General features: G+C 35.3%; 3 protein-coding genes across 5 annotated transcripts; 1 reads left to right on the forward strand and 2 right to left on the reverse strand.

The window, feature by feature from the left end:
• Positions 1 to 255: 255 nt before the first annotated feature.
• Positions 256 to 56,783, forward strand: LOC129255834 (uncharacterized). Its single transcript, XM_064097957.1, has 5 exons — positions 256 to 401; positions 572 to 686; positions 1,207 to 1,336; positions 49,281 to 49,554; positions 53,782 to 56,783. Exons 1-5 carry the CDS (start codon positions 256 to 258, stop codon positions 54,311 to 54,313), a joined length of 1,197 nt encoding a protein of 398 aa, XP_063954027.1. The 3' UTR covers positions 54,314 to 56,783.
• Positions 56,784 to 59,780: 2,997 nt separating this feature from the next.
• Positions 59,781 to 75,517, reverse strand: LOC129256499 (amidase-like). Of its 3 annotated transcripts, none has more exons than XM_064096521.1 (12): positions 75,148 to 75,517; positions 72,833 to 73,079; positions 72,042 to 72,214; positions 70,506 to 70,645; positions 69,093 to 69,293; positions 67,581 to 67,655; positions 67,065 to 67,233; positions 65,759 to 65,821; positions 65,098 to 65,198; positions 64,315 to 64,498; positions 60,062 to 62,398; positions 59,781 to 59,887 (listed from the first exon to the last, which is right to left on the reverse strand). In XM_064096521.1, exons 1-11 carry the CDS (start codon positions 75,167 to 75,169, stop codon positions 62,199 to 62,201), a joined length of 1,575 nt encoding a protein of 524 aa, XP_063952591.1. In that variant the 5' UTR covers positions 75,170 to 75,517; the 3' UTR covers positions 59,781 to 59,887; positions 60,062 to 62,198. The 3 variants fall into 3 exon arrangements, with proteins under 3 accessions (XP_063952591.1, XP_054750659.2, XP_063952592.1); XM_054894684.2 differs by having other exon boundaries at positions 60,053 to 62,398; XM_064096522.1 differs by having other exon boundaries at positions 59,781 to 59,871; positions 60,029 to 62,398.
• A 3,830-nt stretch (positions 75,518 to 79,347) lies between these two features.
• Positions 79,348 to 99,906, reverse strand: LOC129257714 (uncharacterized). Its single transcript, XM_064096523.1, has 11 exons — positions 99,832 to 99,906; positions 96,029 to 96,106; positions 95,176 to 95,307; positions 94,552 to 94,651; positions 92,487 to 93,827; positions 91,334 to 91,408; positions 90,565 to 90,598; positions 87,891 to 87,990; positions 87,096 to 87,186; positions 85,273 to 85,341; positions 79,348 to 83,274 (listed from the first exon to the last, which is right to left on the reverse strand). The coding sequence occupies exons 2-11, from the start codon at positions 96,062 to 96,064 to the stop codon at positions 83,186 to 83,188; spliced, it is 2,067 nt and encodes a 688-aa protein (XP_063952593.1). The 5' UTR covers positions 96,065 to 96,106; positions 99,832 to 99,906; the 3' UTR covers positions 79,348 to 83,185.
• Positions 99,907 to 130,437: the final 30,531 nt, after the last annotated feature.

Raw genomic sequence — 130,437 nt, forward strand, 5'->3', positions numbered from 1 at the left:
ACAATTTACTCAATGTACAATTATGACACACCAACACCTGACCCTAAACCTGAACAAATACTTATCACAAGTGATGAGGATCTCGAACAAGCATTTCCAGAGCAGTTCGATGCTATTGGAAGTTTCAAAGGAAAAAATCGATGCTTCATGTCAAGGACATCGCTAAACCTACCATAGACGCACCACGCAAGTGCAGCACATTAATTGAAGGACAAGATCAAAGTGGAGGAACACGACAAGAATCGGTACTTGTTCATGGAGACGGCAAAGCAAGAAGGCTCAGTGTTCAACAGCTCCAAGTGCTCAATCAAGAAAGAAGCTATCAACTTCTTTGGCTCCAAGTGCACTAGATCAGATATCTACTCAGATCCTAGCAAGGTAGAAGCCAACACATTACCCAAGTACTATTACCCAAGGACGAAGAGGATGATGTTCAGAAATGCCTAATATTGTTCAAATACCTAGCAGCATATATTCCTAATTTGTGGGAAAAGTCAGCACCACTTCGATAACTTCTCCACAAGGAAGTACCGTTCATCTGGGACGATGATCATGAACATTCCTTGAACAGCCTGAAATGTGCAGTATCATCAGGTGCATGCCTACAGTTCTATGACCCAGAGAGAGAGGCCTGTCGAGATGGATACATCAATGAAAGATCTAGGAGCATGCCTTGCTTCAGGATGGTAACCTGCTGCGTTTGCATCCAAAGTCTTTCCACTGCACAGTCCAACTACTCAAACATAGAGGGAAATCTTAGTCCTAATGTTTGGTATTAAACGCTTCTATAATATCAGTTCGAGAATGAATTCACAGTCATAATCAATCACAGACCACTGGAAATTATATGGAAAAAACTCTTACAAGTGCACTGCCGCATCTACAGCGATCGCTTATAATCAAAGTCCAAGGAAACAGGTTTCAAGTCAATTACCGACTTTGAAACAACATGATTCTTTCCGATTCATTGAGTTGACTTTGTAATCCCAAGGAAGCATGCGATGTACCGTTAGGTGTCAGAGTTAAATCCATCTGCTCTTAGGAAAAAGATTCGCATATGCGATCGACTTATTACTCTTCGGAAAACACAAGAGGACAGAACTTCAGAGAGAAACAGCTAATGATCCAATACCTAGATCATTATGGCAGATAGTTACTAAGAGTTGGCCTGAAACAATCCAAGCGTTATTGAAATCCCTTATGCAGTATTGGTCGTATAGAGATAACATCGGATTATCACATGGAATACTCTTCACGGGAAGTCAAGTCATCGTACCGAAGTCACTGAGGAATGATATCCTTGGACAGCTTCACCTAGGACACATGGGAATCGAAAGTACCAGCTGACTTGCTCGTGAGACAGTGTTCTTGTCAAACATCAACGAGGGCATCGACCAGTTGATAAAGCAGAGTGAAACATGCCAGAAACATCAAGCAAGGCAGCAGAAAAAAAAGAAGTGGAATATCAAGCACATTACTTCTTCTCCACACTATCCAAGATCAAACGGATTAGCTCAGAGGATGGTTCGTACAGTCAAGAATATGTTGACAAAATGTTCTCAGACTGGCCAAGACAGTCAACAAGCAATGATGAACCTGAGAGCAACACCAGTCGAAAGTTACTTTAGATCACCAGCAGAAATGTTATTTGGTAGACCCATCAGAACCACATTATCAAGTCACTATTTCTCGAGAGATTCTACTGCCACTGATTTTCTCTTGAATAGGCAAGGCAAGGTGAAGGAAGTGCCTTATCGACATGCAAGTTCTGATCTACCACCTCTGCATGTAGGACAGCCAGTGAGAGTTATACATCCAAGATAACACACTTGGATACCAGCTAAAGCATCCAAAGTATGTGAGGAACCCAGGTCTTACGAAGTATCAAAGCCAAACGGAGGAATCTTGAGAAGGAACGGATCACACGTGAGGGAAATTCCATCCACCATCCCCACTCCAAAGCAGGAATCGAAATTAGCGGTCGCCCGGGTGACGTTGGCAACCAAAACTGCCATCATGGTTGCCCGGATGGCAACCAAGAAAATTCCATTTTTTTTTTCTCAAAGAGAATAAAATTCTCTTGAATTTTGCAGCAAGCAAAATTGCTTTTCCAGTCCAAAGTTTACAACTTCTGGATCAGGAATATATCTTTCAAGATCACATTGGCACAAAGTTTTAGCTCAAAAAGATCGTCCAAATGTAGCACATGAGCCTGCCAATGACTTCTAAGATTGACTGCCTGTTTGTCAAAGTCCTCCCTAAGAACCATAAAGCTTGCATTTTGACATGATATAAGTTAATTGTTGGAAGTTGTAAAATGCAATTTACAGGAGGCCTTTTCCGTGGTACTGATTCGTCACCACATTTTCTACTTTTGAAAATATTAAATAGATTAAACACAGCCATACACATCTCAATGATCCAAAAATGCCTTCCCCCTTCTTTACATTGGTCAACAGAAAGAGGTTTTTTCATTTTTGGCACTTTAATGTATCAGAATTGTGTGATTTAAATTGTAAAGAATAAAGATAACCCACTCAATTAATTTCTCATACTCAGAATACCCTCAAAATATTTGTAAGAGTTCTTTTGTCAGAATACAAGATGGCCGTCAAAGTGGCGGCCAAGGGACAATATTCAAGTTTTCAGAACATCAAAATAAATTCATTCAGTATACGACTCCAGGATTGAAAAGGTGAAGGTTAGAAAAACTTATCAATGTGGTGAAAAGGGGTGGTAAAGATAATGACAATATAGTAATTTAAGTCTGTCAAATGCAGTAAAAAAATCAATTTCTTAATAATTGTATATTAGGAAAGTTTTCTAGAAAGTTTCAAGGCAATTCCTTCATTTTTCTTAGATATATGGTAAATCAAGAATTTTGCAAATTTTCATTTTTGGGGAACACAATTTCAAAATGCACTTTTTTTTATTAAGATCAGCTGAATTACCTTTTCATCACCTATAATACCAACTTGTAGAAAATTTATTCATATTTCATATGACACTAATTCTGTGTTCGAAGATAAACCTGATTTAGGAATACAGGCCATAGATTCAAAATACAGATAAAGTGGGGGTAGCTTCGACATATTCCTTTGAGTTGTGTATTGATGTGTAAGAACTTCATCTCTATTACCTGCAGTGCAAGTGTATCTTATAACTGTTTCCAAGAGACTTCATTAAATAAATTTATATATAATGTAACAGAAACACCTTTTTTGCCTTTACATCCTTCTTAATCACATTTCTATTACCATTCACATTACATACTGTACATTAAGGTGTGTTAGTCATACCAACACAATCGATGCGAGAGGCTGATCCAAGCTATTGTATTATTTGAATGACATACCATTCATCACTTTGCAATCGTTTTCATGGGTGTGACTGCCACACTGAGGTTGCTTTTTGGCATCACTTTAGCGCAAAATCGCTTAATACATTCAGCATATTTTCCTTTTATCTGAAGCAAATGAAGATACTTATGGTGGCATGAAGCCTGCCAATATTCTTGTTGATACATCCTCTTTCATATCGAATGTTGAGATTGTGAATTTATTACTAACATTCATGATAAATCTGATCAATAACAGTGCATGTGCATTTTTTTTACCAAAAACATACAAATTTTGGCCAAAAGTCTTAATTCTTTCAAAATCTATATATCAACCGACTTTAAATCGAAGAATAAAGGGATTGTAGTAAATTCTACCAACAAAATAATATATAATTTCGCATTTTATGAAGGCCTATCTCCATTTTCTGGGTTGAAAATGTGACAAAATACATTAGTGTATCCAAGTCTCCGATATGCAGTAAAAAAAACTAAATTTCTGAAAATTGAATTTTCAAGTTTGAGACATTATAAGTTTGAGACTAAAAACGATATCAATTTGGAATTGATTTCGCTTAATAGTTGTATATTAGGAAAGTTTTCTAGAAATTTTTGAGGCGATTTCTTTATTTTCTTTAGATTTATTGTAAATCATGTATTTCGCAAATTTTCAATTTTTTGGAAAAAATTCTCAAAATTGCACTTTTCTTATCAAAATCTCAGCCGAATTAGCTTTTCATCACTCATGAATAGTATCAACTTGTAGATAATTTATTTATCTTTTATATAACACTAATTTTGTGCCAAATGAATGTTTGTGTCGGAATCTATGTACGAAAAACCAAATCCCATGAATATGGCGGCCATTTTGGACGCCATCTTGAATTTGAACCCCATGGGACAATATTTCGTTTTGGGAACATCAAAATTCATTCAATAGACATCTTACGGATTACAAAAATGTAGGTTAAAAAAATATATCATTCGGGTGCATGGGAACCCTATCTCTCTCCCCTACTATATATTTTCCATATATTTTGGAGGGGACTAGGACACACAATAAAAACAAGTGGAATGCCTCTGGCCGTCTCACCTGCATCACACGATTCAATATAGCAGCAGTGCTGATTTTGAAAACTACTATAACTCGCACAAGATGTTCAGTGATACTTGGTTACTCTTATTTCCACGTTTTATGAACTAGACCAATACACTTATAGAGATATGATGGCAATTCAACAAATACCCCCAACGTGGCCAAAGTTCTTTGACCTTAACATGACCTTTGACCTTGATCATGTGACCTGAAACTTGCACAGGATGTTCAGTGATACTTGATTACTATTATGTCCAAGTTTTATGAACTAGACCAACACACTTTCAAATTTATGGCTGTAATTCAACAAATACCCCAATTTGGCCAAAGTTCATTGACCCTAAATGACCTTTGACCTTGATCATGTGACCTGAAACTTGCACAGGATGTTCAGTAATACTTGATTACTATTATGTCCAAGTTTCATGAATCAGATCCATAAACTTTCAAAGTTATGATGGTAATTCAACAGATACCCCCAATTCCGCCAAAGTTCATTGACCCTAAATGACCTTTGACCTTGATCATGTGACCTGAAACTTGCACAGGATGTTCAGTAATACTTGATTACTATTATGTCCAAGTTTCATGAATCAGATCCATAAACTTTCAAAGTTATGATGGTAATTCAACAGATACCCCCAATTCCGCCAAAGTTCATTGACCCTAAATGACCTTTGACCTTGGTCATGTGATGTGAAACTCAAGCAGGATGTTCATTGATACTTGATTAACCTTATGTATAAGTTTCATGAACTAGGTCCATATATTTTCTAAGTTATGATGACATTTCAAAAACTTAACCTTAGGTTAAGATTTTGATGTTGATTCCCCCAACATGGTCTAAGTTCATTGACCCTAAATGACCTTTGACCTTGGTCATGTGACATGAAACTCAGGCAGGATGTTCAGTAATACTTGATTAACCTTATGGCCAAGTTTCATGAACTAGGTCCATATACTTTCTAAGTTATGCTGTCATTTCAAAAACTTAACCTCAGGTTAAGATTTGGTGTTGACGCCGCCGCCGCCGTCGGAAAAGCGGCGCCTATAGTCTCACTCTGCTATGCAGGTGAGACAAAAAGGGAAATCACTGAAAATAACCAGAGAAAAAAAAAGATATAAAGAGAGGGGGAGAGAATGAAAGAAAAAAAAATAAGAAGAAAGACAGAAAGGACGAAGAAATAAAGGAAGGAAGAAAGAAAAAAAAAGAAATAAAGAAAGAGAGAGAATGGCTGCGGGGAAGAGAAAGATGGAAAGAAAGAAAGGAAGAAAGAAGGGAAAAAAGGATGGAAAGAAAAAAGAAAGAAAGAAAAAAATAGAAAAAAATCTGAGGGGAAGAGAAAGGAAGGAAAGAAAGGAACAAATAAAAAGTTAAAAAGAAAGAAAGGAAGAAAGAAAAGAGAAAAAGAAAAGGTAAAGGATTGATGAAGGGAAGGAAAAGGGAAAGAAAAAAAATGAGAGAGAGGAAAGAAGGAAGAAAGGAAGAAAGGAAGAAAGAAAAGGTATAATGATAGATGGAAGGAAGGGAAAAAAAGGAAAGAATACATTTAGATAAGATACAAAAACTTCAAAATAAATATGCCAGAATGCTTTTGAAAAAAAATTATAATACATCACAAATTTCTTTGTTGCAGTCACTGAAGTGGCAATCAGTAGATCAGCATATAAAATATCAGTATTGTGTTCTTGTATATAAAATAATGAATGATTTAGTTCCAAATTATTTAAAACATTTAGTATGTAAACGGCCCGTGAAATACAGGACACGGTATTCTTTACGATGCCCCCTTCAGCTTCCCAAAGCTAGAATTGAACAAAAAAGAAAATCTTTCGCATATGTCGGACCCAAATTATTTAATGCACTTCCTTCAAATTTACAAGTTTGTACCTCCTTGTTAGTTTTTAAAAAATTATGCAAAGCCTTTCATACGAATTGAGCGAAATGATATTCCATTGATTTACAATGCTATGTATGTTTAAATTGTCACTTCCCACTTTATATTTTGGTGTTAATTGTTTCTGATGTTAGATATTTTGTATTTTTGATGTTGTTTGTTGTTGTTGTTCATAGTTATCTTGACATGTATTTTAAACTGCAGGGCGCCTTTGTAAAGCAGTTTTAAGAACTGAACAGGCCTACCCTGCAGTATAAAATAAATAAAACAAAATAAATAAATAAATAGAACGAAAGACAGAAAGAAATGAAGGAAGGCAGAAAGAAAAGGAAGAAAAGAAAGGATGGATGGAAAAAAAAAAGATCAAAAGAACGAAAGACAGAAATAAAGAAAATCAGAAAGAAAGAAGGAAGGAGAAAAAAAGAATGAAAGACAAAAAGAAAGGAAGGAAAGAAATAAAGAAAGAAAAGAAACAATGAAAGTGATGAAGAAAGTAAGGAAGAAAAAAAGACAGGAAGAAAAGGTAAAGAATGGATGGACGGAAGGAAGACAGTAAGAAAGAATGAAAGGAAGGGGAAAAAGAAGGAAGGATTAAAGAAAGAGGTAAACAAAGGTTGGATGGAAGGAAGAAAGAAAAAAGATAGAAAGAAAAGAATGACGAAAAGAAAGACAGCTATAGTAACAGAAAAAATTAACAAAAGAAGGAAATTTAAAGAAATAAAGAGAGATTCAAAAGAAGGAAAGAATGAAAAGAAAAGAAGGAAAGATAGGCAGAAAGAAAGAAAATAGAGAGGAAGAAAGCTCAAACTATCCAGTCATAAATAAAGAAGAAAATTTATAAATTTCCTTGGCTAAAAAAAAATAGTTACGAAAGAAACCACGTTTATCAACATACACACAAATGCATATGCGGGACTGTCAAACAATGTATTTCAGTGTGTGCAATACAGACGATCATTGGAAACCCGATCTTTTTGAAGCATAACAGAACTGAAAATTTCTCCTTTTACTGCTTACAAATGACAGAGCTACCCCAATTTTTAGGAAATATGGACATTACAAGAATTTTCATTGGTAAGAAATGTGAATTTTGACAGTTCTGTGGGAGATTTCTTCCAGAGAAAACTTCGTTCGTGCAGCACCGTACTCCGTAGAAACTTAACTACATGTACAAGCATCGGTTGCATGGACTAGGCGCTAGCTACATGTAGCTAGGTATGCTAGACTGCCGTTGATTCTGTGTGTGTGTGTACGTCTCTGAGCTGTGTGTTTATTGCAAAAAATGGCGCAAATTTTGCAATTCGAATCATGACTTATAAACTTTTTTGAAAGAAGAAATTAATGATATTGCCTATTTTGTCTCTTTTTCTTTTCTATATTTTGATGGTGAAATATGGGGAATCTTTCTAACATATAATTTCCATAGGAGAATTTTGCTTGCCCGATTCGGGCAATCAGTTTTTGTCTTTCCTTCAAAACACTTGCCCGACTCTGACTTTTACTTGCCCCGGGCAATCGGGCAAGCGCTTATGTCGCACCCTGCTGTATAGTAACATGAAAGATTTTTAAAATTATATTAAAGTCTTCCTCATCTTATTTTATTCACTTGTCTTCCTCCTCTTATGTTCCCCTTCTTTTTTGTCCTCTCTTTTCCCTTCTTTTTCTCTTTTTTCTGTCTTTCCCCCTCTTCTCTTTTTTTTTTTGCTTTGCCAATGGGGGGGGGGGGGGTAGCCAGGAGGCTTCTAGAGAGTAAAAATCATTTACTAACGTATGTTTACTCTCAACGAAGCCTGGAATTGCTTCCCATACATCTGCACGTACCGCCCAAAAACCTGAAATTTTCGCCCCCCAGGAAACAAGATGGCAGCGTAAACATCGGGCAAGTCTCTTCCGTCTTTTCATATTTTTCTCATTTTTTTGATGAATTCTTGTTTAAAAATAAAATCGATAGCGTAGAAATGTCGGAAAAGAAGTTTTATCTAAGCTTTTTCGGTATACCGGTATTAGTAATACCGTTCGGTATGAACGTCATACCGGTATGGATACCGCCGTTAAAATTTCAATACCGAAATACCGTCATACCAAAAGTTGAAAATGTCATACCGGTATTTTCTTCTGTATTGTCGTCTATGGGTATTTTTACAGTAAAATTAAGCCAAAAAATAAGTTGTTTGGCTCTCTCAACGTATTTAATGAAATCAGAATCCGATAATCTAACCTCGAAATGAATACATCGCCCCTGAACTAATGTCTGAGCTCCGCTAGCCGCTGCATAAGGCCTCGGCCCCACCGCTACGTAGGCCTACATGGGTGCATGTCGGCTCCATGCACTTGTGCACACAGCTACAGAAAACAAACGAAGCCGATCGAGATGGGGAGCATTTCATGAAGATTTTTTCAGTGGTTTCAACAACAGATTTGCTTTCCGCCAATCACATGCGAGGGTTTGTCATAGCTTGTAACATCCCTCTATAAACAAACAAAATCACAGACAAAACTCTTTTTGAAACACTCCCCAGCCTGCCTTTTGACCACGTGGTGTCTTCAACAAAGTATCAACCTTGGGGCGTTGACTGAAAAAACCACAGGGATTAACACTTGTTTTTTCTTTATGCAAGTTTTTTTTTTCTCGGACTGCTCTTAACTTGTTTCGATGGGATTTACTGAGTTTTTTTTGGGGGGGGAGGGAGGGGGTGCTGGGCATCGACAGACAAACCACAGGGATTAACACTTTTTTTTTCGTAGTGCATGTTTTTTTTTCTCGGACTGCTCTTAATATGTTTCAATTATGACAAGTTTACATTTATACAGCCTGCTACAAAAGTCGTTTGACACCCTCCCCCCCCCAAAAAAAAAAATATATATAAAAAATAATAAAAAAATAAATTTTAAAAAAAAAATAAAAAAATGTTGACAACAGGAAAAAAATGTTACGCCATCCCTCTTGGTTTATTTTGAAAATGATCTGTGAAGTGATTGTGAATGGAAGGAAGAAAATGGCTGGAATATTTGTGTGATTTGTGATGGGTGCTGTATCCTTTTTGTGCATGTGCGGTCATAAATAAAATGAAATAAACTATTGGATTGATTGTAATTTAAATTTATGATGGACTGGTGGCGTGATAAGATGATGATCAACTCAATTTTGGCATGTGTGAAAGATAGAATTGACATTATTAAAATGAAAAAGTATAATTGATGACCAGGACTGGGGGGGGGGGGGCGAGAGAAGAGAGAAATAGAAAAAAAAAGGGGAAGATCGAGACTCGGAGAAGAGGAGGATGTTGATTGTTTGTTGTAAGAGAGGGGTGGTGACGGGGAGAGGATGGGCCGATGGGACAGAGAGAGTGAGGAATTAAGGGGCTGGGGAGATAAAGAAAAACAAAATCAAGAAAAAAGAGTGAGAAAGAGGCGGCCCCGGGATAAGAAGTCAAGGGGGAGGTTTTTACTTTTTAGACAACACGTGGAGATTCACAAGAGGGAGAAAACATGGCCTGAAGGGAGTTAGCTAAGAGGGGGGGGGGTTCAACACAATAGACATTAGAAAAGTTATTTACGAGACGTCAAAATTTGAGGTCAACAAACTTTGAACCTTCAACGAACACGTGTTGATGTGAGTGGTAAAAAAAGGGGCGAATCTGACTGTGAATGAGTGGGGCCAAATCGGTGAAGGGAAAATTACGCAAATCTCCTTGACTGTTTCAGCAGGGAATTCGGTGCTTGATACTTGGGGCATGTACACATATAATAGCAAAGTAGCAGTGAGTAGGTGCGGTATAGCATTTGGTAACTTGGCTACATCTAATTCATTTCAGCATGGAGATAGGATTAATTGTACCACGTGCTTGCTGAGATAATTTCGGCACGTGCACAGGTAACACCCTCTCGCCGTCTCGGTGGGGCCGGGAGAGAGCATGATCGTATAACATTTGCTCAGGTCTTTAATAGTTGGGACTTGAAATACGAACTCTCTTTAATAAACAAATCATGATTATTTCCATTTGAAAATATCAATACCGAAAAAGCTTAGTTTTATCCCATGTACATGATTTAGGGCTAAATCTTTTAGAAGGAAAGTAGAAATCTCGGGGGCGAAAGTTTCAGGTTTTTGGGCGGTACGTGCAGATGTATGGGAAGCAATTCCAGGCTTCGTTGAGAGTAAGCATACGTTAGTAAATGATTTTTACTTTCTAGAAGCCTCCTGGCTAGGGGGGGGGGGGGCAGGCCCCTCGCCCCCCCTGGATCCGCCTATGCCTACACACTTAAAATCGTGCCTACCCCACCACTTTTCTCACCATTTTCTCCTCCCTTTTATTTTCCATTATTTTTTTTTGTTCGCTTTACTCTCTTTCCTTCTTTCTCTACCCTTTTTCTGTCCTTTTTTCCCCTTCTATTTCTTTTCTGCTCTCACCGCTTTTCCTCATCCCCCGGCCCCCGCTCGGACCCTCACGCATGCGATGTTTTGAAATCGGCAGCAAATTATTTGTACGTATGAGGTACTCCATGTTGGCTCTAAATCACCAAGAATTTTGAGACTGATAAAAAGTAGAAGCATGGAAAAGAAGTGAAACTTTGTGTAAAGTAAGAACATTATTTATTACTATTGTTTTTAAAGATCATGATGTTGCATGAATTTTATATTTCCCCCCCATAAAATCCCACCTTTGTCACTCGGAGTATGTATACTATCAGAGCAAATTTTGGGGCTCGATGTTCGGAGCGTAGTGTAGCGTTAGTGGAGCCTGCACGAACATCGCTTGAGGTGGAGGTGCCTGGACTTGCGGGCCCGCGGCCGCGTGAGCTGAGTCGCCTCCCTGCGCACTCACACGTATTGCGAGGTTAGTATGTTATACGAACCTCGCACCACGTACGTGTTTACAGTATGGATTTTAGAGTTGTCGGTTAACGTCGCTTCATAACGCGAATGATGTTAGCCAAAACTCATTCCGCTTATCATCAGGGCTTTTTCTATTTTCAATTTTATTCATGGAAAAAGCATGCAAAAAAAAGAGCAAAATCGCATACCTCGGCCTGGAAAGTTGCTTCGCATGTCTCTTTGACGAAAATAAAAGGAAGGTCGTTGGTGGCGCTAATACAATTCACAACCTTAATTCAGCTTGTCGGTATTTTAAAACCGATTTTTTTTTTTTATTCATTGTATGCGCAGTTCCAATGATTGTTTGATAAAATAGAGACACCAATAAATGCAATAACTTAAAAAACATACTTTTTTATTATTTTTGCTGATGATAATACATTTTTGGAAAATATTCAAAGCAATGACAAATTAAACAAAAAATATAGAAAATTCTACGTACCTTGAACGAAGCCTCGCAAGTGCTACCGTTCGTTTGTCAATTAACGTTCCACCAAAGGCACCCACGGGTACATTACCACCGCCGTGCACAGGATAACCACTGGTAAGTCATGAAAAATAGACGGTGAACTTGGGGGAATTGAGGTCACTGAATCTATTTTTAGCACTCTCAATTCCCGTAATTGCTGTCTTTGTCCCATAGGGGAAGCAACAAAAAAAACGTCCCCATAAACAAGGACAGTCTCAATTTATCAAGACATGATTTGTCTTGGTTTATGAGGATATCCTTGTTTTCTGGGACAATCCCAATTTTTGGACCAGCGCCTCTACTGAAGATGACTGAATTTAGTATATTGTGAAGATTTAGGTGTGTTTCATATTCTCACATTCGTGTGATGAATGAAAACGTCAAAATTCATTATGAAATGACATGCGTTGTGCGAGGTTAGTATACTAACCTCGCATGTTGTGTGAGTGCACCAAGGCAAAGTCTTTACAATTACAGTAATTGGACACTTTGCATTTGCCGACTTCGCGTAACGCTTTGCATCGATTTACGTGTAAGATAGTTTTTGTGTCTAGTCTTTCGCTTGTAGTGTCTTTGATATGAAGATAAATCACACGCCCTCTTTCGCTCATTAGACAAAAAATTTGAGAACTCGCAAGGTTGCTTTGTAATTTTGTAGGCCTAATTGTACTATTAATTATTATAATTCTGTGGTCAACGAGAAGAAAAATTAACGCTTAAATTACGCTTTTTGAGGGATATTCATCATATTACTATTAGGAGGAATTGATTTCACATCGTTTGGTAAGTTTCATAGGAGGATTTCATTCTGTAAATCCTCTTATTAAATTTACGGTAGTTTGTTAAATTGTTGAATGCGCCGTGCCTCAATTTTCCTGTACACGGCGGCAGAGATGCACCCATGCCATGGGTGCTCCCTGCGGGGAACGGGACAACTCGGACCACGGGACATCTCGGACCGCGGGCCGAGTTGTCCCACTCATTTCGAGATTTTTTTTCCACAAATTTGCGTCTATTTTTCCGTCAATTCGAAATTTCTTGTAAAGATTTTCTAGAGATATGGTCTGTTGGTAATGTTCTTCACTTTCTATTACTTTTTTTTCGCTGAAATAAAAAAAAGGTGTAATTTTAGGCGTTTTTCGACAGCTCGCGATTCCCATAGGCGCGCGTGTATTAACTGTGTTGGTGCTCGGCTCGGCCCCGCTCAACAACTGACTTGATTTTGTGATCATTTCTCCTCAAGTTACCACTTTTATCGCAGAAGATGGACTTTCTTGTATTCCATTCACTCTATTTATTCATCACAAGGATAAAATTTGGTGTATTTGCACGATTCTGTTAAAGTTTTTCACCTTTTCTCTCTGGTCCGAGTGGTCGTAAGAAGCGAACAACCGATGAACGGTCCGCTGCTCTTCATCGCAATTCTACGTAGCTCGGCCGCCGAAACTGGCGGGGTGGGATTCAGCCCGAATCCCCAATGGAAGTGGGCGTGCACAGTCAAAGAGCTGAGCTTGACCGAGTGAGAGAGAGTGAACTACAGCTTGAAGAAAGGGGTCGGGACTAGTCTTGAGGACTCCCATGATGATGTTTTATCAATCTGACATATACTTCTTATCATGGGAGTCTTGAACAGGGTTTCATATACACGTAAGCGAAGGAAGTACACAAAGATGGATTTCCCCAGGAAATCCATCTTTGTGCACTAGAATCGCACGAAATAGGTTTATTTTATTAATTTCTACACCTTCCCACGCGTAATGCGTTGGAAGGTTTTACAAATGGTCACTTAAAAAGTATAAAAAATAGGGTTTCTTACCAGACTGATGTCGCGAAGACCCCCTCGTTCCACATGTAAACAACGCAAATACAATGGCTACGACCCTTGAACTGCTTATGCATTACGTACTTCCGATGCGCGATGCCGTTTTGAAAAACAATTTATAGATAAAAAAAAAATTTTATGAATATTAAAACTTATTACGTGATTATAAATAATTATTATCTTACTATTAATTATTTATAATCACGTAATAAGTTTTAATATTCATAAAATATTTTTTTTATCTATGAATTGTTTTTCAAAACGGCATCGTGCATCGAAAGTACGTAATACCTACGTAATACATAAGCAGTTCAAGGGTCGTAGCCATTGTATTTGCGTTGTTTACATGTGGAACGAGGGGGTCTTCGCGACATCAGTCTGGTAAGAAACCCTATTTTTTATACTTTTTAAGTGACCATTTGTAAAACCTTCCTACGCATTACGCGTGGGAAGGTGTAGAAATTAATAAAAATAAACCTATTTCGTGCGATTCTAGTGCACAAAGATGGATTTCCTGGGGAAATCCATCTTTGTGTACTTCCTTCGCTTACGTGTATATGAAACCCTGTTCAAGACTCCCATGATAAGAAGTATGGCAGTGTATCCTATTGCCGGACACCTTTATTTCAGTGCTTTAAAAATGACAACTAGAGGAAATACAATCAAGAAAAAATCGCAATTGCTATTCCAAATATTATGAAAATAATTAATATGATAAAATTATTTTATATTTACCAATCATTTTCTTTGCATCACACTTGCCGCATACCCCTCCACGAAAAACAATTATTTTCGTGCGCGACAAATTACATCATAATTCCGGACGCGCGCCGGACGGGTAAAGATATCCTTGATTATAATGATGTAATAGAACAAGTTTCTGTGATTTTTTCTTCTTATATCATATCATGAATAAATTCTAACTTTTTGCTTGCTTTTTTTTTATATCGAATCTGAGCAGATGTTGGTGATAAATTCGTGTTTGATAACTTAATTTATTTTTTATTTTTTGGTTAGCTGCATGTTTCATGGCACTTTCCAATAATAATATGCTCGCGTTCGTACGTATCGTGACGCTCATCAAGTTCTATCAATGCGCTGCCGATCGACTGCTCTACTCACGGTAAACCTCGCGCACGGTACCTTGAGAACTAGCCGTCGACGATCACCCACAATACACCACACATCATCATTCGATCGAAGGAGCCGACGAGATTGAAATTCGGCAAATCAGGCCCATATTTCCGTTAGAAAATATATAAATTGTTAATGCAAAACTATGTTATATGATATTTTAAGCATTTTCTGTCATTTTATAGATAAATAAGGTAAAAGTTTGATTTGTTCGCCTTACATGTTTTTGCAATCTTGTTCTATACTTCTGTGAAAATGAATTGCGGAAGTCTTACGGTACGAAATTGTTTTCGAACGCATTTACATGCGCGTCCGGAATCACAATAGTGTCCGGTAATACAATACGTGACTATATATGTCAGATTGATAAAACATCATCATGGGAGTCCTCAAGACTAGGTCGGGACGTACCTATAGGCTCTGCTTTTTTTTTTTGTTAATATATGTTAAAATATATATCAGCCTAGCATGCCCACACATCTACACCGCAAATATTTTTTCACATTTTGGGGGCAGGAGTGAAATCGCCCCAAGCCCCCACCCACGTAAAAGTATTTTTTGTGCGACTCAAACATCCACACCACAGTCACACTCAGTCAAAGAAATTGAAGCATATTAAAATATTACAATCTTAAAGCTCTACACCAGGGAAAATCAATATAGACAAAATAAAAAAATACAAATATATATTAACAACAAAAAAAAGCAGAGCCTATAGGTACGTCCCGACCCCTTTCTTCAAGCTGTAGTTCACTCTCTCTCACTCAGTCAAGCTCAGCTCTTTGACTGTGCACGCCCACTTCCATTGGGGATTCGGGCTGAATCCCACCCCGCCAGTTTCGGCGGCCGAGCTACGTAGAATTGCGATGAAGAGCAGCGGACCGTTCATCGGTTGTTCGCTTCTTACGACCACTCGGACCAGAGAGAAAAGGTGAAAAACTTTAACAGAATCGTGCATATACACCGAATTTTATCCTTGTGATGAATAAATAGAGTGAATGGAATACAAGAAAGTCCATCTTCTGCGATAAAAGTGGTAACTTGAGGAGAAATGATCACAAAATCAAGTCAGTTGTTGAGCGGGGCCGAGCCGGGCACCAACACAGTTAATACACGCGCGCCTATGGGAATCGCAAGCTGTCGAAAAACGCCTAAAATTACACTTTTTTTTTAACTTCAGCGAAAAAAAAGTAATAGAAAGTGAAGAACATTACCAACAGACCATATCTCTAGAAAATCATTACAAGAAATTTCGAATTGACGGAAAAATAGACGCAAGTTTGTGGAAAAAAAATCACGAAACGGGTGGGACAACTCGGCCCACGGTCCGAGATGTCCCGTGGTCCGAGTTGTCCCTGATTCCTCCCTGCGAGCTGCCCGCGCCCGTTTACGACGCAGCTGCTAAAGCCTACACCGCGAATAGGTTGGAATTCTCAATTAATTAGTATACATACATTCACTTGAAAATTTTGACGTCTTCGTGCTTTATGTCAGGCATAAGCTCAAGGTCATTTCATCACCATAACTGGTCAGTAAAGAGCGTATTTTGTTCACTATTACTGGTCTGACTGTGATCTTTCCTCGGGCGTCATCGTCAAACAGTTGCAACGAGAAGTAACGTAAACATGGCGGCGGCAATGCAAGAAGTCTTACAACACAGAGGGCGCTGCACGTATGCGTAAGATCGTATCACTGTGTGCGTAAAGGCGACCACACACCTTACGACTGGTCTGCGACCCGATTTTGGAACAAATCGCATTTTGCTCATTTTTTGAAGATGTGAATGGAACATATCATTTTATTTGAGGTTAAAATTAATTGAAATAATAATATTATAACCATTTTGAAAGATTGCAAGCCCTTATTTTGGAGTAAAGTCCAAATTGGTTTCAAATCGTAGCCAATCGTACGACTGCTATGACGTCATTACAACTAGATATCAAATTCGCTTTTATTTTAAGAAGGATGATAGCATAGTCACAAATTTGATCATAGGTATTCGTAAGATAATTACGAACATTACACAGTAAGATATTCCAAGTCTTAATATTAGCATCAAATACTACTACATTTTATTCTAAAATCGGGTCGCAGACCAGTCGTAAGGTGTGCGGTCGCCTTAAGAGGCTGATTGTGTGACATGTCAGTGGTCTATTAATATAGTAGACCATAAGGTCCGGGATTCGATCCCCGGCCACGGCACCTTTGCCCATGAGCAATGGGCATTTCACCGACTGTGCTCTTTTATCCTACATTAAAATAAACAGAAATGTTCTACATTTTTGGTAACAGTAGGGGTAACAAAACAAAAACAAGGCTATTTGATAGTTTGTTCAGGCTGCTGAAGAAATAAAAAAGTAGATATATACCGGCCTTATCTATAAAAAAAATCCCGACCTGTGTCCAATTGAAAGCTTCTCTTCTAAAATCTGAAGTGAACAAATAAAAATTCAAATCAGTATTAGGCACGATACAGAGATGCCAATCATACACATAAAGCTCAATCTAATTTATACTCAGAGTCAGAGCCGTTCTGTTAACCATTTTCTGTAGTAATGACCCACATACCCTCTCACGGTCTATTTTGTGAAGGAGAAGCTGGTTATTTTTAGTACAAAGCATTGGCGGCGGAGGCATCAAATTTTGGAGGGGATATTTTCACATTTTCCCCAGCCGGCTGCTAAAACCCGACTTTTTAATTTTTTGTTCAGGGGGCCGGTAGCCCCATTTCAGTCTTAAATTTTTAAGAACATCTTAGTTTTTTATATCTGATAAGGTAGGCTTGTGTCCAGGGTTCTGCACCAAGGGGCCCGACCTTATTTTGGTGTCCCTGTGTACTTTCCGGAAATAGCGCCCCCCCCCATGAAAATGAACCATGAACACGATAGGTATATTTTTATATCTAAATAAACATTTTATGAACTTTGATTTTCTGACTCGACACGAAACTGAACATTCTAGCTATCTTTTTAAACCATGAACAGGATGGGTATCTATATCTAAACAACAATATTGATGCAAGCGTGAAGCGCGAGCTGAAAATTCTGACCTAAAATTTTGGCATTTCTAGAACACTTATGGTGATCATGAGCCGGACGGGTATCTAACTAATCATTTTATGCCACCGCGTAGCGCGAGCTGAAATTTTTTGATATTCCAAATCCAAAACTGGACATTCTAAGCACATTTTGTAACATGAACAGGATGGGTATCTACATGTAACAGACAATAATTCATGCGAGCTGGAAAAAAAAAGATATTTGGACATTCTAAGCACTTTTAGTAATGAACATGATGGGTATCTAACTATAAAACATTTAGGCGAGCGGGAAGCGCGGGCTGAAAATTGTTGATATTCCGACCCAAAACCTGTGATTCTTAGCACTTTTTGTGACCCTGAACAGCTAGGATGGGTATCTATCTAAACATTTCATGCTAGCGCGTTGCGCGAGATGAAATTTTTTTTAATATTATGACCTAAAACTTGAACATTCTAAGCACTTTTGGTAATCATGAATAAGGATGGTTATAAAACTAAACATTTTATGCGAGCGCGAAGGGCGAGCTAAATATTTTTATATTCTGACCTTTGGTAATCATGAAATATAAAGGATGGGTATCTAACTAAACAATCTATACGAGCGCGAAACTCAAGCGATTTTTTTTTTTTTTTATTCTGACCTAAAATTTAGACATTCTAAGCACTTTTAGTATTCATGAAAAGGATGGATATCCAAGCAACTAAACATTTTATGCGAGTGTGAGGAGCCAGATGAAAATAAGTGATATACTAAATTGAAAAGGAAACACTTAATTCAATTTTTTGTTTGTTGTCATACATGAAGAGAATACGTATATATTTCATTACAGTCAGTAATTTTTTTGTAAGCAAGAACAGAAAGAAAACTCGATTCGCGAGCAAAATGATTTGTGCATATTCAAAGCTCCATGTTATCCTCGTGAGCAGATTATCTTCTTGTACAGGGAATGCGAGCACGAAGCATGAGCAAACTTTTCATTTTTATGGACCCTATTTTTTTTATTTTCCCATCATTCTCCTCCCCTTGGTTATTAATAAATTTTCTTCTCTTTTTTTTTATCTTGCTCTTATTTTTCTCTTCTTCCCGTTTTCCATTTTTTTTATTCTTTGCGTAGCGCGAAGCCCGCGTCGGGTGGGGTCCAGGGAGTAAAGCCCCTGGCAGCTTCAGAATTCTGATGTTTCCAGAGGGTATTTTGTTAACAAAAATATATATATATTTGTATGAAATCAACATTGTAAAATTGTCAAGTTAATCTCATTGTTTTTTTGTGTTTGTTTTAAGATATAAGACTAGACAACAACCAATAACCATGTTTTTTTTTTTTTTTTTTTTTGCTTTGTAGATTATTATATTACAAAAACTGTATTGGCCTGAATGGAATCATTATAAAACAAGCCATAATCACAATACATATCATAATTTAATTTGGATCGTGGCCCATACACTGCTTATGATTGTGTTCCATTGTCTCTATTCAATCTCAGTCGATTGTACGACTGATATTGAGTAGAGAAAATGGAACACAATTTAAGCAGTGTATATCGGCCACTGTCAAAATCAAATTATATATGTATTGTGAATTTGTGATTATGGCTTGTTTTATAATGATTCCATTCAGGCCAATACAGTTTTTGTATCATAATAATCTACAAAGCAATATGCGTTCAAACATGCATTCAAATAATAACACATTTGGCCTATACCTATGAGGCGCCGAATGTACCAATATTATATAGAACAATTATTTGTTATATAATCATTATTTGTTATATAATCATTATTTATTAAATAATAACTATTATTTATATATAATTTACATTTTATTTGTAAATAACTACTATTATATAAAATATCATTTCTAATTATTTATATATAATTCCAAGTAATACTTCATTATTTGTAAATAATAATAGTTCGACATTCCATTATTTATAAATAATGATTATTTGTTTTTCATTATTTATAAATAATGATTATTTGTTTTTCATTATTTATAAATAATGATTATTTGTTTTTCATTATTTATAAATAATGATTATTTGTTTTTCATTATTTATAAATAATGATTATTTGTTTTTCATTATTTATAAATAATGATTATTTGTTTTTCATTATTTACAAATAATGATTATTTGTTTTTCATTATTTATAAATAATGATTATTTGTTTTTCATTATTTATAAATAATTTGTTGAGTTTTCCATTATTTATAAATAATGATTATTTGTTAAATAATGAAAACGTCTACTTCATTATTTATAAATAATTTTTTCGAGTGCACCATTATTCTCATTATTTATAAATAATCATTATTTAATGTTCGAGTTTTCCATTATTTATAAATAAAGATTATTTGTTAAATAATGAAATATCTACTTCATTATTTATAAATAATAATTTTGTTTCAATATCCCATTATTTATAAATAATCATTATTTATAAACAATTTTTACAGTTTGCCATTATATACAAATAATCATTATTTATATACAAATAACCATTATTTATTAAATAATGCCATTATTTATTAAATAATGCCATTATTTATTAAATAATGCCATTATTTATTAAATAATGCCATTATTTATTAAATAATGGAAAACTCGCTATAACATGCAAATGTGGGACCGCCCATGATATGAATATTCATGATGCGATTTCCTTTTTCGTGATTTTTCTTCACAAATTTTTGTCCATTTCCTCTTCATAATGACATTTCTTGAAGCAATTTTCTAGGGATATGGTCTGATTGTAATATTCTTCATTTTCTATATAACTTCGTCTTCGTAGAAATATCAAAAAGTGTAATTTTATACGATTTTTCCTACAGTTCACAATCCCCATAGGCGCGCGTGTACGGTAGGGACAACCGGTGAATCGACGGAGTGCTCTTCATCGAAATACTACGTTGGTTGGTCCCCGGAAGTGGCGGGCGGAATTTAGCCCGAATCCTCGATGGAAGTCGATCAAGTGCATATGAGCTGAGAGAGTGAAATATCAGTGTACTTGTACAGGCCCTTCTACTTTTTATAAATATTTCTTGTTGCTTTTTTTGTTAAGTTAATTTTTCCTGGTGTAGAGATAAGTTTCAGTTCTAATAATGCACTTCAAATACATTTTGGAGTGTCTGTTTGAGGCGTTTGGGGCGATTTCACCCTGGCCCCAAAATGCTCGCAACGACAATACGGGGGCATGATGACCCCTAAATTTTTAAAAACTTATTTTTCTATTGAAAATTATCACAAAATTCACCAAAAGTGTGCACGAAAGCCTTCGTATTTCACTTTTAAAACTCCGAAAAGTGCCCAAATGACAAGCTTGGTCGCTTCGCTGTGTCGCTTTCAACTTGAGAACGTTTACGCGTCTGCTCCCCCCCCCCTCCTCCGAAAGAAATTCTGTATACGGCCATGCTCTAAAGAGCCTGGCACATTGATTTATGTATACTTTCATTTTCATTATTTTTATCTCATTATCAACATGGCCTTACGCAAAATTTTTCCAGGGGGGCCGGGGCCGGAGCATATATGACGCACGTAAACTTTCTCAAAAAAATCTTGAAAGCGAGACAGCCACGGGACCAAGCCCAAATGACAAGCTTTGTCGCTTCGCTGTCTCGCTTTCAACGTTTACACGCGTCTGCCCCCACCCCCCGAAAGAAATTCTGTGAACAGCCATGCTCAAAAGAGCATATGGCACATTGATTTATATGTACTTTTCATTTTCATTATTTTTATCACATTATCATCATGGCCTTACACAGAATTTTTACCGGGGGGGGGGGGCAGCTAGGACGCGCGTAAAGTTTCTCAAAAAAATCTTGAAAGCGAGACAGCGACGCGACCAAGCCCAAATGACAAGCTTGGTCGCTTCGCTGTCTCGCTTTCAACTTGAGAACGTTTACACGCGTCTGCCCCCACCCCCCGAAAGAAATTCTGTGAACAGCCATGCTCAAAAGAGCATATGGCACATTGATTTATATGTACTTTTCATTTTCATTATTTTTATCACATTATCATCATGGCCTTACACAGAATTTTTACCGGGGGGGGGGGGGGGGGGCAGCTAGGACGCGCGTAAAGTTTCTCAAAAAAATCTTGAAAGCGAGACAGCGACGCGACCAAGCTCAAATGACAAGCTTGGTCGCTTCGCTTTCTCAAGATTTTTATGAGAAAGTTTACGCGCGTCCTGCTCCCCCCACCCCCCCCCCGGAAAAAATTCTGCGTAAGGCCATGATGTTAATGTGATAAAAATAATGAAAATGAAAAGTACATATAAATCAATGTGCCATATGCTCTTTTGAGCATGGCTGTTCACAGAATTTCTTTCGGGGGGTGGGGGCAGACGCGTGTAAACGTTCTCAAGTTGAAAGCGAGACAGCGAAGCGACAAAGCTTGTCATTTGGGCTTGGTCCCGTGGCTGTCTCGCTTTCAAGATTTTTTTGAGAAAGTTTACGCGCGTCATGCTCCGGCCCCGGCCCCCCTGGAAAAAATTCTGCGTAAGGCCATGTTGATAATGAGATAAAAATAATGAAAATGAAAGTATACATAAATCAATGTGCCAGGCTCTTTATACAGAATTTCTTTCGGAGGAGGGGGGGGGGGGGGAGCAGACGCGTAAACGTTCTCAAGTTGAAAGCGACACAGCGAAGCGACCAAGCTTGTCATTTGGGCACTTTTCGGAGTTTTAAAAGTGAAATACGAAGGCTTTCGTGCACACTTTTGGTGAATTTTGTGATAATTTTCAATAGAAAAATAAGTTTTTAAAAATTTAGGGGTCATCATGCCCCCGTATTGTCGTTGCGAGCATTTTGGGGCCAGGGTGAAATCGCCCCAAACGCCTCAAACAGACACTCCAAAATGTATTTGAAGTGCATTATTAGAACTGAAACTTATCTCTACACCAGGAAAAATTAACTTAACAAAAAAAGCAACAAGAAATATTTATAAAAAGTAGAAGGGCCTGTACAAGTACACTGATATTTCACTCTCTCAGCTCATATGCACTTGATCGACTTCCATCGAGGATTCGGGCTAAATTCCGCCCGCCACTTCCGGGGACCAACCAACGTAGTATTTCGATGAAGAGCACTCCGTCGATTCACCGGTTGTCCCTACCGTACACGCGCGCCTATGGGGATTGTGAACTGTAGGAAAAATCGTATAAAATTACACTTTTTGATATTTCTACGAAGACGAAGTTATATAGAAAATGAAGAATATTACAATCAGACCATATCCCTAGAAAATTGCTTCAAGAAATGTCATTATGAAGAGGAAATGGACAAAAATTTGTGAAGAAAAATCACGAAAAAGGAAATCGCATCATGAATATTCATATCATGGGCGGTCCCACATTTGCATGTTATAGCGAGTTTTCCATTATTTAATAAATAATGGCATTATTTAATAAATAATGGCATTATTTAATAAATAATGGCATTATTTAATAAATAATGGTTATTTGTATATAAATAATGATTATTTGTATATAATGGCAAACTGTAAAAATTGTTTATAAATAATGATTATTTATAAATAATGGGATATTGAAACAAAATTATTATTTATAAATAATGAAGTAGATATTTCATTATTTAACAAATAATCTTTATTTATAAATAATGGAAAACTCGAACATTAAATAATGATTATTTATAAATAATGAGAATAATGGTGCACTCGAAAAAATTATTTATAAATAATGAAGTAGACGTTTTCATTATTTAACAAATAATCATTATTTATAAATAATGGAAAACTCAACAAATTATTTATAAATAATGAAAAACAAATAATCATTATTTATAAATAATGAAAAACAAATAATCATTATTTGTAAATAATGAAAAACAAATAATCATTATTTATAAATAATGAAAAACAAATAATCATTATTTATAAATAATGAAAAACAAATAATCATTATTTATAAATAATGAAAAACAAATAATCATTATTTATAAATAATGAAAAACAAATAATCATTATTTATAAATAATGAAAAACAAATAATCATTATTTATAAATAATGGAATGTCGAACTATTATTATTTACAAATAATGAAGTATTACTTGGAATTATATATAAATAATTAGAAATGATATTTTATATAATAGTAGTTATTTACAAATAAAATGTAAATTATATATAAATAATAGTTATTATTTAATAAATAATGATTATATAACAAATAATTGTTCTATATAATATTGGTACATTCGGCGCCTCATATTATTATACCACTTTAACTCAGGGCAAGTCTCAGGAGCACGTGCCCCAAACAAGGTTTAATGACCGAGGTGAAAGAGAGAGAGGGGGGGGGGGGGGTGGTGGAAGTTAATACTGAAGAATTTCATGATGGGTTTATACTTTCTAAATGCATGCATGACAAGACTCCGCTCTTCTCATGTCGTATTTGATTGGCGCAAAATAATGGCATCATACACATTTTTAGTGGGAACAAATTTTATTGTTTACTAGCAATGGAGATTCAAAGTTATTCCGAAAATAATTACCAGTTGATGATTGATGTTGAAATTTTCTCCTGAAAATTAAACGCCCTCATACAATCACTCTGAGAGTGGGAAGTGCGAGCTAAAAAAATGTAATTCAGACCTTAAGAATGTCATATTCTATAGAATATGACATTCTTGTTTTATTTCACTAACCAAATGTTGCGAGCGCGAAGCGCGACAGAGAATTTTTGAAAATCAGACCAGAAAAGGGGTTTTAGGAATGCATGAAGAGCAGACATATCTCACCAATCCACTAATGCGAACGTAAGCACGGACTGGAAATGTTTTATAGCAATTACTTAAAGTAGTCATGAAAAGAAGCATATGTCACTTTATACATAAAACAATAATAACTCGAAGTGCGGAGAAATATATTTGGTGTATATTGACTTAAAAACGGGATGCTTAAGTACATCAGGATTATATATCTCATTAATTAGACAATGCGAGCACCAGGAATAATTAAAACATAGGCCCTAAGCAAACTATGTTTCATAAAGAGCAATATAATAATGTTATATCATAGATATACAATAATTTATTCTTTCCCCACTAAGTTTATCTTTCTTTATCCCTCTTTTGTCCCTTTCTCCCGTTTTTTTCCATGGGGGGGGGGGCAGAGGATGGGGGGCAGGTGCCCCCCGTAGTTACGCCACTGTCCCTGGACGAGCCTAGCTGTACATATGAATAGAAATCAACAACAGAAAATCTGCCCATCTTTAAGACTTCGACAAGAATACGAACCTATTCTCTTCCGAAAGCTTGTAAATAAGACAGTTACAAATCAGGTAAATGCAGAGAGTTTATAGAATTGTCTTTATTGTTGTTTTGGATAGAACTGTTATGGTGATGGTTTTGTTTATACTGGTAGGACCACCCTTGTTGCCTTTATATTCATTTTTCTTTAAGCAATAATTCCTCACAGCTGACTGCATGCTATAGAATATATCTTAAATTAAGACATCATCACAAGACCATGCAGTGATTACATAAGTAGGTAGCTGAGATAACCAAATAAAAGAAGTCCTTATTACACAACCGTCGAATAACCCGCATTTTAGGCCTTCTGTGCCATACAGATAAAGTTGACAATACAGTATAATATAGAAACTTCAAGTCCGATATCAGACTGAGTTAATGGTAATAAATAGATTTTTTTTAAGTTTTCAGATAATTTTCAAATTAATGGATTTTCATCAGGAGCCCGAAAGGGTGATTTGATTATGCATTCATATCTGAAATGAGTAGGGCAAGCGCAAGGGTATTTTTATTTAGGGGTGCACTCTAAAAAGATTGAGTAAAAATTTACCTAATATTGGGTAAAAAGGGAACAAGCATGTTTGCTGTGTAATTTTTCCCATATTGGACAAAAAGCAAGTTTAAAGGGTTAATTTCAACGTCACATTGCGTTAAATTTACAAAGTATTTGGTACCATTTTACCCAGCAAGTATACATTTTCCCATTTTACTCAATATTGGGTAAACTCTTTTTAGAGTGTGGGGGCAAAATGACCTACCCTTTTTCCTTTACTAGTAAATGAATCACAGGGGATATTATAAAAGAACACGGCCTGTTGCTCTTTTTACCCGTTTATCTATATCTTCTATTTTGTTCACTACATGAAAAATTGTAGAGGTGGTCGCCCCTACCCCCCCCCCTTCCTGGCACCATCCTTGGCAATTGTATATTTTCAACGAAATAAACGTATTTTTGGACTATGATTTAGATATATTTTGGGAATTTTAAACATGACTAACTTCACGAGGAAGAATCCACCATTCAGGCCACGCATCGACGCGACGTGACAGGTACAGGATTTTGGAACTTTTGGTTGAAACATGGTTAGCACTATTGTGACGTCACGGAGGTGTAAAAAGTAGGTCGACACAAGGGTCATTGGCTGGTTTGTTTTGATGCAGCTTCATTGTGACGTCATCAAATACGCGCACTTGCGCTGACGTCATTATACTGACGTCTATATACGCTCATTATCTAGGTCGGGTCAAGAACGTGCTTTGTATATATAACATGCATGCACAGTACAGTAGAGTTCAAGTTCGGTGTTTTGGCTGGTGTAAGAGTCTATGAATGATGATAGAGCATCAACACCCAGTCCTTTGAGTTCGGAATCATCATTCTTGAAGTGATATGGCCCGAATTTTTAGTTACTGGCCTTAAGCATGGGTCCATGGCCCCAATTTTTCGATACTGGCATTAAACATGGGTCCATATTCTCCTCCAATTTTGGGTGATTACCTTCTTTTTTTTGGTTGCTTGTTTAGCCAAAATGTCCAGTAAATATGGGTATGAGTTTTGAACCTTCAGCCGCACACCCCCGTCCAAATCAAATCTAAGTACCCCCCCTCCCGGGGGGGGGGGGGGCTAAAGCGGGAGCTGGAGGGGGGTAGTCCTAACGAGTGAAGCTTAAGTAGATCTCCATGCTATATTCTTAAAATGTTGGGCAACATACTGTCCACACAACAATTGGTTAAATAATAAATTTGAAATAATAAATTTATTTTAATAAATAACATTTCAACTCCCCTCCAAAGTTATATTTTTCCCTCGGGAGAATATTTTCCCTCAGCGCTGCGCGCTTCGGGCAAATATAATCCCTTGGGGAAAATTTAACTCCGTCGAGGGAGAGGAAACATTATATTCAAACTCTAGGTAGGCAATACCTGTATAATATCCTACTCTGGGTAGTTTTCAACCAATGTAGTTTTCACCCTAAGCACACATTATTGGTTTAAAACCCAGAATTTGATAAAGTTTATTGTTGTGTGGACAGTAATTATGTTGTCCAAAATGCCCAAAAAATTTAAGAGTGTATCTTAAAGGTCAAGTCCACGCCATAATTTTTTTTATTTGAATAAATAAAGAAAAGCCAGACAAGCACAAAACAGAAAATTTGATCAAAGTTGGATATAAAATAAGAAAGTTATGACATATCAAAGTCTCGCTTAATTTTCACAAAACAGTATGCACAAATCAGTGATAATTATGCAAATTAGATAGTCGATGATGTCCTCCACTCACTATTTATTTTGTTTTTTTATTGTTTGAATTATACAATATTATTTTTTTTTTCAGATTTGGCAATAATGACCAACGTGGCTCAACCACATTATGTAAAGACAATGTTAATCCACATGTTCAGGGAGGAATAAATAATGAGGAAGAAACTGAAGTATTTCATATTTCTTAATGATATACAAAAGAAATAGTGAGTGGATGACGTCATCAGTCCCCTCATTTGCATACAGACCAGGGGCCCGTTTCATAAAGAACTTGCAACTGTTGTAACTTTGACAGAATGGCAACTACCATGCTGGTAACAGGGCTCAGCAGTCAATCGAAATCAAGATTACCGTGGTAGTTACTATAATCATAATCATGATAATGGCAAAGTTACAACAGTTGCAAGTCCTTTATGAAACGGGCCCCAAGATGTGCATAAAACTATAGTTGAAATTAAGCGAATCTTTAAAATGTCATAACTTTCTTATTTTACATCCGATTTTTGATGAAATTTTCAGTGCTATGCTTGTTTGGAATTTTCTCCTTATATTCAAGCCAAACTTGTGTTGGGGTGGACTTCACTTGTCCTTTAATTTTTACAAGTCTGGGTTTTTCACAAGGGAATGCGAGCGCGCATTTTTTTTAAATTTGTGTGAGTGTGGATCGTATGGTGTGGATGTGGGTGCGTGAGTGCGTGAAAATTAAGCATTTTTAATGAACTTTTAGATAATCATGACTATAAGATGCGTATCTCACTTAACAATATTATACTGCCCCATGCAAACAGAGTCCATTTCGGAGACTGTTTCTAGGAATTAATGACTACGTTTTCCAATAATAAAATAATACGAGCGCGAACCGCGAGCTAAAATTACTTTTTATTCAAACCTGTAAATGGGACTTTCAAAGCACTTTTTTGTAATCATAAACAGGATCCACATAACTAATGCGATTGCATTCCGCGGGCTGAAATTTGTCAATATTGTATACTGACCCGAATAAGAATGATTTAGCATTATGGGCATCACAGAGAGAGTATGAGAGTGAATAAAAAAAAGAGCGCGAAGCGATAGTTCATTTTTTAAATTAAAATTAGGACATGAAAGCGAGACATTTTAGAAAACAAAATGTAAAAACAGAATAATGGTAGGTCTGCAAGAGAAGCGCTTCATGGAAATAATTGTTTTTCTGACAGTTACGGAAATAAGAGATACGTACTTTCTAGCAAATCATAATCAAGGAGAGTTGGCTTATCTGACGATACTTGCAGTAGTTGATAAAGCTCCATAGATCACCGTACTTTCACTTATTATAACTAACTTTTTTTTTAAGTAATGCAGTTTATCAGACTTTCTATGATCAAAACCAAAATTGAATTTGGTCAATGCAAGAAATGAGGTTAAGATAAACGCCGATACCCTTCTTAAAGAAATTATATTAAGTATATTCGAAGCGAGAGAATAGGGCCTATAATCTCAACATGTCAGTGTTAAATATCCGTATGTAGTCCTAAACAATTTAACAAAATAGACATTGCCTCAATCATGCCCTTAATGGGTGAGCACCGTAATAATCATAATATTTTCATCAGATATTAACAATCTTCTCAAAGCCAACATCAATATCCATTATTGAATTTCATACTTTTCGTTAATTTTTCGCGTGATTGTTTCGAGCCACTATAATAATTGAATTAAAACAATTTCATAAAATTACAATTCATATTTAACGATAGTCTCTAAACTCTCCGATTTAGGCGGAACCACCAAGAATACATGGAAATGTTAATCTTTGGGGATTGAAAGGCCCCCTCACATGACAATGAATGGCGATGAATACCCTTGCGAAATTAGGTCGGCTATAAACAGAAAAACTAATTCATTGGATTTAAAAGGAGCTATTTTTGGCTCGTCATATTTTAATGGGTTTCCGGTGTTGGCAGCCAAATCCTCTAGATTTGGTCACGTGGAAAAATAAATAAAATTAAAATGCGAATATCATAAATTATCCAGGAAGTCGTTTTGTATTCATGTACCCTCTTCAGATGCATCAGGCCTGTGTTTTCTTCTGTTTTTAAATGCATTGTTGTCTTTGCAAATCATGGTTTTATTTCTGGATATTGGGTCGAACAGCAAAGTATAATAAGCACAATGGTCAAGTAGACATTCTGACCATGATCTTTAAGAAGTTTTATTTGTCCGTATCGATAATCATTCATTATTAATATTCTTAAAAGAGCGTAAGATTCGTCTTAAACAAACCGGTCCATTTTTAAAAGGGTTTATCACTTTTTTATTGACTAGTATAATGGGCTAGCATGCAGAGCTAGTTAATTTTGCATATTTTCTTGACTCAATGTTTTGAAAAACTTTCATGATCCAAAATGCGGAAGTGTTTTGCGTGGGGAATTATTATCTATTTCTTCACACTTTAAAAAGTGATTCAAATATTTTACTGAAAAATGCTTGATAATGATTCTATTAAAAAAGCTTTGCGCAATTTTAATGAAAAATTACAGAAAGCTCATAATCTTATCAAAGAGAACAATTTTGGGAAATCTGGTTGTGTTTGAACTCCACTTAGCTGGTCAAGATTAGTTAGCCACCTCCCACTCTTGCCCGAAGCGCACAAGCTCTGAAAATTCTTTACAGTTTTAAGACAAATTAAATGTCTGATATGATTTCCACCGACTCAAAAATTAATACAAGCATTTCTTCGATTCAGAGCCATAGTAAGCACTCAAAGTTGGAATGCGCCTGTAGCACAAAAACCAATTACCGATTTTAAGAGAAGGAGTGTTGTTTGTATGTGGTTACATCTCCACATTCGCAAATAAAGAAGGAACTAATTGATCTTTCCGAAATATTAGTTGTTTTTTTTTCAATTAGGACCTAAGCATATAAAGTATAATGGCAGTGATGTACTGATGGGAAATAAACGGGGGCCAGAGACATCGCCAAATCAATGTTACATTAAAATTTTAGGGGTGGAATGCGCCTCGCTAATACCTTGCTACTGTCCTTGAACATAGTTGAATACGCATTTCAAAGTATTTTGTTTCATTTTATCTCTGGGCTTCTGTACATATTTATTTTCCCCTCTTTCCCATCCCCTTTATTTTTATTTTTGGGGGGTGATGGGAAGGGGATATGGAACGGGCTATAATATGGGAGCGGGTTCACTTTTCCCTGCGTCTCTAATAATCCTCTCCCTCAGTTATACACAACTGATTACATTTCAAAACTAAAACTATTCTAATTAGTTCTAACTGAAAAAGTATGGTACTGCTTCTCTCCCCTGAATGTTATTAACAAGCGGGTATGTTTCAGGCTGCAAAACGTTGTAAATTAACGTTCATAGTATAAAGCAATTCTTCATTTAGTTAACAATATCATCCTGATAATTGGGAATTGTGCTTTTATCTTCCGTGATCTGTAATTGTAATGTCACTTCACATACTGATTGATCATTTTCTTAGACTGTTTCCCCTTTCATCATTTAAAACTTAATTACCCCCTGTCATCTCATCTAACCTCAACATCTTACGCTTCAGCTTCGCTTGTAATTGCTTATGACGAGTTTAAATGACTTCTCTAGGTTTCCCCCTTTCTTTTTCACTTAAATGACCGCAGAAAAACATTAAATTTCCAGCTTGACAGCCATGAATCCAACACATTCACCCTTGTTAGGATTGATTAATGCTAAAAGTTAATATACTGTAGCATAAAGGACTCTGGCGTACAACTGATAAGACGGGGTATGAATATGGAGCCCTCCCCCTAAAAAAAATAAATAAACGAATACATAACTAAATACATAAATGAATAGATAAAGAAAGAAAGAAAGGAAGGAAGGAAGGAAGGAAGGAAGGAAGGAAGGAAGGAAGGAAGGAAGGAAGGAAGGAAGGAAGGAAGGAAGGAAGGAAGGAAGGAAGGAAGGAAGGAAGGAAGGAAGGAAGAAAGAAAGAAAGAAAGAAAGAAAGGAATGAAGGAAGAAAGAAAGAAAGAAAGAAAATAAGAAAGAAAGAAATAAAGAAAGAAAAAATAAAGAAAGAATGTGAACATTGTGAATGAATAAATACTTATGATAATGAATACACACAAATAAATAGAATAAACAAATATTAGAAATATAAAATACAAAAAATATAATACAAGATACAGTGTAATAGAAAAACAAAAATAATAATAGTTGTTGCAAAATACAAAAAAAATGTCTTTATGAATTATTGAAAAGTATTTTTCTACGTCATAATTTTGTTCAATCTAATATTCAATGATATCTTTTTTTGAAATTGCACAATACAATATTCAAAAAGAGGTAAACCGTAATGAAACTGAGTCAATTTGTCCCATTAAAAATTTAATCGTGCTAATAAATAACTTAGAAAGCATGTATACCCATTCATGAGAAATATTTACTCCGATCAAGAGGATCAATTACTTCCTTTGCGCCTTCCCTGTGATAATTCTCTTCCAAATTTATAAAATAGACAATAAACAAATCAAGCCAAAAGGAGAAACAAATGGCGTAGACGCTATCCATCTGAAATGTATTGAATTGTAAATGTTTAATATTAGAGTCACAATGTAACATTTATCAAATCTTCGTGAGGGAAGTCATTATCTATATTCAGAGGAAAGGAAAGTCGAATGAAAAGTAGTTTGCAACATATCGGTAGAACACAATAAACAAAGATAGTATTTTCAGGGACCTCATTCCTCGTCCTTCATTTTATAAAAGAGACAAGTGACAACTCTCAAAAGAAGTGTCACACTCTTTTGTGTTTTATTTGCTGACTACTTATCCGAATGAATCAACTATCTTTGTTTACTTTCCAGGTTAAGAACTATCCCCGCCGATTGCTATTTCTTATATAATACCTGAGGAGGTCAACTTTTCATAATATTGCCTTTATAAGTGATTAAAATGTTCAATCAATGAATGGTTTCTGTTTATGATCGGTACGATTTCCCCATGGTGACGTCACAAACAACAATCATCCGATTAATAAGAAACTTCTCCAATATTCACATCATTTGACCATGTTCACATTGCTAATGTTTACTGAATCTTTATCAAAGTTTTTGATGAGGGAGTCCGGATGCAATCTCCTTGGGGTTTTTTTTATTTGGCGGAATCATCAAAATGAATCTCATTATTTGTATTTTACTTTTTTTACCTGTCGTACCTGGACAGTAATTCATTATAATGTATTGTAAGGGATTTAAGTATTTGAAAGTGTTCTCTCGATCATATTCTTAACTCTTCACGGAGATGAAAGGGTGTGTTTATTCAATTCAGTGTTACGTTTGAATTGATGACAAATAGACTGGTATAAGTAGGACAAGACACAAGGAGAATCTGTTATGACTCTCAACAAAAGGGAGAGTTTGAAGTCTGATTTCATAAAGGAGAAAGCCCTGAGATGTGCTTTAATTCCCTTTTATGGTAGCACGCTCACAAAGATACCTCGCAAAATGACGTGATAATGTAAGAGTTAAGAAACCGGTAACGTAAATGATGGCCCTTGTAAGCTTTTTGTCATTGGCAATAGAGATGAAACCCCCACCAGCGCGTTATTCACTAAAACTTTTCAAGCCTCTACTTTGAGCCTAAATTTGCTGTCAATGACTAACTTTGCTCACATGACCGCGCCCCAAATCGGTGAAACAATGAAAGGTAATACAAATGTGGCGGCATTTTACAAAAGAAATGGTGAAGAAGGGGGAATAATGCATCAATTGTGCGGGGGAAGGTACGGTGAATGGTTAAAGTAGAATAGGAGGAGGATAACTGTCAGTCTGTTGAGTTTTTGCGATAGAGTGCTGTTCAGTGACGGTGGTCTCTCATTTTGTATTTTGCTTGGAGGATGTTGTGTCATATTGAAGATAATTTATAACGTTGAGCATCCGACCATCTGACCAACGTGGAGTTATCTTTCGACGGTGAGTTGTAACTGTCCTAGATTTGTCAAATCTCCGACTTTATCCTTTTAACGTTCTCACACTTGAAGATTAATGTTTAGAAACATACACCGTAACGGTATTTTCTCATGTCAAAAATGTGTGAAATAGTATTTGAAATAGTAAAAACAAAAGGAGGATTTATTCAAATTCATGAATTTTGTTCTATCTTTGTCAGTTTGTAATGATTTTTTTTGTTATCTTAACCAACAGGATTCCTTAATGATTCATAATGTGTCACATTTGTTTTGTATTTTCATATTCTAAACTTGGCTACAGCCCCAATAATGTTAATAAAATGCGATGTGTAAAGAAGGGAGATGGGCGTGAGAGGTTTTTTTTGTTGTTAAGAGACTGCCAAGGAGGGAGAGAGAGAAAGAGAGAGAGAGAGAGATTGAAAGAAAGAGCAGTAGAAGACAGAAAGATGAGTGTAAAATATGTTTTGTAGTAATCATTTGTAAAAGTTGTTACTTTTTTGGGAATCCGACGCGGGAGGCAATTTTCATGGTTTTTAAGACCAGAAAGTTGAATAGTTGCAAACATCCCCAATAGTGACGCGATATATCATTATTTTGTTCTCTGCAGATGACACCTCAAGTTCATCCCGACAATTTTGAAGTTTTGGTTGAACTATTGAACATTAATTCAAAACATCAGATCTGATGCGCAATTGTTAAGCTGAAATATATTTTTACAATGAGTTTGAATTCTGAAAGGCTTACATTTTTTACGATGATGAAGTTTGGAAGATGTTAATTGAATTTTATGCAATAAAATCTGATCAACATGATCAAGGAGCGCATCAGAGCGAAATGCAAGCACTCTCTCCTTAAGAAATGTTGAGTAGAAATTTAACAAATAATGGATAAATAGGAGACATACTTATTTGTTTGAACATTCGGTAAGTTTGTTGCATGGGTGATTTTTAAACAACGTATTGGGTAAAACTTACACAACATTTATTAGATTTTTTTCCTAACAGAAAAATACATATAAACCCAAATTAAGAAGAACTTTGTAACACGTAATATTCGAGGTGGGAAAAGAAGATGAATACCTACTATATGAAATTTATCTGTTGTAGCATTCAATACTTTTCTGAATAATATCATTAACTGACCAATCACATGATAATGTACAGGTTAAACGTGATTAATTTCAATCAAGTTAAAGGTTTCATGGTATATCACGACATATCTTTCAACTGTTTATAAAAAGGACCAATACGATCTGAAAAACTAGCAAGCAACAAAATAAAGCTTTATACCTGTGTCAATTTTCAGAATGATCACGACAATGCAACAATTAAACAAAAATAATGAAGTATATTTGTTGAGAATTGTATTATTTATAGCTTGTTTATATACATGATAGTACATTATAAGACAATTTATTATTGCTGCGCTAACGCCATGAGCGTCTTTGACGGTGTGTGCGCTCTACAAATCTTCACTATTATTATAATTTTTGTTATTAATTTACAATACGTGTTTTATAGAAAATTTTACTTTTGAAAAGTTTTTAATAATGAAACATCGTAGTATCAGCAAGGTTGTGTCATTGTTGCATATTTCCTATACGAATGAGCATTATACATTTGAATCGTAGAAATTGAACATGATTGCTTTATTCCTTTGTCCATGTTGGTGGTGAACTTGTGGTTTTGCGTGGGCAAACGTTTCAAATGTGTTTAGATAATGATAACAAGATAATTATTTGGGGGTGATTAAGCGTTGATTTCAGACACAAGCCTGTCGCTTCTTGTAAATCGTGTGTCCAGTAATTAATGGCATCATGACAATATCCTGCTCCTTTCATGGGTTGATCTAAATTTAGTACCCGTGACACGCGTCGGCAACTGCCAAGAGTTGAAATGATAATTGTTCAATTTGTTTCTCTTAATATCTCACAAAAGAAGAGATGCTGAATCCTTTTACCTGTCATTGGATCAAGTGAATTACTCTGACCACGATAAAAGTCTGCTCTTAGCGACGGGGAAATTTACAGTTTAAGTTTTAATATGCCATTACTCTTGATCAACCGTTGGGCCTAATGTTCAGTGCCATACAATTGGACCCGTTCTGGCCTTCAATTTTTGTCATAATTATACTCTACCAATAATTATGATCCAGGTGAACTGATGAAGTTTGGATGAACAAGTTAATATTTTTGGACGTGGATATATTCCTTTTTCATTCCTTGGAAGCCAGTCTGTTTGAAGCAGTTTTGAATGTCTGGAAGAAAATCTTCGTATTCATAAAAATAATAGTACCTGATCGATGAACGCGTTCTCGTCATTCACGTCGACAACAACCGATGGATTTGGATGGATGGGTTTAGAATTTTGGAAGTCGATGTCATTTCGTTCCATGGAAAGTCTGTTTAACAAATCGTAGTATATGGATGCATTATAATGTGGATTTGATGTCTATCGATGTTGTTGCTATTATATGCATCGAATTATGCATTGGCTATCGTTCCACAACAACAAAAAATAAGATATTTTAATTCTTTATTTGTGTTATCCATTACAATCTCCACTTCTGGCGGTCAATGAACTCCATCAGATCGTCCCAATGAAGCCATGGTTAAGCTGTAGAGAGTTATTTAACAGCTAACAACATGGATATAAAATGCATAAACAGATAGAGTTAAAAGTATTCTCAATCTCATCGGGCCAAGACACTTTTTTTTTCTACCACAACTTTGCATCTCGATCAGAGGAAATCACGCGTTCTCAGACAGCGTCTCTTCTCCTTCTTAAATTTGATTGTCTAATCGGCTTTGAAAGTGCAAATTACGAAATCTCAACGATATCGACGATGGCGGTGATCATATTATTAATCTCATCATCGGTTGGATGACATAAACGTGGGGGATGAACACCGGAATGCCCTGAATCATGCCGGTATATAGCAGCGGGGTGATCTCTATATATAGACGCTGGTATGTAATATTTTCAGCGAAATAATTATGATAATCAGTATCTCATGAAACGGCTTATAATAATTCATTCCCATATTAAATCATACAACGCAAATTCATACACTCAGTCTCATAATACGTTATTGGTCTGAGAGCGAGAATTAATGTTGCGAATAGTAATTCAGATTGTTTGTTGCGGTAAAAAAAAAATTTTTTTCAAATTGGAGAAACAGTAAAAAAAAACGCCTATTTAGTGAAACACTTTATAATTTATATATATATATATATATATATATATATATATATATATATATATATATATATATATGTATATATGTTGTATACTTTATTGGGTGCAAAATTTGGGGCATGATCGAAACAAAAAATTAAGGCACAATGTCCCTACTATAATGTAAAAGAAGCAAAAAGAAACAATTCGTTATGGTTACATCAAAGGCAAAAAACAAAACAAATAAATATGGGGAAAAGTAATGAAGCCATATAGTTGTTTAAGTCGAAGAGTACAACATTAAGGGTTCAACAATTTACATTATAAGTTAGAGAGGAAAGTGCACTCAAGGAAAAGGGCACATTTTCACCGTCAATGTGATGGAAATGAAATCAGAGTTAGATTAATTGGATGTTTAATTGAACGACGATTTTCAACAAGAACAAATTATATACAGTATATAACCTTTCAGGGCGTGTGGTTGTCCTCTATCCCCCAAACAATATTAAAAAAAAAACTCTAAAAATATTCTAGGACAAGAAAAGATGATAGTTAACGTAAGATATGATAGAGTTGGAGTTGTAGCACGTACTGCACTCTTTCTATGGGGGAGGTCAGTGTTCGAACCCATTCCATTCACGCTAGCTGTGAATCATGTGGCAAATAGTGATATGATGACAAGTGTGGCAGCCCACAGACAATCATTATTCATCATCGCTCTAGCTAGAGATGGGAGCCGAGTTGGAAGAGACGACGGAGTATGCTGCGGCAGACGCTCGAAGTTTTCACAAGATGTGATAAATTTAGGTATCGGTGAGGAGTGGATTTATTCTATTCTTAAAGGGTCGGGGTTTTTTTTTCTTAGTAAAGGACATTATTTTCACTGCATGGGACAATAACAATTCTCCCTTTTCTCGCCTGGAAAATATCCATACTCGGAGTATGGATATTTTCCAGGTGAGAAAAGGGAGAATTGATACTCCTTTCTTTCAAAATGCTCTCGCTTGATCAATCCTCTGGTGCCCCTCTCACACTGCCCATTCCTACACCTGCTCATCCCCTTTGTTCCCCTCTCCCGCTCTTATGCCGAGTTTATTTAACCATGTGAGTAGGTCCATGATTTAACTTAAACTATGGTTTAACTGACGATGTGTGGACAAAATAATGTGCCATAAAACTATACTTCTACTTTATCAGCACGATTGGCACTACTAAAGCTGACTGCGACTGCTTACTAATTCTCTTTCTTCACTTTTAAATGAGAAAAGGGCACAGTATTGCATTGTGAACATTTTTTCTTCATTTTTGGCTTCCTTAACGTTTATCACACACCTAGAACACGGTTTAAGTCGGTAAATAATTCAACCAGGGTTCAGAATAGCGGTTTTTATCTCTGTTTTTCTTCTGTTTCCCCATGCAGTTCCTTTATTACTCTTTCCTCATGTTTTTATTAACTACTCCCACCTGAGTTTAACCTTCTATTAATCCCATGATTGGGGGTTTATATCATTCATATAATTACATCTAACTCTTGAGAGGATTCGCATGATACTATCGACTCTTGTATCACGTCAATTGTGGTCTATAAAGTCCATGAGTGGTTTTTCAGGAAATTGACTCTTAATCCTTGTTAATTAGAAAATAATTACGATTCGCAGTGCCCCATCCACCCCCAGAGAAGAGCAAAAAGAGTGGAAAACTTTTGGAAAACTTTTTCTGTCACATAAAGAAATCACAATCAATAGTTTAATATATTGCATTAAATTCAGTTTGCAATTACTGTTTAACTGGGTGTGCAAGTCATCCCGTCACTGAAAGATGTTCTTCCTCTCAAAGTGTTAACGGCCAATGGGCGGACTTGGTAAAGCTCGTCAGCATGGGGGGGGGGGGTTAAGAAAAAAGTGGGACTTGTCAGGACAAGCAAAATTAAAACAACAATAAAAACACCTGTTTCAGAAGCATATTCCCGTCCAAACAATCTATTCAGGACAAATCGCGGTAGAAAATCGTGATGTTTGTCTTAATCCTAAGAACATAATTTAATAATGTTAACATTATCGGTATATTGTATTAAATTTAAAATCTGACTTATATTAGGAATTTAAGAACAATTGCTGTCACACCTAAACGTTTTAGCCAGTGTACATGGTGTATGCCGACGTACTGTACGTGTGCCTTTAATCACAATCTCCTGATATCAAACATCACATTCGCGATATCAAGAATTATATTTGTAACTACAAATATATTAAGAAATCATATTCTAAATATGAATAAATCCTTGTTGTTAACAGAAGAAAATTCTTGATCTCGAGAAACAGGATTAAGAGAACGACTTGCCATAGCCTACGTATGGTGGGGTATGGCTAAATGTTCAGATGTGACATACCCATTATACAGTGCGTATCAAAAAAAAGTTTACACTTAGAAAAAATCCTGTAAAATTACACATTTGTAATATCCTGAAGATTTTTCCACATTTTAACATTGGTACAGATCCATTTAAGCAAATGATGATATAACTGGCGAAAAATATTTCCGCTTGAGTGAGCACCACTTACTTTTGAAAAGTTAGTGAAAAATTATTTGCGCAGAACTTTGAAATAGGTATGCGAATAAAAGTTGACCTTAATCATGAAGAACACGTGGAATTTAGCTAGTAAAATTGATTTGAAGATATCTTTTACCTTTTTTAACTTGTTTCCTTGCCCAAACCACTTCGAGGAGTGCATTGCACCCCACCCCACTCCCCCACACACCGAGGCCATCGTGACGATATTTGCTTTACACTGAGCTGTGATTTACATAAAATGGCTTAGGCTTGATTTTCATTTTGTTAATCATTGTCAAGCTTGGGAAAAGTGTGGACAAACAAGTATTAAATGAAAAATGAAATGTAAACCCACTTTAAATGATAAAAACTGTCTGATATAAACTTTTGTTCAGATTCAGTTATGTCCTCAGATCCAGCTGGCACAAAAAAGGTAAAGGTTGTGTTTACTAAGTGTTGAAATTTCAATTTGGGTGGCAAAATTGTTAGAAAATGCTTGAATGTATCCGTTTTATTTCAATTTACTAAAAGTGCAAGGGAAGTGTATGAGAAATGTTTCGCAGGGTAAGTTTGATTTCGCCCTTTCCCCTTGACACAGCGTACAAACGAGCATTTCTGCGCAAACAGATTTCTGCGAGCCTTACAAAAATGGACAGTGCTCACTCAAGTGTAACATTCTATCAAAACTTTTACTTTCATTGGATAGAAGAGACCCAAACCAAAGATTATATGTGAAAAAATTACCCACATGTTGTATATTTTTTAATTCCCAGGACTTTTTCAAAGTGTAAACTCTTTTTTGATACGCACTGTATATCAATTCAATTCTTTTATTCATTCAAATTCAAATAGGTTAAAAAACATATGTACAATGCAAACAAATTAGAAATGCATACAATAATACAGAGTAAATAATTTCATAGATAAACAAAACATTGCTTTGATTAAATATCATAATTGAATGAAAGAGAACTTGAGAAGAAAAGCACAGAGGCCTTGTGAGAATAAGTTCTCAAACGAAATTATAATCTATATTACACAGGCATATCTAGATTATGTAGATCATTATAATAACGTAGGATGACATCAAAAGCATATATAATTTTTTTAATACATTCCTTGTGAAAATATCATCTGAAGGTATAAAGTTTAATCATTCATGCTTATGATATATACATTGATTGATTGATTGAATTTATTTTTTTTCTTCATTTCAAACAATTGACAAAGTAAGTAGGAACAAAACACAATATGAATAACAGAAATGAAAAATTACATTATAATAATATAAAACATTATAATTTGACCAATGGAGAGATTTAGTTCCCCCTTTCAGTGATTCTCTTAGATCTCTATAAAGAAGGTCGTTCAACATTTTGACTTCATGTTAAGTTTTTACACTGAGTATGTCTTCAAAGTTTCATCATACCCCACGCTTATATCAATATCAAATCAGGCTCCTTTTACATTTTAGAATATAGCTTTTACCAATTTAATCAGATTTCATATCTTATCTTACAGGGACTTTATCATAAAATCTTTCACTTTACCTGACAGTGAGTGAATTCAAATTTTGAAAATGAAAATCCTCCAGTTTTACTAAAACTTAACCTGGACTTTTGTGGAGTGTTTAACAAAACTTATGGCTCGTAAAAAAAATTATACCAAATTATGTTTCTTTTGGTGTCAATATTTTAGGCTGTTATCACTAAGGACCTTTACCATAAATACTGCTCTGATGTTTCCAAATAATTTGCAATCAATCTACTTAAATTACGTCGTCCTATATTTATAGCAAGTTCTAATTATAGGTACGTGATATATCGTATATTACAGGTAATAAGTAGGCTTAATTCACGGAGCTATTAATCAGTGATCGTACAGGTGTGAACAGTTCATAACAGCTGGGTTTTTTAGATTGCTTTGACTGAAGTTGAGATGGCGTTTTTTTAAATGATAGAATCTTCAAATTTGCGTGGAGTTTTCATCATTTTGAAACTAAATTAATTATATTAGAATGATTAACACATTTCATGCATATGGCGATGACATTATCAAAGCAGAGTAAAACAAAAATCTCCGGTGATATTGAATATATTTTTTCAGTAGTCTGATCTGGGGACCGTTTCATGAAAGTTTTCAGCACTGACAAGTTGTCTTTCTCCGACAGTTACCATAGTAACAGTAAGAGGCCAGTGCCTTTAGCCAATCAAAACCAAGGATTTCACTGAAATTGTCAGCACTGACAATTTAGTCAGTGCTGACAACTTTCATGAAACACCCACCTGATGTATTCCTCTGTATTTCTATTAAAAAGACAGAATAATGAATCAAATACGATATGAGGTAATATGGAAGTAAATGATAAGCATTTTTTATGATATCAATTCAATCAAGTGAATTTGTTACAACTATCACAGAGCAGTCAAAAGCATAATACCGGATTGAAACAATAAGAACATTTCTCAGCAAAGATCCTTTTTTTTCCATACTTATGTAACTAAGTCGTCTCTTTCCTTAATTTTTCAAGCTATATTCAGTTACGAATTTAAGTAATCAAAGATTACCCGAATCTCTGACATGGTAATGATGATGAAGATCGTTCAAGGCCATTTTATCCGTTTCAAGAGAATTGATAACGATATAACCTTTGATTTGAGCTATATGGAGCATCCATCCGATATAGACCTTGCAGCGATCATTGTGGCCAGATGACACCTCATCATTACTTTCATTCGATTTCATCCACACTGTCAGCCGAGTGGATTGCTATTTTAATCTTCACTGGGATACACCCGCGCTATATATAAACTATACTAGGTATATATAGATTTATGAAATACAAATCCAACAGTATTAAGAATTAATCGTTGGTATTTCACTTGTGTGAAGTACGGAACTAGTTTGGGCAAACTGGTTTAATAGATCTATACACTGTCTTTGTGATGATAGTAATGCAATATTTTTAGCATTATCACAGCGTTGTGGAGTAAGAAATGATGATGAAAATGAGATTTGGCATGAAATGATATGCCATTTTAAATTCTCTCTCTCTATGAATGGTTTTTTATTGTTATAAAATTGTCATTTTATTATTGTGTTTAATGTAGCGATTTTAAGTTAAAGCGTCATGATACAGATGTGAATACAGCTTTCTTAAATACTATCATATTTCTCAAATTAAAAATGGTTTAAATTACGTATATAATATATTCAGGCACCCCGTGCATAACAAACTATCACTGTCGTTGTATATGATTTCAACATTCCATACATCTTCTTCAGTCAAATCTAGTCTTTATCAAAATACTAACTCTTTTGTTGAATATCACATTGCTCAAGTTTCTATTTCTCTCAAATGTGATTAAACGCGCATAACCAGTTTATGTCGCTGATCCGGAGAACGGGCGATTAAGCGTAAAACGCTGTTTGCTCGTGGCGCCGCGTCGACATATTTAGCTCTTATACATTCCAGTCACGTTATCTCTAACATCAGAAAGAATATAGTGTGCTACTGATCTTGTCTTTCATTGATCTTTCCATGGAATATCTTCTTATTTTAGGGAGATACACATTCCAAATAACATACCAGAGTAAGGCCTCGAAATAATAATAAGCATGAAACAATTCTCCACACGGCTGTCCGTACAACGAATAAAGTTTTACCAAGCCTATTTGATTTATATACAGGCCCTGGATCGACAATAAATGTTTAGACCCCAAACAATTTCACTTTGTAAGGTAATTTATTGAAGCCCATTGTCGGGTATTGTGACAGGGTAAGCCGGTGGTTTAGATTTTAAAATGTTCTGACTGTTGTCTGACGTCCATAAGGTTAGGGGTTTAGAACCAGTGATTATTACAACTGAATACTCTGTAGATCAATGAAAATTGTGCATCATTGACGAGGAATCTTCCTTTGGAGGGAAGGGGATATAATTATGATAAGAATCTTTTTGACAGTTGTCAGTGATATCTCTGACTCTTTTCAATCCTTTCCTCCCTAATGAAAAGAGTCCTACCTTGATAATAATTGTAACGTGGGTCACGAGACACTGTGTTGCAATGGATTTAAATTTTAATTACAAATCTGCAATTGATCAATAATAGCTATAATCAATTCCACTCAATATTTCACTCGGAAGTAGACCAGCAAGTAGATTAATAAAAAAAAAATCGCAATGAAATATAAGAATACACGACTCATGCTTGAATTAGGAGCTATACAACTGACCTGCGATCGATAGCAGGTTTCTTGCAGCACCCCTTACGGTGGCAGTAAAATATCAAATATAAAAAGACATAATTCATAATAAAAAACATTTAAAGTCAATAAATAATATCTTTTTCGTTTAAGCCCTGTTGGGTCTATTCGAGACAAGATTTTGAACCTATTACTTTATTCTATGTGCTTATCTGGATCTGCTCAAAGTCATTATCATAAAAAGATACCAAGAATCATAAGCAATCTCCCGAGATCGTTATCTCTGTAATGGCGTCTTCTAAGAAATAATGTAGCTCATTTCATTGCAGACCTTTTGAATGTTATTGAGTTGACTCTGTGTACCATAATTCCCCTTTCTTCAGATAGTTTGTCTCGAGCAGTGTATCCGTTGTTCATGTACAATCCGTGCAGTTGTATACGCATTGAAGTTATCATTATAACGGCATTATTGTATCCATAAATTGCCAAATTATGCTCTGAATTAAGGTACATCCTCTCTAAAAACTATCAAGAGTTCATTTTCGACAATGCCATTGGCGTAGGTCAAGAAATGTTCGATTAAATTTATATTTGTTAAGGACCCTTATACTTTGAACCATTAGACCAGTATGATGAACCAATTACGATTCTTGTTAGTTTTTCGTTTCATGTTTTTTTCAAGGATGTTTTATTATATTCTCTCAAATCAAAATACAAATTCACATTCCATAAGCAAGTTGTACAAATTATTTGAAACATGATTATAAATTATACAATATATCCATAACCCATATAATTATACAAATTATACATCAAACTTTAAAGATACTGGAAATTACGGTAATACTGATGCGTTTCATCAATTACAAAATGAAATATTAACAAGATGTATAAATGACAAGAGAAAAAATGATAAAAGGTGATTTTTAACCATGGACATTGATCATGAATCCTCGATATAAGCAGTATTTTGAGATGCATTCAATAATTTAAGATGCATTCAATATTTTGAGATGCATTCAATATTATGTTGAGATACATTCAATATTTTGAAATGCTTTCAAAAGTCCGTAAACGTACTCCTTCATCATCCTCCAGTTTAGTTAAATCAATTGCTTTAGATATATATTCTATGAATGAACACTAGCCTTAATTGCTCCCGAAATCATCAATGTTCGACAGCATTATATGAATTGATAAACTTATTTTTTTATTAACAATATTAACTTAACATGACTATGATACCACTTAGAAAAGACAGAAACATAACCATAAAGATTATCACAACTATTGGAGGCATTATGGTGTAGTGGTTCTTACTTCCTCCCTCAATCAGATGGTCATGGATTCGAATCCTACTTTATGCTGCATTCATATATAGGAATATATTCCATGAAACGCAGGAGCGCGTAACAGCCGATCTGCTAAAAGCAGACTTTTTAAAAGCGTTATCTATTACTCTTGTTATTGTGTTGTGTAATGTCCTCAATATACGAGTAGTTACCTTTAATTTTGTAATTGATGTTTGGCTCATATTTTAGAAATTTAATAATGATGCAAAGAGAGTAGCGCCTTTGTTTTCAATTTCCTTCCGTCATTCTTGATCTATAAGTAGAACCAGTATGATACGTGCATGTGAATAAACTCTATGCCTTCTGTCATGGGAAATTATGATGTTTCATATCGGGTAAATTAGTTGATGGGAGATTAAGCAGAAAAGTCAATCAGGGAACAAAGCGATTTAAAAATCACCGTAATTTTGGTAGGAAGGGCCCTGCTTGAACGCCTGTGGGCGACACTCGCTTGAGATGACGTGTAAACATTATCGAGGGAATTATTTTTTCATATTTTGAGGATTCGGGCTATGATGAACTTTATACCATTACGCATCCCATGTGATGTGAGGGTGGAACGCAATGGTTCCGCTCTGACAAAAAAATAATCTCAAGAGGCATCTTAATATTTAGTAATTACGCTTATTATTTCCATGAGATAGACCTTTTTATTGACTTCAACTTCAGAGAAGAGTCTTTGATAGCAGGAGAACTTACGATTCCGTTTCCCGTTGATACATGGACACCAAAAACACTTGTAATCAAAATAATTGAATAAGTTATAACTTTCATTTCATTTCCTGATCAAACGAATTATCATAAATGAGTTACTTGCAGCTATCTGTTATTTTTTTTGTTCATAAATAGGATCAATGATTGTTGAATAAGTGATTATTTACCCAGTACTGATTCGATAGCTCAGCTGGGATATATTCACTCTGTTATACACCAACCGTCTCCCCGGTGACGCAATTCTCTTTTGACCAATCCGCTCAATGAAAGACGTGCGAGGGTGATGAAAATAATAAGCAAACCAGAGCAGCGAAAACAATTGATTTCCCATTGGATTCATATCTTAGGCTTCAGTGAATATGCCTACAGGCGATAACGATGAGCAAGCCCGAGGGGAAACTTAAGACTCTGCTCATCGGTTTGGCTCGCAATATTCTGCCAGAGAATGTGGCGTACGTGTATAACACCACTAAAATAATTAGTATCAGTTTGGTATAAAATAACAAGAGTAAATATTTGAGGTAGGCGTATTTCTGATAACAGATTCATCCATTTCATGTTTTAAAAAATTCCTTCGAATTGAATGAATGGAAAAATATTTGTTGGTTAATATATGCTATCTTCTGTGAGATATCGATAGAAGAATATGGAATGTATTTTCCTCCAAAAATAATTAGAACAGGATCAAAGATGTAATCATTAACATGATTACTGGATGGATGTATCTTTGCGATATATATATCTTTAATAACTCACGATGGCTACGTCAGTTTGGCGAAAATATGTTGAAATATCATGACATCCTAACTGGCAAAAAAAATGAAGATTAGAAATTGCTGAGTTAATTACCTGTCTGGATAAATCAAAACAGTCCAGATATTTTATAAAAAATAGATTTTAAACGGATTCGACAGAATATCTTTTGAATTCAAGTCATTAAGGATTAAGTCTTATGAATCTTAGATACATAATTCCATCATAATTAGACATCTCCCTGAGAAAAGGCCCATACAATAAAATCATCTTTCAAATAATTATAGAATGCTAAACTTTGAAAAGCAAGCCATAAACATACATTTGATTTTCTCTCACATAAATATGTTGTCCCATTGGGGTATGTATAGGTACGATAAAGTGATACAATGAAGACTTTTTTAAATCTCATCTCTGTCATTATAAAATTAATGTCACGTCAATTTCACATTCCAGTAATTAATGTGATTGGTATACTCATCAATCTCGTCATGTGTGCAAGATTTTCATCGGGTTTATAAACACTATCTATTTTGCAACAGAGATTAAGTCTAACCCATGCTGTCTCTTCAATGTGAGCGATATAAATAGAAAATAACATTTCAGTGAGAAACGTGAGAAACTCACGAACCCATCCCCTCAGAAACAGTATCGAAATATACATGGACATAATATAAAGAGAATCAAGTATTGATTTCATATGAGCCAAAAAAAATTCGAAATGACACAATTTATCAAAAAATAACACAAGAAAACACTTAAGTTAAGTTTATAGTATCTGTCGATTAAGGAGTCAGTTTCACATTTCCCCCTCCAAATTGCGACTAGAGATGTTTTTACATAGTAACAAACATATAATCAAATCACATTCTTTTTTAATGGGATACACCGTAAAAGCATCAACATTTTGATCAAGCTTTAAAATGCTCTTTGAATATTTTTAACAGAATTCATAAACAATTCTAATTAGAATTTATCATAAATCGCCTGTGAGTGATATTGAAAATTTTCGTTTTATGTCTATGTAAACTTAAACATGTTTATACTAATTATCTCACGCTGAATATGAATGTGCAACTGAAATCAAAACACACATCTCAACGAATCTCAAAATATGTTATGTGTCCAAGTCTTAATTGAGTGTTACAAATGTTTATGAAATCCTTCTAAAAGTACAGAGTGGGTAATTTCAATATGATTACAATATTAGTAGTATACATAAACATATCTAAAACTGTTCCAGAATAATTTTAGGCCTATCTAAAAAGTACATAACATGTACATAATGTTTGTACTGTGCAATCTTAGGTGGGTCCGATGTCTTGATTTTTTACCCTTTCAAGCTCGCTTGAGAAAGCAATAAGGAAGCCATCAAACTCATTAATTTTTCTTGAATGTTTTACAAGTAATATCTATATAAATCAACTGAACCTTTCATCCAGCCTGAAAAGCATATTCTTTTAAATGGTAAGAAAACATATTCTCCACCACCATCAATTTACCATTTTAATGGATATAATACCAGTGATATTTTATTTATTGAGTTTAGTGACACAAGTTATGAGCGACAAATTTCTCTTGGGATGGTGAAGATTTTATCAAGGAATTGATTGAATCTTACCTTATTGGTCCATTGCAATGGACCTGGGTGGTGTTTCATAAAGCTGTTCTTAAAGTTACGCACAACTTTACGAACGACTGGAATATGTTCTTATCCATAAGTCAGCTACACAGGGATATATCATATAGCACAAGAAAGGGTCACCAGTCATGCGTAAAGTCATTCGTAACTTCCGAACAGCTTTATGAAACGGGCCCCTGGTTCTTTTGTATTTATGTCAATTATATGAATCCAAAAAAAAAAATCTATACTTTTTCTCGATCAGGAATTCAGTGAAAATGCAACTTGACCTAAAAAAAAAAATACAGTTTTAGTCAGGGGCGGCGATCCTGGGGAGGGCGGCGGGGGTACATTGCCCCCCCCCACTTTTTGAAGCACTGAAAAAGTGCCCTTTTTTACGCAAGAAAAATGCCCCCTCACGAACGTGTACTGTACCCCTTTCAGCTGAGGAGGACCCGTTTTTTGGTGTTACCAAGTGCCCTTTCTCGCATAAGTGCGATTTTTAAAGCCAAAATGTCCCCTCTCGAATGTGCTGTGTGCTCCTTTCACCTAAAAAGGCCCCGATTTATGTGTTAGAATGAACCCCTTGCCTTCTTGTAAGTGCCCTTTCTCGAAGCAGTGCCCCTCACGAACGTGTTCTGTGCCCCTTGAGAAGGACCCGTTTTATGTGTCAGCAAGTGCCCCCTGCCTTCTTGTAAGTGCCCTATCTCGTATCAGTCCTCCTTTTTTACCCAAGAAAAGTGCCCCTTACGAACGTGTTCTGTGCCCCTTTCACCTGAGAAGGACCCATTTTACGTGTTAACGAGTGCCCCTTTGAAACAAGAAAACAATATTCCCATTTTTATATGTTACTACAAAACTTGTAAGGATGATCCTACATGCCTTAAGCTTCATGAGTCATGTGAGTGGGGTAGGTAAGCAGAGGCGTACAGATGGGGGCTCTTGCCCCTCCCCAATATTAAACGAGCAATAAAAAAAAAAGAAAAGGAAACAGAGAAGGGTGAAATATGATATCATTTTTTAAATTTTAAAGTTGTCAAAATCTATCACAAAATTGGATTTTCGTTATAAAAATGTCAAAATTTTTGCTCGCTCGCGAATCTTCTAAATTTATGTGATACGACATATCTAGCCCCATCAAAACGTTTTGCCCCATTACGCCACTGTAGATAAGTAATTTTTCTTTGTTTTAAGATGTAATATTGTATTACGCCACTGTAGATAAGTAATTTTTCTTTGTTTTAAGATAGTGCCCTTTTCAAAAGAAAAGGTGCCCTTTTTCCTGCCCCCCCCCCCCACTTTCAACTTCGCTCCGCCGCCCCTGGCTTTAGTATTCAATGAATACGATTATGAATGTAGGCGAATTTAACAGAATGCTATCTAAAAAATAGAATTAGTTAATTTAACTATCTACCTCTGGTGAATACTTAACCCATGCCAGTGTCGGACAGTCAAAGTTTCAAATATCTGTGCTCAGTTACTAATATACTTCATTGCTCCGCCCTGCCCACCAAAACGTTATAAATCTACGCACGCCAGACACATCCACTTTTCTCCAAGGGGTACGATCCATAAAAATCATAGCATCACTCCCCGCGGATGACTGACACAATTAATGGAGAGAGAGAGAGAGACAGAGACAGAGGAAGGAAGAGAGATAGAGAAAGAGAGGTGGGCAATGAGGGAAGGGGTGGATATAATCTTGTCATATTGATACGTCAAAGGGGTGAGATGAAATACCGATATCTATTCTAGTCCAAGTTGAAGTATACTCGTCTACGACTTATTTCTCATTCGTCAAAAGAATCGAAAGGTTCATCATTCGTATCCATTCTCCATCTCACTATTATCTACAGACTCATCTCTGTCATCAGTTGGTTTCCTACTTATTGGCTGATCAGTTGGATAATCGCATATCCCCATCGCTTCGCAACAAACATTACCTGTCTTTTTATTATTTTCTGCATCATCAATTCTGGCTTTTATCTGCGATCCTGGAATCTCCGGAGAAGATTTCTTCCACTAAGAGGTTAGTTGCAGGGTTCTTTATAGTTATTATTCAAACTTAATTTGGTTTTTCTTCTCTATTTAATTGAAACAGCTGACTTTATTCCTCATTTTATTTATTCAACTATTGAAATGAAAATAACATAAAATTGATATGTAATGATAAACTACTTTTAAATAATAATCATTTTACATTATCAGTATTCCATTGGTAATGATTCCTAAAGTTTTTGAGGATTTTTTTTAATGATACGTGGACGATTAAAGGTTAGAAGAAATATTGTTATCATGTCTACATAATCATGATAATTCAAAGATTTCGTTACTTTACAAGGTTTATATACATTTATATATTTTGTCCGTATAATGAAATAAAATTGCATTCGTTTGAACTTAAAATTAACCAAGATGTAATCTGTTGTAGGTTCCATATGGTAACACCATATTTCGAGATTGAAAAAGATTGTATATGCAATTACTGAGCGTAGATATCATCTTTTGATACCAGAGTATAATACCACCACCACATAACAACGAAAACTGCCATGCACCAATAACACTTTCAACAACAGCCATCGCTACTTCCAGGAAAACCACAATCTTCACCACCAACAGTACCATCTCATCAACCACCACAATCATCCTCATCAACATCACCATCACCACCTCCACCACCTCAAAATTCATAATTTTTGTCCGTTCTCCGTTCATTTTTGCATGACAGTTTTTTTATTTTCAAGTAGAACTAGAACATCTCTTTCTATTTGACCTTCTTAATTTCAACACTGAAGATCTCTAAAGATTCATATGCATTGAACATTTCAATTGATATCTTCAGAAGAAGTGTTATGATTTATCCAATGAGGTAATTTGTGATTGATAAATCTGCATCAATATATCTGCATCAATATAAGTGTCGATGGAATATAAGACCAACTAAGATAAGTAACAATTAAATTTCTTAAAACAGCATTACAGCAACGAATTTTTATATAAAATTAGGATTAAGGTTTATCATTTTCGTTATAAACACGAATCATCAGTGTAACAGTTTATACACCAACAACCATTTCCAGGAAGGATTCTAACCACTCTTGATAACCAATTATTGATCGCCTCGTATAGTGGGTTATGAGCGTCAGTTAAAACGAAATGGGAGTGTTTTAAAAATTTAAGTTTCATACCACTGATATAATTTTTTCTATAAGTTTGTGAATTATAACATTTCGAATGAAATAATAAAACCAAATGACCTGGATTGAAACCCTTGAATAAATTAAAGGTTCCTACACAATTGGAGGGCGAATCGTTTGCATGGGTGAAGATTTAAAAAAAATTAATATTCGGACTTTAGCTTCGTTTTGGTTTCAAATTTCCACGTTTTATCACAATTTCTTTCAAATGTGTACATTACTAGTGAACGCGGGGGGAAGTGAAAGAAAATTTGACTTCCTACTATGCCTTTATTGTTACTTCATGACATTTCAGACAAAGTATTTCAAAAGCATTTTAGATGATATAAATTTAGAACGTCAATTGTTTATTAATTTGCGACAAGTCGTTGGTAAATCAATACGTCGATCTGACCGGTTATTCATATCATGACCTATACATAAGAGAAGCCAATATGATACCAGTGGTGATTTCTTGAGTGCTAAATTTTCTTTGACTAAATTATTTTCCTCTTGGACCGTGTGACAACTGATACAATATCACGCTCCAAGGTATTACAATCCTACGCAGTTTAATTTTGTCCATCATGGGGAGAGTGTTGATTTTCCTCACTCACATGTTGTTTTGTTTGTTTTAGAAAGGGAATGATGTTTAGATTTTAAATATTCTAGAAATGACTAAAAGTTTTTTTTACTTGAAAACAGAAGTTCAGGCCAATATAGCTCGCAGGTGATATATATATTAGACATTTTGCCAATCATCAAAAATTAGGCGGAAACCCTTTTCTCGTTTTATGGTGGACGTGTGTGGGTTATTATTGAGGTGGAATGTGTGTGTGGGTGCGCGCGCGATGGTACGAGGTTGTGTGTTGAGTCTAGTGTGCTTAACTGTACAACTAAGTGTATCTTTTACTTTTCCTTTTCGCAAATTTCACAGCGGTACTTTATCACATCCGCCCTCTGTATAAGTCTTCAACTAACTTGCCAAAATGATTTCCCCTTTCTTATTTTTCTATTAAAAAAAAACACGTACTTAAGTATTAAGTTTTAAGCACTGATTTTGAATCTTTCAAAATGTTATTTTGTTTAATTGACATCCATTATGATTATCATATTATCTTAACTATTTTTAACATTTAATTCATTTTACAATTACCTGATCGCCATACGATTTGTTATATAAGATTATTAAATTAGGAAAAGCGAACATGATAATATGAATGCATAATATAATGAAGCTTAGTGGCTCACCACTTTTTTCTGACATCAATCAATTTATGCAGAACAAATTTTCGATCGTGACATAATGTAGATTACCTTCCCATTTATTCATTATTTCTACCCCCTGACAAAATTAAATTGTAAACTCTTTTCTATAAACCACATGTGAATCGAGTTGAGAGAGAGAGAGAGAGAGGGAGAGAGTCTGTGGATGAGGGGGTGATATAATACTCATAAAGCGTAAGGCGTAACGCTTGGGTGACATTACACACGATATAAAGCAGCGTGACTTCTTTTCTCGCAGCAGGTACAAAATCAACCTTTCAAAACAAAAAGCGTCAAGCATAATGATTGCATAAATTTATAATTACACGTATTTGAAAATGGCGATGACGGTGATGTTACTAAAAATAGAAGTTTGCTACTCCATCCCTAAGAAGGAATGTATGATAATTACTAAAGTGATGATGCTTATTTAAATCACTTATTTTTCCTCATGTTGAAATCATATTCTCACATATATTTGAATCAATTAGAGTGGTGTTTGTACATTTGAACACGTTTCCTATTTCAATGATGCAGTCAGTTATAATGAAATAGTACGATCAGATAATCACATAATGATAAGTATTTTCTCATGAATAAAGAGAGTTTTAGGCTATTTATGATAGCTATGGATGTGTAATTACCATCATGTATCTCCGATAGTGTTTTATGTTTGAATTTACGATTTCTTTTTTTCATAAAAAAGTAGTAGAACCAACAATAGTCGTGTCGTCGATTTTCAAACATTTCATTGCAAATTAGCCGGCCGGATAATTTGGTCATGGTAGTTTGATAAGGCCCCTCTTACCTGGTCACAGACATTTTATAATGTCTTTATCTTTCCACTCCCCCCCACACACACGCGCACCCGCATGCTCACTCACGCACACTCTTCACCCCGCACATTTCAGCTCCATCTTCTTAATTATCACGCCACCTATCGTGTGAAAACAGAATTAAGCGTATACACCGCCGCATAAGTTTATTTTAGAGCATAATTATCATAACCAGCCTTGACATTAAATGGAGTGTGATAATAAGCATAGCTTTTAGGATGATGATTAAGTCATCATTAAGCTTTCTCATGGTTCATTTATCCAAGTAATTATTCAGCCATAAAAATAAGTAGATCTCATTTTTCAATGGGGTTTAGATTGCCATTTCAGGTTGCAGGATCCAATATTAATATCCAAAACAGTAATATACAAACTTGTATTGACTCACATCACAGCTGACTAGGAGATCTTTAAACAGGTTTATGTCTTAATTTTCCGTTATGCTAAAAATTTGTGATTTAAAAAATATTGCATTTTCCGCAATGTTCCAGATAGAGATTATGATAACGGATCTATTTAAACTTGAACTGTCCTGTGACACTCTATGGTTATGATTTGGCACAGGGCCACGCCACAAAGTTTCGCGGGGGGGGGGGGGGGCAAGAGCAATGGTGACTTCATTTTTCTGAATGAAAACTAAGGATACTATGTATGTATATTATAATTATTATCCAACACTATATTTTCAATTCGCTGCTTTGTTCCTTTTTTAATTTCCACTTATACCATTCTCTCTTCATTAGTGATATCACTTCAAAATGTGGTGCCATCCTTGTAGGCCTGAAATAAGACGACATGAAATATTGCATTACCACAAAGCAAATCGTTTGAAAGAAATTATAGGATTTTTAGAATTTCATTTCCTGCTTGACATTGTCATGTATATTTAGAAGGTATGAAAGTTGCATAATGGCAATTGTTTCAGAGAAACAGACAACTGAAGATATATGTTTGTTCTTCTTTTTTTTCATGCAGGTTTTGCCGTGGGTGGTTCCCGATGGAGAGTAAACTGTATCCGTCTTCATGCCCTTTATACCTTATGATTATCGTCGTCGTCATCTCGATCGGTCCACACTGCGTCATCGCCGACTTCCAATGCATCCGATCACAGTGTTTTAATGGTGCACCTACCTTCGAAAATGCCTTACGACTCAAGATGGACACGGTTGAATCTGCGCTTCGTCAGTGCTTCCCATCGTTTAGCTTCACGCCAGGCGTGAGCGACGCTCAAATCGCCGACGCCATTGGTCACCTCAGGAAATGCAACCGGCATGCAGCGACCAACCTGTCTAGATTGGTACAGTCATATCACACAGACTTAGTCTCTGGCTGGCAGAGTTGCTGCAACACCCAATTTTTAGGCAGAAGACGGCGACGACGAAGCCAGGTTGTTGACGGCGACGCTGAAATTATTTTGCAGGAGGGTCGTGAAAAGAGGAGAGCGAGCCTCTTCAGACGGCTTGCAGACCTGGTGGCGAGTCAGTCACGAAGATTGCTTGATGATTGAACAATATAAAGATGGACTAGAACGATTAAACCTTGTCGTATTGTGATTGTGAATATTTTTTTTTTGAAAGGAGAGGCCATACCACACTGCAAAAACTCCGGTGTTGATTTAACACCAGCCCGGAATCTATATATTATGTCCACACCAGAGAAGTATTGAAACAACACCAGTTTGGAATCAAACCGATGCTGTTTTAATACTAATTGGTGTTGTATAAACACCTTTCTGGTGTTAGACCAAAACGAAACTGGTGTTGTTTAATACTTCTCTGGTGTGGACATATAGATTCCGGTCTGGTGTTAAATCAACACCGGAGTTTTTGCAGTGCATAGATACACTATACATTTTGTGTTGAACTGTGATTGTTTACAAATTAAATTTTCAGGTTTTTGTCGATATTTTTCCGTCTTTGGTTTCAACATAAAACCTTGATGCTAATGTCAATGAAACCTAGTTCTACATGCTTTTCCTTGTGTCGATCAGGCAGGCCGCCATTTTGGTCACAAAAAAGCCACGAGATCCATCACTGAGCATCTTTGTATATTTTGTTTCCTTGATAGTTAGACTTGCCATTGAAGTTTAATGCACAACAGGCAAAGTTTTCTGCTCAGCGTAGCTTAATAATGATATGTCTAACTAAAAACAAGACCATGCATCATTATTGTGATTTTGATTACTGATGCTTGGTTCACAGAAGGGATTTTACGTAGTATTCAAGCCTCTCCCCTTCCCTATAAAAAGGGAAATGATGATCATGTGCAATTCAGACTTGATAACGAGTCAAAACTGTTTCAAAGTATAAATTCAGCGAAAACACTTCAGGATAGAAAATGACAAATTCCCCTCTATTTCTCCACCCTGACACTACGCTGCTCTTGCTCATCAAATGATACTCAAGATGGTTTTCCATACCAATCACCAAATCTCCTTGTTTTTTTTCTTCTCCATTTTAATGACTACTGAATTATGATATGTGATATATATATATATATATATATATATATATATATATTAATATATATATATATATATATATATATATATATATATATAGCAATGAACAATGATATTCCTAATGGATGGATGTCAAAATATTCAAATACATCTTTGCTTCATACGAGAATAGGTGAAATCTCCATTTTATATCACATACTAATGGGAAATCGGTCACAAATTGCCACCAATAAAACCAGACATGACAGAGGTGTGACAGAAACGATTTGCAAAGAAACCAAACTCAAATAAGAATCTGCACCCCTTCTTATCAATGTCGCCGTCATCCCAACGAAACCCACTCCACACCAACTAATGTTATACAAATGAATATAATGTACTAGTTTTTAAATTAGTAATTAGTAATTCCGTTCAATTATGCGCAGAAGATATGGCTAATTTCAAAACTTATTTTATCTCATCCATTCAGGCCTACACCTAGTGTTATGAAGATTGATTATCTGTTGTGTCAAATTCCAAATAGTTTTACTATTAAATGCTGTGCAGTCACATCGACGAAACCGACTCAAGATTGACCAATGGAATCACGTTATTTCCATTGACGTCATCTTGGTATCCGTTTCGTTGGTGCGACTATAGCATAAGTTAGAACACATCGTGTTGACATTTTGGTAGTTAGGTCTACATCTTATAGACATCATCACTGATTATAGCCTTTGATAATAAACTGTGTCAACTTATTATTAAAATAACCTTTGAATCATTCAACTATCGATGCTTTAAATATATTAGATTGAACCCAACCTCCATAACGCGACATTTATAATATTAAGTTTTCTTGTGCATGCATGGCGTCTCATAGACTACTGACACTTTGTCTTTGCCAGCTGTCTTCGGATATCGATTTCTTACTCTAAATAAGTCTCATTCAAAATGAAGAATCCATTCATATTGTTCTACATTATGATTATATTAGCACCCTATTTCGTAGAATATTTAGACGCTTTTATGCCCCAAGTTGTCTTGGAAAGCGTGAGAGAACATAACAATGTCGCATGTACGTAATGGGATATGTTATAAATCAAGGCGTGTTAGGCATCAAAAGCAGACGATTTGTGTCAAGCAAACTGACAATCACAACAAAATGTTGATTCGGCTATCTTGTCTTGCTTCAATTACGGCGGAAAAATGGATTCGTTTTCACCAGATTTAAATCGGGGAGGAACAAAATTGATGAATTTTCATGTGCATGCATGCTCATGATATTTTCAGTTTAGACATGATATTCTGACATTTGAATAATTATGTCTGTTTCTGATGTCCCGCCACGCCCACTCCCAATCAGCTCCCCTGCTCATTTGTTATAGACATTGGTGTAATGTTCATTGAAATTAATTCGTTGTAGTTTCTTTAAACGGTAGTGTCGTTAATTCAATAAAAAGGATAACAATAATTAAATTTAAAAGAGTGATATATTATATACAATGTGCTATGTATATATCAGGGATATAATGTATAAAACATGAATATTAAAGTTAATATTGATATTCCTGTGTATTTTATATTGGTATCCATGTAGTTGATGCTTCTACAGAGTGCCTATCAGAATTTCGTCCTCAGTAGCAAAAAATAATGATGGTGCTCATCAGGGCTCCGTAACACAAATATTTTAAAGACGGATTGCAAATATGGAACAATACCTCTGATTGGTTCCTGGTCAGTGTTTTGAACAAAATCGCATGTCAAAATAAACCTGATTGGCTATTGCCGTTTAGCGAGCGACTGCATACATTAGAACCCTGTGTGATTCATGAAACTCTTTGTTCGTGATTTTCATTGACAAATTTAATGATATAATCGGCTGGAAATCATGTATCTGATTGACTGGGAGTAAATTAGTCAGTAGAACTCACCAAACAAACTCTTAATGAAACACTAACCTGATGTCATGGGTGGGTGTGTTTGTATGGTGTGTGTTTTCTGTACATCTTCATGAGAATCTCACCTTTCTGACTTTTCTAACAAAAAACAAATCGCTGCTGTAATTTCGAATCTTAAACTGAGTTCCCTTGAAGGATATTTAAACTTAAGAAAAATCAGAAGCATCCTTATAAAAATTCATCTTTTCCAGATCCACATTCACCAAAATGTTCATATTTCCAAAAGACCATATTCACGATACCCTTGTTCGAACGCCCCCTTTTTGAACTGTTTCACGAGTAGAATGTACCTACCACTTTTGGGTCGATCCCATTTTACTCCACTTGGACATTCGTATTTTATTCTCCATCTGTGGTCATCTCATGTGATTAATTAAGTATGCAGTCTAACTGTCCTCTATGTACAGCTTGAATGTGATAGTGCACATACAATAAGAGTGTGGTATTTTGAAAGATAGAACTAGAAGAGAGGGGGCGAGAGGAAGAGAGCGAGAGGGAGAGAGAAGGGGAGGGGGTAGGAGTGAAAGGGCGAAGTATTAGAAATAGTTAAAATTTAGAAAAGATTTAGTACCGGAGCCAACTCGCATACATGGCCGTGGCACCCCTTCTCACAGTGGCGTACTGTGGGAAACGTCATTACGGGGCACGATCAAAGATTGTTACGAAGCGCGCTTAATATTTTTTTCAGTATCCTGAAAAAGAAACATTTTAAGAAAAGTTAGGAGGAATTTTACGAAGAGCAATAGGGCCTATATACGTATCCAACTAATGAAATGAGCGAGCGCGAAGCGCAAGCTGGAAAATTTTCTTTTCAGATCTAAAAATACTTCATTCTACGTACTATTTTATGTGATCGTGTCACATATTTCACTAAATAAGCAATGCGAGCGTGAAGCGCGAGCAGATTTATATATATATATATATATATATATATATATATATATATATATATATATACCCCAAAATGGAACGTTTAAGCACTGATTGACATGAAGGGTTGCGATGAAGTTGATACATATCTAAATAATTATAATATTGCGTGCAAGCTCATTTTTGTTCAGTTTGAGACCTAAAAACAAGAAAATCATAAGCACTGTAATCATGAACAAGAGAGGTATCTCACTAATATTGCGAGCGCGAAGCGCGAGTTAGATTTTTTGTATTCAGAATTGGTAATCATAAACAAGAGAGGTATCTAACTGATCAAATATTGCGAGCGCGAAGCTCAAGCTGATTTTTCTTTAGTTTGAGACATAACAAAAGGAAAATTCTAAGCACTGTATAACCATAAGCAGGAGAGGTATCTCACAAATCAAATATTGCGAGCGCGAAGCACAAGCTGGAATTTGTATATATTCAGAATTGAAAAAAGGGCACATTTATTGACTGTGTTTAGGAATTAATGAGGTGTATTTTATATTACTAATCAAATAATTTTAGCGCAATTCTGAAAATTTACACTTTCTGGATTATTTTTAGGAATACATGAAGAGCATACGTATCTCATCATTAAACAAACGCACCAAAGCAACAATCTTGAGCACAGAGTTTATATTCAGACATAAAAGGGGGATATTTTAAGCCCCTTAAGTAATCATGAAAACAAATTATTTTCTTGAATTGAATATTTGTTATACATTGAGTTGGAAGGGGAATGTTTTAAGAGCAACCTACTCCTCTTGGACGGTGATTATGTTAAAAAGTCAATGCTTACACCGGGAAGAGTGAACACATACGCCCTAAGCTAATTATGTTTCATCAAATTCTGAAAAAAAAAAGTAGTATTCCCTTTTCCAACTATGATTCTCTTGCTTCACCCTCTTCCTCTCCCTTTCCCCTATTTTTTTTGGCCAACCGATGGGGGGGGGGCACGTGTCCCCCTTCCCCCGTAGTTGCACCAATGGCTTATGACATGTCTTATACAATGCAGCATTTCCCCTATACTTTGAATCTTTCGGAAAATATGATGATTTTTTTTGACAGACAAATCATATCGTTGGCTTCCCGCAGGGTGATATATTTATATGGGTCAATAATCAGAATTTAATGCAAATTGTGCTTTGTAACCTCCTCGAATATTATCATTTTCTTCATATCACCGGTCGACCTCTCGTCTCCTATTTATGAGCAATTACCAAGCATTTTAGCCTAATAAAGCATGCAAGGCTTGGAGACCAGGGTGCTCAAGAGCCCCCCCCCCTGTAAGCAAGTGATCGCTATAAAAGACAATCAAGATGGAATATTCCTTTGAAAGGACCTTTAAATCCCCACCTCAAGCCTATCTCTGAAAGTGTTCGTTTCATCTCCAACGACAACATAATTCACAAAATAATGATCAATTTTGACCGGACGAAAGATAAGATGTCTCCAGTAAGCACATTTTATATAGATAAGTCTGCAGAACTTAAAAGCAGGAAAGCTTAAGTTGCAAAATTATTTTACAGAAATCGAGTTATCCACTTAAAACGATTCACTTTAGTTTTATCCATGTACAGCATCAAAATGGCTTCAAAGGAAATAGGTTGAAGCTCTTTGGCTCAAACAAAAAAGAACATCTGGTCAGGAACTTATTTATCTCCCATTACACTTTTATTTTCAAAAGAAGTTGACAGATTATGATTGCTTGATGATAGTCCCATGATTACTGCTTTAAATGCTTTATACCTTGGTCACATTTGTTCTACGGCGGCCGTACGGCGAGTCGAAAACAGCCGTTTCAACATTTTTTTTGGTACCAGCTACATATAGGTGGTTTGAATGAAAATGAATAAAACGACTGTTTTTGACTCGCCGTATACGGCCGCCGTAGAGCAAATGTGACCAAGGTATTAGATTTAGTATTTACTTGAGATGCTTGATAGTAAACAAAAACGTTTGATCCACACTTTGTTTCCTTTGAAAAGATGAATAGTCAGAATCTTTTTCTTATACACACAGCTTCTGCTGGGATCTACAGTGCGTATAAAAAAACGGGACAGTTTTGAAAAGTCCATAAAAAATTTGTTTCAAATAAAGATATCTATATTTTGATGTTAATAGATGCTCTGAAATCTTATCTTTGAAATTTTGTTCATGCTTGAGCGAACACGGGACGTTTTTGTCGGGGGTTCAAAAAGAGGCTTGCGCCAGAATGGCAGAATATGAGTAATCTGGTGATCAGACTTCTTGCGAATCAGCAGACTTCCTCTTAACCTTTTCATGAGCTGTGCCATAGTTTTCGAATTATGCTGTCAAATTTTATTTACAAATTTATTTATGTACTTGAATTATTATTTTTTTTCATTTAAACTTTTTTTAACCTTAAATTTTCCTTCATAAGTAAGAAAAGAAGACTTTTTGTCAACCCAAACAAGAAGATTTGCGTTATTAATTGGGAAAACTTATAATTATTCAAATCCTTTCATTATGTGAAACAAATTATGTTATGGTACCTTTAAAAGTTATGAATCAATTTTTCAAGGGGTTATTGATTCCTTGACCAATAAGTTTAATTATATGCTTGACAGGACAAACAGGAAGGGATTCATGTCTTTCAATGGCAATGGTGTATTAAGTCAATTTTGAAGGAGCAAGATATGGCAGATCGGGTAAAATGTATTAAACAATTGTGAGCGAGCGAAGCGAGCACGCAAATATTCCCACTTTTTCATAACAATATCAAATTTTGTGATAGATTTTGACATAATATTCAGAAAATAATATATTTTACTTTCTATCTTTCCTTTTATTTCCTTTCCACTTTTTTTTCTTGGTCATGATTTTTTTAAATTCGGGGGGGGGGGGGGAGAGCATCCCCGAGCCCCCGCCCATCTGTATGGCACTGTTCAAAAGGCACCATAACCTTTGTAGCACACAAGAAAAGGATTTGAGAAAAAAAATACACGCTCTCCCATACTTCGGTTGAAAAAAAAATGTTTTTGGTTGAAGAAAGAATATTCAAAGCTAAAGAGAACATATTAAAAAGAAACAACAGAACAATTCAAGCAAATAAATAGATTTGAAAATGAATTTTGACCGCATATTCCATTAAAAACCATTAATAATTTTATAAAGCCTACCATTAAATATAAAATTATAGAAGATACATGTATGTGGATAGCTTCGTATCATACTATCAACTCCTAAAGTTTGTATGAAATACTTTTCATTGTGTTACAATTACAAAGAAAAATGCTCTATGGTAAGTCCCCAGCACAGACATGCAAAGAAACCACTTTCCTTGAATTAAAAGTAATTCGTTGGTGAACTTCTCTCCATCTTTCTCCATACACAGACTCCCTGCAGACATACATCTGTGAATACTTTGCAGGGGGTGGTCCAGCTTTCACCGAAGGGGGGATATTTGCATCCACATTTTCCCCGACCGGTCGCTAAAAGCAGATTGCTGTTGTTGTATTTTTGGGGTGGATAGTCATGAATAAACACCATTTCGGTATTTCATCTATTTAGAACTGAAAATTGAACTTTCTGAGCATTTTTTGTATGTAATAATGCATAATTATGATACGTATCTAACCCCAAATATAATGCAAGCGCGAAGCGCGAGCTGAATTATATTCTGGTCTGGGGTGAGCCAAGGCCCTACAAAGTTTCATGACCAAGAAAAAAAGGAGAAAAGGAAAGGGACCCAATAAGACTGTTTGCAGTGACAAGGACATGAAGAAGATACATATTTCACCATCAAATAATGCGAACACAAAGCACTTGGTTTGTTATTCCGACCTGTAGAAAACTAAACATTTTAATCAGGTTTTGTAATCATGAAAAGGATAGTTATCAAACTAAACAAGTGACGACGGTGCGAAGTCCGAGCTGAACACTTCTGGTATTCAGGTATGAAAGTGAATAGTTAAAGTTATTAATTACGTTTTATTAAAGAACATTGAAAACGAGCGCGAAGCGCGAACTCAATTTTTAGAGTTGGCTTAGATTTAGACCTACTCAACGGGACATTCTAAGCATCGTAACCATGGACAGGATGGATATATACGCTACTTGGTGGTACCATTGATAAACTTCTCAAAGGCGTGTGCTATTTGTAAGAGTCTAAGTTCGTCAAATTTCTTCCCAGTCAGCAGAAGCCCAACCGGTAGTCCCCCGACTGTCCCTGCGTTGATGGTGATAGACGGATGACCAGTCAAATTTCCAGATTTAAGATTTCCTCCAATGTTGGAGCCAAATCTGACAATTTCTGTAGACATATCATAAAAGGGAACAGTATAGGTATTACTAGAGGCAACTCTGCAAACCGTCACATCCTCACACGAAATGTTACACATTCACACTGACAAGGTATATTACGTTAAAAGCCCGTGAAAATACCACTGATTGGTTTGAAGTTTGTTCAGTTGGTATGACTGTAGTTTATGATCAGGGGCGGATCCAGGATTTTCCAAGGGGGGGGGGGAGAGAGAGAGAGAGATAGAAAAAAAAGCTTCTTAACCCAAAATTAACGGTATTTCTTCCTCGAAAAAAAATTGAAAGCAAAAAAAAGGTATTCACTTTCAAAAAGGAGGCACACTTCTGTTTTAACGGCATTGTTACATTACAAATTTTAATTGTGCCTCTAAAAAGGGGGATGGAGCACGGGCCGGCTTTGCCCCCCCCCCCTGGATCCGCCAGTGTATATGATTTATATCATGGGTATATAGGTTTCAGAAAATACCGGAGTACAGATTGGGAGAGAAGGACTTGGGTGAGCCAATGCCCCACAAAGTTTCATGACCAAGAAAAAAAAAAGGAGAAAAGGAAAGGGAAATGGTGAATATATTATAGTTTTTCTAAAATGTATTTAAAAAAAAAATTGTATTAAAAGTTCATTTTTTGCTCGCTCGCTTCATTCTCCGCATCTTTTTAGAATTTTAATTCCACCTGCCATAATGTGGGACCCTCAAAATTGTTGGTTCATGACGCTATGCCAGGCAGCAGATGGAATGTTTACCATACTTTGTATCATTCCTTTAAAGCCGCCATTCCAGGAACACAGACATTGACCCTGTTCTTGGTAAGAGACAGGGTTCGTCTATTTGCTTGCTTATTATTATGATATCATTTGGGCTATGCATATGATCATAAATAAAAAAAAATAGTAATATTTTTTTATCAAAGGATAATCTACCCTACCCTGCTTGGGGAAGTTTCGTCCATCAAAACTAGGAAACTAAGATTTATCTTGTGACGATTTACGGAACACTATCTTAACAAACACTTTGTATAAGACCCCTCCCCCTTTCTAACAAGATTTGAAAGACAAAAACAAAACACGTTCCAATACAGAATAGGGGAGTGTGTGTTCCAATGTTCCAAGCAAGGGGAGCATTGGACGAAGTGTTCCAATATTAGTTGGTTAAAAATATAGCTTGAAATTATTAGTGATACGCATGGTGACTTTTTTAAAGGTTTGCAACTGTTGATCTAGTGTTATTACGCACCTTATCCCAGGGGCGGATCCAGGATTTTCCAAGGGGGGATACATTTTTCCGAGGAAATTTTTGACAAGCAAAAAAAAAAGGCCTTTACTTTTAAAGAGGGGGCACGGGCCGGCTTTGCCCCCCCCCCCCTGGATCCGCCAGTGTCCTAACCTTACCACAAGTGAGAACATGGGGTGATCCGATTGTTGAGGGGTAAAAGAATGGCGGAGGAATGAGAAATAATGGGACATTATGGGGGCACCAAAAGTATCCATCAAGTTCATTCTGCGTGGGATAGGTTCGCCCCTTCCATGTTGGGGGATGCCTTGCCGCCTTTAGTGCCCTACCAGAAAATTATCGAACAAGCCCAATTGGCTTCGAACTGTATTACAGGATAAGTCAGAATACGTCTACGGGAAAACGCATCCTATTAATTTACTTAGTGAACTTTTTAAAAATAAGCGTGCATGCTTTGTTCTTCTCATTATGATTTATTTTGTTTTTACTTTCCATCTAAACATTCCTCGCGAAGCTAAACATCACGTTGTAGAGACACTTACCCTTAGGATGGAATAGCCCCCACCCCCACACAAAAAAAAGAACGAAAAATTCAATCATTTGAAATGTTTTTATGTCAATATGACGAACATCTTTATTTTTGTTGTTCTTGTTGTATTATTGAAAAGTCTGATCTCACCTTTGATTGACGCATCACTTTTCACCATTGGTGGAGCTGTGAAGGGGACTGTTGGCATGGCAACCACGTCGTATTCTGCCAAGACATGGTCAAAATCCCTTTCAAGCTGTCTCATCAGATTCTGAGCCTTGCCGTACATATAGCAGTATTTCTTTTTTAAAAATGCACCATGCAGCAGCTGGGCCTGTTTGATTTGTGAGAGAAGAAAAATCATATTCTTGATATATACTTTTAAAAGGTAATATTTCATTATCATTATTTTTTATTTTTATTACAATTTTTATTATTACTATTATCATTATTGTTTTATAATTATTATTATTATTATTAGTAGTGGTGGTGGTGGTGGTGGTAGTAGTAGTAGTAGTAGTAGCAGTAGTAGTAGTAGTAGTAGTAGTAGTAGCGGCAGCAGTATATAGGAGTAGTAGTAGTAGTAGTATTAGTAGTAGCGGCAGCAGTAGCAGTAGTAGTAGAAGTAGTAGTAGTAGTAGTAGTAGTAGTAGTAGTAGTAGTAGTAGTAGTAGTAGTAGTAGTAGTAGTAGTAGTAGTAGTAGTAGTAGTAGTAGTAGTAGTAGTAGTAGTAGTTTTTTATCATGATCATCCTTAATATCATTCGCGTCTAATATTTTTATTGTGCCTTATTTATTCATGTTTGTAGTAATTCCATATGAGAAAATCGAGAGAGAGAGAGAAAGAAGAAAGGAGTGGAAACAAGATTTGCAAAAGGAATGGCCACAATTTTTTTTCCATAAAATTTTGTCCTTTTAATGCATTTCTTCATACTTTGTTATAAGGATGAAGGTCTTTTGCGTTCTTTTTGAGTCGGGCTCCAACATCCCTCATCATATTTGACGGATAGTATCCGGTGTGGCTTAGCCCAGAACCTGAAAACAGAAAACAACACTCAAATAAAAATTGGGAACAAAATAAGCAATGTATTAAAAATATAACGAAATTGTTGCTACCCATACCATTTATCTGTTAAAAAAATCAACAACAAAAAATACAAAAATACTACCTGAGGTAGCACAGTAGACGAAAAGTGGTACTTAGGTTTGAAAGTATAAGGAAACCCGACTTAACAAAAATGAAATTTTTATGAATGTAGCCATATCAACTTAGTTTATTTAAAGAGCAATATTTATGTAATTATATAACGAGTCTTTAGTCAATATCATATTTGTGTTCATGTGATCCCGTAGTCTATAACTAGATTGTACGGCATGAAATGGTTATACAATATTGTAACCCAAAACGTGACCACATTGTCCAAACTAGTAAACAAATTTCTAATCAATCATGAATAGTAATTGGGTCTATTTGTTCATGAATAGTAATTGGGTCTATTTGTTAACACCCCTGGTAATATTTTACTTCAATCTGACTCATTTTTATATACTCTTCTCCAGAGAGAACCTGAATTGTTACAGTGTACATGACATACCAGCAGTGTTAAAGACTGTGTCCACCTCACCAATGCGTCCAATCACACTGCCAAAGGACGTACCTGCAACACAACGACATATCTCATTGAGTATACGTACGACTAAACACTCTAAGGGGACTTTTAAATACATTTATGTTTATTTACAGAATGGTTAATATATCAAGAAAAATGGAGTATTCAACAAGGTTGAAATACGTTCCAAATGGAAGCTATCTTAAAAGGTCCCAGGATATTGAATATAGGCAAAACAGTTTTTTTTTTTTTTTTTTTTTTCTATACGCAAGAAAAATACAGAGGTTACCTCTCTGCTTAAAAGGATGGTCCGGGCTGAAAATATTTATATCTTAATACATGATGTAGAATTCACTGAGCAAAATGCCGAAAATTTCATCAAAATCGGATAACAAATAATGAAGTTATTAAAGCTTAAAGTTAAGCAATATTTTGTGAAAACAGTTGTCATGAATATTCATTAGGTGGGCGGATGATGTCACATCCCCACTTTCCGTTTTCTCATGTTATTACATAAAGTCATGATATTTTCATTATTTCATACTTGTGTGAATAATATGTCTCCCTTATATTGAAATAAGTTGCAGCAATAAATATCTAATGCACTAAATCAGTTGTCAATCCAATTTGTCTAGTTCTTGGAGGAAAACAAATTGAATAAACCTAATTTCATATAATAAAATACAAAAGAACAAGTGGGGATGTGACATTATCAGCCCACCTAACGAATATTCATGACGACTGTTTTCACAATATATTGTTAAACTTTAAAATTCAATAACTTTGTTATTTGTTATCCGATTTCGATGAAATTTTCGGCAATTATATATAAATGCTTTATTACGCAGAAGTTTTAAAATATGAAATACTGTTGTTGTTTGTTTTTTTCATTTCATAACGATTTAGGTCTAGGGTTGATTGAAATATCTTTCCCAACAATTTTGAAATTTATTGGGGATTTTGCAAACTTTCTTTTTAGACTAAATGCATATGTGATAAAGGATTTTATTCATACATCATTATATTGAGTCTGGAGTTACCTTTTAAGTTATGATCAATGCAACATTCATTTCCAAATGTAAAAGCATTAAATACATTTTCTAAAAGATACAACAAACTGGAAGTAGCAACTCAGGAGCAAAGCTTGTGACGAGTGCACTGTGAAAAAATAGATAAATCTTCGATTTAAATTCTTTAAGGAATAATTATGTTTCTGTATATATGAGAGAAACAATGACACATTGTATCACACTTCCCTTTAATCCAGCAATGGTAATGAATAAAATATTACTTGATTTGTGCAAAGGAATCGAAACTTCTTGAACATGAGCCTCAGTTGATGATGCAAATCCACTGATGGTTTCACGAATTAGGTTGTCAACTTCCGGATCGGATACAGGATGATCAAAACCTTCTTTTAAGACGGCTATTCGGATCGATGCAAGATCTATATCCTCCAGCTGAACATAGGGATGGGTAAGAATAAATTGCTTATGTAATTGCTATCCGACATCTACACTAATCAGGCTGGTCATATCCCAGTCTTGCCATTGAAAATTATCAATTTATTTTAATTGCATCCTACAGTTTTCCAAATAGGGCATGCACAAATGATAAAATAATAAATATCAGGTTGCCGTACCGTAAGCAAGGGCAAATATTTTGTTTTCATTCATGAAAAAACACTCTAAGAAGCTCGCCCTCTAATAGAAATGCTCCCAGTATCCATATGGCTTCTTTTCATTTCTTTATACTATTAAGAGTTGTATGAAATAAAAACAAATTGTGAATCAAAATATTATTTTACCTTTTGAGAATAAGATTGTATCTTCAGATCACGTGGTTGTCTAGCATCGTTTCCATTATCATATCCAGATATTACCTATGAGGGAAGTGAAGACGATGATTACCGTTAGAATAAAATTAATAAATGTTGTTTTTTCTTTACCTCTATCACTTTCTATGCTCTCATATCGACAGAAACAGAGAGAAAGAGAGACCTTATTTGGACTATAAACATGGTATTTTGAGGCCGCCATCAATAACCGCTCAAAATGGCGGTCTCCTGATTTCATAAATGCGTATGTATACATGTAAAGTTATAGATTTTAATGTTGACGACGACGCCGCCGCAGTCGCAGGTCCATGCCTGATATAAGGTTTGCATTTATTATAATGATATCACCAATAGTTGGAAAGGTAATTTGAATGTTAGACGAATTTACTACCAATTTCCTTTAATCATGTATACCTATCCAATAAGGTATAGGATATAATACACGGATAAAAACGAACTTCCTAAGATTTGATTTGCGCTTTTGCCTATACTTCCAAACGTTTTCAAATGAACATCAGAACATAGATGACATCTAAAACACAGTCAAAACGAAATCAAATACAATTATACATTTATAATACATTGTAACAGAAAAAAAACGATCATTTTTTACTGCCTGAAAGCTTTAAATGGGATTAAAACATAAAGATTCGATATTCCAACAATGACATGAAAAATAAAATGATGACGATGATGATCATGCGTACGGAGCTCTCGATAGCCATCATAACTTGTCATCAGATCAACATGATGTGTCATTTTCTTTCTTGTACGACCTTTCAAGATCAGAACTAAATCAATTAATGATATTAAATGAAATGAAATTCATTTACTCACTAAACAAAGAGAGTGTCATTATTCGTAATATCAGAATGGTCATTGTTCACAAGGACTGCTTTATAATAAGGCTTAATCCGAAATCGGTATCGTTATTTAAAACAGCCGAAGAAACGTCGGTAAATATACTAAGCCTATTCATTCAGTGTCATTATTTTGTAAGAACTGATATTCATAATGGGAATGAAGGGGAGGATGCTAGACATATTATAAGAGAAGAGGGTGAGTAGTAATAAAGGAAAAATTGTCTCTGATGTCTTGTCATTATCGGGGTAAAGAGCTACTAATCATGACGTAATAAGGGGGTCATCTATCTCATTTTGTATTATGAATAACGACCCCCCTATTTGATAATGATATAGCCAGGCTTATACACTGTAAAAATTAAGTGCTAATTTAGCACTGACATTGCTTGTATAGTGACTGCACTACGAGTGCTGATTTTCTAGTTTAAATTTGAACTTGAAAATCAGCACTCGTAGTGCAGTCACTATACAAGCACTGTAAGTGCTAAATTAGCACTTCATTTTTTTACAGTGTAAATAGTAAAGCTTATGAATAATGAACATTTTTTTTCCTTATTATTACGACCAGTGGTCCTCTTGATCTGTGGGTATATCCCTACAATGGTATTCTTAAACATACCTCCAAAAGAAGAGCACAATCTTTCACCGTCTTAGCCATGGGTCCCAAGTGATCGAAGACAAACTCCCCGGATACTGCACCTGTGTATGGTACTAAGCCATAAGTCGGTTTGAGACCGACCAATCCACACCAGCTACAAGGTATCCGAACCGATCCACCTTGGTCACCCCCGATCGCCATATCTACTTCATTAATTGCAACCTCCAAGGAGATAAGGGGAAAAGGGTATTGTATACAATACATGCATAACACACCTAAACACAAATTATCTGATTGCATTATTAACCCTGCGTAATTATATAATCATTTTGAATTGCTTACTCCCATACAACCCCCTTCTAACATTTATTCTTATATTTTGAGGGTTACAAATGTCATGTTTGCAATTTCAAGATTTGACCGAATTACGTTTCACCAACTTATACGACACTTTCAAATTAAAATATTTATAATTTGAGGAACCGAAAAGTTCTAAAAATGCATATTTCTCTTAAAACACACAGTAAGCCCCACCCCTTCCCGCTTTTGATTTGCAAACGTAGATTTTGTTTACATAATATAATCGACATCAGGGGAGCGTTTCATGAACATTTTCGTCCGACAAGTTGTCAGGTCTGTCTGACATCTTTCCTAGATTCAGATTGGCTGAAAAGCATTGTTACTATGGTAACTGTCGGATAAAACAGTACTTGTCGGATAAAACGTCTGACAATTCCTTTCATGAAACGCTCCCCAGATGATTACGTGAGGGTTAAAATAAAATTCCACAATCCTTCTCTTCCTCTTCCACCTTATTCTTCTCACCGAACTACCCCACCATCTTCTTCGTCTTCATCATTTTGTATAGGCACCTTGGGGTATTCATTTTCATATTAATTGTCAAATACCGTGGCCAAATGGAGGAAGAGGAAAACGATGAAAGTAGAAGAAGAAAGAAAAAAAAAAATGAAGAAAGAAAGAAAGAAAAGGCGAAAGAAAAAGAAATGAAAATTTGTCTTTTCCCCCTCTTCTTCATTCTTTGCCTGTATGTGTATAGATGGATGGTTGATAAAGAAGCAAACGGATTCGGTTAGCAAGGTAACAAAAGATGAAATTTTAAAGGCCCATTGTGTATCTCGATAAGAAATTACATTTCTACCACAAAAAGCTTATTTTCCTCACTCGCTGCTCTTTCTTGCATAGATGGGCCTACATGATGCTCATGGGATAAAATGACTTCTTTGTTATTTTTACTCGCTAGCTCGCAATAATGAATATTAATTTATGTAATGATAGGCCAATGTTATCATTTTTATTTAAGTTATAGCACCATCGAGAACATTATAGAGCTATGTCTTACGCGCCAAAATAAAATATCATAGCGACGCCCCTATAGGCATCTCAAACTCCCTAACGACCAGCCCTCATACTTACTAACACTGCCGATCCTGAGCTAGATCCACCGGCGCAATGACCTGGTTTAATAGGGTTGGTAACGAGGCCTGTTCCACTTGTATGGCTGTTCGCTGAACAGCATAATTCCTCACATGTTGATTTTCCAAGTATGGTGCCTCCTATTAAAACAATGGAAACAAGCACGAAAGCATCCTAAATATAAATACAGTTATTTCTTATCTATATGATATAGTACCACTCTATGATATAGTTTACCATCTACCTAAGATAAGGAGGGGTCATTTATGCTATAACGGGTACTTGACGCTCTGATTGTTTTTATTTTGACATTTTACTTGAACACTAATGAATGGCATATATACATGAACCTTAAACAGGGTTCCATATTTTTTTATGAAATCGGAATAAAATGTTATCATTTATTGTAGATTAGTGTGTTGCTCACCGTCGTATTATTCCTGTTTTGTTACAAAAGAGCACATTCCAGGTGCTAATTGTAATGAGAATCCACTAAAGTAGATAACCTAATCTAATATAATTGAATGACAGCTTCAGTGGTACGTCAAAAAGAGATCTAGACGCCTCATCGAATCTTCTAAGTGGCTTTTTTAAATTGAGTATTGTGGAAATTTAAACGGGGTGACCAAATCTATTGTGGTAAATCTTAGAAGTTTGTAACATTTATTCATGTTAGTCATGATTTGATAAAACGGTGGGGGTAGCGTGGTTCAGATAAAGAATAAGTACACCGGAGCTATCCACATGGCATACAGATTCAAGTAAACATTAGTAACCAAACATGAAAACTCGAACCGGGTATAGGCAATTCAATTAGCGATAAAAATAGGAAAATTCAAACTGGATACCCAGATTAAGTGATCACGATGGGAAAACTCAAAGTTAGCCACATAAGGTGATCATGATGGATGGGGAAACTCAAACTGGTTACAGAGGGTCGTGGGTTCGAATCCTAGCCATGGCGTGTTTTCCTTCAGCAAGAAATTTATCCACACTGTGCTGCACTCGACCCAGGTGAGGTGAATGGGTACCCGGCAGGATTAATTCCTTGAATGCTTTAGCGCCTAGGCAGCCCAGCTAAAGCCGGGGACATAATAGCAGGGACCGCTGGGAGAGCAGTTTTCGGAACTGAAGTGGCTACCCTGGGTAAATATACCGCTATTAATATTATTATTATTATATTATTATAGCCAGAACGTGGTAAAGCTTGAACCTGAATCTAATAATGAAATTTGGAATTGCCTTGGTAGGCCTTATAAGCGGCTACGGTTTAAACTCGAACAGGATGGAAAAATCAATTAATATTCATGCACTCTTAAAACAAATCAGTCAATTGACTAGATCGGTATATTAGCTTGATACAACTGATAATATGTCTAGTCAAATTTCTGAAGTATATTAGTCAGAAATAACTCTGTCCTAGTAAAACACCACTAGAAAATAGTCAAATATGGCTAGAATAACTGTTGCACCCAGCTGACTCGATTAACTAGTTTTTTGTCTGATATTTTTGGCGATACTTCCACCAGGTCATACCTTCATCCAATACCCAAGTGACTACGGTAGCATCAAAATCTGGAACGAAACCCTCAAGACCATTGAATCCAACCGCCATGGGAATTCCTGCTATAGCAATAGAATCCTTGATCGCGATACGCTTTCCTGATAGCTTCCCTTCAGCGGTTCCTTTGATATTGCACCTGTAACACCTTTTTAAAGGAAGTAATTGGATGAAATATAGAAACGAGAATGATAACAAGGAACGCACTGATGGTGGTCTGTTGAAGGAAGTTGCCTTTTGACGCAATTAAAAATATTATACACAAGAACAAATATGCAGTTCTGAATGGTTTGAAAATAAAACGAATTGATTATTCTCGATATTGGGTTTTGTTTGACATGTTTGATTGAAAATCTTTCTACAAGAAACCCATCATGATGGATGCCACTGGCAATTATGGTGGACACCATGTTAGTAAAAGAGGTCAACTTTCAACTGATTATAATAAAGAATTCATGCATACGTGTTTATCATATTTTGAGTGAGACTATGAGATAGAAGTGTAATTTAACTTCAAGTTGATTTTGATTTTCTGATTTTGAAAGTCTATCTACGAACATGGTATTCGCCTTTCAGTGGCGGTACAAAGAGCGTGGGGACATGTAGATTATTTTTTTAATTGGAATAGGTTAATGTCCGCCCTTGTTCCCATCAGCATTCCCCCCCCCCCTTTAAAAATCCTGGAACTGACCCTCATACCGTCTAATGACAGTGACTGGCCCCTCCTTATATCATGTTTATCAGTCCAAGATTTTGATCGTATTACCATGCATTATGTGGGTTATCTTCCTTCCTGGGTCGATATCCTTGAGTTCGTGGGTACTTCACCGGTAGACTGGGTTCGACCAGGTCATTAAGTTGGTTCATCGACTTCACGGAATCATTGATGACGGACTGGTATTCTTCGAGTATGGCATCGTCCCCTTCCAACCCGAGGTTGAGCTCGATTGAGATGTCCGCTAGCTCTTTCAATGTCGGTCCCACGGCCATCGGCGAAACGTTCACTGACCCCCCTGAAATACAATTGAAAACACACATCCAGATCGACAGCCCCACACCAGGTCAAATGCTAAAATTAACAATTAAGGCCTTGTTGAAATAGCATAATGATAATAACAGATAATAGTTATATCAAGCGAATAACAAATGGAGTAGTTGTTTCTGTGCTTTGCAATATACAAGACAAAATATTAATACACTCTTAGAAAGTATTATAAAAAAAAATTGTAGGTGAATATGATTGTGTTCGACTAAGAACAATTTGGTCAATAACTCAACATCTCAATATGTCGGTTAGAATCTACTTCAGTTTATTTTGACCAATATTTTCGGTCGGACACAGATTTGCCGCAGCCAATTCGACTCATCCCATTTGATAGTTTATCATCATAATGAAGCATAATTAATATGACAATAAAGTAATTATCACTAGGACTAGTATTACACAATAAACAGAATTTCAGAATAAATATTTGACACTGTAAATGCCTGAGAATAGTATTTTGTATTATCATTGTTTTCATAGGTTTTTATTAATTTCATAGGTCCATAGGTTACAGAGGGTCTACTCTGTGAAACAGCGTGCGTGGATATTGTTATCAACGCTGATTCTAGGGCACTCCATCCGTCTTTTTACTGATCATTTCTTTGTTATTGTAAATATACAGTATATCGTTGTTATTATTTTAATTGACGGAAAATAAATACAATACAATACGACATTTGCTCTGGCGAAAATTGTTCCGATGGAAAATCTGCTCATTAAGCCAAACACAAAGCCTAATCTCCCACACTTAATAAACCCAAAATCTTATCTTTCCATTATTCTGAACCAAAACACTTTTACAATCCTATAACTCTAACCATATACCCTCTGAGATATTAAGACCGGAGTAATTGCGCTGGAGTAAATGTCGTGTTACCTTTTCATAAGATTAGATACAAAGATGCAGGAGGGGAGTTCAGAGGCTGGATGGTAGAGTTTACGTAAGTGGGTACATACATTTTCCAACAGTGGGTTTTATGGATAAATTTTACAGAAATATCCTGATGAATATATATCAAGCATTGTAATATTTGTAATACCTTTGAGCCTTGTACACTTGCTATCTATAGCAAAAGCATCATCTGGGCACTTGCGCTGAATCGTACCACTTCTAACCATTCGACCATTTTAGTTCCTCACGATGTGTCCCTTTTCCGTTCTTCTTATCTTTTTTAAAATCCTAATTAAGTGGTGTCCAGAACACCTAGCCCCCTAACTCTCAAACCCACCCACTAGCCTTTTAAGCGCAAATATGGACATGGGACAAACATTATATAAATACAATCATGAATGATGAAGGCGTCCGTTTGTCATTTCCAAAATACTATCCGGCTAGAAATTGTAATATTTTACTATCTATTTGGTTAACAACGGCAAAGTAGCACATGTTGATTTTAGTTATGTTTTCCTTTGACACAAATTAGATTTTACATCACAATGAATTTTCATATCCATGTACATTCAAATGGTATCACATTCTTTTGGAGAAGATACTCTCTCAGGGCCAGTGGTGTACCGTGGGTCACGGCATGGGGGGAGGGCACCAGCAAAAGATTTGAGTCTCTTTGTGGGCGCGTGAAGCGCGCTCAATTGCCAAGCATATTAACCTAATAGAGACAGTTTAAGGACTGTGCCATTTAACGGATATGTATCTCACTGACAAAATAATGCGAGCGCAAAGCGCGAGTTGAAAATTCTTGATACTGAGACCTAAAAAAGGGACATTGAAAACAGATTTTTGTAATCATGATACATACCTGCCTCAATAAAAAAAAACAATGCGAGCGCCAATATGTTTCTCTTTCTTTCTTCCTCTTTTTCTCCTTCCCATTTTTTGCCAGCCGATGGGGGGGGGGGGCACGTGTCCCGCCCCCCCCCCCCCGCAGTTAAGCCCCTGCTCAGGACATAAGAAAAAAATGATGTTTATTACATTTTTTTTTTCATTAAATTTGAATATTTACGATGTTGAGGTTTTTTCTCGTTACACAACCCTAATCAAAACATGTACAGTATACTACGGTACTTTATAGACCTACCTCTGTTACTTGCAGTAGCCATCCTGAACGAGCTGTGCTTTGGACTTCAATCTGTTTGCTTAATGCAGCTTAACTCCAATTAAAGTTTGCAGCGATTGGAACCAGAAAAATGCTGATACCTTTTCGATAGGTCTATTGAAGAAACCCAGTATGTTCCTTTTAACATGCATACAGAAGGACTCCAAATCACATTTTCGATATCATAAATAGCTTTTGAAAATGTTCAGTGATGCCAGACAGTGCTGGTACTGTGAGTTTGTTTCTTACTGCACAAACGCATATTGTATTTCAACACTTACGTGTTTGCCTTCCGTTAAGATGTCTGTAATTTCGTTTGACCTCGTGTTTATAGACCACATGTAGTTATACTAATTTGAGTCCATTGCTTGCACTTCAGACCAGAGAAATTTTTGTCGAGATCGACACGAGAATGAATGGAAATATCGTATATTTTACTCTGTTTTCATTTATTTTTAAAAAAGTGACATTTGCGGGGATATTTGACGGTAGTTTCGCACAATTAGTACAGAATACTGCTTTTCAAACGTCGGACTCGTTTAACGCTTTAAACAGGACTATCTTTCAAAGGAGAAGCTTATTTTTATATCATTTTTAATATTATTATTACTACTATTGCTTTTTTCGTCCAGTTTCGTCAAAATAATACCCGATTTACAAATATAATCTATCAATTTGAAACGATTTTGAATGACCTATGACTATGAGATCAACATTAAAGAGCCAAATAGTTCATTCAATTTGATTTAATTGGCATGTGATTTCCTAATTTCCTAAAAATCAAATTAAACAAGCACAAGAAGTGTTTTCGAATTCGCAACTGACACTCAAATTCATGAATATGCAAACAATTACAGCATCTGGGCAGTCTTTTTTGTTGTATATGGTCGTTATTTTGAAATTTTAATATGCTAATTTGATCCACTTGGAAATTGGATCTTTACCACATAAATTATCATAATTTCTCATTCCTCTTACAAACCGTCACAAACAACAGCTCGTTTTTGTTCCACTTTCAGAACTGTATAATTACACACGACTATGACTAGTACATAAACATAATACGGGTAGAGCGTTTGATAAATATCAACTCCCGGGTATCAACTACAATGAAAGAATGATTTAGAAACATATACTATAGGTGACATTTCAACACAGTTATGGGACAAAATAAATCTAACCAAATCGATAAGAAAAAAAATAGAAAGATGAAATAAATATTTAAAACAGAGAACATGACGTATTGAAAAATAAGTACTAAAACATGTTATCTGCATTTGAGTGTTTGAAGTGCAAATGTGTGTGCCTGCACTGCTGCAGATGACATTGAATTGAAATTGAACGACGGTTCATATCGAAAACTTCCATGTACCGGGCATATAAAAACATAGCAGACTACGTCTGCAGACCTCGCTATCATCGTATGACTCAATGTTCCATAGCGGCTTTATGCAGTGGCGTAACAGGCGGGGGGGGGGGGGGCAAGCTGCCCCCATCTGGCGGATTTCACCGGAAAAAAAAAAACGGGAAAAAAAACGGGAAATAGAGAAAAGGGAGAAAGAGAGAGGGAAACAATGAAAAGAAGGGAAAGGGACAGAAAAAAAAGAGGAAAGGGGACAAGGGAAAGGGAAACAATTAAAAGAAAGGGAAAGAAAGAACATAACTAGGGAAAATGTAAGGAAAGCGGGAAAGGGATGAAAGAAGAACATTTGAGAAAGCACAAAATATCCTGAAATACTATTACATTAGCATAATTTGCAAGAGAGGTATATCAAATAAAAAGATATATGACTCAATGACACGGGCAAGAATGGCGGGAAAATGGGAGAAAGGGGTAAACAGTAACGGGAAATAAGGCAATTGGAAAATCAGAATATGAAGAAAAGGGACAAGAAAAAAAAGAGAACAAAAAAAAAAAAACACGACCGGGCTGCCGATCGAGGATTGAAAAATATAAAGAACGGGAAGAAAGGTGGATAGCGTCTATCAGAAGCTTGCTAAATTTTATGCAATAATGGTCGCAATCATGCAGGACAAACAATCCTTAGCCAAGGGCTAGTATATCCCCTATATTATGTCCCAACCTATGTTAAGCCTTACGCTGGCTATTATATTACCGTAAAAAGCCTCTTAATGTTTACATTGGCTAATTTTCCAAAGCTACTATCACATAAGTAGAATTTAATTTAAAAATCATTTTAAAAGGCCAAATTTTTCTGGCTCGCTTTGCTCGTTGGCGACTTCAACAAATTTTCTACATTTGCTTCTTTGTTCTGCCTCAAAATATTTCGTTTATTATCCGCAATTGCATTGAAATCAATATGCGTTGTGTATGTACCCACCGTGACGAGTTGATAAAACAGTGGCAATCTACAATGTTTAAAATATCACTTGGTTCTCGGGGCTCCGCCCCAGACCAATGGCGGCACCAAGGGGGGAGGCACGGGGGGCATTTGCCCCCAGTGAGTTGAAAAAAAAATGTATAGTAAATGTTGTCATAAGCATCCTACTAAAGCTGCAAAGTGCCCCAAAACAGCTTTTTTGTTCTTTAAATTTTGAACATTTTCTCATCCATTCACTGTTAGCTCCCAACAAATTTTGTCACTAACATATAAATCTTTCAGGTGAGTATACTGTATAACATTCAAAATGTCGTCGCAGTAACTGTTGACTGAGATACGTAAATTATCTGTTCACAATGTTCAAGTCAATGTGCTTCTCGCGATTAGAGTTTTCATTAATCGTTTTAGCGAGATACACATCCTGTGCATATTCACAATTTTCATAAATAAGAAATTTTCAGTTCGCGCTACGCGCTTGCATCAATTAGCCATCAAGTTCATGATTACAAAAAGTGCTGAGAACGTCCAGTTATCATCTCAGGATATCAAATATTTTCAGCTCGCGCTTTGCGCTTGCCTTATTTATTTGGTGAGATATCATTTTCATGACCCAATGCAAACAGCTAGTCCTCAACAAGTCCCTTTTCAAGTCAGTAGGGTCTAAATAAAAAAAAAAAAGCTCGCGCATCCTGCTCGATTTTGAGAAATAGGCAAAATATTAGTGCGTTGCCCCCCCCCCCCCAAAAAAAAAAAATCCTGGTGCCGCTGTTACCCCGGACCCGATCCGCATAGCACTGGACCCCCAAAGTTCTACAACCGAGAACAAAAATTAAAGGATGAACGAAAAGGAAGATGTAAGATGTTATTTTCTGAATACCGTGTCAAAATCAATCTCATTAGATTCTCATGAAAAGGTTTTTTTTTCTCGCTCGGGACTTATATTAAGCAACTTATTAATTGTTGTGTGCGCCATGCTGTGCCCCCTCTTTTTGGTACTTAATTATCACGCATTGAAGCTTCGCCCTAATGCTCAGGGCACAATCATGAAAAATCCTGTTCATACCATGATATGACCGGGAATTTTTGGGCTCTTGCCCCCCTCCCCCCTGGCCACCGACCCCTGATAGCAATGATTCAAAAGAAGAAATCCTTACACAAGGCGTGTATTAGTGGGTTATAACCCGGGGACTTGTATTGTGAGAAACCTTGTCAACTGGACACACTTGGGCTGTATGAAAACTCATACATTTAAAAGCAATGAAGACAAGGTGGCTCACGTACCATAAGTCTCGCCTGATATCGCGATTGATAAAATATGCAATATGATATTTTGACCTTATCATCCTCATAAACACACATTTGGTAGTACCAATGGTTATTTGTATCAAGTGTGAACCAAATTGATGGAGAAATAAAGAAATGAGAGCAATTTAAACAAAAACTTGACTTTTGACTCCTAGATAACCTTAGACCCAATCACCCTCAAGGACAGACATGTGGTATTACCCAAGGATCATATGTACCAAGTGTCAACATAATTGATGCAGAAATAAAGAAATGAGAGTAAGTTGAACAAAGACTAACATTTTTTTAACAGACCAACAGACTAAGAGAAAAAGTGATCATTAGGTCTCCTCCAAATTTTGTTCAGGCGAGACAAAAATGGCTGTAACATCATTTTCGTACGATTTCAGAACAACTTATGAAAAGAATCAATTGGATAAAAGCACTTTGTAAGTATTGGATTAGATTTATCATAAAATATCACACATAACCAGGAGCCAAATTGGGCATACAGACTGCATTACATAAAAATACAATCAAATGGAGTACAAGAGTGTCCTTTTTTATATCCTTTATTTATTCACAAAAGCATGTACATGATATATCTTTTAAGGAATATCTCAACATCATTATCTGCCCCAATTCTATTTGATATATTGCATTATAGACAATGAAGTGAACATTTTCAAATAGAAATCTTGTTCATTCACATACATTGCTCAATGTTCAATTCCGCATTCACAAGAATATACAAATCATATGGCATTTTCTTTTTATCCCTCTAAGATATAAAGTGTTTATCACATAGTATACTTTTCCATTCATAATATATCCCATTATGTATACAAACTCCTTATCATCTTTTAAGTACATATAAAATCAAACATTTCTATTAATGCTACATTATAGGATGAAAACAGTAAAACTAGGTATAATCATGGAGCTAGCTCCATGGTATAATGTAAAGTATAAAATGAGCAGCATGATTTGGGTATTACTAGAAGACAATCTACCTTTTAAGAAAAATTCAGACAGGTTTAAATAGGAACACATAAATAATTGCTATTTATATTATGAGTTGTAAGGTACATTATATCCCACTCACCTTTACTTTTCAATATCAAGCAAATGTTATTGAGATGTAGTCCTACCAAGTGACTGAGTTGAAATGACCCCAAAGTCTAAGGGAAATTGTATGATCTACACACAAAAGCAGTGTTTGTGCTATTTCATAGCAAACACAGGGGAAAAAAATCGCATATACTGTAATTTTGATTTAAGAACATGAATATCTGTGAAAAGAAATGATAAAAACATGTAAACTTCAAATTAAAGCAAAATATAAATTATTGATGTGAAAGATTTTGAACATACCATCACATGTGAAGTAGAGGGTGAAGAGTCACTGCAACAATAATAGCTATGAAGAAGATACAGACAAGAGGAATAAATAAGACATTTCTGTTACATGTTTTTTTTCTTTTCCTTTTTAATCTCTTCCCATTTGCATTTTGAATCGAGAGTGATTCAGGGGGCATCTTTTACACCATACAAGGGCTATTTTCACACAGCTTGAAGGTAAATTGCTGTGAGCCCTTTTGTATTCTCTTCTGAAGCATGAGACAGATATAACAATCATAACAGGAAGTCAATATTATTTTCTGTCCATCTAATTCTTTTCTGAAGAGTTTCAGGAAAACCAGTGACATAGACACTAGCAATCCATGCATATCACTTTCCTTACCCAAAATATAAAACACTGGTTTAGAGTAGGGAATATAGTAGAATCAGTATATGAATTACTAGTAAGTAACTCTACAAAAATATCATTACAAATATTCTATAAAAAAACATACAACTTTACATACATGTACTTAAATACAAACATACAAATAGTAATTTCATACGAAAAAATGACTTGACCAGCAATGTTATTCAAATATATTGTGAAATATAAAACATTGGAGCGGCACAGCCACCACATATTTAGAATAATATAACAAACAAGTCACTAATACATATATATACTCATATCATTATGATAGGAGTAGAATCAGGGAAAGAAAGATAGCACAGAAGTGATATATGGGTAAATTCACCCAACATCAAATCACAGAAAATAACAATAAATTTACTCTAATTCTAATATACAAATTTGAAAGCACTTATATCAAAATGTCTTTAACATATTTTATTGGATTCAGCACCATAAATAACATAGTCATAAGCATATTTATATGAGAATAACTGAAAGAGTAAAATATAAAGGCATTCATCAATAATTTATGAAGATAATTGTGACATTATTGAAGTTACAGTTACTCTACTGCAAATCGGATCTAACCAAGGAGACAGCAGATAATGATCCCATTTTTGGTTACTATATCAGATTAGTTCATAAGAAATTTCACAAAATAATACATATCTGTCAAATATCAAAACTTTGGCTCTGAAATTTGTTCATATACACAAAGTCATTTTCATGGAATTCATATTGGAACTTACAGCGTGATCATCAATTTTTAAGATCTACTTTTTCTCAGAAACAAAATGTACAACTATATCTTGTAATCTAACCGGGTTATTTGACAAAATCAATTATTCATTTCTTTTATTAGTTCTGTCTTTTGTAATATGAAGAAATATTCAAGAGATTAATAAAGGTCCCATTACATTCAGATTAATGGTTTTGACACTTGATTTGTAATGATGCAGTTGTTAGAAAGGTGGAGGCAAAAGTTTACCAAACATGAATAGTGGTTCTAAAGACAATGTTCATGGTGTCTTGTACATGTACTTTGAATTCAAGATGGAGATATATACACGTATACATATTTAGTTTTGCCATATTTTTAACATTTGTATATTTTCTATTGTTCTTTTGCCACCCTTAAAACTGATCCTGATGCGAAAGAAGAAGAGAGTATATAGTATGCAAAAATGTCTCGAGAAAAGTGGAATATTATTTCTAATAAAAATGAACCCCCCAAAAAAAATATAGAACAAAAAAAAAATGATTCTAGAAGAATATCAACATTTTCTACAAAAAAAGGAAGAAAATATGATTCAAGGTTTTTACATGATTTCATAGCTTGGAAGATAACTTGTTAAGAAGAAATTAAATTGAAAATTATATCCCTAGTAAGTATGATTTTTGTTTACATAGCCTGTATAGAGTTACAATATAAAAACACTTCAGCTGACAACACATTACAGATATTAATAGGACCCTAAATCAAAGTATGTGTTTTTCTGAAAATAATAAAACAGCATTTTCAAGTTTTAATTAATAGTGAAAATTAAGATTCAAAAGCGAAAGATGAACATTGGTCTACCTGATTAATAGGAAATGGCTTTTGGTCATTGAAATTAGATCTTGCTAAAACACAAAATATTCAAAAACTCTCTATCATTTTTAACAGGTATTCCAACCTAGCTAATGGGAAAAAAAAAATGTGACATTAAAAAAAAAAGAAAATCAGGAAAGCAACTATTAGAATAAAATCAGACAAGGAATAAATAAAATCATGAATTACTGAAAAATGAAATAACTACATATAATCTGAATTGGTAATTTAATGAGTCAAAAGTTAAGTCTCTCCTGTTCTTTGTGTACCTACTTATCATTAGTTTTTGTGTTTTTCTTAATATCATTTTCAGGCCAACCTCTGGGAATTAAACTTGTATTTTGTCATCCCAAAACTATATTTTCCCCCAAACCCACTGTATTTCATAATAAAATGTGCACTGCTACGCAGATACTATGCAGATAAAAACTATGAAAAAAATATCTATGTAATATTTGATACAATCATTACTTTAGAATTTATTAATTATTAAGTTATTTATGTATTAACTTATTCATATATTCATTATCTACTTATTCATTCATTTATTTATATATTTGTTCATTTATCAATTTATTCATACTAATCTATTCATTTATCTAACTTTCCTTTCATTTATTTTTCATTTCCTAATTCACTTTTTTATTTCTTTATTCATTCATTTATTTATGTATTTATTTGTCAATAGCCTTGTAGTTTGTAAGATGAAGTATGCTGTTGAAATTTTTAAAACTAGTTCTTAAATGACCAAGGTGACTTTTCAAAAACAATATCACAGAAAAACCTCTGAGAAGTGCATCTTGAAGTAATATGTCAATGATATCCAGTGACATCCCATCCTTGCATCTGATTGGTTGAAATCAAATTCGTCAGTAAAAATCATCGAGGATAGCCTTCATGAAACATTCTCCTAGATTTCACCATTATTACATCATTTTAATTTAACTCATTAACTAGTGTATTCAGTGATTCCCATAGACTTTGTACAGAGGGTGCCAAGTTCCAGTATAGTCCATGCTTAAACAGCAAACGATGGGATGAAGAAGCTCATAAACGGACCTGATGAGCACTTGTAATTCCCCAGCTGCTTGGTGGCGATCTTGGGCGCTTTGGGTTGCCTATTCTTTTGGGGAAACCTGATGGGGTTCAAAATGAGTAGATATAACATAGATTAGGATCAAAACTACATAATTTGAGTAGTCAATTAATTAGCATTCCAGAGGTTGGGATCATATGTTAATCAAAACACAAGTTCAGTTAGCTTACCAAAAAATCCAAGAGCATATGGCACATCGGAGCATGGAAAGAAAAGTAATCTTCAGATCCACATAGGTATGCAAAGATATTAACCCATGAATACACATAGTACTGCATACAAACTTATTAACTATGCTATGCATGTACTTGAGCACAGCTCTCACCACTGGTGGATCAAGGGGGGGGGGGGTACAGCTGGCCCGTGCCCCCCCCCCTTTGAGAAGCAAAATTGAAAGTTGTAATGTAAAAATGCCCTTGAAACAGAAGTGTGCCCCACCTTTTGAAATACAATACTTACCAATACAATACTTTATCTATTATCTATGTTACTGTTTGAATATTTTTTTTTTCATTATTACCTTGTAATACATCGCAAATCAGTCTTAGCCGCGTTGATGTCTTGATTTTTATTAATAAACCATTTATCTATCTATCTTTTCTATTTTTTTGCTTGTCAAATTTTTTTCTGAGATGAAATATCCTGAATTTTTGGCAGATAAACTTTTTTTTTTCTTTTTTTTTTTGCTTGTCAAAATTTTCCTCAGAAAAATGTGCTCCCCCCTCCCCTTTATGAAAATCCCGGATCTGCCCCTGGCTCTCACAAAGTATTACTTACTCTGTTTTCTTTCCAATTCATTCAGTTAGTTGACCACAATTCAATATCAATTCATTATGAAGGTATGACTGAAAGTGAAACTGCTACAAGCTCTATCTTGATAAACTTGTTGTTTTTCATTTAGCTTAATAACCCTCATAAAAAAGCTGGCTCCTCCAAATATATATCTCTACAATTTTCCATCTTACCTAAATGTTCAAAGATTTTTTAGATACAAATGATAAAAATCCTCTCTAAACATGAATCTATTAAACCCATAACATGCCAGATGTGAAAATGAGTTTACTGCAAAATGTAAGATGGACTGGTAATGGATAACTCAAAACAGTTTATTCTATACATGACTTGTCAAAAATAATGCTTGCCAGAACTAAACTTTCAGAGTTGAAAAAAAGTGAAATTCACGGTCTGAACATTAACTCTTTGTGCGCTGGACCATGAACCCATCTGTACTGAATTATTTTCAGGGAGGGAAACAATGCATTGTTTGTTGAGTGTGAAATGCGAAGTTCGCACGGCACCGAATGTGCATTGGTGCAAAGTACGCGTGGAAAGGGTTAACATTACAAACAGCATACTTTGTGACCTTTGGTTGGCTAGTTTGTATGAATGCTTTAAAGTATGCAAATACACATAGGGGACCAACAAGCTTTATAATACCACCAGGGCTCTGAGTAATGAGTATCAATGCCTTAACAAAAGATTACTAATGGACTGACTTGATTTTGGAACACAGAAAGCTCAAGATTAAGGTTTCTTTGGATAAGTAACAGTTTAGTGAAAGATGAAAATGTGAAAAAAAAAAACCATCCCACAGAGCTACCAAATCCAGCATTCTCGATCTATGTCACCAAAATTTGTGCAGGATTTTTAGAAGTATTGCCAATCATCCTTTTTTAGTGAAACAGATTTCAAAACAGTCTGGGATCTTAAATGAACATTGCAGCATCTAAACAACTGACAGCACTTTTTAACCCTGCAAAACTTTTGTTATGGTTTTGGAACCAAAACCATGTTTTTTAAACAGCATTCTCAATATAAATAAAAATGACTTTAAAAAAAATCAGGGGTGGAGCAAGTATTTAATTAAAAATGAGGCATAAGAAATGTCTCTCATTTTCTCTCAAGCAAAGCAAAAAAGTGGTTATGATACCATGAAAGGGGGGGGGGGGGTGAGGGTGCCCTTCTCAGATTAGTAGAAGCACAATGAAATTTGTTTGGGAAATGGTCCCACATCCTTCATTGGTTGCAATATACTTACCAATTTCTTGGTCTTTATAGCTTACAGGGCCTTCTTTATATGCAGGTTTGTAATCTAACAGTGTTTTCTCTGTGAAACAACAATTTGTTTGTGAAAGAGCAAGAGAAAAACAATAATTTTGCAATTAAGCAAATTTGGAGCAAAATAATAAAATGATAAACTGCATTTCAAGAGTCAGTCAATATGATTGTGAATGAAAGCAATGAGTTAAAAGGTTCAACATGAGAAGTGCATTGTCAAAAATTGCCCTAACCTATTAACTAAATCTGACCAATATATACATTACACAACAGCATTATCTCAAACTTGGACGGGTCAAATGTCAAAACCTTGGCAGGGTCTATTTTGCTACACTTGTTGCATACCCGCACACACAAAATGGTGTGATAAGGCCAATACTGGATGATCGCTGATAGAACCACGGACGTCTGTCTTTTTTGCTTTCATTCCAACCAAACAGATGAAATTAATTTTTTTTTACGTAATCTCTTGAATTTAGAGCACCATAACGTATAGACGACAGGTCAGATTTATTAAATTCAAGTCAATTATAGCATCTGGATAGTAAAGTGATAAAGGTTTGCACAATCATGATATTAACAAAGCAAAAAAGAGACAAATAAGTTGTTCCATACTCCAAATGTTGTAAGCTGTTAAGGGGAAAGATAAAGAGCAATAATTGTATCCTATAATATTTTTGAAAATATATAGGAAGAATGTCATTGAAAACTAGGCAACTGAACATGGTTACCCTTTAAGCACCCTGACTTTACATGACTGATAAACCATCCAGCTGTAATAGACGGCTCTGGCATTTGTATGTGGCCCCCATACCTAAGATTCTGTTCGCAGTACATGTGATCCTCTGTAGAATTGGGCCTATTTACCAGTATTTCAGTGATTCCATTAGTTTACAGCAATTGTCAACTGAAAGGTGTATTGTGAACAATCTTTCCCCATCATGTTGTGTCAATTTCTTCTTTAATTTACTCTCACAATCAGAATTGATCTAAAAAGCTACTATCACATAAAAAACGCTTTACAGGTTTTGTTAAGCATGAAAACAATCAGTGCCGGCCGCACAGAAACGTTGTTAGCCTAACAGAGCGCTAACAGTAAGCCCAGTCATATCTTTGAAGTCAAGACATTTATTTCAATTTGTAAGTAATGTATTGTAAGATTCGGCATCACTGCCACATTACCGGTTGTAACTGGGCCACTGTTAGCACATTGTTAGTGATAACGTTTCTGTGCAGTCAGTACAGATGAATTATTAACACATGTAAAAATATGTACATCAAGTAAAATGTCATTAATTAGATTCTTGGTGTACTGAATATAGCAATAAGCATAAATAATCATAAAACAAAACACAAAAAATAAATATACATCTTTTCATGAATTTGGTGAAATTATGAATGTTAGAAATATGGAATAAGCTACTGCCAACACAAGAACAAAAACAATATATGTGGAAACATTTGTATTCAAGTGTTCTTAATAAATGGTGTGAAGTGGTATGAAAATGGTGAAAATATATTCGAAAATAGGAAACACCTCACATTCAGAACCTGGGAGTATTAGTAACACAACTATTTATTGCACGACATATGGATACGACCTTCATTGCTCCTAAATGCTCTTTATAGGACTTACTTTGAATGGATGAGATGAGTGTTGTTTCGTTCAATTATCCTATACTTTGAAGTATGACATATTACAAGCATTTAGATGCAAAGAAGTCCCATATTCATACATCATATGATATGAGCTTTGTATCGTACAAAAACGCTCAGACTCATCTGAGGAGGGAGAGTCCTTACCTAATAAATCATTGATATTTGATGGTTTTGCTGTATCTGTTTCAGAGGATGGAGCAGTATGGCTCAACTCTGGCTTCAAAGCACCTCCAAGCTAAACAAAAATAATAAAGACCAAACAAAAATTAGATCAGGCTGCACAGGAAAAGCATTTCATAATAAAAACAATTGGGTTATCCGTCATTATCTCCATTACCATTATGAAAATCATCATCTAATTTCCCCGCAATTTTCACATCATCACCAAGAGTACTGCTATCAGCACCATCACCATGATCATGATCACAGTCATTATTACTATCATTATCAACACCATATTCAACAGCATCAGCATTATCACCAATACCACCACTATCATTGTCATCATCATCACCACCACCACCACCACCATTAAATATTACCACCACCATCATCATCATCACCACCACCACCACCATTAAATATCACCACCACCATCATCATCATCACCACCACCACCACCATTAAATATTACCACCATCATCATCATCATCACCACCACCACCACCATTAAATATCACCACCACCATCATCATCATCACCACCACCACCACCATTAAATATTACCACCACCATCATCATCATCACCACCACCACCACCATTAAATATCACCACCACCATCATCATCATCACCACCACCACCATCATTCCAACATAAATCATTAACCTTTCCAGAAACTATTTCATTCTCTATTTTTTTCCTGAAACATATTTTTTATTTAAAGAAATAACAAATAAATGATAAGGAATGACATCTGAAATAATTACAATTTACTTACTCTTTTGAAGAGTCCTTTGGTATTGTTGACTATCTTGCCTTTGTTTTCCCCAATGATATCTCTTGAGTTTGCAAATCTGGCTTTCATTTTGTTCATTTTACTATAAGTGAAAACAGAATGATACAACAAAGAAAAGTCACAGAACTGAAATCAAATTAAGCAATGAGAGAAGGTTTTGTTGACCTATGCTACACATATGACATGGTAAAACACAAAGGTTAGCAATGATTGTAGAACATTTTTTACGACTGGATGCATAGACTACAATGTACAATCAATAATGAAAATCAAGCGTTGGATTAATCGTTAACCTTTGTGTAACGGGACCCACAGAGATTGAAGCACCCTGCCCGAGACAGTGGTGATGTCAAGTTATTTTTATTTCATCCATTCATTCACCGGGGATGGAAATGACCCACATAGTATTGATTTATATTTGAAAATTACATATAAACTACAAATTTCCCTCCTCCATCATCCCTACATTTTTGTTTATATATTTGTTTCTTGAATTCACTGCATATGTATTTTGTACATGGTTAGCATTATATCCAGTATCAAGTTTCAAAAGGTCCATAATTGCATGATTGCTCTGACATCACTGTGCTACAGAACCAATAAGGTCTTTAAAAAAAAAGTGGAATGCCTTTGGGAATGTCACCTGCATCACGCGATTCAATATAGCAGCAGTGCTAACTTTGAAAACTACTATCACTCGCACAAGATGTTCAGTGATACTTGGTTACTCATATGTCCATGTTTTATGAACTAGACCAATACACTTACAGAGATATGATGGTAATTCAACAAATACCCCCAACATGGCCAAAGTTCATTGACCTTACATGACCTTTGACCTTGACCATGTGACCTAAAACTCGCACAGGATGTTCATTGATACTTGATTACTCTTATGTCCACGTTTTATGAACTAGACCAATATACTTTCAAAGTTATGATGGTAATTCAACAAATACCCCCAATTTAACCAAAGTTCAATGACCCTAAATGACCTTTGACTTTAATCATGTGACCTGAAACTTGCACAGGATGTTCAGTGATACTTGATTACTATTATGTCCAAGTTTCATGAATCAGATCCATATATTTATGATGACATTTCAAAAACTTAACCTTAGGTTAAGATTTTGATGTTGATTCCCCCAACATGGTCTAAGTTCATTGACCCTAAATGACCTTTGACCTTGGTCATGTGACATGAAACTCAGGCAGGATGTTCAGTAATACTTGATTAACCTTATGGCCAAGTTTCATGAACTAGGTCCATATACTTTCTAGGTTATGCTGTCATTTAAAAAACTTAACCTTCGGTTAAGATTTGGTGTTGACGCCGCCGTCGGAAAAGCGGCGCCTATAGTCTCACTCTGCTATGCAGGTGAGACAAAAAGCAATGACATCTTTAAACAAGTGGAATGCCTCTGGCGGTCTCACCTGCATCACGCGATTCAATATAGCAGCAGTGCTGACTTTGAAACCTACTATAACTCGCACAAGATGTTCAGTGATACTTGGTTACTCTTATGTCCACGTTTTATGAACTAGACCAATACACTTACAGAGATATGCTGGTAATTCAACAAATACCCCCAATTTGGCCAAAGTTCATTGACCTTATATGACCTTTGACCTTGATCATGTGACCTGAAACTCGCACAGGATGTGCAGTGATACTTGAGTACTCTTATGTCCAAGTTTCATGAATCAGATCCATAAACTTTCAAAGTTATGATGGTAATTCAACAGATACCCCCATTCGGCCAAAATTCATTGACCTTTGACCTTGGTCATGTGACCTGAAATGCGCACAGGATGTTCAGTGATACTTGATTACTCTTATGTCCAAGTTTAATGAACTAGACCAATATACTTTCAAAGTTATGATGGTAATTCAACAAATACCCCCAATTTGGCCAAAGTTCATTGACCCTAAATGACCTTTGACCTTAGTCATGTAACCTGAAACTTGCACAGGATGTTCAGTGATACTTGATTACTATTATGTCCAAGTTTCATGAATCAGATCCATAAACTTTCAAAGTTATGATGGTAATTCAACAGATACCCCCAATTCAGCCAAAGTTCATTGATCCTAAATGACCTTTGACCTTGGTCATGTGACGTGAAACTCATGCAGGATGTTCAGTGATACTTGATTAACCTTATGTCCAAGTTTCATGAACTAGGTCCATATATTTTCTAAGCTATGATGACATTTCAAAAACTTAACATTAGGTTAAGATTTTGATGTTGATTCCCCCAACATGGTCTAAGTTCATTGACCCTAAATGACCTTTGACCTTGGTCATGTGACATGAATCTCAGGCAGGATGTTCAGTAATACTTGATTAACCTTTTGATTAAGTTTCATGAATTAGGTCCATATACTTTCTAAGTTATGCTGTCATTTAAAAAACTTAACCTCAGGTTACGATTTGGTGTTGACGCCGCCGCCACCGTCGGAAAAGCGGCCCCTATAGTCTCACACTGCTATGCAGGTGAGACAAAAATCATGAACTTTACTTTCTTTCTGCAACTTTTCAGAACCTTAACAAGCATGTAATAGGGGTATTTGAATAGCACTTGCAGATCTATTGAAAATAACATTTCAACAAATTCTTTAGCAAGAAGTAGGCCTTATAAATACAACACTCACCCCGAACCTGAGGTCTTTTCTTCTTTTTCCTCCTCTGAAAATTAAACCAAAATCGGAACACGAAATTATAGTAAATGTAAGTATAATTTCAAAGCATTTCTACAAAAAAATTGGGAGTAGTTCAATCAGCAATATTCCAGACTTACATGCATTCTATTTAATGCACTGTTGCCATAGCAACAAAAGTCATCATATCTTGCACATCTTCATCACTTTACAAACGTGTGTGCCAAATTTCATGGGCTTTTCAAAACAAAACAAAACAATATCATTACACTCTAGTTTAATGTGCAATATTCCCAGATTTTGTATATACAAGGCCTACAGCAAACCATAACTTCCTCATCTTAGAAATCACTTTTTTTTTCATCTGAAGAAGCATCCAATTGGACAGATAAGCATTCTAGATGATGGTGGATGCTGGTGTTCCATAGTTAAGATGGAATAGATCAATAATAACTCTTTGTAGTACAGGCCCAAGTCTAACTTTTACGAGTGAGGCAGTAATACTTTACAAGTACATATTTTAATATCTCTTTGTTACAGGTCAGGAAATTTTGCCACTATAATTGAACTTTAGTGAAATTTAATCTATTAGAGATAATTGTTTCTTGGAAATATTAAGGAGCTTTTTCTGATGCAATTTGAGAGTGACCTTGTTTCTGATTGGCTTCAGCAAAAAATTACAGAGAGGAGCCTTTACAAAAATCTTGCAAGGATTCTGTAGTGAATGGGTAACTGTAATTCTGATTATTACTCCTCCACTCACCATCTACTAATTGATATGACTGTGCTGTCCTAGCTGGTACCACTGGAATGTCATCATCCATATCTAAGCTTTCACCTGATTTAAGATAGAAAAAACAAGATCAAATACAATTTATGAAATAGGAAAGAGGCTGCAGAACTCATATAGTTGTGCTCACAAGTATTCATAACCCTAGGGTAAATTGCAGTTTAGTGCGTTTTTCAATAAAACAACAGGCGAACCGGACTTACTTGCAAATCATCTTTCTACATCAAGGTATCATCTACAAACAATATTACAGTCTCTGGATTTAGCACATTTGCATAGCTAGAGGAAACAGACATTACCAGTATCCAAATTGGTGATGTTCAATAGTCACAACCCTGGTCATTTATGGACTATGTCAAGACTTCATCAACTATTGTGACCGAGATATTTGTTATAAATGCTTCTTTTCTTTTAAGTCACAAGACTTCTGGGGAGCGTTTCATAAAAGGACTTGTCAGACATTTTATGTGACAAGTCCCATTTTATCAAAAAATTACCATAGGAACTGTGCTTCTCAGCAAATTAAAATCAGGGTAAGATGTCAGACCGGACATGGTTTCACCTGATCTTCACAGGCTTCATGTTCCAAACAGCAGTATTAACACTTTATTGGAATCTGAGCCAATGCGTCAAGATCAGTTTCTGCACAAATCGGGGGGGGGGGGGGGGGGGGGGGTTATTAACTTATTACACATTATACAACTCCCAAGAATATTCTGTAATCTGATTCATCTAAATCGGACCATATGATATTCAGCAAATTGCACTATTGCATCCAAAATGCACTATCCTGCACTCTGATGTCATACCAAATGTACTATCCTGAACTCCGACATCAGAGTGCAGGATAGTGCGACGTCTGGAATTATCTAGAATTTAGATCAAATATAGCATTCGGGGCAACTCAGTAACATGGGGGGTGTATAAAACAAACAATGCACGTATTCTTGTGCATAGAGGACCTAAATAATGAACTCTGTGCTCAACTCGCCAAATGGATATACCGCACTCGGTCCTGCGGACCTTCGTGCAGTATATCCATTGGCTCTTCTCGCACATCTTTCATTATTTGGCCCTGCATGCATGCGGTTACGTGCATTATTTGTATAATAAATAACCTGTTTACCTGTCGGTGAGTACAAGCTGTCTGAATCCATGAAGGAATCAAAGGTACTGTCATTACTAGGAATTCCTACAAGGTCATAGGCTCCATCTCCGTTACCACCAGACACACTCTCCCCACGTTTGGGTTTCTCTGGAGGTATGATCTTACTGGTATCCACATAGCTATACTCCCTGGAAGAAGAGGATATTCTCTGACCAGGCTTGGCAGGTGAGTTGGGTACTTCTGAGTATGCCTCTGCGTACATGCTCCCTGCTGGCTTTGGACTTGCTGCTGCTTCTTCGCTCTTTAAGAGCTTATCAATTATGCTCGTCGGTTGCTGCACATAAGCATACTCCTCAGAGTTCTTGCGAGAGGATCTGCTGTCAGATCCAATTGAACCACTTGACAACTTTCTAGAAGATGAATCTGTCTTTCTCCTTACGATGCCACTATCCTTTGCATCAAAAGAGTCCATCTGCTGCGTGGGCGAACCCCTAAGGTTCTTGCTGCTTGTTAACTCTGTAGTTTCCTTAACCTTATCTGCTGGAGGACTTATATGCACTTCTTCATAATCATGTCTACCCTTCCCACTCGGCTTATCTTCACCATTTGCTCTTTGTAAAGGTGGTTTGGAGCTTGCTGTAGGTGGTTTAGGAGGTGGTTGTGCTGGACGATCTCCTTTAGCCCCTTTCAAGAAAGGCTTCCCCAGGCCTTGTCTTACCCCTGGCGACCCCATTCCATCACCTTCTGATTTACTCTTTTCTAAAAGCCTTGCTGGCTTCATAGGTAGTTTAAGTGCATCCCTCTTAACTGCTAAATGAGAGGCATCCTTAACCTGTATTGGCTTTCCTACGGGATTGGAATTTTGCCTGGTGGCAACTGTTTTCACAAAGTCGCCATTCCCTAGTTTCTCAGACCCTGGCTTTGTATTGACATCCACTGAGCTTGGTTTGACAGGTGGGCTAGGTTTGGTCTTGGGTTTCCCAGCTATCTGTGGTTTACCCTGAGCAGCAAGCTTGACTGCCTGTGTGGGTTTGGGTTTGCTTTGTGATGATGGGGGAGTCGGTGATGGTGGGGACGTTTGAGGTGGTCCAACGTCCAACTCAAAGTCCTTAAAGGCAGAGAGTGTTGCCTTGAAGTTGTTTTTGTAGCGATCATCAGGACTAGGTCGAGACTTTGGCTGTGATGTTTGTTTGCTGCTACTAGGTTGTGAAGCATCTTGTGTTTGCTTGCCCAAGTCTCCTGATCCAGCACGAACATCACAGTTGGCATAGATGGTACCATCTGGGCTGTCCGAGCCTTTAGAGGATTTGGTTGGTCCAGATGGTAATCTGGGCATTGGTATCTCTGGAGACTCTACTGCTGTAGAAAGAAGGATTACAAAAAAGGATGAATCACCATCTCATCTTGACATTTTCACCCTTTACCAGAACTCAACTTTGTTTTAATGACCTCTGGTGAATATTTTCATACCAACTCTGCGTTCCCACATTTTCATGAAACATACATCACAAAACTCAATAATACAACACAATTGGAAAAATTGTGAGAGTATGTGAAAATTAGATGTTGGAGTCCTACAATGGGTTTGTAATGATTTCACTACTGAGTTTGAATTTCAGTCAAGCAATATTGAATGAATGATTTAGTTCCCATGATAATCACATCTCCCATTCTCCCACTTGGAACACTAAACAATTCCTGTCCAGTGATGAAGCAGGAATTTGCTGTGGCATTGAACACTTCCAGATCACTCAGTTTGTCAATAGCCCCATATTTGCAAAACTTAAATTCCTTAGATAATAATCTATACATATTCAAACTAACATCATCATCTCCTGGGTAAGTCCATAAAATAATAAACTCTGTTATGTCCAACCCCATTTTCTGCAGCATAAAGTCAATTAATGAACTATGCAAAATTCACAACATGACTATTTCAGAGCATTATGAATTTCCATATGAACTGATAGGGACAATCATTTCAGAAAGGTCCCAAATATAAGGGTCAGACCTAGATATTTGATAGAATTTGCCTCCTATGCTCATTTTCTACTTAGGTGATATCAAAGATAAATGGTTTTACCCCCTGTAGATGAGACATTAATGTTGACGTAATTATGGCTCGCTGAGTCTCTCTTCTCTGCTCCTCCTGTCTGTCCGGGTACCCTGGGTGGCATTCTTGGCTAGAGCAACAAGACAGAAGAAAGATTTAAAATCTGTGAATTATCTTACTACAGTACAAGTCTTTAGTGTCTGATGCTTCCTGATTTTCTTCTTATTGATATAAAGAAACAAAGGGATTGGCAAAAAAATATCAACTAATACCCTGCTCTAGAATTTAGGACTTTAATAGGGTTCAAAGCTTTTCATATTGCGATTCAAATCAAAATCTTGCATGTACAAATGGCAAGGTACACCAAAAAAAATATTATCTCTATGAATTCAATATATGGCTATATTTTGTTTTCATCTACATGTATTTAATTGATTAATTGATCATTGGTATTTTAAAGAAATATAACAATAAACCAACTGTACAAGTTCATTACAAACAGACATGAAATTGGTTTATTATTCATGATGAGATACGATGATTAATATTCCGGATAAATTCATAGATAAAATTCACATTAACCAGTTTACTAATAAAGCTGTAAATCCAATAGGTGTTGTACAATGACCACTAGTAGCTAACGGGTTAACTAACCTGTTCGGCATGGTCAAAACGTTCATGCTTGAGTTGAACATTTTCATAGTTGTGACCAAAATCATCCGGTTTAATACCAAGATGCGCCTGGAACATGTCAACCACTGCTCTGTGCACCAGCTCGTATTGATTCTACAATGAATGATTACACAAAAATCACATGTCAATATTTTGAAAAGAAATGAAAAGTTAATATCACAATGACTCTTACATGAAGTGCCCCATGACAAATTTCACATTATTCTGCCTAATTTGTGCATTTCATAATACATGCTTGCCAGTTTCACTCTTATTGTGTCGTCACATATTCATGTTAATTCTGACAGAGTGGTTGACACTTTGGTACTAAAAAAGGTGCATTAATCACAGTTTATTCATAAAAGTGACTACAAACCTCATTCAAAACACTACTATTTTCCTGGGAAATCTCACATGAAATTTCTTAGAAATCAGTTGTAATATAATAAAATTATGGCATTTTTCTATTTTTGCTTATTTGCACAATATGGAAATTAGAGAACCAATTATTCACATACCATTTCAACTTTCCTCGAATAATGCAGAACTTAGTTAGATTCATCATGATGTAAATTCATCTCTTTCACTTATCCTTGTGATTTGATGGAGATCCTCACCAAATCTACAAACATCTATAACTATTGAAATTTTTATATTCAAAGAACAAAGGCTCCCCCATTTTCATACTGAACACTACGTGCGTAGTACTCAATAAAATTTTATTTTACATCACATTTTGGCAAAGTTTTTAGTGCTATGTTTGTCTGACAAGTTCTGTTTTTGTTCAAATCAACTAGTTGTTTGGGGAGAGATCAGCCTTTTAAGGTTAGATTACCCTTGTTTGGACGATGGCATGTCTTTGTTTCCTCATCTCCACAATGATGTCATAAAGGCTGAAATTCTGGTCTATTTTCTGCAAAAAAAAAAGGAAGTCTGAATCACCGATAAAGGAAGACATAGAATACTATTAAGAACACAATATCTACAATCAGAAATATATAAATTCACATACTAAATTAATTGGCACAAGTGAAGTGGGTGATGGTCAATACTTACTAAAAAAATACTTCAACAAAACATATTAAAAAAAAACACTTCCACAAAATATACTCAGTCACAAGAAAAAATGCAATTCATTGCTGTCAAAACCTATATTCATTGTACGAAGTAGTAACCAATCTTGGATTTCATTAATGAAAAGAAAAACCAAACCAAGGCAAATGTTACTACTAAACTCTACATGAAATTCACTATATTCATTTCACATAAAACTGAATAAATAGGGTTAATGAAATCAATCAATATGCATTCAGGTTGCAGCATGATGATGCATCACCTTAATTCTTCTCATTAACAATTCTCAGGAACATTTATGATCCTATTATTTTTCAAGTAGGAAATAGCAATTGACGATAAAATCTGTGCAATAGTTATAAACCAGTCGTACCAAAACAAAATAAGCCTGAAATTAAAGTCAAACCCTTTCTTAATCTTAAAGTTTCTCAGAAACCAAGCTGTTGTTAGACATGCCAGAAACATGGAAACGATGCCTGTAGTTAAATCAAGTAATCTACTCTTTAATGAATCATTATGATACAACTATTACACGAACCATATTAATATGACTACATACATAGATCAAAAGAGGAAGTACATTCTGGGGCCCGTAACACAAAACTTAGCAATGATCGTAGAACAATTTTTCTATGATTGATTCCATTGACTACAATGTACATGTACAATCCATTGTGAAAATCAAGCGTACGATCAATCGCTAACCTTTGTGTTATGGGCCCCTGGTGTCAAGTTGGTGGCTTTTTTTAAAGGCCCCAAAATATACAAAATGTCAATGAAGGCTTGAGGAGAATCCAATAGCTCTCCCATATGTCATTTGATGTCGTTTTCCATTCTATGGATAGCATCTTAACCTCATTATATGTTTTTTCTCTCATTTTGTATCTTGTAGATTAGTATATCCTATGTTCTATGTTAATAATCATAAGTATTCCAGGGCCCCACTCACAAGCTTTGCTTTTAAAGGGGTCCTAAAACCAATTCGTCTATGCTATAATCTAATTGATGTATGTTTATGTACTCATGTACATTGTATGTATATCTATTTTGATTATGATGTGATGTTTTTGGTTTTGAATAAATAAACTTGAACTTGATATGAATTCAATAAAATACAATTTTCTCAGAAGATTGAAAATGGCACTTAAGCTGGGCCATTATATCATTAAACACATTATTTCAAATATTTCTATGAGAGAAATATTTTCAGTTATCAAGAACTATAGAAAGTGAATTCTGTAGCATGGTGGAGCTGCTCTGACATAATATCACAAAATTAAAATTTGAAGAAAACATCTGAACTATTTATATTTTTTAAAGGATATTCACCAACCTTTACTGACATATTTCTTTTAAGTTTCTGTTTTCATCAAAACAAACCTGATTTCTTGATAGAGTTCTCCTTTTAAAGTATAGAGAAGAACATAAACAAAACTATTAACTTCCATCCTGGGAGTTTTCAGAATTTAATCATGCTACTTTAGGAAAGATATTCGCAAGTCTTGCTTACAACAAATTTAAATGAATTTAAAATTTCTTGACTAAAAGCACTGGCAAATTCATTATCAAGAAAAAAATACTGGAACTGAAACTTCTAAATTCTTTTCAGGCATTCTTAAAGAGTTGTTATAGAACCAAAATCATTGAAAGTCCTTTCTTGGGATAGGACAAAATAATAACTTTCTCACTCTTCATAAGTCTGGTTATTACCACAATACACAGGCCAAAGTGCACAAGTATGTGATTACTAGACATAATAAGGTTTTATGAATATGGGTCCAGGACCCCAGGTCTTTAATATTTCAATTACATTTGAAAACTCGAAACCAGAAATGTGATTCTCAGATGATCATGAGAGTTGATATTGACTCATTATACATATGGACTTTGGAATCAATTTTTTTCCTTGTGAATACCAGCATTAAATGCTGGTTTCAGTATGAATATGATAGCAGTTGAAGAGTTTAAGATTTCCACTGCTATCTTGTGATATAAAGTCAAGGCACTGTGCATAAGTCATTTTAGAATACAGAAAACCATCTGCAGTCAGCCCCATCTTAAAGAATGCAGTCAAATCATATAAACCTCGACTATAGAAAGCCAGCAACACCACATTTCATAATCTAGATACATGTCCAAGCATATTGATCTTCAGCCTCTTATCGAGGCCCTGGCGGCTGCTTCCCGAGCGAAGTGAGGGATATCCTAATAAGCGAAGCGGATTAGGCCTGGCAAGTGCAGCGAGCCAGGGCCTCTTGACATCTGAGCCAAATTTCATCGACTTTCTTTTGTTTTTTATTGTTTTTACCAATATTCCGACCAAACATTGGTCGGTGAAAATCATCCAATGAGAGCGCGGGCTGCTATGATGTCATATTGAATATTCATGAGCTTATCTTGAATGGCCACCCGTGATTTATTGACGAAGAGTGACGACGAAATATCGAAGAGCATTGAATATGTCTCTAAAATGCTGAATATTGACCGATTTAAGGATTTGCAAGTTGATGCAATTAAATCTGCACTGAAAGGATGAGATGTGTTTTTAAAATCTACCCACAGGATATGAAAAAAGTGTAATCTTTCATGCGATTCCACCCCGGGATTCCATTTTGCGTCGATTATCTCCGTGGTGAGGGGATGCTGGAGTCGAGTTGTTCAGTTGGTGCTTCCCCTTGTGGACCAGGCCGATCTCCCAGGAAGTTTCAGGGCAGTGCATGGGCCTGTTACGGCTAGTACTGGTGGTAGTAGTACCACTACTTGTAGCATTTTGCTATTTATATCCCCTCGCTTCACTCGGGAAGCAGCCGCCAGGGCCATGGCAAGAGGCTAATTGATCTTGAGACATGACGAACACTCATATGCATCATTATGTAAGCATTGCTCCTTTTATGTCTACAGAGAGAAAGTATGTGCACATGAACAACTTTCAGATAACTTGCTATGATGTTGAAGGCTCTCTATAGTAGATAGTGATAGTTTAGTTTAAAAGGGGACTCAACAGTCAAACATATACATCAATCAAGACCAGAATAGTCGTGATAGGTCGCATCACTCACAGAAGTTTTAGCTGCATAGCTCAACATTTCAGGAATCAAAAATTACTTTTTGCACTGAGGTCAGAGGTTTCTAAAACAAGGTCCACCTTTTAATAAAGTTTGTTCTTACAGGAAAACAACAGAATTAGTCAGGAAAATATGAATTAAGTCTGATGTAACATTTATTTGTTAATTGATAATAAAAATATCCATAATAAATCATAAATGAATGCCCATAATGAGTGTCACATATTTAAAGAGTCAAATTGTGCTTTCCATTACTGGAGGATTTCAAAAAATGACATTTGTGTTCAGAGGTCCTGGTGATATATGCTACCCATCTTTATACATATTCAATTTTTTGTGTTATACAGCTTTCATCAACATGCCATAGCTTTTTTATTCACATCTGTTTCTGAAGTGTTTTTGTTACTATGCTCGGATGATTTTCTCTTTATCTATTCCAAATAACCTCATATTTTAGATGGACTTTGCCTTTAAACATCTTTTCTTGACGTAAACATACCTCTAATTGAAGAGCATTCCTGACGTAGTCTATGACGCATATTGTTCCTGTTCTTCCACAGCCAGCACTGTAAAAAAAAATAGGAAGAGAAGAGATAATATCACGATGAAATGCAAAGCTTTAAAATCATTAGAAATGAATAAACAGATAATATGGATAAAGTAAGTGGAGAAGGAAGAAGAAAAGAGAAGGCAAATGTTTGTTTTTTTCTACCAGCAGCAATCTTGCATTATACAGCATATACAGCAAAATAGGCTGAGGTGCCTCTGGTTAGATCATGATACTCAGACATAGTAATGAAATCAGATTGATAAGTCTCTAGTAAAATCAACTGAATTGTAAGGTAACAAAATAGCCCATTTCGTAATCAATTTGTTGAGAATATATTATTTGTTCCTATTCCTACAGGTTCCAAGATGGTGAATGAAACCCCAACATGTATAGATATGCCAATAAATATACAGGGAGAAAATTAGTATAATAGTGAGGCATTCAAACTTGCAAACCAAGTGAAACTAAATTTGATATTATGCAGAAGTCAATTTAAATGCAATTCGAGATTTCCTTGCCTATTATAAAGTATTGTCTTTCCACGATAGACATGACTCTCAACTTCTGATCAGTTCTTTTAATGAGGAAGTTCATGTTATATTCAGTTGTGTGGTGATAAAGGTCAAAATACAACAGAAGCTAAAATTAACAAAGAAAACTGAAGATACTGAATGCCTTAAATTCTTGAGTATTAACAATGTTATTTGTATCAATAAAGTATGATAATTTCATTTTAATTATACTCCATACTTCATGTAATAAACTAATTGAAAATATACTATATAATACAAAAACACTATGGAATTTCCTGACAAAGACAGCATAATCTATTTCCATGTGTGGAAGTTTCACCTTGAATTTTAGGAAAGGTGTTCATCTATATACCGATTGGTTTACACTGTCAGATTAAAGAACAGCTTATTTTGTTGTTATACTTAAAAATTTTATTACTATATTATTTGTAAAGTAACAATTTTTGAAGTCTCATACTGTATTAACCATGGGAAGAATTTGTCTAAATGGTGAATAATCTGAGCCAATAAATGAAAACAATATCATAATTCAATTTCTAGTTCTTGCAAGTTGTTTTGATTTTCTTGTAATATTTTGTAACAGAATAAATTTCGTTACTCAAGAATGGTGCAAATTAAGGAGCTATACATGTATATTAATAACAAATTCTGTCAAAACATGTTTCAAATTATGATATTATGACTATGCTCTAACTTTTTCATCTAGTTTTGATGAAACTTTAATTTTCCAAGTCTACCTTTCAACTAGACTCATATCAATTTCAGGCTCATGTACCCACAAAGCTTTAAAGGGCTGATCTGGGCTGAAAATATTTATATCTAAATAAATAGAGTAAAATTCACAAAGCAAAGTGTTGAAAATTTCATCATTGTTTAATTTTATCATACATGTGTAAATGATGTGTCTCCATTATGATGAAATAAGTTGCAGCAATGAATAACCAATGCACTTAATCAGCTGTCAATCCAATTGTTTTAGTTCTTGGTAGAACATTTTTGAATAAACCTAAGTTCATATAATAATAAATACAAAAGAACAAGTGTAGATATGACATCATCAGCCCACCTAATGAATATTCATGAAGACATGCCTAGGACAGTTTCACCAGAATAATGCAAATCTTTAAAATTCAATAACTTTCTTATCTGTTATCCGATTTTGATCAAATGTTCAGCATTTTGCTCAGTGAATTTTACTTTATTTATTGAGATATAAATATATCCAGCCTGGACTATCCCTTTAATACTAGAGGCCCTTTGAGAGTTCTTTTTTACTTACTGTTGAGCATCCAACAGTATAACTTTTCAGAAAGCAAGGAAATGAAAAGTATCAAAGCATCTGAATATATTGAGGAGAAAATAGCCCCGTGTGAGAGTTTCAATGATTTGAGGGATGCAAAATGATGCAGGCTCAGGGGCACGGCGTTTCACATCATAATTGGCTTGATCTCAGGGATGGAGACGCATTGTCGAACACGCGCCAGATTAAGCACCAAACCGAGTGCAATTACCTCGGTGATGATGGCATGGTTGAGATGTATTAGTCATGGCCGGCCCAAGGCAGACGATGGATTGAGCGAGTTAGCTTTCACACAAGTGTTTAGAGCTCCATAAAATACAATAATTTGTAATCTAGAGAGTACATGGCAGAAAAGCTAAAAAGAATATTGCTTATTTTATTCAAACTTTTATTAACTTCATGTATATTTTTTTCCTTTATCCATTATACAATCATTTAAATCATTACGGTAATACATTTATAATTCAATCATCTATGAATCTAAATTTATCAATCCCTTATTTATTCACTCAATCTTTTAATCAAGCATCCTTAATTTGATTGAAAAATATTAAAAGAATAAAATAATAGAAACATGGTCTTTCTTAAGCTAAGGAACCAATGAACAGAAATGTTTACATGAAAAAGGCAACATTTAGCACTAACCCCTTCCCCACCAATTAAGACAAAAAAGATAATTTAACATAAAGCAAAAATAGTAAAAAGACAATTAAACAATGGACCATTCACAACAAGATTTTGAATAGCAAATCTTATTAAATTGTTATTTTATTGGATTGTCATGTTATACTATCACTAAAACCCCCAAAACACCCGTCTGAAAAGACCCGGGCTGAAGCATCATGGTGGAGTCGCCTGAGGCTAACAGGACACTCAGTCAATGATCTCTCATTTTTTTTGGTTTCAATTGAAATTCATGTGTCATAGCACCATTATTTTGAATCATTAATATCAAAAGGAAAAACACTGAACCTTTTCCAGGAATCGATTCCAATTACAGACCTGTCGCCTGTAAATGAATGTCATTTCAGCAGTGCTATGTTTTATTGGATTTCAACATCCTTGTAGCATGCTCTTCTCCTGTATGAAATGTGTCAGTCAAAAGGTATACCATAAAACTGAATTACTAAATCTTGATTCTTCATATATAAGGAAAGAACTGAATGCAAAAAAAATCCCATTAAACCCATTGATTACTACTAGCTTTGTTATTGGGGAAGTCCACACCCATATCAAGTTTGCTTAATAAAAGCAAGACAGAGAGAGGAAGTTAAAGGAAAATTTCACCATAACTTTGGTTGGTTGTAATAATTAAAAGAACATCAATATGTTTGAATAAATTTGTGCTAAACTTTCATTTAGATGTCTCTCTTTATATTTTCCTGGCTGTATTAAACCAATAAGTGGTCAAAATTAACTTAACTAATTAATTCTTAAAAGAGTGCCTTAAGCCATCTGTCAATATACAAGTATTCATATTTTCTCAGAAGTTGGTTTTAACAAACAACCAATCTTGTTCACTCACCAACTGTCTAGAATTTGTTCAAAAACTTGTAATTCATTTTCAGTTAATACATATAATGTAATGTGTAACCCATCCCAACAACCTTGACAACAAGAATCAGGACTTGGATACCAAAATCAACATTAGGCTTAGGGCACTTAAAATTCAGATGGCTTGGACTGAAGTATTTTACCATTAAACAAAATCATACTTCCCTCTCTGTTCAACACGGTATGACTTACATGTACAAAGTATAAGAAAATGAATAAACAAACTTCTGTTATTCCAGTCTAGGAATGACAAATTGATCAAGCTATCATATGACAGATAGTTTACATTGAATGCTATTCAACAAGTACTTGGGACCCAAATCTATGACACTGTTCTCATTAGCACATGAAGCATGTTGATGGTCAGACGGTGCTTTTAGGCCTTTAGCCTATGCAGTTAACATTCAGTTTCCTTGTAGTGGAGTCCCATCACATACAGAAAGGAAGAATAACCTGAACTAGAAGATATATTTCATTGGCCATCACCCCCACATTTATAAGGTGAAGTGGATTTGACAAAAAAAAAGTGTTACAAGACCATCATGCTTAGGAAACAAGATAGGTGCTAGTGGCTATCCTGTGGGTTCACCAGGGGTCACAGGACAACAGAAAGATCCTTGCAAATGAGAACAGGTCTGAGGTTGATTTGAAATCAAGTAATAACATCCTCAATGACATGACCACAAAGTCAAGAACTTGGAAATACACATATTCACAGGAGCTTGGAATGGTATGCAGCATGGAAGGGGAGGAGCAGAATGGCATTACCTACTTGAATGATAATGAGATAGATACATTCTTAATGGAAATAGTCCCCCTTGAGTATTTCCACGTCTGGAATGAAGATGTTAATATTGTGGGAGATCAGACTCTGTTTTGATGATGAATAACAATTTTGTGTTTTGCTAGCCTTGTGTGACACACTATTCCAGTGATCAAATGACATAAAATGATAGATGACATGGAGAGTGTCTCCTTCTCTTTTGCTTAGCCTTTGAATGATATATTTTATAATCGCTGATTTAGTTAGTGTGATGTGTAATTCACACAATAATATTGGTAAAATATTGATACACGCAGTATGTCACATCAATCCTTAAGACAGAATTCACAAGGGGATAAGCAAAGAAAATAGAATAAGTAAAATATTCGCAGCTCTAAATTCATTTACAGTTGAGTGGGTCTTGTTTTAAATTATACTTTTTTTCAATAAAATGCATTTTGATGTTTTTTTTATGTGATAGTGAATGATGAATGCAAAACTTCCTGAATTAATTTCCAATAACATACATGTACATCACTATATATGCCAGAATACAACTTGAATATTTTTGTAGGCTACATGTATAGCTGTCAACCAATGTCATCCATGAAAATGATGGAATAATAAAAGAGATGAAGTGACTGCTATAACTGCTTTTTCCATAGAGATTTCCTTTCCATGGAACAACTATCAAGACAGATGATCCAAAATAGATTTAAAATGAGCAACGTCTGTTAATACAGGAAAGAGTCACACTTGAGGGTCTTCTTTTAACAAGTTCTCATCCCCCAACAACACCTAACCTCCGCAATATAACACCATGGAGATTACCAATGAAAGTAGATCACTGGATGATTCCTTCAATTGTATTAAATCAGAGACAGTCAGACATAATCTATCTATATCCCTCCAAAACAAAGCCCCCTTTTGCACAAACCATGAAGTCATTTTGGCATGACTCAGCTTATTGTCAGACGTCAGTCAACCCAACCGATTCAAGCTCCCCGACGACGTGCTAGCTAAAATTAGCACCAAGGGATGACGGTTATAAATATAGATGTTATGTGAGTTCGAACTTGTGCAGTTTGCAACAAAGTATATTAAAATTGAAATAATGAAAACAAAATACTGCAAATGATTCAGCGCATATCATCACACAAAATTAAATAAATTTGATGTCAATTTTCTCAATACAGAGCTCCTATTGCATTTTCATAAGAATATTGTAAAACAAAGAATTACTAATACTAAACTATTTTCATTTTAATCTACAAGAAATTCAGGATCATGTTTTTGAGAGAAAACATTCTAGAAATGGAAGGGAAAGAGGAAGGAGGAAGGAAGAGGAACTGAAAAAGATGATTCAAGGAGGTGAAGGGAGAAAGGATGGGAACTGAAAGAGGTGGTGGGCTGAGGTCAAGGGAGAAGGGGTGGGAGGAGAACGAACTGAAAGAGATGATGGGCTGAGGTAAAGAAAGAACTGTTTGGGAGGGGGAACTGAAAGGGATGATTGGAGGAGGTGAAGGGAGGGGAGAAGGGAAAGGGTTGGTGGGAGGAGGTGAAGGGTTGGTGGGCTGGGGTAAAGAGAGAAGGGGTGGGAGAAAGGGAACTAAAAGAGATGGTGGGAGGAGGCCAGAATGGGGAACTGAAAGAGATGGTTGCAGAGGTGAAGGGTTGGGAGGAGACCAGGAGGGGAAACTGAAAGAAATGGTGAGAGGGGTAAAGACAGAAGGGAAAGAGATGGAGGGAGAAGGTGAAGGGCTGAGGTAAAGAGAGAAGGGTTTGGAGGAGGGGGAATTAAAAGAGATGGTGGGAGGGGTAAAGACAGAAGGGAAATAGATGGAGGGAGAAGGTGAAGGGCTGAGGTAAAGAGAGAAGGGTTTGGAGGAGGGGAATTAAAAGAGATGGTGGGAGGGGTAAAGACAGAAGGGAAATAGATGGAGGGAGAAGGTGAAGGGCTGAGGTAAAGAGAGAAGGGTTTGGAGGAGGGGGAATTAAAAGAGATGGTGGGAGGGGTAAAGACAGAAGGGAAATAGATGGAGGGAGAAGGTGAAGGGCTGAGGTAAAGAGAGAAGGGTTGGGAGGAGGGGGAATTAAAAGAGATGGTGGGAGGGGTAAAGACAGAAGGGAAATAGATGGAGGGAGAAGGTGAAGGGCTGAGGTAAAGAGAGAGGGTTGGGAGGAGGGGCAACTAAAAGAGATGGTGGGAGGAGGTGAAGGGGTGGGAGGAGGCCAGGGTGGGGAACTGAAAGAGATGGTGGGAGGCCAGGAGGTGGACTGAAAGGAATGGGGGAGGGGGTGAAGGGGTGCATGGAGGAGGCCAAGCGGGGGAACTGAAAGAGATGGTGGGATGAGGTGAAGGGGTGGGAGGAGGCCAGGAGGGGGAACTGAAAGAGATGGTGGGAGGAGCTAAAGATAGAAGGATGGGAGGAGGGAAATTGAGGGAGACGAGGGAGAAGGGGAAAGGGATGGAATGGGGGTTAGGGGGACCTGCATCAGGAGGTGGTACCACATAAAAATTGATACAAAACAAAGTTTGATATCAACAAGTAAATATGGTTAAAATGGCAATCACAATACAACATTAATGTGTCATTTTGATCCATATAACTGTTGCAACTATAGAGAGTTTAACTTCCAGGACAGTATTTCAATGTATGAAAAGCATTCAGAAATAAACAAATTCTTTAACGGAGGATTGTTCTAGCAACCTTGCTTCTTCTCTGAATAACCCATGAAAGAACTGAATTCATAAATCAGTAATATGACAGCTATCAAACCACTGCATAATAAAGAGTTCCTTTGGCAATATATGCTATATGGTGTGCCCAATAAGAAATGATTGGCAGTGAACCAAGAACAAAGGATTGCAAGAAAATTTGTACAAATATGGATCGAGAGAGTGTTTGGGAGGGAGGCATTATAGAGATGGGTTCAGTCCTAAAATTTACATTAACCACTATAAGGAAACTTTTTATCATCAATAGTAGGTGAATAGAAATAACTCCAAAAGCTTGATGAATAGGAATGACATCAAAAGCTTATTTGAAGTTTTGGAAAACACCCTATAAGGCCACAAGCATGTGGATGATATAAAATGAAAATGATTTCCACTGGATAAATCTTTGAGATTTTGCAGAATTTGATTTTGATTAGGTGCATGATAAATGAAAGCACTTTTTAAGTTTTCAGGCATGGAATGGGTTGAAAAGTTCAGGATATAATCATGTCTGTAGCTTTCATTAAATACCGGTATTTTTATTTCTACAGAGAAGAAAAGTATTCCACAACAATTTAGGGAGAGAGACAAAATATAGAGAGAATCGGTGCTATTGAACAACATCGGCAGCTCAAGTATGAATGAAGAGAGAGGGGGATGCAGGTAATTCAAAGCATTAGTTGGGGCGGACCTGTGGATCCGATCTGTCAAGATTGCAGTGTGGGTCAATGCTAACAGGTAGATTAGAGGGTACTATAAAACCCCCTCTGAAAGTGTTATTAATAGCATCATAAGGGGTTAGAATTGGGGCATGATGAGCAGTGGCAGATGGTATCGATGTACCTTGAAGAGATAACTCCATTGTATTTGACATGCCTTGTCATACTTCATTATCAATCCATGCATCATGCTAGTAGGTACTGACGATCAGCATATAAATATTGGTATACAGTCTTGACATTTTGCTATTCTATGTATACAAATTATGAACTAAAATGGTCATAAATTACATATATTTAAATGATCTGTACTAGTATCCTGTAATTTAACACTGTAGATGATAAATGGAAGATGTCAGTTCAAAATAATTAACATTTCAACCTTTACCAAAGCTTTATACAGGATTAAAAAAACAATAATGGTAATTGTTCTTTTCAATCCATTTTTTTTTCCATTTTGGTATAGAAGTAAAACAAATCTATCATCATGGATTGGATTGTTGTTTAACTTTATCTGAACCACAGATTAACTTCCACACGGCCATGGAAGCATAACTATTTAGTAAGGGGAATTTTGAAAGGTCACATTTCACAAGAAATTAGTAGAAATCTATGTAGGGATATTGGATATTTCCCCAAGAATGTCATTTTTTGTTTCACTCTCAAGGCCGAACTAGATCAATCTAATAATGATACTGGAGATTCAAATTAAATGTTTAAAGGTAAAGTTCAGTGTTGGTAAAGGGGTTAAAGAGAAAGAAAATATAAAGCTTTATAGGAAATTGTGGAAAATATGATATGCACTACATCCATAAAAGGGAACTCCTGTTGTGGAAAAGGCCAAATTGATCATTGTTACACTGACAGTAAAAAAAAAATGTTGTTTGAAATATTTATGCAACAATATTCACTACATATGAACTTAACATTCATGTAAACAAGAGTTTGAAATGATAATCGACAATTTTTCACAAAATATTTACATGTAATCTTCAATGAATTAAGCATGGATAATTGTTTACACTACTGTAAAGTTCATATAGTAAACAGAACTGTATAAAATTTGAAAGTGTTTTTACTGTGTAGTTTTCAAGTTCTTGCCATAGCATGTCCTATTGAGGGAGAAGAGTCAGACTATGGTAACAAAGAATGGTACATTAAAATGGATTGCTCTTTAGATGGCTTACAATGTACATTAAAAAATATGTAACGTCGCTTGTTTCTTCGTAGTCCCAAATTCTCATATCTGTGTTCATGGCATGTGACTCACAGCGAAATAGAGTAATGTCTTATCGATATGCTGATACAATAATTTCACAACATAATTCATTAAACTGATCACTTTAAGACAAATCCTCCCACAATCCCAAGACCAGGAAATATATTTTGTCTTAAATGAGAAACGTGAGTTAATTACAAGAATTTTCAGAATTTTTTTTTTCCAGTCAGTGGAATATATTGACAAACTTGAAAATGCCCACGGATAGCAGAAACAAATTAAGCTCAAAGTGTATGCTTCTCATTAAAGGTGAATTCAGAGAAAATGATAATTCAAACCTAATTCAAGTAATGACATAGTTCATGTAAAGAAAATGCTGTAAAATGATGGAATCAAGACAGAATCGTAGTACATGTATGTACGGTTATTGTCAGGTAACAGTCATGTCAACCCACCAGAATGGAAAGCTTGGAAAAGGGCACTCGATGCTTTGCTTTTTTTCTGTATTTTTCTAAAATATCAAAGTAGCTCCAATTTCCATACACATTACAGTAGTTTCTTGAGTATTTCTTTGCATCCTTTCAAGATACGATCTAGTCATTGGTTTGTGGTAGAAAATGTACATAAAAAGATTGGGAAACTTTGATTATGAAGAAATGGTGTATGAGATATTTAGTGTTCATTTCTCAGTTCAAATGAAGATTATTTTCATCTTCCTGACAACAGGAGTTCCTCCCTTCTAATGGAAAATCTTATTTTCATGATTTTATTTTCAATCCATACAATTTCATCATTAGATTCATGTAGATGAATATGAACAGAATATTGTCTCCCTTCTTCCTGGCAACAGCCTTTCTGCTCAGGTTATCATCTCTATAAAAGGAAATATCACAAATAGCACCGATGTTTATCTATAACTCAATCATACACACTTTAGATTGCCTCAGAAAACATCAAGCCTTATTCATCATTACATCATCTGTGCAGAAATAAAAACATTTTAAAAACACATTAAATTGAAGCTAGACTTTAATTGAGGAAAATTAATCAACAAAAAGCATGTGAATGGAGCCGGAGGTGGTGTAACTCAATTTTAACATTTTTTTTTCATGATTTTGGAGTGTGTGCATACAATATCCAATCAGATGAGATCACCTGACCTAGATAGTCACACCTCCAATGCCCAAGGCACCAATCATGTAACATGAATCATCCTCATTAAAGATGGTTCATACCCACCCAATCATATACATGTATACATACCTCTAAATTACAAGAATTGTAATTTTACGGTTAGCATTCACAAATTGCTTGAATTTGATAAAGTTCCTGAAGATACATGTATGACCTAACAAGACTGCAGGGTGCTACATAACTTTTTAGAAGCACTTGCCCAGTCGGGCAAGTAAATTTTTAAATAGTTGGAATATACTTCCCAAAAAATCTATTTCACTTGCCCGAAAAAAACATTGAAAAAAAGTTTTACCTCTCCAAAAGAGAGTTTTGCAGTTTTATAAACCATTGACCCTTTTCTCTCTTTTGACATGAACTTATTTGTTGTTGCATTTCTTTTTTCAAAGTGATTTTATCTTGCCTGCCATGACCAAAATTAGGGTCAATATATCATATCGACCCTAATTTTGGTCATTCTACTGTGAGAATTTTGCTTGCCCAATCCGGGCAAGCAGTTTTGGTCTTTACTTCAAAACACTTGCCCAACTCTAACTTTTACTTGCCCCGGGCAATCGGGCAAGTGCTTATGTGGCACCCTGTCAAGACTCGTTTATTCCTACAAACAGGATGCATATATTATTTTTGTCTTACATCTAAAGTCCTCATAATTTTCTTTCACACTGAAAAGAAAATCCCAACAGAAGTTCTGAGAATTTTTAAATGTATAAACTAATGCATTTTACCGGTAACTTCTGGGTATAGAATTTCAGGGATATTGCTTTACTTAAACACCGGCAAATGACCAGTATTTCTTGATCTGGGTAGAATCCCCGATGAAAACGATCCAGGTATTTTCTGTGATTGGTTGGTATGAAACTGTGTCTACTGGATTTCTTGATTGTCATCTACACTTGGTCTTCTCTTACAATGATTTTTTTTCTTACAAAATTTCATTTAACACCATATCAGGGATTCTACATTACTAATTATTCTAATCACACTTTGGAATGTACCAGCACATCTATAGATCACAAGCACATACAACATTATACACAATTTACACATAAAACAGTTAGCCTTAGTGTTTTTAGAAACAAGTTAAAGACCGATTTACTGAAGAAATACTTAAAGAGAAATTCCAGTATTTGCAGTAAACACTGATTTCATGAGAAAGTCTGTAAAACAAGGCTTAATTGTCAGTATATCATCGAGGATCTAGATCTGGTACAGTTACATAAACTGAACTTTGTGAAATCTTGAAATCTACGCTGAAAAATGTTCACACTGAAGATCACCAACACAGATAGGCACACGTGGGACAGTGTATTATTATTGCTAAAATAAAGACCCGACGGAAGTGACCGAATCCGCGCTTATTTTGCTTATTTCTCAGCAATTACACAATTTCTTCCAGAATCCTTTGGCACATATTTTTTATTCATACAAACAGACACTTAGGTGGTCATTATATTAGATTCTGTAAAAAGTCATTTTTAGATCGTTACCAAAACTGGAATTTATCTTTAAATCAGTAAACGAATGCCTGCTTGTTATATCTCGTCTAACTTTATAAATTGTATTCTTCCCACAATTATCTATGCAAAAATAGAGCTCTGCCTATTTTCTTTATATTTTCGTCTTTTCTTTCTTCTTTTTGAATTGTAGATTCTTATACTTTAGGTCTAATAGAATGTTTGCATTCTGCATTTCACCTTTTTGTTACTTTTTAGTGTATCTTTTGTAAATATGTATATCTGTACTTTGGTTATTTACTCAATTTTTCTGTTTGCTTGTTCTATGATGTTTTAAAATGATTGCTAATATAATTTTTTTAACATTCTGGTGGCCTATGGCCCACAAGCTAAGCTTCTTAGTAGGTCACCACGTTTCATTTCCGTCTGTTCTCATGGGTGTTATTAATGTTCCATAAAAAGTAGTGCATGTATTATGTATATTATCCTGTAATTATTTACTATTGTTCTTTGCTATTTACTTGTATCCCAATAATCTACTGTTGTTATTGTTGTTGCTTGATATTGGAATTGAAACGAAATAAAGATTCATTCATTCATTCATTCAATGATATGCATTGATTAGGAATAAGAGGCGGATGTGGATTGGTTGTGTGTGAGTCTCTTTATATCGGGAAGGGGGGTGTTGATCTCAAGCAATTTGTAGATATATTAAAGTTGATCAGATTTTAATGATACAAAAAATATGAACAAAAAAATCATTAAGGATAACATCACTTTTATATTATCACAAAATATGTTGTTAAAGGGGAATACTAATTCATAAAATAACTTTTCATTTGGCAATATAAAAGAAGAATTCACACAAAGAATTGAAATGAAGACATCTTTCCATATGAGACAACTTATTAGCTGATTAAAGCATTTAAATGCATTCATTTATTAAAAAAGACATTAATTCTTAATTGATTGTATTTCTGTACAAAGGCACTCCTGTTAATATGCAATTTAATGCACTTTTCCTTGTATAACTTTCAAAACAATTCTTTCTCTCTTTTTACCAGTCTGAATGAAATATACAGCGCGTCTCACAAAAATCAAAACCTGTCTTTTATATAGAGCTATATATCACAATCATCAAATATTTTTCGATCATTACAATAATAAGAATGAAATCTCTTCTTTAATTTGAGACCAAGTATTGAGTGAATTGTTCACTCACTGCCGAGTAAAAGCATTTAGATACTGAGGATTGTTGGAAACGTTTTGCACAAAAACTCACATGTGAATCTGATTCCACTTTCATCTACATATTTTTAGTGAAAGAAACTTAACAAAGAATACAAAAGATATGCTAATGAGCTATCCCTTTCTTGCGCAAGGTCATCACAACCGAAATAAATCTCAATCCATTTTTCTGCGCCATTTGGTTTTGATACTGAATATTCAAACTCTTCTCCCGGGAGGGAGGGGGGGGGGGGGGCCAGTCAAATGTATTGCTGTACATACGCGTGGCCAAATTATTTCCAAGCACCCCCTAAACGAGTTTTTCTCTGTGGGCAAAATAACCCCCTAAACAAGTTTTTTGCGGCTTTATTTACACATTTTGGCCCCTAAACGAGTTGACGCCAGAATATGAGCCCAGGGTAAAAGCTTGGGGAAAAAAACATACCCTAAACACGTTTGGCTAGTCTTAAAAAAAAAGCTTTGTTTTTGATACCCTTAACGAGTGGACACGCGGCCCATGTCCAAAACTGAAAAAAACACCCCTTTAAACGCGTTTTTTTAGTCACGCGTGTGTACAGCAATACATTTGACTGGCCCCCCCCCTAGGACTCTTCTAGATCATCTTTCAACAAACTATTCATATTATATTTGGTATCAAACTGATGCAGAGATGCTGAATTTTATGATAATTTAAAGATCAAAATCATTTTGCTATATTGAAAAATATAACTGGGAATCCCCATTTACTTTTTTGTGAGATGCACTGTATAATCACATGGTGCTAAATGAAAGAAAATTGGATCTTGAACTTAAAATTGAATACAAATGGATCTCCAGCTATTTTTTTTGTTTTATTCATAGAGCAGGCTGGTACTTGAAAATGTGAAATACAGATCGAAATTGGAGTATGCCAACTTGGAGTGTAACTAATGCATGTCTGAACCAGAAGAAGGCCCATATTAGATTTATTATTGAAGTCTTTGTTGCATTTCAATTGATTTTAACAACACTTTTTCTCCATCATTTTAAGCACACCCACTGTGAATCACCAAGTTAAGTTTGACCCAAAAAATAAAGGTCCATTTGGAGTATACACAATGCATGACTGATACAGAAGAAGGCCCATAGTACAGACTTTTTAAAACCATGGTTCAACAAAGTAAAAAAATCCAGCATTTCATATTTGCATTTTTATATTTGTTTTGATTTTTTTTGTGACAGAAAAAAGAAAATCTCTTTTACACCAACAAATCCATCTTTGTTTCTGGGGTACAAAAATTAATGGTTGAACAGAGCCACAGAGAAAGCCCTGTGTGTTCAGAGATAGCCAATTAGGTTCTGGTGACAGGCTTGCTCCATCAGGGCATATAATCACATGAGCAGGGAAACAGACATGCATGGCTAGTTTGTTTTTTAGGAGCCACCCAAATTCACCGACTTCACATCTCATGAAGCAAACAGCATGGTGGATACCCCATCTTAAACAGTGAATGACAGTGTGTGTTCCTTTAAGGGCAAGTTAATCCAATTGAGAAACATATATGGAGAGTTTGATTTTCCAGGACCTTTCCTGACTTTACAATGAGGAAGAATAGATAGAGATTGTCTTACTAGAAAAACAAAGGAGGATATGTATTTTTCAAAGTGCAAATCTACTCTAAAATCGATTATTCAATTGGGAAACAGATATGGGTTTGATTTTTCAGTATTATTCTGAATTCAATGACGACGTAACATTGAAGGAAAAAAAAATGAGATAGATGTTGTTGTCTCCCTCTTAACTCTTTTCATAGTCAGCAGTGGTGACAAAAGGTACAGTAGAAATTGTGCAGATGAAGACATGGAGGACCAAAATTATACTCATGAGTTCAATGGGGAAGCATTCAACCAATGCCTTTCACTGCTTGAGTTTAAAGGGAAAGAAGTGCTACAAAAGTGGTATTATAAAGCAAGACACAGATAGCTCATCTCAAAGATTGAACGACAAAAGAGAATCTGTACTCTTTGAAAAAAAAATCAAATTAGAAATCATACAAGCTTAGGAAAAAAAGGACATATTTACTATTTGCATATCTCATGAAACAATGAAGTTGTAAACACTGAAAACAGACAGATACTGATGGAAAATCTAGAACAGGGGAGAAAAGAAGATTCCTGTCATTCAAAGGAAAAAAAATCCACCCTAATATCAATCATTGTGGAAAATCATACAGTACAGACATGCAAAGCCATTTTGGAAGAACCTCTCCCAATTCACTAACTTCACATCTAATGAAGAAATGCAAAGAATGCCCTAGGAGAACAGCAAATTGAGGTTGGTAGTTCTTGAAAGGTATAGATAGAGACACTATAAATAGATTCTCCCCTCCATCTTGTCATAGAGAAGTTAATCATATCAAAAGAAAGAGAAATCTTGGAATGACAATAAAGCTGGTTGTATTCACATTTAACAGAAAAAAAGTGAAACCAAAAGTAGCCTGTGTCACAAACATGTATCTCAACATATTTTCTCTGAACAGAAAAAAATAACTATGTTAATAATATCAGCATGAAAAAGAAACAGCCTAGCCTGCCTAATAGCATTACTTAAATGACATCCAACTTCTGTCATCATTACCTGTAATGATGACAGAAGGTAATGATGACAGAATATCATTTTGGAAATGATTATTGCTCAAATAAAGTCATTTGAATTTACATAATTATGTGATATTCCAGGATGCATTTTAAACTATACTGCTTTACATTGAAAAAAAGATCCTATGTAGACTATGGTTGATTAATTTTACGGCATTGAGCCAAAACTATTAATAAAATACAAGCACTTTGGAGGAAGAATGATATTTGGGGATTAATGTTGCAATATTAAGGCAATTAATGGAAATGAGAGAGGTGCACAGCCTTTTATAATACAGGGTATCTTATCTTAATTATTCTCTTTACATAATACTACAGTAAAAAGGAAAACAATACTGACATCGAACCACAATACTTTTAAGTCATTTGTTGTTGTTGTTAAGCCATTTTTCAGAGTTAGCTCTTGGTAAAGCAGATACATTTTAAAAAAAATAACATTAGCAAAAGTGATTCCAGCTATCATGAATTGATGAAATATTTGTAAATTATTGATAGACAATGAATACAATCACCATTTTGTAGTATTACAAAATGACTGTATGACTAGAATTTATGGGTTTAACTTTCTGGGTTAATTTAATGGAAATGTATGCATCTGCCTTGTACTTGGGACAGGGGGTGGAAGGTTGAATGCTTTGGTCTCAGGATCACTCCCTTCCTAGGAGCAGTTCCTGTCAGGACCACCAAGAGGATATTACTTCATCTTAGCATGGGATTCATGATTTTCTTGATAGACTAGGAACATTTTTTTGGAAGCACCATCATGCCAAATAATGTCATTCCACAAGTAACAGGGCAATAGAACCAATTAATATTATTTTAAAAAATTATATTGTTTTGTTTTATTACATGTTGTGATCAGTGTTTGGTATTACTTCACATTATTTAGTACAAAGAAAGATGCTCCAAAGATTTAAGTCAGCAAAAGAGCATGTCAAATTGTCCTTTTACTTGCCGAAAGGTGATACTTTCACCTGATATACCTTGCGAGTCCAGAACTGAAGATCACAAAATAGGATATGCATAGTAGAAGGTGGCACCATGTTCATCTTTATTTTATTAGTAATAACCAAGCATTTTTTTTCTCATCAAAACTAATTCTCCCCTATTTCAAGCCAACCCACTGCAAGTTTGACCCAGGAAGTATAGGTCAATTTAGATTTTATGCAATGCAAATCTGAATTGGGACAAAGCCAGTCATAGATTCAAGAACAAGGTCTATGTTGTTAGAGCTTGATCAAAATATAGATATCCATTGTTCTGCATTATATGATCCTGATTCATTTTGGTTTATTACAAAAAACGGTCATTTTTCATTGTTTTTGTTTGCTATTTTGGAAGATGTTTATTTTCAAGCCAAACAAAACATGGCTTGGATAAAGCCATGTTACTAATTTAGCATCTTTGAAAAACATGTTTCTAGTACAAAACAAGTTGATTGAACACAGCATAAGAAGTCCACACAAGAAGCCTGAAGATGAGAGAAATTTGTCTTCACTATCTCTCTAAATATAACTCATCCCTGCATTAGGTTTCACAGCGTACTTCCTTCTAAAGGAAATCTTAACATAGGAGTCCACAATGTTCATGTAGAAGCAATATCCCCCTCCTGAGATCAACTAAGTGTTGATCATATAATCTTCAAGGGCTCTAACCGTTTCCTTAGTTGTCTCTTTTCTGTAAGAAAGCCAAGGAGGTGAAGACAGTATGATTCCAGTTTGAATTGGATAGAGCTAAGCCTTGCTGAATCAGTGTCTTCTAAATATAACCTTATTGGATAATCTTGCAGGTGTGAGGACTTGAACAAAAAAAAAGAGTATTTAGTTTAAAATGAACAGACTTCAATTGTTTCATGATTTTTTTTTTATGAACATCATATCAAGGAAATAGTAAATGCAATAAAAGTCATCTGTAAGACGACCCTATTTTCTAATTACTCACAGAGAACTGAATTGTTTCTGTTGGATGACTGTGATGAAAATGATGATGAAGAGGAGAAAGAGGAGGAGGAGGAAAATGTTGATTATGGAATTTCTGTTTAATTGTAATGATGATGATGATTGTAACGGTGGTAATGATGATGGTGATGATGATTAACATGGTAATAATGATTAATGATTGATCACGTAGTGTAACTCTGCCTTTTTGGATCATCAATTTTTTTTATCTTGTTATTCATACGAGAATAGATAAACATAATCATCTTCTCTTACTCGAATACATCCCATTTCAAATACCAGACCTTACATGTTTGTTTAGAGTGTTTTATTTTTGTTTTCAATATGATGTACCAGAGGGAACATTCAGGGAACTTAATTGTTCTTAGAAAAATAAACTTTTGTGTAAATCTTTACAAATAATACTCTTTTATTGTAGTTCCCCAAAGCTGGATGAGTTTTAAAAAAGAAAAAGATTATGACACAGCTACCCAAAAGGCAGGTGATCAATGAAATTTTTTGACCAATCATATTGGCCGACTAACCTGCAATGGACAAGTATAGGAGGATCCTCCGCTTGCTGATATTCTCTGACTAGTTTGATCATATCTAAGATAGGTTTCACTGATGTCGGGACTCCGTGGTCTGGCCAGGCTGTGTAATGGAACTGGTTTAAGATTTTTGATTCTTTGTCCTGCACAGAAAGAAAAAAGTAGATGAATAAGCTATTATTTTGTAGGTTTGAATAGAAACTTTATAGTATTAGTGCAATTTGGAACAAATACAAGGTTTCAAAATGGACAAAATATGTAGGTACCATATCTGTGTTTTATTCCCACTTACATTTTTCTTTTATCTCTCCCTCTCTTTCTTCATACCATTTCATCTATCAACATCTTCATTTGACACATGGTTGTGTTATTCAAACATCACCTATTCAGTGGACAATTGAAATCATGTATACATGTAGGTAGCAGTACTTGCATCTTGAGCATGCATTTCAAAAATAATCTTTGAATACGATGGTTCATGTATTCATGGAGCTATCTGTGTTTTATAGCTCCATGGTGTATTTCACCGACTAATGTTGATAAACTCATAACCTGCAAAAGTTTATGGAGTTGGTTTTGTAGTACATTTATTTAGTGCATAAATTTCATCAGTTAACACATGTACATGCTGTTATTTATATAAACGATTAGACTGCATACATTAAATGTAAACCACAGTTTACTGATGGTAAGTATTTTGAAAAACACTTAATTCGTTTTAACACATGCACACTATGAATTAAAAAGTTTAAACAAAGAAACACTTTCATGTCCCTTGATATTCACGGATACATGGTGATAAAAAAAAAATGACACACCAAATCATCTGGATGCAAGATGTGGAACATTATTCAGTCTTCATTTTTCTTTGTCATGCTCCAAAATTTCCCACTAGGTTAGACGAGAAACTCAACTCACGGGGCATGCAACATTGAAATAAGTATTACCATGACATTCTTGTCCGATCCATGATCAATCCTTGTCCAATCTGTTTCCTGATAAAAATTGTTTGAATTTGTAATGTAAAATATAGTCTCAACTAGCAGGAAACTAAAAACATTCTCATCCAAATAACCTTATTTCCCCATAGCGGATATCGGTTTGGTATTTGTTGTCTAGATCAGGATATTTATTTCTAATTTTTTCTTGGTAATGGGTACAAAATCTTTATCAGAAATAGAGACAATGGTGGTCCGAAAGTACTTGAGCAATTTCCTCCATGTTTTAACTATGTTGATTTTCAAGTAATATGGAGTCTCAGGATAGCAAATGAAAATACAACTCTTGCATAAAAGATGAGCTTATGCACTTTTGTTTATAAAATAGCGAAGAAACTTTGTAAATTTAGCACTGCATAATATTTCCTGTTAATCTATATAGTTAACTTATACCCCTTTCATAAACCCAATAAAACCCAATTATGCGGCTAATAGCAGCATAATTTGGTTGTAAAATCAGAGGAGGACAAGAGTTATCCGCATTATTCTGATGCTGCTATTATCCGCATAATAGCGGCATCGGGACAAGATTTTGAGTTTATGAACGTATTTCCAAATAATGCGGATAATTGCCATGGTGCGGTCACAAGGTCACCCTTTTCCAACACAACCGCATCGGAGGGGGCGTGTCCAGTTGTCATGACGATTATCCGCCTTTTTCAGGACGGGCGCTCGTAAAAATAATTTTCGGAGTTTATGAACGCAATTTTTATTGAATTATCCGCATTACTCTTAGGCGGCTAATTGGAGGATATGTTTTATTGGGTTTATGAAAGGGGTATTAATGGTATGAAATTTCACAACCAAAGTTCAATGCATGAAAATAATTTTAGAAAGGCCATACAACAATATTCAGTTAACAGAGATGCCAACTGATGGAAATTAAAAATTTTCAAGTGACATTATTCAAATTATGTGCACATATTGAGCACGAAAACACCCGAGTGCCTGGAAGCTCTGGTTTTATATGCTCTCTGGTGCTTTATTTTGCAGAAGTTGAATGTTCAAGAAATATTACAGAAATCTTTTAAATGCATTTTTACACAATACCCCCCTAAAAGATAGAAAGTAAAGGTGGGTTTGGGGCCATTTTACAGGAGCCTTACGATGGAATCAGGATGGTTGGCATCTCTGCAGTGTATAGCAACCTATTCATTCCTGATATCTAACTGTAGATTTTTTTTCATTTTCTTTTAAAATAAGATACATGAAATAAGCATACAGTATCAAACACTATTTTTTCGGATGTCTTTTTTCTTTTTGTTCTTTATTTCAAAGTGCTCTCTCTTTCTTGTTTTCTTTCTGTGTATCTATCTCTTCTATTCACTAGACAATCTCTTGCTCTTTGTTCTTCTCTTTCTCTTTCTCAACATTTCTCCCATAATATAAACATTTTCCACCTTTAAATCTTCTTATTCATCTCTCTATCCAATCAAACTTCTTCAGTTCTTTAAGTTAAGGATTTTACTGTTAAATTGTTTTCATCCTAATTTGTGTTGGTTTGGAAACAGATATGATTTTGAGATGTAGACATCTCCAACCTATGCAAAACTTGATGAAAAAATCTTAACTGATGTGATCAGTTCAGCAGTTGGAACCTAGCATTGATTCCATGGAAATCTTGGGTTTGATTGACTGTACAGAGAAATGGCAGATACCATGAGCGAGAGGGAGGTTTTATGCAATGGGGCTAGGGTCACTGAGGTTTAAAATCTTCTGAAGATATTAAAACAGCACAGTTTACAAGAAGTTTGGGACACTCAAAATGGAAAATAGTGTCAAATCATCATTAAGAAATATTACATGGATTGCTCTGCAAACAGTAAACATAATTAAGAATAACCTTGAAGCAATGAAATGATCAACATGCAGTGTGAACATGTACATGTACTTCCCGATTCCAATCCTAAGCACTATTTTTATTGACATGTACGCGAGATGATTTTGATATTTATATTTTAAACAGGAAAATTTCAGTTGATTTTCATTATACAAAATATGAATGTATATGTAAATGAACAAATATAACCAATCTGAATCTCAATAAAATCATCATGAATTGCATTGATGAATATATCAATTGTGATTTAAACTGATAATTGATTTAAAAATGTCATGATCATCGGTAGTTAGGTTTTCCATCACAGACATAACTGATGCATGGATCTAGGATACAGATGTGATGATTGTCTGCCTGGTCCATTGGTCTGATTCATAAAGAGTTACAATTGATGAAAGCTTTGCCATTATGGAAAATGCCATCCTAACATGGCCCAGCAGCCAATCACAACCAAGGTTTCTACAATAGACAATAATGTCAAAGTTACCACAGTTGTACATCTTTACAAACAGGCACCAAAATGAAACTCTTTTGTGAGACATGTAAATGCAAACAGAATTATATTATATGTACCATATGGAAAACCATAATTACAATGATGATAGAAATAAATAATAATTAAACATTTAACTTCAATATCGCCATCATGCTGAATAGAGTAAATATTTTTATATGGTTAATAAAAAAATTAATTGAATTGAGTTTGACATTGGTAGGAGCAATGTTCAATCCGGTTACACAAGTACTTCATTAATGATGACGTCAATAATTATGTATTTACTGTGTACACTGAGCACAGGAACAAAGCCATACCATAGCCTATATAATTCTGATCTAGTTTACAGGTTGAAAACACCTAAGACTTATTTTTTAATTGTAATTATTCAAAATTAAAGTGAACTGTAGCACAAACTTGACTGTCTAAGAGCAATCAAGAGGAACAGGATACACCCCCACAATCATTAATTGGTATTTCTTGGTTAAAGGTGAAGTCTGTATAGCTTCAAGTTGACCTGAAGAAACAGAGTGAATCAGCCGATTATACCACTGGAAATTTCTTCAATATAGGATATCAAATTACGGCAAATTCATTTCCTGGTCAGGTTGAAAATGATACACACTCCTTATTTCCCATTTATTAATTGAAATAAAGAAAATTTCAATGGTTATAGATTTGATTATTATGGGGATCTCCATCAAATCACAGATCATGATAATGAAAACAAAATCTCTGTTTTACATGATTATGTGAAAGAACCATACATTAGTACATGCATGCTCATCATTTAAAGTTTGTATATCATGCTGCCCATTGGAGCCTTACTTTTGTGATAATCCAGAGACTCCTGATTTCCCATAAAATAGAATTTTTAAATGCTAAGTTTTCATTTAAATTTCCTATTTTGCATCTTCCATGAGAAATAACATTTTTATTTCATTTGAGGAAGGAATTGAAAAATTTATATTTCATATAATAAAATACAAAAAGAAACAGTGCACAACATCATCAATTCATTCAATTGTCATCAATTCCTTCAATTGCAATGAGCATGGTACTTTACTGCTTAATGCAAATACACTTTAATTTTATTTTAATAACAGTACTTTAGGGAACATTTGATTGTGATGAACTTTTCTTGTTATAGCATGAGAGAACAATGTCCTGGTCAGTGTTTTGAGCAAAATGTACATGAAACTATGACTCTGATTGGTCTGTTGTCATTTAGCATATGACAGCAAATCTTACTATATTAAATATTTTGTGGTTATAATATGGTAATTGTGTCTAAATTCTGTTATTACTCCTCTATTATAAAACTGTCACAGGGTTATGTATGTTAATATGTCTTATTATGATAGAGTTCAGGTATTGTGAATTTATTTTTAACTACCTTAAAGGTATATTAAAATAAATGCAGAAACTCCTGCAAAAAGAAACCAAACTTTGTGTTACATAACCCAAATAGCCCTGGATATGTAAATGCCTCAAAACATCTTTGTCAAAATATTGAAACCATGGAATTGCAATGAGTGATTATGAGTCATGACTAATAGAGAAGTTGAAAAATCACAAACCAATTGGATTTGGGATCACTGGAAATATCTGTCATCGATTCTATTGTCACCACAACATTTTGTTGGCCAGACACACATTGAAACAACATCAGTTGATCTCCCACTCAGCTATTGGAAAGAATCATATTAATGTTGGCTAGGCAGAGAACATGTTCTTGCCAAAAAGTAAGCAAAAAAAAAGAGAGGAAGGTTTAATATAATTTTAGTCTAATGTGCATTTGATTACAAAATAAAGAATACAAGACGTACATAATGTACATGCACATGTTCAATCACAGATCTTACCAATGAAGGCTACGAAGACAGAATGTGATAGTCTGTGGTTAATATTAATTTCCCTTTTAAGTTTTATATAAAATCTATAGTATATTCCGGGGTTTCAGCTTTTAGATGACAAGGGGAAACAGAGTTTGGCTAAATAAAGAAATATATCTCTAAGTAAAGCTACATTAAGGAGATTATTAATAAAACAGTTTGAAACTAGGCCAACTTTATTAAATTCCCCCCACATTCTTTGACAAAGGCCTTGAATACATGTACATGCAACAAATGCATTCAAACTGAATGCATAGAATTGCCATGCAATTTATACTTTAATTATGCAATGTAGATGGAGGTTGACTTATTGTTTCACTATGATTAATTCATGATACATCTTATGACTTTAATACAGCATCAAATGGCATAAATCAAGATAATTTCATTAGAGCATTTTGGGGAATGATCAATGGGCAGATTTTCAAAAGAAAAGCTTAGTATTCAATATGTCAGGATGAGTAATGTTCATTAATTAATATGTGGTAGAATCTATTCAGCACTCATGACAAATCAAAACCAGGGAGCCTAGCAATGACATTATCTGACACAAAGGAAATGAACTAAAGGGATCTTTCGACTCCACTCTCCTTTTATCTTAAAATGCCAATTCTGTTTGTCCAGTTTCCTGTTTGTTATGTAAAATGTTGTGTTTTGCAATTGTGATGTTGTTTGCCTTTATCAGTTTTTATCAATTGTTTGTAAATATGCTGCTTTGTTCATAAGACTGCCAGTGAGGTCAAATTTTCCGTTTTGAATAAGGGATCCAGAAAGAATCTACTAAAATATTCAATAACATGCTTTCCAACCTCTTCCCCCAGCTGACTGCCCATTCTAAATTCAATACAAAATTCCATGGTGATGTTCACACCCTTTAATATTTTTTTTATTCAGGAAACATGCAAAAACCTTCTTTTTGGTAAGGTAAAGTGTGTACAATTCTTTGACAAAACATGAAGAAAGGAAGGAAATGTTGACCCCGGCAAAGAAGGTTAGATTGTTCAGTCATTCTACAGTACAATACAAATAAACATTCAACACATATCCTCAAATTCAATGTTTTCAATTCTCTATAAAAGAGAATTTGTATTCTTCAGTGTTCTTACAATTATCTTTTACTTTAATGACAGAAATGAGAAAACATATGACAGGACAATTTTATGTAAAACATCTGTTAAAAAACTTGACTTAAAATCATTTCAACTAGGAAGGACTATACATACACAACATTTCTTGTTTAATGAACATTATCTATAAATTAAACACTGCAAACATTATTAATTATATTAGAGGTACATTTCCTCTTTCTTTATCCTACATCCTAAATGATATGTCCTTCGTGGCATTTCTTAATATTCTTTATTGAAAAGTTTTTCCTGCTAAGAAATATTCAATGCTTTTTACTAAGATAACACACAGAATTATTCCTTCAAACAACTTCAAATCAGGGAGCTCTTACAAAATTTACAGTTTTTACTATTGTATTTTATCAGACTGAGTTTTACTGACCTTTACATTTCTACTCAAAGAATCAATACATGGTTTGTTTTCAGGTCATTGATAGGGTCGAATGAAAAAAAACGGACTATTTTCAATTGAATTTTGGAAAACAAAATGATATTTCATTACTCAAGTCAGCTGCACTTTTATGAGAGTGGTAGAAGATGGGAATAGTATACCCTTCTATCGTTCAGAAAAGGGTGTGCTACACTTCCCTCATTTAGGGATTATTTTGGCGCACAGAAATTTCATTTTATTTTGCTGCACTTTTGGACCATTTTACACTTTAAAATCACATATTTAACCTTGCATACTATACAAATATACGAGGCTTTGAGGAAGTATATTATAACTGGTAATTAATTTTCCAAGGTTGGAATGGCAGTACTATTTCCCCCCCCCCCCCCCCGAGGGGCAAATCCCTGAGGAAAAAATAGTTAAGTTTCCAGAACAACTGAGGATGAATAATTCCTATATTAGAAATAAAGCCCTAGTATATTTGTTTTATATCCTACTTTAAATAATTTAGAACAATAGATATTGATTGTCTAGTTGTTGGAGTTCATCTCTAATCTGAACCAAATATAGATAACGCGATGCGCTTGCAGAGTCAGGTTGCATTACTTGTGCTGATCTACTCTTATTGAAGCCACAGCGCTCAGCGGAACCTGATTAGTGCATGTGCTGTCCCTTCACAGGAATTGCCTTGTATAGAGACATCATGATGACCAGCAGCGTGTCCGAGAGATTGCATGATCTGTGACATCAAAAATGGAATAGTGCAATACAGGGAAAAATTGCAGAGGCTGGGGCGATTTTGCTCCCAAAATGCTCAAAAGAGCCCTGAAAACTAAAAAAAGGAGCACTGGAAATCCTCATTCACTGCAATGTTATAGATTATTCAATATTGCAGATATAGGCTAAGGTCACAATTCCAAAATTTAGCCTGCTCGGCGACCAGGCGGCGAGTTTTTAGCCAATTTCGCACGGGAACCGACTGGTGGCTGTCCGGGCACCACTGGTTTTTGGGGCATTGCTCGATTGGTCACATGATGCTACTTGAAACCAATCACTGTATAGGATTTGATTTATGTTGGATAAAAAACATGATGTATAAAGGGCCCTTAAACCTGACATTTTTCTATTGTTTATCACTTGGGCATTAACGGGGGTGAATCACCCTTTAGAGGGGTTTTGCACACTCTTATTCCGTAATACTGAATTGTAATTACTTTATAATTGTCTTCCATTCACATGGCTGAGGAGGCTTCGCGAATTTTGCGGTTTCACGTTTTGCACCGATAAGAAGAGGTGTCGCTTCTTTTGGGTACCCCATTAATCACTCATGCATAGCCAAATTGGCAAACAGAGCGAAAATAGTATGTTTTTCTGGAGAAGTGGTTGAAAGATTTATGTTTTGGAGGTCAAAGCATTTACAAGTCCATTTCGCTCTGTCATTCTCAAATATCGTCTCTAGAAAACACCTTGACACCATCGATTGAATCGCGATTTCAAATTATGCTATTTTGCATTTACACGCTCATTTGAATGATCATTTGAGTGACGCGTCATTCCAATGATCATCTGAAACCCCTCTAAGGCTGCGTTTATGCGACCTCAAGCCAGAATCATGATTTGAATCATGATTCGAATCATGATTCAAAACACAAACATGAATCACGATATCACAGAATCAGCGTTTAGACGACCTTCATTCCAATGCTGTTTCTCCTCAGATTCGGGCCAATCCAGTGCGCATCACTAGTGCGCAGTTTGACAGAGGAAGTTTTTCGCACGTGCTTCAGCTCTCGAAAAATCTTTTGCTTCCAGAATTCAGTCTATACCTAATTTCATTTACTTCTATCATATAGGGTCCATGTGCTTCTATTCATCTTGTTAATTTATCAAAAATGGTGTTCGGAAGTGAATTTTAGCGTAGATCCAATTTAATATTGACACTCTATACTCAACAACAACTGAGATCATTGTCTGTCCAGTTAAATCATTTACTAGAACTTGAAGTTGAAGACATGACCAAAAAATGAAAAGTAGTGGACGATGCGATGACCAACACAGAACTTGGACATGACAAGAAATGCATGCAGAGTAATCATGTACATACAATGAGCTGAGCTTGGCAAGAGTCAAACCGAAAGTAGCCCGACACAGTGAGGTCATATAATCATGATTCAAATCACGATATCGTTTATTCGAACATTTTCGTACGTGATTCTGCAGAAACGTCTTTCCAAACGCCCCTTTTTTCGTGTTTCATGTTTGTGATTCTAATCATGATTATATTCAATTTCGACTAAACGCAATCGTGATTCTGCAGAATCATGATTTGAATCATGATTCAGATCATGATTCTAGGGTGAAAAAGTGGCGGATAAACGCACCCTAAGTCTCTTCATTTTTCCATTCCTTTAACGTGTATATCCCTAAAAATACAAATACTCAAAAGTTGATGATCATCAGTATGGGAAAGAAATATGTACAAATTTTCTGTCAATCTCAAGCCAAATATATTAAATGTCTATTATATGAATAGTCTTGAGAAAATGTACCCAATTCATGCTCTTTAATATACATTTTCCATTTTGAAATACACCTGAACACAACAGTGGTGTCAACAAAACATGTGAGATAAAACTTGTTTCTATGGTAAAAAGTGTCGACTGAACACACCCACAGTTCATCAACTTGAGCCACTTGTCGCTGGAAGCTTTCCTTGATCTTATACATATAGGTCAAATGCTATAGGCAAGGCTCGACATTAGCACCTCGGGCAACCATTATTGATAAAATGTTAAGTTTTGGTGGCCCGAATCGGGCAACCAATCATTTTCAAAGTAGCGCAATTTTTCTCCCAATTTTGCACGCATTTATCAACTTTCTACAGCTCAAATTGCAAGCCAGTTCGTCATGCGCCCTTTTTGTTGATCTACACACAAATACACACACACAAAGTTTGCATATTAGGCCTACAGCTATAGCATACAGTAGCTATTATCCAGCCAGACGCGCCGGCCGGCTGGCGTGAGCTTTGCATGAAGCCACTGCATACAGCTGTGCTCTAGATCTAGCTCAGCCTATTCAGACTCGGGGAGCTGCGATAAAAAATGTTGCTGCTGAGAAATCTTCCACAGAACTTTGAAAATCTCAGTCAAAGTCACATTTTACACCAATGAAATGCAATTCTACAGTCTATATTACGAAAATCTGGTGTACCCTGATTATTTGCAAGTATTAAGAAGAGGAATTATGACCTCTCTTTTGACTCAAAAAGACCGATTTCCACATAAATTAATACACATAAAAACACATAGGCAAGTACATCACAGTCCCACGTGTGCATTTGTATGTATGTTGATACTTGGTTTCTTTCGAAGCTGTGTATTTTCTAGCCAAAAACAAACAGACAGTTTCTTTCTTTCTTGTTTATAAATGACTTCTTAAACCACTCTTGAGAAAGTAAATACTTTGGGAAGGCATTTCATTGATATGAAATGTGATTTTTTTCTAACATTTTGGCAAATATAGGTAAGGACTTTTCTCACACTTTTTTTCCAGATATAATTTTTGCCGTTTTCTTATTTTTTTTTCCTTTCATTTTTTTTTGACAGTGGTTAAACCATTTATACCCCTTCCCATTGAATATGCCTGATTAAAAAATATGTTTCTACTGAAAATAAAATAATACAAACTAAAGGATATAAAAATAAAAATGTGCCATTCCCAAAAAGTAAGTGAAAATTATTTGCTTGGCTTTTAATTATATTCCAGTCAGAATAGACTGTTGCCACAGCTGTTAAAAAATATATGTAATGGCTTCTTAATTTTCCCTTTTCCCAATTTTTTAATTAACTTTGTTTTATTAATTTTTCTTTCATTGTCTTTTCTTTTTTCTCTCTAATTTTTTTTCTTTTCTTTTTTTCCCTGTTCTTTGTTTTTTTCTTTCTTCATTTTCTTTCTTTTGTTTTATTTCACTAATTTCTTTTATTATTTTTGTTTTCTTTTTGTTATATACTTTTTGAAAATTATTTTCGTTTGTTTCCCCCTTTTCTGCATTGTTCTAATTTTGCAGCATATTTTTTTGTGATTTTCTCCTTCTATAATATGCTGCAAAAGAGAAAACAGAAATAAACTGGATTTGGGGCATGCATAATCTAGGTTTTAGGATTCAAAGAGGAAGGAAGGAAAAACCATTGTTTTGTACATCTATCTGAATTTGCTATGCACTATTTATTTACTTTACCATTATCTCTATACAGAGATTTAAAAAAAAAAGTCCACACAACCTGCGAACAATACAATTCATTTATTCTCTTTCAATCATTTCATTTTTACAACGATAGAAACATTTATCAATTAGCAAAGTAAAATAACAGCAAACAAGGTTTACATACAAGATGTATAAAGTAAAAGTAACATAGTGGTAGTGGCTGCAGAATTAATATTTCAGAAGTTTGTTTTATTCATTTTTAATGTTTTTCTTCATATTTTTCGGGCCACCAAACTTTAATATCGGGCCACCAAAAAAAATTATTTGATGGTTTTGGTGGCCCGAATGGGCCACCACCAAAAAAAGTTAATGTGGAGCCTTGCTATAGGATTAGAAATTATCAAATTAGCTCTAATATACTGGAAGTACTATATATAGTCTATCAACTAATATCTTCATTAATCCTTCACTCACCTTGCTGTGGGGGGCTTTGAAGGACAATGTACTGTCTACTATTATGTCTATAGGTATATATGTCTATAATGCTAAGGTTTTTCAAGCAACCATTTCATATGAAACACTGACAATTCACCAAAATCAGATGGACAATTATGCCAGATTCAACTGTATATTTGAATCTCATCAATATATCACAGGATTTGATAATCAACAAGCTCACAACTGAACCCCAATAAGCTTCGATAATAATATGGTATGTTCCATGATGTGCCAAACCTTGTACATACGGTAATTCGAACCCCCCCCCTTAAATAATACAAAAGGAATAGCACAGGTAGCAGTGTGACATCATTTGCTATCTCAATGTGATACCAACAATACACATATCACTATTTCTGAAATCAACAATTCAAACTTTGAGGGGAAGTTATGGCATTTTAATAACCTAAATGAAATGAAACTTATCAAAATTCCATAACTTCCTTTTTTATCCAATTTTGATAATTGATATGGTCAAATTTCAGGGTTATGCCTGTTCAGTTTTGTTCTTTTCATTCAAATCAGCTTAATGTTGAAGTGGACTTGACCATTTAATTTCAGGTCAACCACTGATAATGTAAAACACAGCTTTTTAAACATTGCTCTGAAAACGACAAATATTATGTAGGCCTAGATAAAAAAATTTGAATCTTGAAAAAAAAATTTTTTCTAATGTTTAAAAAGTTCAAATCTAAAGATGTCTTGTTTATGCCCTTTTTTCATTCAGGGGCAGAGCTCATACATGTACACATATAATTCATACACAGCTCAAACAACAATTCACCATGAACAAAGTTGTGCATTCGCCCAAATATTTTTTTCCCCCAATGTGGCAAGGATTTTCCAGCTAGACTAGGCCTTCGTGTACCCCCTCCCCACCCCACGGGGGGGGGGGGGGGGGGGTAGAAAGGTTACACCATGACCTAATGAATGCTTTTATACATGTACAACATTTGCCATCAACAAAGTTATGCATTCAAGGAGCATCACGTCAATGAATCAAAATGCCTTAAATACAGGGTGGCTACGCTCCAAAAATGGAGAAGATTTCGTTGCAACCTCCTCTTACACAATATAGCCTATAATCTACTTCTAGGCACAGGCTGCAGCTTTACATATCATTGCCATACAAGGCTCCACTCCAATTTCATATTTTTGGTGGCCCGAAAAGCAAATTTGGTGGCCCTAAAACAATAGCAAAGATTATAATTTATCAAAACTTTGGTAGCACGACCGGGCCACCAAATGTGGTCTTTTACAGAATTTTGGTGGCCCGACTCTCATTTTTGGTTGCCCCAG

Source organism: Lytechinus pictus, chromosome 3, assembly GCF_037042905.1.
Source record: "Lytechinus pictus isolate F3 Inbred chromosome 3, Lp3.0, whole genome shotgun sequence".
NCBI lineage: Eukaryota > Metazoa > Echinodermata > Echinoidea > Temnopleuroida > Toxopneustidae > Lytechinus > Lytechinus pictus.

Coding starts and splice junctions, on each gene's coding strand:
- LOC129255834 (XM_064097957.1), top strand. CDS start 256: ATGGAGACGGCAAAGCAAGAAGGCTCAGTGTTCAACAGCTCCAAGTGC. Junction 1,337..49,280: donor AGGACACATGGGAATCGAAA/GTACCAGCTGAC, acceptor TATCTATTCTAG/TCCAAGTTGAAGTATACTCG. Junction 49,555..53,781: donor AAGATTTCTTCCACTAAGAG/GTTAGTTGCAGG, acceptor TTTTTCATGCAG/GTTTTGCCGTGGGTGGTTCC.
- LOC129256499 (XM_064096521.1), bottom strand. CDS start 75,169: ATGGCTACTGCAAGTAACAGAG. Junction 69,294..70,505: donor GCTCAGGATCGGCAGTGTTA/GTAAGTATGAGG, acceptor ATCTCCTTGGAG/GTTGCAATTAATGAAGTAGA. Junction 67,656..69,092: donor ATTGTGCTCTTCTTTTGGAG/GTATGTTTAAGA, acceptor CTTCCCTCATAG/GTAATATCTGGATATGATAA.
- LOC129257714 (XM_064096523.1), bottom strand. CDS start 96,064: ATGAGGAAACAAAGACATGCCATCGTCCAAACAAGG. Junction 95,308..96,028: donor ATGCCATCGTCCAAACAAGG/GTAATCTAACCT, acceptor CATTCATTGTAG/AATCAATACGAGCTGGTGCA. Junction 90,599..91,333: donor GTCATATCAATTAGTAGATG/GTGAGTGGAGGA, acceptor TTTAATTTTCAG/AGGAGGAAAAAGAAGAAAAG.